Here is a 144,179-nt window from a genome sequence, read left to right as displayed (position 1 = left end):
ATCCGCCATTGTTGGGTCTGGTAGCGGAGTTTGTTTGCTAGGAGTCTATCAGCTTTGTTGCCCTTGTAATAATAGAGTTGTTTTAATCTAAATAGTTTAGCTTGGATTCTCTTGCCCTCTTTCTTGTTTATCTCTTCCCGTATCTGTCCAACCAAATGTGAAAGATGGGAGGAGGGATGCAATTTATTGTTATTTTCAACTATTCTAAGCTCCGCATATAGTTTGGCTAGAGGAGTTTCATATTTGTCCCTAAGCTGAGCCATTCTAAATATAAAGTAACCTCTCATGTAGGCCTTAAAAGAGGCCCATAGTGTTGCAACGGAGGTATCACCCATGTCATTTAGTGTGAAAAAATCCACGATGACCCGAGATATCTCTGGAGAGTCAATGTCCGACATGAAGGTATCAAGGAGTCGCCACGGCGGACGAGTTTCAGAGTATGTAAGAAGGGAACAAGTCACTACCACAAGGTCATGGTCAGACCAGGGGCATGGTTTAATATGTGAAGAAATACAGGCGTCCAAGGTCCAGCTGTCACAAAAGAAGGTATCAAGTCTTGAATAAGACTTATGTGGTTTCGAGAAGTGGGTAAAGTCTCTCTCAGATGGAGATAGACATCTCCATATGTCGTAGAGATTATATTGGAAGCACAGCTTCCGGAAAGCCGCCGACTGGGAGGAGGCGCTCCTATCCTGGAGGGAATTGTTCATTGTCTTCCTATCCAGGAGGGGATCCCTTACAAGGTTGAAATCACCTCCAATGATCAGGCGACCTCTTGTCACCTTTTCAATGCGTTCAAGAGTGGAACGAAGGAAAGGGATTTGTTTAGTGTTAGGGGCATACAGAGAAACCAAGGTACACAAAACCTCATTAAGACGACAGACTACTATCAGGAATCTTCCCTCCGGGTCAGACTCACTATATTCAATTTTGCATTTAACTGATCTATGTACCAGGACAGCCACACCTCTTGTCTTTTCGGTGTAGGAAGCTGTTTCACATATTGGGAAGTAGGAAGAATTAGTAAGAAATCTGGTCCCTTCCTGCCAATGAGTTTCCTGTAAGAAGGCGATTTGTAGCTTGTGCCAGAGGAGATACCGGAGCAAGAGGCTTCGTTTTGTAGGGGAGTTGAGGCCCTGGGTGTTAAGTGTAGCGAATCTGAGGGGAGGCATCCTGAGACGGTTCTCGGCTACTATGCCCAAAAGGATGGAGTGGAGGAGGGGAGAGGTGTACTATGGCTTTGGGCAGTCAAATAAATGGAGTGGACAAGTCCAACTAGCTTAGTGAGTAGGGGTCTGAGTAATGTCCAGAGAGAAGTCGGCTCTTATTAGCGTACCATAAATGAAAAGTCAGGCAGGGATAATGTTCTCCTTCAAGAATTATGTCTACCAATTTGGGGGTCTTCTAAGGGGAGGGACACAGGTAAGTAGGGATATGTTAGGAAAAAATTAAAGAAGGGAGGAAAGTGTTATTGTTTCACTTTCGTTGTGAGTGACCTATTAGTTGAACCAAGAGGTCGCAGCTCAAAATGTGTGGGGGGGAGCTAGCATAGGAGGTCCTAGCCCCGCTAATCCCCGGGATTCAAAAAAGTGGAAGGACAACTAAAGTTGTCCCTTTATCTGATACGAAATATCCTGGGATCACACCAGGGTGGAGATATAGGGAGTGTATGTGTCAAGTTCCAGGGAGTGGTCCAGAGATAGAGGTTGTGGGTGAGGCAATTCGAGTTTTAGACCCAAACATAAAGGCACTATAATAGAGATCAGGGGTTTGGGGTGGTTAGGCCTCTATACAAGAATTAGGACAATAGTAAGGGAGACAATGGAACTTGTCAGCATACCAAGTGTAAAATAAATTAACATGTAACGTTCAACATTTAACACAGTCAAACAGTGTAACTATTACAGTAGAAACAAAACAAATGAGCTTATCTAAGTACTTATGATAATCTATCAATTATCATGAGAGAGAATAATCATCCTCCTCCCTCCCTCATATAAGAGCTGGTTGGTAATTTCGTCAGTAGGGTTATCAAGTTACATCACCTTATCCAGGCAGATGAGGGGGGGATAAGGGAGAGGAGCAACTGTAGGGGGAGTAGTAGGGTAATAGGAAGGGGGAGAAAAGGAAAGAAAGGAGAAGAGGAGTGAAGGAGAAAAGAAGAAGGGAATGAGAGAGAGGGAGAAAGGGGACATAGACAGGGCATGAGGAAAGGGAGAGAGAAAAAGGGAGAAAGGGGGAAGAAATCAGAGGAAAGGAGTAGGATAGGAAGGGGGGGTGGGTGATCATGCGGGGGAGGTTAAGTTCCCAGCGAGGAATCAAACATTAACTTTAACCTGTAGGAGAGTGTCTCAGGCAGAAAGGAAAACATAGAGAAGAAAATAAGCATACTTTACAGTATATTTGTAGAGTCATTTGGTTCTTCTCCCATATGGTGGAGGTCTCAGTAGTCCCAGTAGATGGATTAGCATGGATGGCGGTAAGTATTCAGGGCCTGTGGATTGGTAACTGAGAATGCTGCATAGGGGGTATTCTGTTTATATATGTTATACAGTCGCCCCTTTAATTTGGTAGAGTGGGAATCTACAATAGAGCTGCTATATGTAACGTCCCCAGATTTTTTTTTTTTCTTAGGAGAGTCACAGTGTTCAGTTTTATAGCCTGCAGTCCCGTTAAACAAATATAACAATAGTCACTTCTTGTGGCTTGTAAAATTCAAAATGTACAACAATACCTGCAGCTCTTTACCCTGCTCTCAGACACTGAGAGCAGGGTAAAGAGCTGCAGGTATTGTTGTACATTTTGAATTTTACAAGCCACAAGAAGTGACTATTGTTATATTTGTTTAACGGTGTTCATATGCCTGCGGTTACCTCCTCAGCAACAGGTCCCCTCTGCTTCAATTTACCCGCTACAAGGGTCGTTCTTCATTCCGTCAGAGTAGGAACACCTTTTTAGTACCGCCACCAATATCGTCAGGGGGACAGGATAGACAAGCACACCGTGTCTGATTGTTCCTCCGTAATCTGCTGCGATCCATTTGAATTTGGATAGACTCCCGCTTTGGAGCCTCCATTTAGATCATCTCCTGTAGCGCTTCTGAGGTTTCCCTTCTATCCGGTCCTGTGGATCTCACAGCCACCAAGGACTACTGCACTTGTGGATGGTGCTAGCCGTAGCTAGTTGCCAAGGCGGACAGTTTGCAAGCATGTAACTTGCCCCACCTCTGCCGGAAGTCCAGTATATTGTAATTTCAACACATTTCTACAACTTTAAAGACTTACCTTTCAAATTTTACATGTAGATAGTTCAACTTATTCTTCCTAGTTCAATAATAATCCTGAATCATGTCTTATATCAATATTCTGGGCAAATATAAAAGAATAATGATAATTGGAAGATTCCCAGATGTTTCTTCTTCATATATTAGATAAACTTTCAAAACATAGATGAAATGATTTAAAACTAAGATTATATTTTTGTTTGTTTACAGCTTTTTAAGTCAATGGTAGAGGTCTACAAATTTCATGTTCATCTGACCCACTTCGATAGATGTTACTCAAGCATATTTTGATAAAAGTTGAATCATTATTGATATGAGTACTTATGTGTGTTAAATTACATGATAATATAAGTTGTTGTACAAATGGTACTACAAGGCGCTGTGGCTTAGTTAGTTAAAGCGCCTGTCTAGTAAACATTAGATCCTGAATTTGAATCTCAGCAGTTCCTTCTCTAATACTTTTATATTTTATTGATATAAAAAAATTATAAAGGTCTCTAAAACACAATGCTGGATAATTATAATGTGTGTTAAATTACATGATAATATACGTTGTTGATTGGATGTTAAAATGTAAATGACATAGAATGTGTTTTTTTTCTTAATATTTCACGCTAGATCAGCCTCTGAGACCAAAAAATACATGGTACTATAAGGCGCTGTGGCTTAGTTGGTTAAAGCACCTGCGTAGTAAACACGAGATCCTAAATTTGAATCTCAGCAGTGCCTTTCTTTTTTTTAAAAAGCATCATATGATAAAAAGATTTTTAAAAATGCATAAAATGTCTAGCAGGGCATCAATATTGATAAGAATAACAAATTGGGATAAAATAGTTGCTGTATGCATAAGTACTTTAAAAAAAACAAAGTGAAATCCTTCTTCAGTGATTAAATGAATATCATAACATAAGTAAAAGGATAATGGTTAGTATATTATAAATACAACACATTTCTACAACTTTAAAGACTTACCTTTAAAATTCTACATGTAGATAGTTCAACTTATTCTTCCTAGTTCAATAGTAATCCCGAATCATGTCTTTTATCAATATTCTGGGCAAATATAAAAGAATAATAATAATTGGAAGATTCCCAAACGTTTCTTCTTCATATATTACATAAACTTTCAAAACATAGATGAAATGATTTAAAACTAAGATTTTAATTTTGTTTGTTTGCAGCTTTTTAAGTCAATGGTAGAGGTCTACATATTTCACGTTCATCTGACCCACTTTGATAGATGTTACTCAAGCATATTTTGATAAAAGTTGAATCATTATTGATATGAGTACTCACTGAAATAGGAAGATTTTTTAAAGTTTGAGATTTTAATGTATAAACATCATGAATTGCGCAGAGTAAAATTTTAATTTAATATTTTAATGTATGCAGTAAACAATATAACATCTTCTTAAAAAGCCTATTTTAATCCAGTTGACAGCATTTTCCCTATTGTTTTTTTCTTTAAATGTAGATCCTGAGTTCAAATCTCAGCAGTGCCTTCTCTAAATCTTTCATATTTAATTGATATAAAAAAATTATAAAGGTCTCTAAAACCCAATGCTGGATAATTATAATGTGTGTTAAATTACATGATAATATAAGTTGTTGATTGGATGTTAAAATGTAAATGACATAGAATGTGGTGGGGGTTTTTTTTGGGGGGTTTTTGTTCAATATTTTTTTATTGAGGTTGAATAAAGTGTTACAGATAGAGACACCCATAAACAATAATTCCAATAAAACATACAAACTTAATATAAAGGTACAGTAGAGAGGTGAGTCTATTACAGTTCTAGACATCAATTCTGAAGAACTTTGGAGCAGTGTGGACATTATGTTTACAAAGCTTATGATGTAGTCAGCTATTCTACCAGCCTGTGATAGGACAAACCAATCTGCCATAAAGAGCTAGTAGATGGGAGGAATAGTCTAAAATAAACTAACTTAGCATGTCCAAAAGGCTTTTATATAGGGTGAAATGAAACCTCTTTTTTATATTCTATGAAGAATAAAAATGATCCCCGTTTTGCAGTGGGAAATATGAACTACTTTAACTAGTAGAGAAATAAGAAATTGAGGCAAAAGGGGGAGTTGGCAGTATGGATATTAGGGGGAGGGTATTTCAGCGGGCAGGAGCCGCTCTAGATGGGACAAGGGGGAGGGGGAGGGGGCGGAGCCAGTAGCAATGTTAGATTGGAGGGCAATTAAAGGGTACAGATGTTGTAAGTAGTACCATATTTAAGCTTTAAGATAGTATAATAATAAATATCCAGAGACAGATACCACACAATATATCAATGCCCTCACAGTTATGGTACTCATAGGATGAGGATAATCTGAGACACTGAGTGCAGATGGACATGAAATAGCCCTAGAACTATATAGCACTCCAGTGGATTCTTCATTAGGCATGTGAAGGGTAAGCTAACAAGAAAAGCTAGTATATAGTCAAATTCCTCTCTTGAAACGTAGGGTTACAAATGATATACACTGCAATCTATTGTGGATCGCAATGAGCCATATATAAAAACATTACACAGTCTACTGAGGTATTGCCTGGCATACAGATGGCTAGATGACACTATATTCCTAAACATGTAAAAAGTCACACAATAAGTAAATAGACTCAGCATATTAGTGCAACCATAAAGTACTGTGATATATAGTATAGAAGGGGTTACATATTTGTAGGAGAGATATAGAGCATAAAAGTAGGGGGTGAACTAAACTATATCTAGAGCCAGGTGAAAGATACGGATATGTGGATAATCTCATATAACTTGAATCCTAATACCTGTAGCAGAAATATATAGTTATGATACTAAAAAATTAATCCAGGACATCTCTAATAGAGTGGTGGCAGTATTTCCTTGCTTAGTAGAGGGTATAATAACCTATTGTTATGTTAGTATGGGCTCGAGAAGACCCTAGTTATAATCAGAAACATACTATAGTAAAATAGTTGTGAGCGTAATAACCTGTACTGAAACAGTATACTTATTACACTAGAGGGCTACATTTTGTAAATTCCTAACATTTCTAAGTGCATCAATACTGTTCAGTTAGTATATAGATAAGGAGCACAACTGAATTTAAGGAAGTGTCAATAAGGTAGGGAGAGGGACTGAGGCATTACAAACTCATATAAAAAACAATACATAGAAAATCCTGTGTGACAGAATAAAACTTAGTAAAGCTAGCCTACCAGTGAGGGGAAGCCACCCAGAGCCCAAATCCTATTACTCATGGGGAGATAGCTATCCCAAAAGGGTATGTGGAGATGGAGGTTATATCCCCTGGGACCTTGTAACTCAATTAACGGTTTTAGTAGTAAAAAGAAGTCAGAACATGACATATTAACTGAACTGGACCATTATTTAGATTGGGTAAGCTACCTGCACATGGTTTAAGTATACCTGCTTTTAATGCAATATCATGCTAGGCTTATGATAAATAAAACAGGTAATTCGACATGCACTGTGTGGCTTGTAGAAAGATACACTGCTCAACAGTAAGGGTATAATAGCGCCATGAGCTATATGCTTAATGAAAGAAAGTGGTGCAGCTGCTTGTTAACAAGTGTATAACTTTAGACAGTGCGTCTCAGGAAAGAGTGGAGGAACATAAAACATAACAATGAGTCCCTTATAATTATAACACATATCCAATGTACAGTGTCCATTACATTTTACTTAATAGGCTGTATAATACCAGGTGATAATTAAATAGCTAATTAGATATGAGCCTAAGATTAAACTAACAGGGATTACTAACTGTTTAAAACTGGGTTGTCAAGCTGGCAAGCAACAGGGGCAAGGGACAGAGTCCTATACATAAAATTGTTGTTGGGAGATGAGAGGACACCTGAGACTCTACCCGATGCCCAGTCTACAGCCTAATATGATCCGGATGCTTCCAGGAATTCTCACCCTTATAGCAAGTTGTTGTGCAGATCTTCTTAATACTGAGGAGAGTCTAACAAAGCGTGCGACTGTCTGGAGACTCAAGTGGTGTCGGGACTGTAGTGGCTTCAATCTGCCCTCGTAAAACTCTTCTGTGGATAGTGCCGTGCTCGAGAAATCTCCAGCTGTTCCTGGGGCTAAGGTATTAGATAACAGTGCCGCCTCTGAAGAACATGCAAAAGTGTAGGAATCAGTGACTTCTGTTTCGGGTAAGGCGGGCGCGTTGTGTGCCATATAAGTATTAGCCCCCAAAGCGATGCTCACCGGCAGTCCTTGGTCAGTTTCTAGGGCCCAGCTGGATGATGTAGGGAAGTCCCTTTCACAGTTCCCGTGGTCTAATGAGTCAGCTATTTCTTCCGTCTCTACAGGTCGTTCACTGATGCTCAAGTTAGGATCCGGAGTCAATGCGGGGGAAAGTGTGTTCTTTTCACATCTGGTGACCCCTTCTAGATTGGAAGAGTGATGGGCGCTCGTGTTTAAGTAGGTGAAGACATTGCCAAGCTCGGATCCTTGTGGTTGGAAGGAGGAGGAAGTGGCAGATAGAGTATCCACAGGCAGGGGTAGCTTAGGGCAAAGTCCATATTCCTCTCCTACCATATCCCTTTGCAAGACCAGTTCTTCTCTTAGCTGAAGGAAGTGAAAATCTAGTTTAGTTTCAAGTTGTTGTAATAGGCGTAGGATCGTCGCCATTTTGGATAGGGTGTAGCTCTCGTAGTGGTTCCTTAAAAGCAGGGCAAATTCTCCCGCAGACTACCACTTCTCCACCTGTACCTCAGCCTCGCAGTTTCTGTTAATCCTTCTGGACTAATAGTATATAAAATTAGTGATAATTTTAAAAGATAATTGCTGTTATAGAATGAATATTGTCAGGAGCTTCCTCGGAACATGTCCTGCTTCCTCAGCGGCTAACTCCGCCCCCCAGAATGTGGGTTTTTTTCTTAATTTTTCACGCTATACCAACCTCTGAGACCAAAAAAAAAAACAAATGGTACTAGAAGGTGCTGTGGATTAGGTGGTTAAAGTGCCTGCCTGATAAACAGGAGATTCTGAATTTGAATCTCAGCAGTGCTTTCTCTAAATCTTTTATATTTAATTGATATAAAAAATTATAAAGGTCTCTATCAATGCTGGATAATTATAATGTGTGTTAAATTACATGATAATATAAGTTGTTGATTGGATGTTAAAATGTAAATGACATAGAATGTGGTTATTTTTCTTAATATTTCACGCTATATCAGCCTCTGAGACCAAAAAAAACCACTTAGTACTACAAGGCGCTGTGGCTTAGTTGGTTAAAGTGCCTGTCTAGTAAACAGGAGATCCTGAGTTTGAATCTCAGCAGTGCCTTCTCTAAATCTTTCATATTTAATTGATAAAAAATTTTTTATTGTATTGTCTGAAGAAACGACCAGTATCTTGGTTGAGAAACGCGTTACAAAATAAAGCATTTAATATTTTAAAAAGATTGGAAGTTGCCCTTGATTACACTATGAAGCGCCCTCTTTTTGTTTTTATTTTTTAACAGTACATCTCACACTCCGGGATCAAGAGGAGCAGCCTTGACTAAACATCAGCTATAACAGCATTGATCAGGGTTTTATTACTTCACGATCATTAGAAATATTTGCTACAAACTATTATTTGGGCTCAAAAATGTTTGCCTCAAATCTTTGAACACAATAGAACTTTTAACACTGAACATTGTCCAGCGCGCCTTTTCATTTCCCCTCCTGGGTTTTCATTATTTTTACTTTTACCTTTAGTAACGTTTGGCTGTTTAGTCAAAATGACAGCATGTTTTCTTCCTGTTTATACACATCCAGATCAGGGTATTTGTCAGGCTCTATATCAATAAGATATGCAATAACACTGCTAAAGAATTTTGCACAATAATAGAAAGCTGTGTCTGCAATCTGTGTATGTTTAATAATCAGCTGATATTCAGTTCCAGCGCTGTTTATTGTGCCAGTGAAATGAGAGATGACATCCCAGGTGAATAGTTAGGTGAATTGAATATGTGATGGTTGAAAAAAATTTGTTTAGGTGACTCCTCAGATGATTGTTTAAGGAAAGGCACACCATGCCCATCCTTTACTCCTATATTACAGTTAAATATAAAACTTTGCCCAGGATTAACTGTCCCAACCAGAGGTGTCAGCACTGGTGTATGTGATTGAGCACCTGGACGTTAAAACAGATGAAATTCAACCTGTGTATAAAACATTAACAGCTCAGAATATTAGAAGAATTATTTGGTTACTTACAAGAAATCCATAGCAAAACACATAAAAGTGTATCCAACATTCTCATTTTAGGAGGAAATCTCTGTCTTTTTCAGAACTTAGAAATACAGTTAGATATCTTTAGAGATGAGGTATAAATAGCATCAAAAGCAGCACCTGGGACTACCAGGCTGTATATGCAAATAAAAGACATTAAATATTCAACTCTAAATTAGAGATTACTGGTCTGGAAAGCTGTGCAATTTTTGAATGCTGACATAACGAACTATACAAAATATACATTTTTTTACCTTTCTTTGTTTAGTTTTATTATAATTGATAAAAAAAAGAAGGTTGCTCATTCTGCGGTGTAATTAAATTGTCTTGGTCATGTTCATGATATTGTACACCCCTGTACCTAATTTAGACTGCTAGCACAGTTTTATGTAGATAGGCTGCAGTATCATGGTCATAGACGTGTATAGTGAAGCTTCTCTTAAATCTATGCTTAAGGGATTTATTCAGTCTACTTGTTAGACAATGGGGCCTATTTATTATTGTGCGAGCAGACATGATACGATGTAACGTATCATGTCCGCCGTACATCGATAAATGGCGACAGCATAAGCTGTCGGCATTTATCATTGCACAAGCAGTTCTAGTGAACTGCTTGTGCAATGCCACCCACTGCAGATTCACGGCCAATCGGCCGCTAGCAGGGGGTGTCAATCAGCCTGATCATATAGGATCGAGGGGATTGAAGACCGCTGCTTCATAACTGCTGTTTCCGGCGAGCCATTTGGAGCTTGATAATTTGGCCCCTTTATTGCGGCTTCTACTAGACACTAGACTGACAATTCCTCACTTTAAAATCCTAGATGAATAGCATGTAACAACTGATTACATATATGTGCACAAGTTCAACATTTGCTCTATAATCCATAATGGAACCTCTAGTAAAGTCTGATATTACCCTTTTATAGGGTGTACTCCCTCACATTCTTAGTGACCTATATTTACTGGTGGGTCGGGTTGGTCTCATTCTCAGCAGCCGAGGCGGTGGGATCAGGCTGACTCTCTATCACTTTTAAGATAACACCTGAAGGATATAATTGTCTAATATTAAAAGCTAGATACCACATATAACTTACTATGGGGGACCACACATAGGGGAAAATATCTTAGGAACAAATATGTAGTGTCAGGGCTGGCTCTGATCTACACTTAGTTCTTCTTAGCTATGACACGACTCAAGCGGTTTTCTTCTAATCCACCCAATCAACACTATAAAACCAATTACTAATAATCTCCCATCAGGTGCCCCACACTTATATTTTAATTTGGGTCTGGAAAAGTCCCTCCCCCACATATTCCATCTCAGCTACTTTTGTCAGCCATTAGAGACTGACTTAAGAAAACCTAAGACAGCAGCTGCGCTCCATTATGTAATATATCTTGTGATCCATTTGAGTCACTCCCTTATTTCAGGTTCCCTATCTCTCTATTATTACTTCTTTATCTATGCTATCTCTATTTTAGTCTTAGTTAAATTAGTATACTATTATTATAATATATCAGTTATTATCAGTTAATTTTCTCCCTATATACCCCTAAGGTCCAAGAGAGTCCATGACAAATGCTAACTTCCCTTGCCATTATATAATTGATCTAGTTAGGTCAAAGACTGACCTCCTGAGTAGAGTCGCACTCTATAGTAGCAGTGTTTTGTATAATGTTTAATGCTGCCACAAACAATTTTGCAGTGTTAAAACTTCAAGGAAAGGAGACATTACTCATGAATATGCAGGCACAGAATTATTAGTCAGTTCCAGAAAACCAAAAAGTAAAAGGAAAATTCCAACCTGTCATTCATTTAAAATGGACCTTTATTTCACAAATACATTAGGGTCTTAGAAAAAAAGGACAACATTTTAGGACAGGGGGCCCTTATTCATATATTAGTCAGACATGACTAAGGGGCAATCCCTTGGACCTTTGCAAACACTGCTGCACACTTCTGAGCTCCTTTGAGCCATCTTAATTTTATTCTTCAATAAAGGATACCAAGAAAATGAAGCAAATTTTATAGCAGAAATATATCAGGAAGTTGCTTGGAGTTACATTCTGTATCTGGATCATGAAAGTTTACTTTTGACTTTAAATGTAACTGGATTGCCGTTTATCCCCTTTAAAGATGAGCCATTCACACCCCATTTTATACCAATGTCAATGTTTTTTCAGGAAGATACTGATATAAACCATCCCTTTTAATCAGTGTACAACACTTTTTAGAGAATTTAAAATAAAAATAATTCTGATTTATGGAAAAAGTCACCATAATAAATGTCATTTTCTATAACCAATATTGTAAAACAACAACAGTACTGGCAGTCATTATTTCCTAAACATTCCAAACACAGACTTTATGATTCCATGTTTAGCATCAGCTCATCTTCACAAAACAACAACATTTAGAACAATATAAATATATATTTATGTTTTTACATGTGTATATATGTATTTACAGACATATATATACACATAAAAACACATAAATACATATGTATACATTTATAGACATATATAAGTGCATTGGAACCCTTTGCCATTAACTAAATGAAAATGATTATTATTTTTATCAGGTATTTGTAGAGCGCCAACAGATTCTATAAGCATAGGCGGTATACAAAATAACATTTTCAGGGATCAAATGGGTAGAGGGCCCTGCCAAGAGTTGCACTGTTGTAGTCGGCTCTTATGAAGGCAATCTACAAACAGCTGGGCTCATAGGCTTACATTATAAGGGGTTCAAGGGGAAAGAAATGGAGTTAGGAAAGGTTAGTGTAGGTTGAATGCATCCCTGAATAGTAGAGTCTTTATGGAGCATTTGAAGCTGTTAAAACTAGGGGAGAGTTTTGTGGAGTGATGCAGGGAGTTCCACAAGATGGGAGCCAGTCTGGAGAAGTCCTGTAAATGGGAATGTGAGGAAGTAACAAGAGAGGAGAAAAGGAGGAGATCATGAGCAGAGCGAAGGGGACGGGAGGGAGAGTATCTGGAGACAAAGTCTGAAATGTAGGGGGAGCAGTGCAGTTAAGGGCTTTGTATGTCAGAGTGAGGATTTTGTGTTTAATCCTGGAGGCAAGAGGAAGCCAGTGAAGGGATCGGCAGATGAAGAGCGACATGTAAGGAAGATGAGCCTGGCATAGGCATTCATTATGGATTGTAAAGGAGTTAGGTGGCAGCTAGGGATACCAGAGAGGACGGAATTGTAATAGTCGAGACGGGAAAGAATGAGAGTGAGTGGATTAAAATGTTAGTTGTGTCTTGTGTAAGGAAATGTCTAATTTTAGAGATGTTTTAAAGGTGGAAGCGGTAGGGTTTAGCCAAGGACTGAATGTAAGGAGCGAAAGAAAGGTCTGAGTCAAGTGTGACCCCATGACATCAGGCATGTGGGGTAGGGGTAGTGATGGAATTATCAACAGTTATAGAAAACTGGGGGGTGTAGATTTTGGAGGAAGAGGGAAAATTAAGGAGTTCAGTTTGGAGAGATTTAGCTTAAGGTAGTGAGAGGACATTCAAGATGAGATATGAAAAAAACAGTTAGTGACACGGGTTAGTAAAAAAGGAAGTAGGTCTGGTGCAGAGAGATAGATTTGAGTGTCATTGGCATACAAATGGTATTGAAATATGAATCTTGATGTTTGTCCAAAATATTGGATCAGACAATAAAATTGCAACAAATATATTACATTATGGGTTTTGCAACTTATAAAGTTCTTAATTTCAAAGGTTTTACCAGTTACTGTAGATGTACATTTCTTATGTACCCTTTTAGTATAATTACCAATGTTTGTTTATAATGTTTTTGATGTGTTTATGTCCACAATTAAAGGTAGTTATAAATCTTGGGAATGATTGTTTCTGTGGCATTTTCTGGTAATTGAATTTTAACATGGTATTTCTATCTTTGTTTCTTACTTCTATACTATCTTGTTCCCCTTTATATCCTTTTTGTTGAAACCTAGATTTTGGGATGTGGGACTGTTCTTCAAAATCCTCTATTCTGTCACAGATTCTCCTGACTCTTGGGAATTCCATGTAGTAGTCCCTGTTCATAATAACAATTCCCCCCCCCCCCCTTATTGGATTCCTTTATTATGATGTCTTCCCGCTTATTCAAAGATTTATATATCTCAAATTACTGTTTATTCATGTTAAAATGGAGGGGTTTGTGTTGCATGTTTTTCTATATCCTTCAGAGTTAGTTTCCCAAATACTTCTATGTTAGGTCCCTTACAGTGGCTGGGATAAAAATTAGATGTGTTTTTAAAAATCGATCTAGTTTTTTTATAGAACATCTTTTCTTGCAAAAAACAGTTTCTTAACAGTTTTTTTTTTAACAGTTTCTAATTTAATCTAACTTCTGGGCATCAATTAATAGCTGAAATGTGTTGACACCCTGTGTGCTGATGAATTTTAATCCTTTAGACAATACAATTTTTTCTTTATCAGTGATCGTCTGAGAATATATATTATGTATACCTATTCCCTCTGGCATCTCCTTCTGTGTCTGTCTTCTTCCCCCTCCCCCCCCCCCCTGAAAGATCTGGTGTTCTTTCCTTTTATCTCTGATTTGTCCTGTATGTTTCAAGTGGAGAATACCTGTTGGAATGTACCCACCTTTGTATGGTAGGTGTGTGGTATGTTCCTGATTTATGTCTGTCCCTGTTCATGTCCTGATGAAAAGGACGGAAAGATTAATTAGAATATGTTTTATGGTGTGTTCCATAGTGATTTGATTTATAGTGATTTGTATTTCTATTCATGTCGTTATTCCTAAAACTTACTCGTTCTTGGTGAGTTTCTCTGTTCCTATGGCCATGTCTATCTGTCTATAACCAATGCATGCAAATATATTACCTTTTTCTCAAAAGAAATAATGGCAACATATATTTTATGAATGATTCCATATTTATCTATTGTCAGTTTATCTTTTTCCTTATTGTTCTTTCCTATTAATACTCATATTCTGTTCACTGTTTTCATTATCATTTGTGTATTTCTGCTTTTTATTTGAAGCTCATTGACTGATGTTTTTGTTAGTCTCCAAATCACTGTGATATGAATAAACACTGTCATATCATTTTGCACAGTAAAAAAGAGACGTGTATTTTGTTTGTGTATCTTTATTAATTAGCTGATTTTCAGTCACAGCACTGTTTATTGTGCCAGTAAAATGCACCGATGACACTCCAGGTCCATTTAATTGTGCTGTGTATTAGTGATGGTTTCTACATAAGTTTAGGTGTTTAAGGAAATACATGGTACCTCCATCCTCAAATCCTACATTGCAGTTTTATGTAAAACTTTGTCCAGATTTTACTGGCCCAACCTGAGGTATCAGCACCAGTGTTTGTGATTGAGCACCTGATTCATACAATAGATTATGGTTCGTCTGTGAGTAAACTAAGTACCCAGAACATGAAAAAGTTCCCTTCGTAACTTACTTAAAATACAAAGGGAGATGCAGTATAACAGTTTCTGTAACTTTATCATTTTAGGAGAAAAGTTCTGCTTTGCTCAGTGCTTAGAGTTTCAACTTGGTACCTTAAGTGTTGATATAAATATAAACATCAGCAACACAGGATTATATCTGTTAAATATGCAAATATGACACGTGAAAACATACAAAAATCTAGATTGTGTGAAAATTAGCTCATAAATCTGTAAAATTATTTTAAGGAGTAGAGGGCAATGCTGGACAAAAGCTATTGCTTTCAATATGTTCAGGGACAGAAAAGTCAAAATTAAACTTTCATGATTCAGACAAAGCATAAAATTTTAACCCCTTCAGGACGAGGTCAAATGCACAAGATCTGAACAAAATTCTGATGTAAGCAAAAGGTGGAAACTGGAAGTCACATGGTCGGCACTCCAATCACATAACTTTAACGTTGCTGATTGGATACTGGGAGACAGCCTCTGTTGCTCAGATCTTCCTTTCTTTATTGAGAAGGGCAGCAGAATGCTCCCCCCAAAAAATGGCATTAAAACCCAATGCTTCTAGGATGGCATGGAACAACGGTGTCAAGAGGTTAAACAACTTTCCAATTTACTTTTATTATGAAATGCTTTTGTGTACTTGGTATTCTTTGTTAAAATAAATCCAGGGTGGTTCATAGAAGCTCAGGAGTGTGCATGTGTCATTAGCACTCTATAGCAGCAGTGTTTTGTATAATGCTGCTACAAACAATTTTGCAGTGTTAAAACTTCAAGGAAAGGAGACATTACTCACAATTGTGCAGGCACAGAATTACTATAGCTAGTTCCAAAAAAACAAAAAGTGAAAAGAAAATTCCGACCTGTTATTCATTTAAAATGGACCTTTATTTCACAAATACATCAGGGTCTTAGGAAAAAAGAACAACATTTTAGGAGAGAGGGCCCTTATTCATATCTTAGTCAGACATGACCAATTTTATAGGTAAGTATTTAGTTTTAAATAGGAATTATTTAGTTAATTGTAGCAATTTTATTTAGATTTATTTAAATTATATTTAAGTTAGGGGGGGTTAGGGTTAGACTTAGGGGTTAATAACTTTATTATAGTGGTGGCGACATTGTGGGCTGCAGATTAGGGGTTAATAAATTTAGTTAGTTTGTGGCAACATTGGGGGCGGCAGATTAGGGGTTAATAAATATAATGTAGGGTTCTGCGATGTTGGGGGCAGCAGATTAGGGGTTCATAATATAATGTATGTGTCGGCGATGTCGGGGGCGGCAGATTAGGAGTTAATAAGTGTAAGATTAGGGGTTTTTAGACTCGGGGTTCATGTTAGGGTGTTAGGTGTAGACATAACTTTTATTTCCCCATAGGAATCAATGGGGCTGCGTTAGGAGCTGAACGCTGCTTTTTTGCAGGTGTTAGGTTTATTTTCAGCTGGCTCTCCCCCATTGATTCGTATGGGGAGATCGTGCACAAGCACGTTTTACCAGCTCACCGCTAATGTAAGCAGCGCTGGTATTGAGGTGAGATGTGGAGCAAAATTTTGCTCTTCGCTCACTTTTTTGCGGCTAATGCCGGGTTTAAAAAAACTCGTATTACCAGCGCTGTCTGTAAGTGATCGGTGAGCATAAGCTGCTCGTTAGCACCGCACCCCTGTTAACGCCAAACTCGTAATCTAGGTGAAAGCTTTTTATAGAATTTAAAATAAAAAGAATTCTGATTTATGGAAAAAAAGTCACCATAATAATTGACATTTTTTATAAAACAGATTGTAAAATAACAACAGTACTGGCAGTCATTATTTCCTAAACATTTCAAACACACAATTTATGATTCCACGTTTAGCATCAGCTACAGGCATATATACACATAAAAACACATAAATACATATGTATACTGTACATATAAGTGCATTGGAACTCTTTGCCATTAAGAAAATGAAAACATGTAAAAGCATATGTATGCAATATTCATATTTAATAAAGGTTTAAACTATGCATCTACTGTAAATATTTCACATTCCAATGTTCTTTACATATCAGAATATGTTCTATGTATTTATAAATAGATTCATATATATATATATATATATATATATATATATATATATATACCCATATATAATCATTTTTATATATATATATATACTGTATATATATATATATATATATATATATATATATATATATATATATAGGTATAGATAGATATATTGTAGAAATAAACCATCAGATATATGTAGAAATATTTATTTATGAATAAATAGAACATACTGTATTCTTGTATGTGAAGAACATTGGAAAATGAAATATTCATATTTTCTTTTCTAGGTTAGTGCAAACGAGAATATGCGATCGTGTTTGTGCGAGATTGGGGTGTTAGGGTTTTTTCCACTTTTTTTCTCCATTGACTTCTATGGGGGAATACGTGAACGCGCACACGATAATCTAACTTCGGATTTTTGCACTCTTCGGGTTACCACTATAGAGAAAACAGTTTACTTTCAACTCATAATACGAGCACATTCCGACAAGCACAAAAATCTTACTTCTAGCGCAATTAACACTCAAGCGGGAGCGTTAATTTGCGCTCCACTTTTAATCTGGCGATAAATATTCTCAGATAATTTGGTTTTACCATTCACTTGTAATACCAGATTGAGCTCTATTTTGAGCATGGACCAGCAATATACTTTCTTTTAGGCTTATGATGCACATCATTTTCAATAACATGACAAGGTTTACACTTCATACTGGTTACTTGTTTCCTTGATTTGGCACAGTAGTTAGCAAAGTTTTGAAGTAGAGGAAAAATATAATTTTTACTTAATCATATTTTAAATAATTAAGTCTTCAATTTTACTGAAATAGAATTTAACTAATTTAATTTAAGGAAAAGGCGCATCAGATTTTCAGTTGTCTTGTCATATTGCTAAATGTACAGTATATTTTCTCAATTGCTAAATATATTACACAGGACTTAAATATTGCTCTAAAGATATTTTGATTCTCTGTATGAGGATAAGGGAAGTAATCAGAATAGTAAATATAGATTTTGTTCTGCTGTTTATCACTGTGGTATCCTACACTGTACCATTTGACACAGTAATATAAAGAAGTGTCTGTTGCTTCTGCCTTTGTTATAATTAGCTGATATTCTGTTCCAGCGCTGTTTATGGAACTTGTATATTGTGCTGATGACATTCCAGGACCATATGCAGGAGCTGTGAGCAGGGATAGGCAAGGTGTCCGTACACGGACACTGGTGTCCGTGACTGGCTCTTGCAGTGTCCGCCGCACATTTTGCTGTGGGGAGGGAGGAGTAAGACAGATGAATGCTGGTCCTGACTCCTCCTTAACACATGCAGCGCCACGTTTTGCAGGGTTGTGGCCACTCCCACATGATGCAGCTTGGTACCAGAAAATGACTCTGAATGAGACAGAGAGAGAGGGAAGATTCAAGAAGCAAACTGCCACTGTGTCCTTGGAGCTTTATATGCAAAGGTAAAGCACTTTAACCAGCACCTGAGGTTTATTATAAGTAGTATTTAAATAGAAAGAAAAGATATAGTAAGGTTGTGATTCATAACCTTAGTATATCTTTTCTTTCTGATTAAATAATAGGAATAAAAAAAAATATGTAGTGTGAATAAAGTTAGTGGCTTGTCAAGAGACTGCTAGCAATATTGGGTGATAAGTTATGGAATAAATAAAGCCTGAGTGAAATACTGGATGTGTATCTTCTGCATCTGTATAATAACACCCAGCTCTATACAAAGACACAGAAGTGACACTGGCACATGTGTATAGCCAGACAAGGGCTGGTTATAGGATCAGTGGTATCTGCATCAGTATAATAAAATTCAGCACTATAAAATAATAGTTTTAATTGTAAATGTACCTTGGTGTCCTTCACTTAAGGTCTTTACTTTAGAAAATGTCCACCACAGCCTTGGCTCGTGCCTATCCCTGGCTGTGAGAGAGTGGTGATTATACAGTATAAGCTGAGGAGCTTCTCCAGGGTTTTGCTTAAAGAAATATACATAGTCTCCATCCTTAGCTCCAATCTTGCAGGTGAAAGATGCTCTCTGTCCAACATTTACAATAACATTATCAAGTACCAACACTGGGGGCTGACAATCAGCATCTAGAAAAGAGACATTGCTAAGGGTTATATAATGTACAGTGTGTGCTACATAGGTTATAAGGTTACACAATATAGAGATAAAAACTTACATGCAATGATCAGTGCAACAAACATTAGGATTCCTACAGCAATCATATTGAAGAGTAATAACCTAAGCTAAATGAATTATTTTAATAATGTGTCAGGTTGAAGCTGAGACATAACGCTGCTTAAATAACATCAAATGGCTTCTATGTCATTATATGCAAATGAGATAGACTATTAAGTCTGAAACAAATACTCAAAGTGCAGGTGTTATGAAAGAACAAAAAAGTATTAAACCCAGCTGGCATTATCTAATTATATTTTTTAAGTTTTAGATTTGAAAAAAAAATCTTTATTTTTGTTAATATTATTATAATATGTATTTACTTTTTTTTTTATAAATTCATTTAATTAATGCAAATCTTTGTTTAGGAAAATTTGGCAGAGTGTAAGAATCAGCGGTCTAATGACCGCTGCTTCTTACGTTGTGGGAAGCAGTCTCACATTTGCAAACCTGTCCCTACAAGGGCACCGGAGCAGTTTACACTGCTTTATATATGGAGCCCTATGTTGCTCTATTAGAAAAACACATGTATACGGACATAGAGGCAATTGTAATATAATATATTTGGAAAACAAGGTAATCTTATCTGTGTTGGCTGTACTATGTAATACAAGTGCACCCCCTGCTAACTTATCTCACCAACAAAATTTCCCTTTTTATTGAACTCCATTACATACAATGGGAGCTATGTCATAACTCAGAGACAACAATTTTTTTTAGAGAATTCCCTGAGGTCAGCCCCTGGGAGTGTCCGCAAGGTTTTTCACAACACATCCAGCATATTTTAGATGACCAGGCCCATAGGATCATTATAGAATATGGCCATAGCATTGTTAGATAAATTGTGGGGAACCTGAAATATCACCTATGAACATGAAACAGGGAATTCATTTGCTCAAATTGTAAACATTTTTCTTCAGACAATCCCTCTTTCATTCAGTCTCTAAAAATTTGAGATCTACTAATGAAATTACCTTCAACGATTTCCTGTCTAGGGAACAAAATACCCATCAGATCTGACTGGGGTAGATTCAAGGGAAACCTCCTATGCTGAGGTAGATTTATTAAGCAGCAGATGCTGCATTAATGCCTCATTGTTTCTGATCCAGGGAAGTTAAGAAGCTGATGTAAGAGCACTGCTCCTTAACTTCTCCACCACCTTTTAGGTGTCAGACTGAAATCATCTCGATCTGATAAGATCTTGAATGATTGACGGCCCCTGCTAGAGGCCGATTGTCTGCCAGGGAGCAGGGGGCAGCATTGCATAAGCATTTTACTAGAAATGCTTGTGCAATGATAAATGAAGGCGGCGTATGATGTTGGCATTTGGCGAGGTTGAGCGGATATGATTCGCTATCTACCCACTGAGTCTACTAATGAACCCAGTGAACACTGGTGACAGAAAAAAGCTAATTTTCACACTTGTGTAAAATAAACTGTGATTCTGCATATTCTTAAATACACAATCCTGTTTGGGTAGGTGTCACAAAAGGAATAGCAATACATCTTAAAATAAGAGAATAAGGAATTATGTGAAATTGTATAAACAAGGACTGATTTAAAATGTATAGTTTAATATGAGAATATGATATTACATAAATTGTGAGCATATTATAATCAATGTTATCTGTTGTACAAATGTATAAGCAGGATACTACATAGCAGATAGAGGTTACTAATATATACCCATGGGAAATTAATTATTCTCAGACTAATGTAAGACTTACATTATACATCTAGATAAATTAAAGAATGTGCAAACAATATATCTATATTAGATCATCACTGAACCTCAAATATATATATATGTGGTAATTGTTTGCCACGGATATATATGATATGAATGTGTCTGTGGGATATATATTGGAATCTGAAATCAAATAAAGCCATTGCAATTTCCTGGTTAACTTATTAATATAAAATAGCCGCTGCCAATATTAATTATAATTTCTTAACTATCAGTTATTAATATAGCTTCTGAATACATCCCTCGAGAAATAACATAAATAGAAAATTGCATAAAATGTAGTATATGCATTTGGGTAAATATATATATATATATATATATATATATGTATATAAATATTATATATATATATATATATATATATATATATATATATATATATATATATATATATATGTGTGTGTATATATATATATATATATATATATATATATACTGTATATATTTATATTTAGATATATATATAAAAAAAACATTTCAAATAGACTATAAAGACTTACTATGTAACCACTTGACCCTAATGCCTTATTATAATTATAAGCTAAATAAGTGTGTGAATGTGTGAAATGATTACTTTATAAATATATCTTAGAAGTCAACCCCTAAGGTATAGAGAAATAAAGAGATTATTTTATCTAAAATAAATGTATAGCTCAAGATGCCCCCCAGTGGCCAGTCTTGGATATTAGCCTTTCTATAATTTAACCTTAAAGGGACATTAAACCCAAAAATGTTCTTTCATTAATCAGACAGAGAATACAATTTTAAACAACATCCCAATTTACTTCTATTATCTAATTTGCTTAATTCTTTAGATATCTTTTGTTAAAGAAATAGCAATGCACATCGGTGAGCCAATCACATGAGGCAAATACGTGCAGCCACCAATCAGAAGCTACTGAGCATATCTAGATATGCTTTTCAGGAAAGAATATCAAGAGAATGAAGCAAATTAGATTATATAAGTACATTAGAAAGTTGTTTAAAATGGTATTCTCTATCTGAATCATGAAATAAAAAATGTGGGTTTAATGTCCCTTTAAAGGAAATAAGTCACTACAGGGTGCAAGAGCTTGACCAATTGGAACTATCACTCCCACACTAATGATTACATTGGCTGATGAGAAAAGGAAGGGGAGCCAAGTCAGAGACTAAATGCTCAAACACTTCAGTAGAGGGTAGCTGGCTAGTTTTTGGAGCACTCATGCTACCTGCTTTTTCCTATGCTGTGGAAATACCCTTCCTGACCTGACACTGAAATCTCTGGCCAGATTCCAGCTTTATTGCTAACTCAGAAGAATGCTTTTCCTAAATATAGACTTGTTAATGTATAATAACAATTTGATATTGTATTAGCTACTATAGTTAAAATTTCTTTAAAGCAGTACTTTAATTGTATTTGTTGATAAATGTAGAATAGTTGATGAACTATTATAAGACTTCTAAAATATTTGATTAATTGTCAATTTTGTTAGGTCTGCTAATCAGGCCTAAGATTTGATATTATCATTATTAAATTGTTTTAACAAAAGCTCTGTTTATGGTAATTTTTGGTTTATGCCCAATAGGTGAATTCTACTAATAAGCCATTTGTGTTATTAGTTAGTACTGTTGTTTATTGCGGAATTGTTCTAGTAAATCTTAACAGTGATATTTGACATTTAATTAATTATGGAATTAGTTTTCCAATAATATTTCCAATAATATTGTGTCCATATATCATGGTATAGCAGAGGATTTGGTAAATGATAAATTAATTTAAATTTTTCTATAACTTGTTTTGTATTTTATTTTATTTTTTTGAAAATCTTTTTATTGAAGAAAAGGAAAAAGGTGACAATTCATGACAAGTAATAAGCAATACATTTAAATGTTTAGTATACATTGACCCTTGTATATTCTGTGACTTGAAATTTGTTGAGAATAGATCAGTCATGTTCATCCTGTATATTATCACTATTCCTTCATATTTCTATATTATTATATTTAAAGGGACAGTCTACACCAGAATGTGTATTGTTTTAAAAGATAGATAATCCCTTTATTACCCATTCCCTAAATCTGCATAACCAACACAGTTATATAAATACACTTTTATCTTGTATCTAAACCTCTACAAACTGCCCTCTTAATTTAGTTCTTTTGTCAGACTTGCATTTTATCCAAACGGTGCTGGCTCCTAGGAGCTCCACGTGCGTGAGCACAGTGTTATCTATATGACACACATGAAGTAACACACTCTAGTGGTGAAAAACTGTCAAAATGAGAGAAGAGGTGGCCTTCAAGTGCTTAGAAATTAGCATATGGTTTATCTTTCAACTAAGAATACCAAGAGAACAAAGCAAAATTGGTGATAATAGTAAATTAAAAAGTTGTTTAAAATGACATGCCCTATCTGAATCATGAAAGTTTATTTTGGACTAGACTGTTCCTTTAACTAACATACACCTAGATTACGAGTTTTGTGCTGGGTGCAAAACTAACACCAAAAAAGTTGCGCTATTTCACTCTCCATAGCATTGCCATTATGAGTTATTGAAAGCTACCGGTGAGGTAGCTCAGTTGATAAAATGCCCTGACTACAAAAGTCTGTTCAATGATCCACAGGTTCAAATTCTAGCAGAGTCAACTCAGCCCTTCATCTTTCTGAGGTCGATAAAATGAGTACCATTAAATTGGGTAATAATAACAACTATTACTATTCAGCTACTGATTTGGATAATTTCCAAGAGCGAGCGCTGAAAAAGGCGCTATATAAATACTAGTTATTATTATTATAAAACCTCCTTGTGCTGTGCGATATGGTAGCATTAAGCTCTGTACTGCACAAAATCCAAGGACTGATTTGACGTGCTCGTGCACGTTTTCCCCCATAGACATCAATGGGAAGATAGTGTTAGAAAAAACACCTGAAGTGCAGAATGAAAAATCTCCCTTAACGCAACCCCATTGATGTCTATGGGGAAAAAAAGTTATGTTTAAACACCCTAAAATAAACCCCAAGTCTAAACACCCCTAATCTGCCGCCTCCGTCATTGCCGACACTACAATAAAGTTATTAACCCCTATTCCGCTGCTCCCCGACATCGCCGCCACTAATAAAAGCTATTAAACCCTAATCCGCTGCTCATCGACAATGCCGCCACTAAATAAACTGATTAACCCCTAAACCTCCAGCCTCCCACATCACCGCCACTAAATAAATCTATTAACCCCTAAACCTCTGGCCTCCCACATCGCCGCCACTAAATAAACCTATTAACCCCTAAACCTCCGGCCTTCCTCATCGCTGCCACTAAATAAACCTATAAACCCCTAAACCACCGCCCCCCACATCGCAAAAAACTAAATTAAACTATTAACCCCTAAACCTAACACCCCCCTAACTTTAAATTAAAATTACAATATAACTATAATTAAATAAAAACTTACCCATGAAACAAAAATAAACCTAACATTCAACTATAAATTAACCTAACACAACTATAAAAATACCAATTAAAAAAACTAAATTACAAATGTAAAAAAACCTAACACTACGAAACAAATTAAAAAATCTAAAATTACCAAAAATAATAAACATTAAATTATGAAAAATAAAAAACACTAAGCTTATAAAAAAATAAACAAAATTATCCAAAATAAAAACAATTACACCTAATCTAATAGTCCTATAAAAATATAAAAGCCCTTCGTAAATAAAAACACCCCCAGCCTACAATATATTACCAATAACCTTTAAAGGGGCCTTTTGTAGGTCATTGTCTTAAGTTAAACAGCTCTTTTTACCTGTAAAAAAATACAAAGCCCCCCAACAGTAAAACCCACCACCCAATCAACCCCTCAAAATAAAAAACTTAACGCTAAAAAAAACCTAAGCTACCCATTGCCCCATAAGGGGTATTTGTATGGGCATTGCCCTTAAAAGGGCATTCAGCTCTTTTTCACTGCCCTTAAAAAGACATTCAGCTCTTTTACAAAAGCCCAAAGACCTAATCTAAAAAAAAAAAACACCCCAAAAAAATGAAAAAACCTAACACTAACCCCAGACTATCTACTCACGGTTCCTGAAGTCCGGACATCCATCTTCATCCAGGCGGCGAGAAATTCAGTCAATAGGATTTCAGTAGCTCTCATCCTATTGGCTGTTTTGTACAGCCAATAGGATTTCAGAAGCTATCATCCTATTGGCTGATTTGAATTTGAAGAATCAAATGAGCCAATAGGAATGCAAGGTACGCCATTTTGAAATGGATACCTTGCATTAAACTTCAGTGTACGACGGTGATCGTATGTAGAGGATGCTCCGCGTAGGATGGGATCGGCTTCCAGGATAGCTCCACTCTGAGTAGCCGGGATAAAGAGAGAAGACGTCCCCGAGATGGATGAAGGTGTTGCCGTCTGGATGAAGATGGATGCCCAGACTTCAGGAACAGTGAGTAGATTTAATGGGGTTAGTGTTAGTTTTGTTTTTTTGGTTAGATTAAAGCTTTGGGCTTTTGTTAAAGAGTTGAATGCCCTTTTAAGGTCAGTGAAAAAGAGCTGAATGCCCATAAAAATGCCTCTTTAGGGGAAATGGGTAGCTTAGGTTTTTTTAGAGTTAGGCTTTTTATTTTTGGGGTTGTTGGGTGGTGGGTTTTACTGTTGGGGGGGACTTTGTATTTTTTTTACAGGTAAAAGAGCTTTTTAACTTAGGGCAATGCCCTACAAAAGGCCCTTTTAAGGGCTATTGGTAGTTTATTGTAGGCTAGAGGGTGTTTTTATTTTGGAGGGACTGCTTTTTTATTTTTATAGGGCTATTAGATTAGGTGTAATTGTTTTTAGTTTTTATAATTTACTTTATTATTTTTTGTAAGCTTAGTGCTTTTTATTTTTCATAATTTAGTGTTTATTATTTGTTGTAATTTTAGATTTTTTATTTTTTTTTGTCGTGTTAGGTTTTTTTAAATAAGTATTTTAGATTTTTTAATTGGTAGTATTTTTTTTTTTTAGTAGAATAGTTATGTTAGGTTAATTTATAGTTGAATGTTAGTTTTATTTATATTTCACAGGTAAGTTTTTATTTATTTAAATATAGTTATATTGTAATTTAACTTTACAGTTAGGGGGGTGTTAGGTTTAGGGGTTAATAGTTTAATATAGTGTTTTGCAATGTGGGGGGCTGTAGGTTTAGGGGTTAATAAGTTTATTTAGTAGCAGTGATTTGGGAGGCCGGAGGTTTGGGGTTAATAGGTTTATTTAGTGGCGGCGATTTGGGAGGCCAGAGGTTTAGGTGTTAATAACTTTAGTATCGGCGATTTCGGGGAGCGGTGGTCTAGGGGTCAATATATTTAAAAAGTGTTGGCGATGTGGGTGGGCGGCAGATTAGGGGTAATCCCCTGTATTCCCTCTCTCTCCCATCCAGCTAGGAGTGTTGGTTGTAATAATTGAAAATGTTTGTGCAGAAGAGTCTGGTATATCCCTGACAGAGAGAATCTGTCCATTTTAAACAAAGTTTGTGTGAGCCGGAAAGGAGATCCATCCCAAAAATCAGGATTGTCTCTAACCAATGCCCCCACGTAATGGCATAATTGAAGATAAGCATAGAAATGGGTATTTGGGAGATTATATTCCTGCTTTAGGGCAGCAAATGTTTTAATTGAGCGTGTTAGTGGGTCTATTAACTGGCCCACAGATTTTGGAACCATGTTGTCCAATAGTCTAAATGGCATTGTATCTGATCCCGCAGGAAAGTCTGGATTCCCGTCGATGGGCAGGTATAGAGAAGAGTTGCACGACTTTGTCAGAAATCTTTGTGCCTGTTGCTAAGCTCGTATTGGGTTTCTATATAATAGATTCAAGCCTATGGCCTTGGGGAAGGTAAGCCAAAGAAATACCATCTAAAGTGATGTTTCCAAGTTATGTCTGTAAAAGAGTGCCTACTTGCCAGTCTAAGACCAAGCGAATCAAAGCCGCCCAATTATATAGTTTAAAGTTTGGAAGGGATAGACCGCCATTAAGGTAGCCCATACTTAGTTTGTCTGCAGATATGCAAGGTTTGCCACCCTTCCATACAAAATATCTTATTGTGGAGTTCAATGCTTTCACATCAGCTTTAGTCAGAAGGAGGGGCAACATAAGCATTGGATATAGTAGGCGAGGTAAGACAACCATCTTAAGAAGGCTTATCTGTCCTGCTAGTGAAATTAGGAGCAATTTCAAGCTTCTCATCAAGCTGCAAAGTTTAGCACATAAGGGACTGATGTTAGTCACATAAAGCTTGTTGGTGTTAACATGGATTTTAATACCTAAATATGTTTTGACATTATTAGCTATAGTGAAAAGATATTTATGATCTTTTTTGTCATCCGGGCGTAACCATAGGATCTCAGATTTTTGCATATTGACTTTGTATCCCGATAAAGAGCCAAATTCTTGAAGTGGGGCCAGAATCAAAGTAATATGACTTTTTGGATCTTGAACAAAAAGCAGCATATCATCTGCGTAGAGAGCTAAATGTTGGGGGGCTCCTGCAATTATATTTTTCTTTTTTTTATAAATCTATTATAATTATGCAGAAACTAGGGCTTAATTATTATAAAATATATATTTGTTGTGTCAATAATATTACACCTGTCAAAACCTAGTTATTATTAATTGGTATTAAATATTAATATTTAATGGTCATTTTTATTGTCATTAATTATTAATATTCATAAACATCCCAACAGTAGCCATGAAAGATGGCAATTTATTGACAGATTAATTCTCAAAATTCAACCAAGTGTTAATGTTTCCCTGATAATGAAACGACAGCTCTGATTTTTATTTAATTAGAGTGAAAAATGTGTTGTTTTTAAGAAAAACATGCTCTTACAAAAGGACACAAAGGACTAGATTACAAGTGTATTGCACAGTCCCACAAAAACAATTGTTCAAACAATGTTCCTCAAAAGGAAGAGAAAGAAACACATCATAGCATAATACTGTGTAAATCTTCCCTCCCCAGATTAAAGGCAGACTCAGAATACTCACATCTTTAACAGCTCAAGATAATTAGCTCTATTGTGCAGACCCCAGGCAGACTAGATACAGAGAATGACAAATGCTTAAAGCAAATGTACAATTTATTAAAAACAAAAGTTCTTGTAGATCACTAAGGGTAACAGGTACAAACATGCAAGGATACTATACGTGTGAAAGTCCATTGTTACAGACCGCATGTAGCTCCACACCATGAGGCCAATTTATCAATTGTCTGTCGGACCTGATCTAACAGTGCGGATCACGTCCGACAGACATCGCTGAATGTGGAGAGCAATACGCTCTCTGTATTCAGCATTGAACCAGCAGCTCACAAGAGCTGCTGGTGCAACGCCGCCCCCTGCAGACTCGTGGCAAATCAGCCGCCAGCAGGGGGTGTCAATCAACCCGATCATACTCGATTGGGTTGAATTCCGGCGATGTCTGTCTGCCTGCTCAGAGCAGGCAGACAGCGTTATGGATCAGACCGCTGCTTCATAACTGCTGTTTCTGGTGAGTCTGCAGGGTCGCCAGAAACACTGGGCCTCAAGCTCCATTCAGAGCTTGATAGATAGGGCCCCCATATCTGTAGTCTTACTGTACCAGAAAATTACCCCTCCTTGTGACCAATTTGAACACTGCTTAAATGACTCCAATGATCATTTCACTAACTGCTGTTGGCTTTTTCAAGAAGCTCACGAGAGCACGCATCCATAGACTCCAATGGGAGACTTGCTCTAATTTTAGCAAGATATACCATGAGAACTAGTGCAGTGAAGGGGGTAAGTTGGTCTGCGATGGGCAACAAAGTATAAATATATATGTATATAAACATTGACATATATATTTACAGGGAACACACAGTTCCCATAGACCGTAATCTAAAGGCACTGTTCAGTGCTGTTTTTTTTCTAACACTTCCCACACGCCACTTTTACACTTTTAACAACTAAAAAATGCCTACTCCAGTTATTACTTAAAAATTTTTTTTTGAGGTTCTGGAAAAGGCATACAGGAGATATGAAAAACATACACAGTGATAATGAAGTGCTGGGAACATATAGTACAATTCAGTGCGACAGCATAATACAATTCTAAAAAAGAGAATGCAGAAGCATATTATACAAGTGTTATGCCTAACATTCTGTATGCCTCCTAATTTACAAAAAGCGGCCACTCTTGGACCCCATTAATAGACACAGAACCATAGGTAGGGGGCTATGTTTAGCGGAGAGACCACTTTTGGATCTCTAAATGAGAACCTCTTTTTATATACATTTAATAACGTCTCGTATAGAAATACAAGGTAGTATGACGATATAGAACTTGATAAAGTCGTATATAAATTTGGGATATTTAGTGTTATACGTTATATCCTGGTAATATTAATAGTTGAGAGATCTTTTGTGTAAATTGAATTAAGTAGACAAGATAACATAAATGCATATAGACAAGGTAACCTAATACATGTAAAATATTAATAACAAGGTACATCTTTCTGACAACTCAATGGGCCACTGTCGGGCCTAATCTAGATACTAGCTCAAAATAGGGAAAGAAAGAATTTAGCATACTAAATCAGTAGGTAATATTAAAAGTTGTGGAGGTGCGGCATTGGCAAGATAAGCCGCGTATTTAGCCTTCCTATCCTAGGAGGTGCATTAAAATAGGAGTGGGGGGAGGAGGTGGTAGAGTGAAGATGATAGTCTAAATATATGAGCAGGGCTCAAAGTCTGTGTTGAGAGTAGCGAGGGCTCATGGGTTATTAGAGGGTAAATAAGAACAGGTTATTCATATGATAGGTCAATGCTGTGTCCTGCATAAAGAAGCTTTGAGAACTTAAGGTAATAGCTTCGACACTAGGTAGTTATATAATTAAATGGAATATATACTGGGCAATCCTGTAAAGCCCAAGAAGGGCACCAAGTTATATGATATGGCAGTCTGCAAGTTTTACCCAAATAAGGGACCAGTAGGGTACGGTGTGAACAAAAAAAAACCCGTGCAACCAAGCCTCCCAGCAAAGGAGGTATATTGGGGTATGGAGTATGGAATATGTGGTATGAAATATGGAATTCAAGATATGGAAATCAAGATATCGGGGGAAGGAGGTGGTTATTTAATTGTGTTAAGTGGAAATTGTCAAAGAATTATGCCTTTCCAAACTATATTCTGCTCAATGGATCCCAAGAATTCAGGATATTTTTAATACCAAGGGTTATGTAGCTCTGTCATATAAAATATAGGAGCAAGGAGCTAAGTATCAAGGAGTTAGCGCAGGTCCAGCCTGCACTAGAAGACAGGTCATCCTGTAGTGTTTGAGGTCTACTTATCACACAAACTTAAATAGGTATCATAATTACTGTGCTCCTACCTATAAAGTCACATAGAGTTAGCATTTAAATTGCTTGCAATTATCATGGCTATATAACCAATATAAATATAACGGTAGAAACATGCCTAAAGAGACTATGACTGAAACTTATCTGTGGAGCTATATTTTTGCAGATTATAGACAACAAGCTGCCCCGGCCGCTGGCAGCAATAAGTCGTAGCTAGAAACTGTACCTAAACTCCAAACACATGCGTAAGATGTAGAGATCTGCAATTATGAGAGCACCATGTAGGTTCAGTTTAGAACATTATGAGTACCAGTAAACAGTAAGGAGCCTGCAAAGATAAGAAAGTGCACATATGTAGCAGTTGAATCAAACACTAAAATATTTAAGACACGGCATGCCCACCTTATATAGCAACACGTTGAGAATGAATCAGTGAGCATTGACAAGACAGTGTATAATAAGGAACCGTTTCTCAGACAGAGTAACAATGATAAGGGCCTGAATTATCAAAATGGTATTAGATGGTAAGAGCAGTAAAAAAGAACAAAACACAAAAAGGTACATATTTCCCTTGAGACTTGAAACATTATAAACAATCAATAACTATGGTGATGTCCACATAAATATGGTCAATAGACAGGAAAGTTTATGCATCCTTTGTCTAACTTCTGTTTTGTCACATTAAACTTGAAAAGTAACTCTAAGGCAAAGGTACAATAACTATGGTGATGTCCACATAAATATGGTCGATAGACAGGAAAATTTATGCATCCTGTGTCTAACTTCTGTTTTGTCACATTAAACTTGAAAAATAACTCTAAGGCAAAGGTAAACATGGTTAACATAGCAGAATACTGTGTCAAAAGCTCCATATTGCACTTCAACATAGGCTAGTAATTCTCAAGTTCGTCTGGATTGTGGGTGCCTCAAAGCAAACAGGTCCCAGAAGGCGTTGATGCAATTCCTACCATGAGATTGATGGCTGTGCCCTGCTTAGCCGATGCCACTTCTGTGTACATAGGAACCATACCGCACATGCTGCGTAGATCGTAGCAATAGCCACCAGCCTTTCAAGCCCACAACTGAGCCACCAATGAGACCTTCATGGCTATGTTTCTTGCGATGTGGCAATCGGTGAGCCAGCCGTAACGGACAACTGCTGAGAACACCCTCCATCTTACAGGGTACTATATGCTGAGCAAAGTGAGCTGCCATATCTCCTAGAACCTCCCCCGTTGCATATGAGTGGGACAGTGTCTTGTCGCTCCCCCGGCTAATCTTAAATGCCGCTCTATGGCCGCGGCAAGAACCCAGCCCAGACAGACTCCTAGCAAGAGAAGAGGGGGAGACTCTCTGCCGGTCTACCAATGCGGCGTCAACATCAGCCAGGTAAGTAGGAGTGATGGCATGTAAGTAGTTTTCTGCTGCGTTGCGAGTTTCGCTTCCTCCTAGAGCCTGGGTACCTGGCGTAGGGCCATGGGCTGTTGCGGAAAGGAGCTTAGGTAAAAACGCCTCTAGTAGTCTGTGCGAGGCCTCAATATAGCCCCATGCTATCAGCTCACAGTCCGCTTCGGCCGCCATTTTCTTTTTTAGATAGGGTAAGGCCACCGCTGATATCTGTACCATGGTCGGTTCTCGACACTTCAATTCAGCTGGCTAGGTGCAAATAGTAAGCCAGCATGTAGATGTTATGAACTGCTCGGTTCGCTATGACAATCACATGCCTTTCCAAAACTCTGTCAGTTGTCTCCCACTGCATGGCTGCAGGATAAGGCTCAAACTGGGATCAATTGCAATATAAAAGTTCCCATACTTGGATAACAGGATCCTTTATGAAGAAAGCTAGCAGGGGTCTTCAAACAGATTTTGAAAATATGTATAAACCTATATTTTGACCCCTGATGCCTAAATTTAGAGCCGGAGCTCCTGTGAAGCACGTCTGGTAGTTTAGGCAGTTGGCTCCGCCCCCCAAGATGCTACATTTTTTATTTTAGTTGAAATAATTTTTATTAACCACACTCCTCCTCCATTAACATCAACATATACATAAATAGGTTACAATGTAGACATCTCACATAACAAAAGCCACAGTCTGTGTATATAAATATATCGTTAGTTAACCCGTATCCTAATCGGGGTACATCTTTTTCTTATGGGTCTGAGTATGACAGTACCCTTATGCCGTCTCGTGGCTTTCGATAGTGTCTTTTTGCTGAACTTTTTCACTTGATTTCGTTTCCGTCTACATTATAGCATTTGAGAGTGTGTCACATTTTCAATAATTCTCCCCTACTCTTCTTTCTACTCATGAGACACTGTGTCTCCTCTTACAGAGAGGACAGCCTATTGTGGGGCAATTATCAAGCCTAAGCTAAACATTCAAAACAATGTAACAAGAAAAATAAACAAGTTAAGAAAAAGAAAACAAAACACATATCACTGTATTCTATTTCATCCCTTTACACTTTAACGCTGTAGTATCTAATAGATGCTTGCTCAACCAGTTGTACTCTTACAAAATTTAGGTAAACCCATCCTCCCCTCTAGGGGAAACCTTGTCAGTCATCACCTTCCCTACCTCTCTTTCTATTCTCTAGTCCCCTTTGATCTGTTTACTGCTATGTATTATCCAGTAGAACCAGATTTTTTGGAATGTGTAGACCCTGTATCCTGCACTGATGCTGCTGTTTCATACATCGAGTATACCATTTGTATTCTAGCGATAACCTCTGTCCATGTCGGTGTAGTTGTCTTCCAGTATTTGGCGATTGCTATTCTAGTCGTAGTGCACAAGATTCTAATGAAAGTATTTATGTGTGTGTTAAGTCCAGGGATACGCTCATGCAATAGTGCCTGAGCTGGAGTGAGAGAAATCTGTTCGTCCCACACTGTACTTAGCAAAGTTGATAGGTCTCGCCATATATTTCTGACTTTGTGGCATTCCCACCACATATGAATATAAGATCCCAAAGCCCTGCAACCCCTATAGCAATGATTAGAGCCTCCCTTCCTCATGTGAGCTGTCTTAGTCGGTGTTAAGTACCATCTAAAAGATGTACGTTTTTTATTTTAAAGGGCACACTACACTAAATTTGGGGGGAAATTGGGTGACATTTAGAAAATTAACAAGAGGTCTGACCTCTGTTTAATTTTCTGAGCGCTAATTGCTACCGTGAGCTTGCAGTAGCAATAACCAGCCACTTATAATGGCTGATTATTTATCGCGCACCCACAAACGGGAAAATTTGCCCTTTTGCAGGCGCATGATAAATTAGAGTTCCACTTGTAATTTAGCCCAAAATGTATTTATTTGGACTGGTCTCCAGAAAACTTTTCTGGTAGACTAATAGCAGGTTCAGGGGGTTTAGATGGAACCAGAATCAGTAAACACCTGATTAGGAGTACAAAGTTGATTAACCTGTGGCTGCAATTGAATTAAGCCTGGATACGTAGTTTATAATAATTAATAATACTAGATAAACTATTTGTAGCTGCCATAATTATCTGAGGCCATTGTGTAACAAAACTATGATGTGTAACAGAAAGACGTTAATGTACAAGTAAATGCAATTTTATTACAGAGTCACTCAGGAACTTTGCTGAGCATCCTGTACTGGAACATTACAGAAAACAGGAATATTTGTATATTAATTAATTTGAGTCTAAATAGTTGCAACAAACTGAATATATGCAGTCTCAACAGAAACCATACTCTGGAATTTTTGTAGCGATAAAGACTGAAAAAATTTAACTTAGCTTTGTAGCACACAGACAACTTGGTTGAAGCACAGAGACTATTAACAAGCAGTCAATGCACAAACATTGGTTGTCAACTTGAAAGTAGCAATGAAGAATGAAGAAACATATGCAGTGAAAGCCCCCTGATAACAGTAAAACATAGTACATGCCCCAAAAGACTATAAGTAGTCTGTCAGCTCTTGTTGTGACAAGCAGTTATTTATGACTGTTCATTATAAGAGGTAAGCCCCAAGTTGCGAGTCCTAACTTTAGCCCTTCTGCCTGGTCTACGGTTTAAGCTAATGATGGGTTTCCATGTTCAGCTCAATTTTTTTGATATTTAACTATAAAATATATTGAAATAGAATAATATCTGGCAGCTTCATAGTCACTACTAATCAATGCAAAACTTAAACATTTCAGTTGAATTTGATAAGCTGTTTTCTAGATACTGAAGTTTGAAAAAAGTGCAGTTTCTTAAACATATTCCAATCCACATATGTAAAATAGGACATTTTGAAATATTACAGTACTGTAATGGCTTAACAGATGTGTATGAACACTGTCACAAAATGATAGTTAATGATTAAGAGCAAGATTCCGAGTGGAGCATTAACAGTTACACAAGAGCGATAAGGGGTTTGTTATGAATGTTTGTGCTTGTCGGGTTTACAGCTGGTATGAGTTGGAAGCAAACGTGTTCACTTCAGCACAATTTCAATTTATGCTAGGATTAATGTGTCCTCAAAACTCTTTAACTTTTGTGAAACAAAAAAGTTGCACAAAATACATCAAAAATACATTACAAAGTACAGTTACACTGTCCTGACTCTATAACTGTTATAATAGCACAGTGATGATTTACCATGCAAGTCCTCAGGTCATCATTCATTTTTCTAACATAGTATCTTCCACAACTACAATGTACCATATATAATACATTTTGTTGTACATGTTATTCTGTGTCTGATGTTATATTGCTTGTTTCTCCATGGGTGAAGAAAATATTGTCCTTGAGTCAAACCATTGCAGGTGGTACATCCACTGCATCTGAAACATCAAAGTTTAGGACTATATAGCCACATCATAGGAGTATATCTAATTTTGAAATCAGGTCTCATAAGCTAATCTAGTAGAGATTGTCCTCTCCTGTAGCCAATTCTGGATGTTCATACTCCCTGGGGGATAAAGAGCTATCACTCCTTAGTATATGCCAGTTATTCCTCAGAATCTCTGGTGTACCGAGTTTATATGGAGTATATATAGTTACAAAGGTTAAACGTTTTTCCTCCCTCTGTAGTTCTATGTTTTTTTTACAAAGTGCCACCTCCTAGGTCATCTATTGTATTTCCTCTGCTATTAACCTGTAATCTTCTCTCATGATATCCTCTATTCTTGAATTTTCTAAGCATTATTTCCATCTGTTCATTTCTATTGGTCACCGTTGAATTATTTCTAATCACTCGCTCTAATTGGGATGTAGGTAAGATAGCGGGGCATGCTAATAGGAGTAGCCTGCACTTTGTATCGGACAAATCGACACAAGATCGATATGTTCGAATCAGAGAAGTGCAAGTTGTGAGGAGGGTATAGAGGCCATGTTTGTCTCGCCAGCTATCAGCTGTTGAGACTACATTGCCTGAGGTAGTTAGTGTGGGTGTAATATTTGGAGTGTGCCTACACAGAAACAATTTTTAGTTTCAGTAAGCGCACTGTCTGCACCATGTAGGCCAACTTCAAATAGGGCCCCCCCCCGGCTGCAGCAAAATGGCGGCGAGCGGCGATGTTGGCAAAATATAACACCCCCTAACTTTAAATTAAACTTACAATATAACTACCTTAAAATAAAAAGAATAAAAAAAAACAAGATTAAACTATAAATTAAGCTAACATTACTATTTAAAAAAAATAAAATTAAAATAAAAAAAACTCAGTTAAAAAAATTAAATAATCCTAACACTACGAAAAAAAAATACAAAAAATTTAAAAAAGCTAACATTACCACAAAAAACACACTAAAATTATGAAAAATAAAAATCACTAAGAACGCAAAAAATAATAAACAAAATTATCCAAAATAATAACAACTAAAACTTATCTAATACCCCTATAAAAACAAAAAAGCCACCCAAAATAAAAACACCCCCTAAGCTAACAATAAACTACCAATAGCCCTTACAAGGGCCTTTTGTAGGCCATTGCCCTGAAGCAATCAGCTCTTTTACCTAAAAAATTACAAAGTCCCCCCTAACAGTAAACTCCTCCACCCAACCAACCCCCAAAATAAAAAAAAAAATAAGTCTAAAAAAACCTAAGTTACCCATTGCCTCTACAGGGGCATTTGTTTGGGCATTGACCTTTAAAGGGCAATCAGGTCTTTTGCGCCCATGAAAAAAAGCCCTAATCTAAAAAAAAAGCACTAAAAAAAACCCTAACTCTAACCCCAGAAAATGTACTCAGCGTTCCTTAAGTCTGGAAGTCCAGGTGGAGCAAAGTCTTCATCCAGGCGGCAAAGATCTTCTTCCAGGGTGGCACCATCTTCTATCTTCTTCCCAGAGGTGCGGAGTGGTCTTTTAAGCAGTTCTCATCCTATTGGCTGATTTGAATATTTCTGCCAATAGGAATACAACGGTACCCCAATATAAAAGGGGTACTTTGCATTCAAGCTTGAGTGTGTGGCGGAATATCGAATGAAGAGGATCCACGTCGCTGAAGACCACCGCCGCTAAAATGGACCAGTGCTCCAGATGAGAATGAGAGCTCAGGAACCGCGCATCGCCGAAGATCGCTCCGCACCTCCGGGAAGAAGATAGAAGATGGCGCCACCCTGGAAGAAGATCTTCGCTGCTTGGATAAACACTTTGCTCCGCATGGACTTCTGGACTTCAGGAACGGTGAGTACATTTTCTGGGGTTAATGTTAGTTTGTTTTTTTGGGGGGTGTTTTTAGCTGATTGCCCTTTTAAGGGCAATGCCCATACAAATGCCACTTTAGGGGCAATGGGTAGGGTAGCTTACGTTTTTTTAGACTTTTTTATTTTGGGGGGTTGGTTGGGTGGGGGGTATTTACTGTTAGGGGGGACTTTACAATTTTTTAGGTAAAAGAGTTGATTGCTTCAGGGCAATGCCCTACAAAAGGCCCTTTTAAGGGCTATTGGTAGTTTATTGTTAGCTTAGGGGATGTTTTTATTTTGGGTGACTTTTTTATCGGGGTATTAGATAGGTTTTAATTTTTATTATTTTGGACAATTTTGTTTATAATATTTTGTAATCTTCGTGTTTTTTATTTTTCGTAATTATAGTGGGATTTTTTTGGTAATGTTAGTTTTTTTTAATTTTTCGTAATTTTAGTGTTTGTTTATTTTTGTAATATTAGTTTTTTTTATTTTTTCGTAGTGTTAGGATTTTTTAATATTGTAATTTAGTTTTTTTGTATTTTTATTTTATTTTATTTTTTAAAAATAGTAATGTTAGGTTAATTTATAGTTTAATCTTAGTTTTTTTTTATTTCACAGATACGTTTTTATTTATTTGAAGGTAGTTATATTGTAAGTTTAATTTAAAGTTAGGGGGGTGTTTAGGGGTTAAAAGTTTAATTTAGTATGTTGCGATGTGGGGGGCAGCGGTTTTGGGGTTAATAGTTTTAGTTTAGTATTAGCGATGTTAGGGCCCGGCGGTTTAGGGGTAAATAGGTTTATTATAGTAGTAGTGATGTGGGTGGGTGGCGGTTTAGGGGTTAATAGGTTTATTATAGTATTTGCAATGTGGGGGGATGGCAGTTTATGGGTTAATACTTTATTTTAGGGTTGGCAATGTGGGTGGGCAGCGGAATAAGGGTTAATACTTTGATTTAGTGTTGACGATGTAAGTGGGGGCAGATTAGGGGTTAACAGATTTTATATAGTATTTGCGATGTTGGGGATGGCGGTTTAGGAGTTAATAGGGTAGTTTATGGGTGTTAGTGTACTTTGTAACAATTTTGTTTCGAAAAATCTATAACTACTGGTCTCAGATCGCGGAATGGATCGTGGCGGTATAAGCTATAACGCTAGCGGAATAGCCGGACCGGACAACCTGTGATAAAGGAGATTTCAAAATTCCACACTCAAAAGTAATTTTTTAAATGCATAATGGAGAGTTGTGTAAAGGCTAAAATGCTAGCAGTATAGCTGTACCGCCATGACTTGTAATATGGGAGACCTTCATATTCCACAATGGCCAATTTTTCAGCGGTATAGCCGTACCGCAACAGTTGTTATTTTGCTGTTTGTTTCTTCAGACAATTTTAGCAGAGAAATTGTTGTTCCTTGTTTGTGTCCTAATCCTATGGATGCTTCAGAGAGATCTTTGCATTCTTTGGATGTTGTTAGGGCATTGAAATATTACATTGATGCTACTAAGGACTTCAGACAAAGTTCTAGTTTGTTCATTCTTTTTTTTGGCCCTAGGAAGGGTCAGAAAGCTCCTGCTGTTTCTTTGGCCTCTTGGTTGAACTTTGGTTCACTAAGCTTACTTGGAGGAAGGTCATCCTGTACCAGAGTGGATTACAGCTCATTCTACTAGGTCAGTTGCCACTTCTTGGGATTCCAGAATAAGAGGCCCATTTATCAAGCTCTGTATGGAGCTTGTGGGCCTGTGTTTCTGGTGAGTCTTCAGACTTGCCAGAAACACCAGTTATGAAGCAGCGGTCTAAAGACTGCTGCTCCATAACCCTGTCTGCCTGCTCAGAGCAGGCGGACAGGAAAAGCCACAATTAAACCCAATTGAGTATGATCGGGTTGATTGACACCTCCCTGCTGGCGGCCCATTGGCCACGAGTCTGCAGGGGGCGGAGTTACACCAGCAGCTCACAAGAGCTGCTGGTGCAATGCTGAATATGGAGAGCGTATTGCTCTCCGCATTCAGCGAGGTCTTGCGGACCTGATCCGCACTGTCGGATGAGGTCCGCAAGACCTTTGATACATAGGCTCCTATGGCTTTAGTTGATGAGATTTGCAAGGCAGCTATTTGGTCTTATTTGCATACTTTTACTAAATTCTACCATTTTGATGTTTTTGCTTCTTCTGAAGCAGCCTTTGGTAGAAAGATGGGGTGCAAGCCCATGTTGTTTGGACTCAGATGGAGGTTTAAATCTGTGATCTCATAATGTGGGGCTCCGAGTTTTTACTATTCTGGCGGCACAAATAACCTGGTACAAATTTAGTCTCAGGTGATGTGAGCAAGTTCATGCAACATGGGTGGTCACTCAACCATCCACGTACACATGGGACTTTATACTGGTAGTGGTTGTGAATGGCCATTCGACTAAAGATTGGGTACTACAGACCAGGGGTGCATATGGTCACTCTGTATTTTGTACCCACCTGGACATACGATTATACATGTAAACAGTGGTAAAAATGCTATTGTATAACTATATGATGAGACACTTTGGTCCATTCTGTACTTTATATTTCTATGCGACTGTTTGATTTCTTATGTGATGTACATATTGGGGGGTAGTTATCAACGTGTCTAATTTACCTGCCTTCGCCGGTTCAATACGCCCGCCTAAGCTCGCCTACCTTCGCAGCCGCGGACCTTTGATACATAGGCTCCTATGGCTTTAGTTGATGAGATTTGCAAGGCAGCTATTTGGTCTTATTTGCATACTTTTACTAAATTCTACCATTTTGATGTTTTTGCTTCTTCTGAAGCAGCCTTTGGTAGAAAGATGGGGTGCAAGCCCATGTTGTTTGGACTAAGCTGGGGGTTTAACTCTGTGATCTCATAATGTGGGGCTCCGAGTTTTTACTATTCTGGCGGCACATATCACCTGGTACAAATTTTGTCTCAGGTGATGTGAGCAAGTTCATGCAACATGGGTGGTCACTCAACAATCCACGTACACATGGGACTTTATACTGGTAGTGGTTGTGAATGGCCATTCGACTAAAGATTGGGTACTACAGACCAGAGGTGCATATGGTCACTCTGTATTTTGTACCCACCTGGACATACGATTATACATGTAAACAGTGGTAAAAATGCTATTGTATAACTATATGATGAGACACTGATGGTCCATTCTGTACTTTATATTTCTATGCGACTGTTTGATTTCCTTATGTGATGTACATATTGGGGGGTAGTTATCAACGTGTCTAATTTACCTGCCTTCGCCGGTTCAATACGCCCGCCTAAGCTCGCCTACCTTCGCAGCCGCGGACCTGAAAAAATTCGCCTAAGTTATCAATAAATCTGTCAAAAAGCCGCGCACCAAGTACGGGGCGATGAGCAGCGGACGGTGATAGTTATCAATCATCCGATCTCGCTGCTCTTTGGCTTTTTGACAGCTTTATTGCTAGCCTGTCACTAAGCACCCACACTAACTACACTGTTCTACCCCCTATACCGGCACCCCCGGAGCCCACCGCAGCTAAATAAAGTTACTAACCCCTAAACCACCGCTCCTAGACCCCGCCGCAACTATAATACATATATTAACCCCTAAACCGCCGCTACTAGACCCCGCTGCAACACTAATAAATGTATTAACCCCTAAACCGCCGCTCCCGGACACCGCCGCAACCTACATTTATACCTAGTAACCCCTATCCTGCCCCCCCTATACCGCCGCCGTCTATAATAAAGTTATTAACCCCTATCCTGCTGATCCCACACCTCGCCACAACTAAATAGTTTAACCCCTAAACCGCCGCTCCCGGACCCCGCCGCAACTAAATAAATAGTTTAACCCCTATACCGCCGCTCCCAGACCTCGCCGCAAACTATATTAACTTTATTAACCCCTAATCTGCCCCCCTACACTGTTGCCACCTATAATACATTTATTAACCCCTATCCTGCCCCCCACTACACTGCCGCCACTGTAATAAATTTATTAACCCCTAAACCTAAGTCTAACACTAACCCTAACACCCCCCCTAACTTAAATATTAATTAAATAAATCTAAATAATATTTCTATTATTAAATAAATTAATCCTATTTAAAACTAAATATTTACCTTTAAAATAAACCCTAATATAGCTACAATATAAATAATAATTATATTGTAGCTATCTTAGGATTTATTTTTATTTTACAGGCAACTTTCAATTTATTTTAACTAGGTACAATAGCTATTAAATAGTTATTAACTATTTAATAGCTACCTAGCTAAAATAATGAGAAATTTACCTGTAAAATAAAAACTAACCTAAGTTACAATTACACCTAACACTACACTATCATTAAATAAATTATTCCTATTTAAAACTAAATACTTACCTGTAAAATAAACCCTAAGATAGCTACAATGTAATTAATAATTACATTGTAGCTATTTTAGGATTTATATTTATTTTACAGGTAACTTTGTATTTATTTTAGCTAGTTAGAATAGTTATTAAATAGTTATTATCCTCCCCCTTGGAGGATCACTTCTGCCGCTCCGGATCTCCTCTTCAGTTCCATCGGTGGCTCGGCTGAGTGAAGACGACTCAAGGTAGGATGATCTTCAAGGGATTAGTGTTAGGTTATTTTAAGGGGGGTTTGGGTTAGATTAGGTTTATGTGGGTGGTGGGTTTTAATGTTGGGGGGGTTGTATTTTTCTTTTACAGGCAAAAGAGCAGTTTTCTTTGGGGCATGCCCCACAAAAGGCCCTTTTAAGGGCGTGTAAGGTAAAAGAGCTTTGAACTTTTTTAATTTAGAATAGGGTAGGGCATTTTTTTATTTTGGGGGCTTTGTTATTTTATTAGGGGGCTTAGATTAGGTGTAATTAGCTTAAAATTGTTGTAATATTTTTTAAATGTTTGTAACTTATTTTTTTTATTTTTTGTAACTTAGCTTTTTTTATTTTTTGTACTTTAGTTAGTTTATGTAATTGTATTTAATTGTAGTTATTTGTAGTTAATTTATTTAATTAATTTAATGATAGTGTAGTGTTAGGTTTAATTGTAACTTAGGTTAGGATTTATTTTACAGGTAATTTTGTATTTCTTTTAGCTAGGTAGTTATTAAATAGTTAATAACTATTTAATAACTATTCTAACTAGCTAAAATAAATACAAAGTTACCTGTAAAATAAATATAAATCCTAAAATAGCTACAATGTAATTATTAATTACATTGTAGCTATCTTAGGGTTTATTTTACAGGTAAGTATTTAGTTTTAAATAGGAATAATTTATTTAATGATAGTGTAGTGTTAGGTGTAATTGTAACTTAGGTTAGTTTTTATTTTACAGGTAAATTTCTCTTTATTTTAGCTAGGTAAGCTATTAAATAGTTAATAACTATTTAATAGTTATTGTACCTAGTTAAAATAAATTGAAATTTACCTGTAAAATAAAAATAAATCCTAAGATAGCTACAATATAATTATTATTTATATTGTAGCTATATTAGGGTTTATTTTAAAGGTAAGTATTTAGTTTTAAATAGGATTCATTTAGTTAATAAGAGAAATATTATTTAGATTTATTTAATTAATATTTAAGTTAGGGGGTGTTAGGGTTAGTGTTAGACTTAGGTTTAAGGGTTAATAATTTTATTACAGTGGCGGCGGTGTAGGGGGGGCAGGATAGGGGTTAATAAATGTATTATAGGTGGTGACGGTGTAGGGGGGGCAGATTAAGGGTTAATAACTTTATTATAGAGGGCGGCGGTATAGGGGGGGCAGGATAGGGGTTACTAGGTATAATGTAGGTTGCGGCGGTGTCCAGGAGCGGCGGTTTAGGGGTTAATATGTATAGAGTAGCTTGCGGTGGGCTCCGGGAGCGGCGGTTTAGGGGGAAAACACTTTATTTAGTTGCGGCGGTGTAGGGGGGATTAGGGGTGTTTAGACTCGAGGTACATGTTAGGGTGTTAGGTTCAGACAGCTCCCATAGAAATCAATGGGATGTTGGGCAGCAGCGAACTTGTGCTTTCGCTATGGTCAGACTCCCATTGATTCCTATGGGATCCGCCGCCTCCAGGTACGCTGGTCCGGAAAAGTGCCGAGCGTACCTGCTAGTTTTTTGATAACTAGCAAAAGTAGTCAGATTGTGCCGCACTTGTGTGCGGAACATCTGGAGTGACGTAAGAATCGATCTGTGTCGGACTGAGTCCGGCGGATCGAAGCTTACGTCACTAAATTCTACTTTTGCCGGTCTCTAGCCTTTGATAACTAAGGCGAATCAGCCTCGCCACAAATACGCTGCGGAATTCCAGCGTATTTGAGGTTGATGGCTTGATAACTACCCCCCATTGTCTCTTGTGTGTATAAGACATGGTAATATATCTATTGAACATATAGACTAATTCCGATATTGGATAGATTGTGGGCTCAACCAGATTAGATTAGATGGTAACTATGGAATATCATGTTTCTCCTTGTATAGGGGTGTAATTGCAAACAATAAGCAAAAAATAAGCACTTAACTTTAACGTATGACAGTGTAGTCTATAGGTGTTTCTTCTAGGTCTTTTAGTGTAAATAGTATAGTGTTAGGACAACCCCACCATCTGGGATGCATCAGTAGGGGATGAGTCTTGAAAGGTATACTTAGATATGTTTATGACCACTCTGTAGATAGTAGTTTTGAAACATACAGGGAACACACATATATGCACGCTAACGCCTAGATTTGGAGTTTTGCGGCCAAGGGGGTGCGTTTTTTTCTGGCCGCACCTTTTAAATACCGCTGGTATTTAGAGTTCACAGAATGGCAGGGTTTTCAGTGCGTTAGGCTCCAAAAAGGGAGCGTAGAGCATAATTTAACGCCACTGCAACTCTAGATACCAGCGGTGCTTACGGACGCGGCCAGCCTCAAAAACGTGCTCGTGCACGATTCCCCCATAGGAAACAATGGGGCTGTTTGAGCTGAAAAAAAAACACCTGCAAAAAAGCCGCGTTCAGCTCCTAACGCAGCCCCATTGTTTCCTATGGGGAAACACTTCCTACGTCTGCACCTAACACCCTAACATGTACCCCGAGTCTAAACACCCCTAACCTTACACTTATTAACCCCTATTCTGCCGCCCCCGCTATCGCTGACACCTGCATATTTTTTTTAACCCCTAATCTGCCGCTCCGTAAACCGCTGCTACTTACATTATCCCTATGTACCCCTAATCTGCTGCCCCTAACACCGCCAACCCCTATATTATATTTATTAACCCCTAATCTGCCGCCCCCAACGTCGCCTCCACCTAACTACACTTATTAACCCCTAATCTGCCGACCGGACCTGAGCGCTACTATAATAAATGTATTAACCCCTAATCCGCCTCACTCCCGCCTCAATAACTCTATAAGAAATAGTATTAACTCCTAATCTGCCCTCCCTAACATTGCCGACACCTAACTTCAAGTATTAACCCCTAATCTGCCGATCGGAGCTCACCGCTACTCTAATAAATTTTTTAACCCCTAAAGCTAATTCTAACCCTAACACTAACACCCCCTAAATTAAATATAATTTTATTCTAATGAAATAAATTAACTCTTATTAAATAACTTATTCCTATTTAAAGCTAAATACTTACCTGTAAAATAAACCCTAATATAGCTACAATATAAATTATAATTACATTGCAGCTATTTTAGGATTAATATTTATTTTACAGGCAACTTTGTAATTATTTTAACCAGGTACAATAGCTATTAAATAGTTAATAACTATTTAATAGTTACCTAGTTAAAATAATAACAAAATTACCTGTAAAATAAATCCTAAGCTAAGTTACAATTAAACCTAACACTACACTATCAATAAATTAATTAAATAAAATACCTACAATTATCTACAATTAAACCTTACACTACACTATCAATAAATAAATTAAATACAATTCCTACAAATAAATACAATTAAATAAACTAACTAAAGTACAAAAAATAAAAAAGAACTAAGTTACAAAAAATAAAAAAATATTTACAAACATTAGAAAAAAATTACAACAATTTTAAACTAATTACACCTACTCTAAGCCCCCTAATAAAATAACAAAGACCCCCAAAATAAAAAAATGCCCTACCCTATTATAAATTACAAAAGTTCAAAGCTCTTTTACCTTACCAGCCCTTAAAAGGGCCCTTTGTGGGGCATGCCCCAAAGAATTCAGCTCTTTTGCCTGTAAAAAAAACATACAATACCCCCCCAACATAGTTTAACCCCTATACCGCTGCTCCCGGACCCCGCCGCAAACTATATTAAATTTATTAACCCCTAATCTGCCCCCCCTACACTGTCGCCACCTATAATACATTTATTAACCCCTATCCTGCCCCCCACTACACTGCCGCCACTGTAATAAATTTATTAACCCCTAAACCTAAGTCTAACACTAACCCTAACACCCCCCTAACTTAAATATTAATTAAATAAATCTAAATAATATTTCTATTATTAAATAAATTAATCCTATTTAAAACTAAATATTTACCTTTAAAATAAACCCTAATATAGCTACAATATAAATAATAATTATATTGTAGCTATCTTAGGATTTATTTTTATTTTACAGGCAACTTTCAATTTATTTTAACTAGGTACAATAGCTATTAAATAGTTATTAACTATTTAATAGCTACCTAGCTAAAATAATGAGAAATTTACCTGTAAAATAAAAACTAACCTAAGTTACAATTACACCTAACACTACACTATCATTAAATAAATTATTCCTATTTAAAACTAAATACTTACCTGTAAAATAAACCCTAAGATAGCTACAATGTAATTAATAATTACATTGTAGATATTTTAGGATTTATATTTATTTTACAGGTAACTTTGTATTTATTTTAGCTAGTTAGAATAGTTATTAAATAGTTATTATCCTCCCCCTTGGAGGATCACTTCTGCCGCTCCGGATCTCCTCTTCAGTTCCATCGGTGGCTCGGCTGAGTGAAGACAACTCAAGGTAGGATGATCTTCAAGGGATTAGTGTTAGGTTATTTTAAGGGGGGTTTGGGTTAGATTAGGTTTATGTGGGTGGTGGGTTTTAATGTTGGGGGGGTTGTATTTTTCTTTTACAGGCAAAAGAGCAGTTTTCTTTGGGGCATGCCCCGTCAAAAGGCCCTTTTAAGGGCGTGTAAGGTAAAAGAGCTTTGAACTTTTTTAATTTAGAATAGGGTAGGGCATTTTTTTTATTTTGGGGGCTTTGTTATTTTATTAGGGGGCTTAGATTAGGTGTAATTAGCTTAAAATTGTTGTAATATTTTTTAAATGTTTGTAACTTTTTTTTTTTTTTTTTTGTAACTTAGCTTTTTTTATTTTTTGTACTTTAGTTAGTTTATGTAATTGTATTTAATTGTAGTTATTTGTAGTTAATTTATTTAATTAATTTAATGATAGTGTAGTGTTAGGTTTAATTGTAACTTAGGTTAGGATTTATTTTACAGGTAATTTTGTATTTCTTTTAGCTAGGTAGTTATTAATTAGTTAATAACTATTTAATAACTATTCTAACTAGCTAAAATAAATACAAAGTTACCTGTAAAATAAATATAAATCCTAAAATAGCTACAATGTAATTATTAATTACATTGTAGCTATCTTAGGGTTTATTTTACAGGTAAGTATTTAGTTTTAAATAGGAACAATTTATTTAATGATAGTGTAGTGTTAGGTGTAATTGTAACTTAGGTTAGTTTTTATTTTACAGGTAAATTTCTCTTTATTTTAGCTAGGTAAGCTATTAAATAGTTAATAACTATTTAATAGTTATTGTACCTAGTTAAAATAAATTGAAATTTACCTGTAAAATAAAAATAAATCCTAAGATAGCTACAATATAATTATTATTTATATTGTAGCTATATTAGGGTTTATTTTAAAGGTAAGTATTTAGTTTTAAATAGGATTCATTTAGTTAATAAGAGAAATATTATTTAGATTTATTTAATTAATATTTAAGTTAGGGGGTGTTAGGGTTAGTGTTAGACTTAGGTTTAAGGGTTAATAATTTTATTACAGTGGCGGCGGTGTAGGGGGGGCAGGATAGGGGTTAATAAATGTATTATAGGTGGTGACGGTGTAGGGGGGGCAGATTAAGGGTTAATAACTTTATTATAGAGGGCGGCGGTATAGGGGGGGCAGGATAGGGGTTACTAGGTATAATGTAGGTTGCGGCGGTGTCCAGGAGCGGCGGTTTAGGGGTTAATATGTATAGAGTAGCTTGCGGTGGGCTCCGGGAGCGGCGGTTTAGGGGGAAAACACTTTATTTAGTTGCGGCGGTGTAGGGGGGATTAGGGGTGTTTAGACTCGAGGTACATGTTAGGGTGTTAGGTTCAGACAGCTCCCATAGAAATCAATGGGATGTTGGGCAGCAGCGAACTTGTGCTTTCGCTATGGTCAGACTCCCATTGATTCCTATGGGATCCGCCGCCTCCAGGTACGCTGGTCCGGAAAAGTGCCGAGCGTACCTGCTAGTTTTTTGATAACTAGCAAAAGTAGTCAGATTGTGCCGCACTTGTGTGCGGAACATCTGGAGTGACGTAAGAATCGATCTGTGTCGGACTGAGTCCGGCGGATCGAAGCTTACGTCACTAAATTCTACTTTTGCCGGTCTCTAGCCTTTGATAACTAAGGCGAATCAGCCTCGCCACAAATACGTTGCGGAATTCCAGCGTATTTGAGGTTGACGGCTTGATAACTACCCCCCATTGTCTCTTGTGTGTATAAGACATGGTAATATATCTATTGAACATATTGACTAATTCCGATATTGGATAGATTGTGGGCTCAACCAGATTAGATGAGATGGTAACTATGGAATATCATGTTTCTCCTTGTATAGGGGTGTAATTGCAAACAATAAGCAAAAAATAAGCACTTAACTTTAACGTATGACAGTGTAGTCTATAGGTGTTTCTTTTAGGTCTTTTAGTGTAAATAGTATAGTGTTAGGACAACCCCACCATCTGGGATGCATCAGTAGGTCTTGAAAGGTATACTTAGATATGTTTATGACCACTCTGTAGATAGTAGTTTTGAAACATACAGGGAACACACATATATGCACGCTAACGCCTAGATTTGGAGTTTTGCGGCCAAGGGGGTGCGTTTTTTTCTGGCCGCACCTTTTAAATACCACTGGTATTTAGAGTTCACAGAATGGCAGGGTTTTCAGTGCGTTAGGCTCCAAAAAGGGAGCGTAGAGCATAATTTAATGCCACTGCAACTCTAGATACCAGCGGTGCTTACGGACGCGGCCAGCCTCAAAAACGTGCTCGTGCACGATTCCCCCATAGGAAACAATGGGGCTGTTTGAGCTGAAAAAAAAACACCTGCAAAAAAGCCACGTTCAGCTCCTAACGCAGCCCCATTGTTTCCTATGGGGAAACACTTCCTACGTCTGCACCTAACACCCTAACATGTACCCCGAGTCTAAACACCCCTAATCTTACACTTATTAACCCCTATTCTGCCGCCCCCACTATCGCTGACACCTGCATATTTTTTTTAACCTCTAATCTGCCGCTCCGTAAACCGCCGCTACTTACATTATCCCTATGTACCCCTAATCTGCTGCCCCTAACACCGCCGACCCCTATATTATATTTATTAACCCCTAATCTGCCGCCCCCAACGTCGCCTCCACCTAACTACACTTATTAACCCCTAATCTGCCGACCGGACCTGAGCGCTACTATAATAAATGTATTAACCCCTAATCCGCCTCACTCCCGCCTCAATAACCCTATAAGAAATAGTATTAACTCCTAATCTGCCCTCCCTAACATTGCCGACACCTAACTTCAAGTATTAACCCCTAATCTGCCGATCGGAGCTCACCGCTACTCTAATAAATTTTTTAACCCCTAAAGCTAATTCTAACCCTAACACTAACACCCCCCTAAGTTAAATATAATTTTATTCTAATGAAATAAATTAACTCTTATTAAATAACTTATTCCTATTTAAAGCTAAATACTTACCTGTAAAATAAACCCTAATATAGCTACAATATAAATTATAATTACATTGCAGCTATTTTAGGATTAATATTTATTTTACAGGCAACTTTGTAATTATTTTAACCAGGTACAATAGCTATTAAATAGTTAATAACTATTTAATAGTTACCTAGTTAAAATAATAACAAAATTACCTGTAAAATGAATCCTAACCTAAGTTACAATTAAACCTAACACTACACTATCAATAAATTAATTAAATAAAATACCTACAATTACCTAGAAGTAAACCTTACACTACACTATCAATAAATAAATTAAATACAATTCCTACAAATAAATACAATTAAATAAACTAACTAAAGTACAAAAAATAAAAAAGAACTAAGTTACAAAAAATAAAAAAATATTTACAAACATTAGAAAAAAATTACAACAATTTTAAACTAATTACACCTACTCTAAGCCCCCTAATAAAATAACAAAGACCCCCAAAATAAAAAAATGCCCTACCCTATTCTAAATGACAAAAGTTCAAAGCTCTTTTACCTTACCAGCCCTTAAAAGGGCCCTTTGTGGGGCATGCCCCAAAGAATTCAGCTCTTTTGCCTGTAAAAAAAACATACAATACCCCCCCAACATTACAACCCACCACCCACATACCCCTAATCTAACCCAAACCCCCCTTAAATAAACCTAACACTAAGCCCCTGAAGATCTTCCTACCTTATCTTCACCACGCCGGGTTCACCGATCGATCCAGAAGAGCTCCTCCGATGTCTTGATCCAAGCCCAAGCAGAGGGCTGAAGATGTCCATGATACGACTGAAGTCTTCATCCAAGCGGGAGCTGAAGAGGTCCATGATCCGGCTGAAGTCTTCTATCAAGCGGCATCTTCAATCTTCTTTCTTCCGGATCCATGTTCATCCCGCCGACGCGGAACATCCATCTTAACCGACGACTTCCCGACGAATGATGGTTCCTTTAAGGGACGTCATCCAAGATGGCGTCCCTTGAATTCCGATTGGCTGATAGGATTCTATCAGCCAATCGGAATTAAGGTAGGAAAATTCTGATTGGCTGATGGAATCAGTCAATCAGAATCAAGTTCAATCCGATTGGCTGATCCGATCAGCCAATCAGATTGAGCTCGCATTCTATTGGCTGATCGGAACAGCCAATAGAATGTGAGCTCAATCTGATTGGCTGATTGGATCAGCCAATCGGATTGAACTTGATTCTGATTGGCTGATGGAATCAGCCAATCAGAATTTTCCTACCTTAATTCCGATTGGCTGATAGAATCCTATCAGCCAGTCGGAATTCGAGGGACGCCATCTTGGATGACGTCCCTTAAAGGAACCTTCATTGGCGTCGGTTGAAGAGGTTGGATGCGTGTCGGTTGGAAAGAAGATGGCTCCGCTCCGCTCCGCTCCAGAAGAAAGAAGATTGAAGATGCGGCTTGATAGAAGACTTCATCCCGATGATGGACTTCCGACTTCAGCCCGATGATGGATTTCTTCAGCCGCCGCTTGGATCCAGACTTCAGCCCGAGGATGGACGTCACTCTTCAGCCCCCCGCTTGGGCTTGGATCAAGACTCTGGACCGATCGGTGAACCTGGCATGGTGAAGACAAGGTAGGAAGATCTTCAGGGGCTTAGTGTTAGGTTTATTTAAGGGGGGTTTGGGTTAGATTAGGGGTATGTGGGTGGTGGGTTGTAATGTTGGGGGGTATTGTATGTTTTTTTTACAGGCAAAAGAGCTGAATTCTTTGGGGCATGCCCCGCAAAGGGCCCTGTTCAGGGCTGGTAAGGTAAAAGAGCTTTGAACTTTTTTAATTTAGAATAGGGTAGGGCATTTTTTTATTTTGGGGGGCTTTGTTATTTTATTAGGGGGCTTAGAGTAGGTGTAATTAGTTTAAAATTGTTGTAATATTTTTCTAATGTTTGTAAATATTTTTTTATTTTTTGTAACTTAGTTCTTTTTTATTTTTTGTACTTTAGTTAGTTTATTTCATTGTATTTATTTGTAGATATTGTATTTAATTAATTTATTGATAGTGTAGTGTTAGGTTTAATTGTAGATAATTGTAGGTATTTTATTTAATTAATTTATTGATAGTGTAGTGTTAGGTTTAATTGTAACTTAGGTTAGGATTTATTTTACAGGTGATTTTGTAATTATTTTAACTATTTTAGCTATTAAATAGTTCTTAACTATTTAATAGCTATTGTACCTGGTTAAAATAAATACAAAGTTACCTGTAAAATAAATATTAATCCTAAAATAGCTACAATATAATTATTATTTATATTGTAGCTATATTAGGGTTTATTTTACAGGTAAGTATTTAGCTTTAAATAGAAATAATTTATATAATAAGAGTTAATTTATTTCGTTCGATTTAAATTATATTTAATTTAGGGGGGTGTTAGTGTTAGGGTTAGACTTAGCTTTAGGGGTTAAAAAATTTATTAGAATAGCGGTGAGCTCCGGTCGGCAGATTAGGGGTTAATGTTTGAAGTTAGGTGTCGGCGATGTTAGGGAGGGCAGATTATGGGTTAATACTATTTATTATAGGGTTATTGAGGCGGGAGTGAGGCGGATTAGGGGTTAATAAATATAATATAGGGGTCGGCGGTGTTAGGGGTACATAAGGATAACGTAGGTGGCGGTGCTTTGCGGTCGGCAGATTAGGGGTTAATTATTGTAGGTAGCTTGCGGCGACGTTGTGGGGGGCCGATTAGAGGTTAATAAATATAATATAGGGGTCGGCGGTGTTAGGGGCAGCAGATTAGGGGTACATAAGGATAACGTAGGTGGCGGTCGGCAGATTAGGGGTTAAAATTTTTTAATAGAGTGGCGGCTATGTGGGGGGACCTCGGTTTAGGGGTACATAGGTAGTTTATGGGTGTTAGTGTACTTTAGAGCACAGTAGTTAAGAGCTTTATAAACTGGCGTTAGCCCAGAAAGCTCTTAACTACTGACTTTTTTCTGCGGCTGGAGTTTGGTCGTTAGATTTCTAACGCTCACTTCAGCCACGACTCTAAATACCGGCGTTAGAAAGATCCCATTGAAAAGATAGGATACGCAATTGACGTAAGGGGATCTGCGGTATGGAAAAGTCGTGGCTGGAAAGTGAGCGTTAGACCCTTTAATGACTGATTCCAAATACCAGAGGGCGTTAAAAACCAGCGTTAGGAGCCTCTAACGCTGGTTTTCACGGCTACCGCCCAACTCTAAATCTAGGCGTAAGGAAATAAGTTGCAAAGTGTTGATATGTAATATTTTGGTGACGAGTATATGAATATACAACATGGGTCCACACAAGAGTTATTAAAAGTAAGTTTTATTGACATAGTACACTATAACACAATAGGTGGTTTGTTAGGTTACATGCATCTAGAAATTGTACTTACACAGCAAGTGCAGACATGATTGTGTACTATTGAATATAGCATCTGTGATATATAGGCTAACACATGCTGACACGCAAACAGCTCATGTTGCCATGGTTACCAACGCTTTAACAAACGAGCCGTCTTTATTTACTACACATATATTTTCTATAACACACAGGTCAAGTATAATCAGTATTTTGAGTTTTTTGTTTGAGTCACAATGTAACTTTTTTCTCTAAGTTGATAAATAATTTGAGCTGCAGTGTGATATAAGACCGGAAATGACTTCCTGGTACACGAGACAGTGGAACGCAAGTATACATTCCACCACTTTTTGTTTGGCGCCACAACTTTGTGAGACAAGTTTGGAATTTGATTGATTTGTTTTTTCACTATATATTGTGTGATTTTCTTTATTATTGTTAAAGGGACACTGTACCCAAAAAATTTCTTTCGTGATTCAGATTAAGCATGAAATTTTAAGCAACTTTCTAATTTACTCCTATTATCAAATTTTCTTCATTCTCTTGGCATCTTTATTTGAAATGCAAGAATGTAAGTTTATATGCCGGCCCATTTTTGGTGAACAACCTGGGTTGTCCTTTCTGATTGGTGGATACATTCATCCACCAATAAAAAAGTGCTGTCCAGAGTACTGAAACCAAAAAAAAGCTTAGATGCCTTCTTTTTCAAATAATGATAGCAAGAGAATGAAGAAAAATTGATAATAGGAGTAAATTAGAAAGTTGCTTAAAATTGCATGCTCTTTCTGAATTACAAAAGAAAAAATTTGGGTTCAGTGTCCCTTTAAGCTGATGAAGGGTAGTATATACCCAAAAATGTTCCATTAAAAAATAACTTTGTTATTTCTTATAGAAGTCCTGTGAGTGCAATTTTTTGTCTGGCTATATATATATATATATATATATATATATATATATATATATATATATATATATATATATATATATATATATATATATATATTATTGTGGTTGTGGATTTAATTTAAAGATATTTTTTAAATCCATCCCTTTTATTACTCATGGACTCCACAGCATGAGAATTAGTTCAGTAATGGATCATGGACTCTCACCACCTTTATGAAAGAACACATAATTTATGCTTACCTTATAAATTAATTTATTTCATGGTGGTGAGAATCCATGAGACCACAACCTTATATTTTTGGGGTGTTAGTTTTTTCTTCAGTACATCTTTTTTCCCTTCTCCTTTTTTGGCTCTTATTCTTTTTTCTTACCTCACTTTGCTTGGCTATATGTTAGACTAAGGTATGCGTGAGGTGGGAGGTTTATTTTTTAGAGCTCTTGAGGTTTTGGAATCTTTGCCTCGTACAAGTGGTAGAGATGAGTAATTCCCAAGATTAATGGATCGTCGACTCTCACCGCTATGAAGGAAATTAATTTATCAGCTAAGCATAAATTATATTTTTACCATCATAGGTCTAGATTACAAGGGGAGTGATAGAATTCCTATCAATCTTGAGTGCTAACTGTGCTCAAGGAAAATCAATAGTGCTCCCATGTTAGCACTGATATTACAAGTAGTGATGTCCCGAACTGTTCGCCCGCGAACGGTTCACAGCGAACATAGGTTGTTCGCGTTTGTGGGCGAACACATGGCGATGTTCGATCCGCCCCTATGTGTCATCATTGTGGAAACTTTGACCGTTTATGTCACAGCCGCCTGACACATTAGAGCCAATCAACATCAGACACTCCCTCACAGACACTCCCAGCTACTCGGAATCCGCCATTTTAGACTCATAACGACCTTGCTTTTTTAATGAGAGGACGTGTTGTGTTTTTGCTCCTGACATTAATAGGAAAAACATAGCTAGGCTAGTGTATTTACAGTCCAGAAGGACTCCACTCATCTCTGCTGCAAGCACAGCACCCCAAAAAGCCCTTTTTAGGGCTATATTTCGTGCCATTTTTTTTTTTGTTTTTTTTTTTGTTTTTTTATTAGCATTTGCCTGGCTTTCAGCTGTGTGTTTAAGGCTCACAGCATATGCTGTGACTACTGCCACCACTGATATCTCCCTAACAACATTAGTTTAAATTTAACTAACCCAAAAATATAATTATTTTTCTAGTGTAATTTTTTTCATTTTCTATTAGGCCAGTGTCACACAGCATATACTCTGGTTCATTGCTCTGTGCCAGCCAGCAGCCACCAGTGTTAATATCCGTTTATAACATTATTTTAAATAAAAAAAATATTTCGCTAGTGTAATCTAATTAGATTTACTATCATGCCTGTGTCTGTCAGGCTCACTCAGCATTAATATACCTCTTTTTTTTCAGTCTTTTGGTTAATTGGTCTGTGCCAGGCAGCCACCCAGCACTCATATCTATTTTTCTTTCACCTTAATTTTAATATATATATAAAAAAAAAAAGTTTAAATATGTTTGCTAGTGTAATGTAATATAATTTTCTATCCGGCCTGTGTGTTTTGCTGACATAGAGAGCCTACTGTGTTTACTTGCTGCCCTCCCTAGTCTATGAGCCACGACTCATATTTGTTTAACCTTTTTTTAATTTCCCCCCAAAAAAATAATTTCAATCATTTTTCTAGTATAATCTAATAGTATTTTCTATCAGGCGTGTGTGTATCCGACATACAGAGCCTACTGTTTTTAATAGCTGCCCTTCCAAGGCTATCAGCCACGACTTATATGTATGTGCTTAACTTTTTTCTTAAAATTTCAAAAAAAAAGTCTTTAAATCATTATGCTAGTGTAATCTAATTGTATTTTCTATCAGGCCTGTGTCTAACTGTCTATCTGACTTACACAGCATACTGTTGTTATAATTGCTGCCCTACGTAGCAGCCAGCCAGTGCGACCACTCATAGAGTCATATGTGCATTGCACTTCTTAACATAATTTTAATATTAAAATCTAAAATTTTCAAATATTTTGCTAGTGTAATGTAACTTAATTTTCTATCAGTCCTGTGTTTTTGTCACTTACACAGCATACTGTGTTAAATTGCTGCCCTACCTACCATCCACGACTCATATCTGCCAGCCTGTCTGCCAGGCCCAAGTAGCCAATTAGTGGCACCAATCACAATTTTTGTAACAGTAATAAAAAAAAAATCATAATTTTTTGGACTGCAAATATTCAGTCTCCTAGTGCCATTGAATTTCATTTACCTCCTGCCTGCCACTGCCAGCCTTTTGTGCCAGGCCGTCTAGCCAACTATTTACACCAATCATAATTGTTGTCACAGTCAGACAGTATAGTTATTAATTTAAATTAAAAACATTTTTAGTGTTGATCTTAATCCTCAGTTTGCTCGTGCCTTTGAATTGCACTTTTCTACAGCCTTCCAAGCCTGTGTGCCAGGCCTACTTAAAAAATATTTACACCAATCATATTTGTTGTGACAGTATTCTAATAATTAAAAATTAAAATTTTTGGTAATAGTTGCTGTGATTTGAATCCTCAGTTTGCTGGTGCCATTGAATAGCACTTTCCTCCTGCCTTGCAGCCTGCTGTGAGCCAGGCCCCCACCTAGCCAATTGTTGTCAGCAATCATATTTCTGTTAACAGTATTTCAAAAATTGTCAATCATCACTGCTTAGACTGTCAGTAATCAGTCTCCTAGTGTCCTTGAATTGCATGTACCTCCTGCCTGCCATCCTTTTGTGCCAGGCCGTCTTGCCAACTATTTACACCAATCCTAATTTTTTGTCACAGTATAGTTATTAATTTAAATAAAAAAAATTTTTAGTGTTGATCTTAATCCTCAGTTTGCTCGTGCCTTTGAATTGCACTTTTCTACAGCCTTCCAAGCCTGTGTTCCAGGCCTACTTAAAAAATATTTACACCAATCATATTTGGTTGAAATAATTTTTATTGTCATGGATCACATCAAATACAACATAATAAAACAGTGTGCTGGGTTACAATGTCCTAGTATTCTTAAAACAATTAAAGTTTTCAGCACCCTGTTTATATCATTTTCATCAATTTTTCTCCCCCCTTCCCTAACTCCCTCTCCACCCCCTCCCCCCTCTTATCCCATTTCCCTAAACCTAAACTTCATAACTGTATACAAAGAAAAACCTTTAACTTTAAACTTTTCCCGTCGAGCAGTGACAATGTTGTAGATTTCTTTAGAACGCTATATCTATATTTAAGAAAGTTCCTATTCTCTCCAATTTAATTGCCCTAAAAAAGCCTTATTGGTTACTTAGTGTTGATCTGTATGTACCTACATATTTCTGTTTATTTAAAATCCAGTGTATCCACATGTTTTGGAATCTCTCAGATGTCCCTTGTATCCATGCAGCTGATTCTAGCATATTATAAACATCTTCAATTTTGATCATTACCTCACCCCATTCTGGAGCCCCCACTTTCCATTTTCTAGCTATACATATTCTGGTTGCTGTACATATAATATTAACCCATCTATTAGTAATCGAGTTCATTGACTCCTGAGGGATATGTAGTAAGGCCTGTGAGGCTGATAATGTAAAGGAGTCGTCTAGAATCACCTTAAATAGTTGAGAAAGCTTGTCCCATGTAGGTTGTATCTTTGGACACTCCCACCACATGTGAAAATAGGTCCCTATCCCATTACATCCCCGATAACATAATCTACTACCCTGTGTGGTGTAATGTGAGGTTTTCAGTGGTGTAAGGTACCATCTATATGAGGTTTTTATTGAATTTTCGATAAGGTCTGCCCCTATTAAGCTTCTCCTCATTGAGGAGAAAATCTGGCTCCAATCTTCTCTATCATAGGTTATAGCTAAATCTTGTTCCCATTTGTCATAAATTACCAATTTTGCTGAACTATTTGCTTCTTGAATGGCTAAGTATAAGCGTGTAATAATTTTTTTATTTCTACCGGGTGTCATTATCATTTGTTCCAGAGCAGTTTTTGGGCAGGCTGGGATGCTGCCTAGTCTATATGTATTTATAGCATGGGAAATTTGGAGATATAAAAACCAGTGCAATGTATTTGGGTGTATTTTATCTCTTAATTGTGTAAATGTCAACAACTTCCCATTGTCTAGGAAATCAGCTACCCTATAGAGGCCTTTATTTCCCCACTTATCTATTTGTTTTTGAAATTCTTTTGGGAGTAGTGTACTTAGAGGTATTATAATAGTGTGTGGCGAGAGTAATTTCATTGTATGTGTTAGTGACCTCCACATAAGCTTAGAATCTTCTGTAGTTTTTAGTTTAATTATCCTCTGGTCTTTTGGATCTGAGGGTTTCCATAATATATCTCCCGGAGTGCTTAGTCTTCCAATATCTGCTTCAATACCTGGCCATGTCATCCCCTGGCAATCTTTACATAAAAGAGCATTTTGTGCCAGTCTGGCAGCATGATAATAATCTCTAAGATTAGGGACTCCTACACCTCCCAATAGCTTGTGTTGTTTTAAAATATGAGCAGCTATTCTAGCTGTTTTATGTCCTCTTATAAATTTAATAATTTCAGATTGTAGTTCTTCAAGCTCTTTTATTGGGATTTTAATAGGTAAAGCTCTAAATAGATATAACAGTCTTGGTAGGACATTCATTTTAATGGCCGATAATCTGCCATACCAAGAAAAGTTCCCTTTCTTCCATTTCAATATATCTCTTCTTATAGTTTTGTAAATTGGGATGTAGTTTGCTTTATACAATGTTTCTATGGTGTCTGTGATTTGTATGCCTAGATATTTTAGGGAATGATTAACCCATTTAAAATCAAAGTTCGCTTCTATCAACTTTTGTGTGTGTGTTGGTAATGATAGAGGGAGTGCTTCACATTTATCCGAATTTATTTTGAAACCCGAAACATTGGAAAAATCTTCTAATAATTGGTACAACCTAGGGAGGGAAAGCATTGGTTTTGTAATTGTAAGCAAGATATCGTCTGCAAATAAAGTTAGTGTTTGTTCCCCTTTATTTAATTTAACCCCATGGATATCCTTAGAGTTGCGAATACAAGACGCCAAAGGTTCTATGCACAACGAAAATAAAAGTGGAGACAACGGACATCCCTGACGAGTTCCATTCAATATATTGATAGGTCGAGACTGATATCCCGCTGCCCTAATTGTTGCTACTGGATTTGTGTATATATTTTTGATTGCCCCCCTAAATTTACTACCGAATCCCATATATTTGAGAACTGCCATCATATATTGCCAATCTACTCTGTCAAACGCTTTCTCCGCATCCAGAGAAAGGAGCAGAGAAGGCGTTTCTGTTCCCTTCAGATATTCTATCAGCGTCACTATGCGTCTTACATTATCAGGGGCCTCCCTATCTTTAATAAACCCTACCTGATCAGGATGGATCAATGAAGGTAAGTATTGTTTAAGCCTGTTTGCTAGGATTTTGGTGAGAATCTTGAGATCTTGGTTAATTAAGGAAATTGGCCTATAATTTTGTACTATTTTGGGGTTTTTCCCTGGCTTAGGGATTACTACTATCTTGGCCTGTAAAAGTTCAGAGGGAACCGGCGTGCCTGACATGACATCTTTACAAAATTTATGTAGGTGGGAAGTCAAATTGGTTCTAAATAGCTTGTAGTAATCTCCTGAAAATCCATCGGGACCTGCTGCCTTTCCTATTTTAAGATCTTTAATAGCTGCAGACACCTCAGTAGCAGAGATCTCTGCATCCAGTGCCTCTGCGTCCGCTTTGTCTAATTTTGGCAGATTCGCTAACATTAGTAGTTTATTTCTTAGGGTCTCTATCTGGGGGGATTGACCCACCTTCTTCCCATCATACAGAGATTCATAATATTTGGCAAAACATTCTGTAATTTCTTGCGGATGAGATGTCATAGTACCATCTGGTTTTTGAATTTGTGCTATTGTGAAAGATTTTGTTCTTTCTCTTAGCTTATGGGCCAGATATCTATCTGGCTTGTTTGCATATAGGAAATAGTATGTTTTTAATTTATTAATGGACCTCACTGAATTATCAGATAAAATTTTAGCCAGTTCTTTTCTTTTATTTGTCAATGTGTCTAGTGATAGTTGGGATAGTGTATTTTGATGTGCCTTTTCCAAGAGTTCAATCTCTTGTTGCAAGGTAGCTACCGCAAACCTACTCTGTTTTATATATAAAGCTTTTTCCTTTATAAGTAACCCTCTAATATATGGCTTATGTGCAGCCCATATGATTACTGGGTTGATTGCAGGGTCTACGTTTAATTTCCAGTACTCTTCCAGACTCTTTAATATTTTAGTTTGTATACCTGGTTGCTTTAGTATTGTAGGGTCGTATGTCCAGGATCTTTGTCTTTCTACATTAATAAGACCTTTTAGTTGTATCTGTATTATGGAATGGTCTGACCATACTGAGGCGTGAATGGATGAAGAGATTAGGTTTGGTAATAGAATTTGGCTAATAAATATATAGTCGAGTTTGGTATATGTTTTATGTGCAGGTGAGTAGTATGTGTGGTCATTTGTTTGTCCATATAATGTCGTCCAAGTGTCATATATATTATGATTCTCTAAAGATCCCCTAATGGATTTGGTAATAGAGTTAAGTCTTAATTGTTTATTTGTAAGTTTAGATGTATTAGTATCCCTTAAAATCTTTAAGTTTACATTAAAATCCCCAGCAAATATTATCAAGGTTTGAGACCATTGGGTCAGTAAATTCGAAAGATTATCAAAAAATTTGTGTTGTTGCTCATTAGGTGCATATATGTTGCAGAGTGTGACTTGTTTGTCTTGCACAGTCCCCCTCACTATAAGATATCTGCCTTCCTTATCCCTTATCACCTCTTCTTTTATAAATTGAATGGAATTATGAATAAGTATTGATACTCCTCTTTTCTTTTTATCGGTTGTGGAGTGAAAGTGTTGCGTGTATTGTTTGTCCCAATATTTAGGGATTTGATGGTGTGTAAAATGTGTCTCCTGTAGGAAAATGATTTTAGCCTTCATATTGTTATATTGGGTAAGTGCAGTTTTCCTTTTAATATTGGTATTCAAACCTCTTACATTATGGGAGATTATCTTCCATCTAGAATCCATAATTGAGCATTTTACCTCTCCCCTCCTCATACCTGAACATCAATGCCTCCATTTCCTGACTAACAACTGCTCTCTTAGTGTCCATCCTGTTATGGAGAAACTTTCCTGACCACTGCTCGACGGTACTTGAAACAAAAAAACAACAAAAACATAAAAAACATAGCTCAACATTAAACAACAACAAACTATTAAACAATCTGTAATCCTTCAAGTTATTCTTGTTTGTCTGCAACATCAAATCTATCTAAGTGGGTGTGCAGCTAAATATTACATAGTGTATCTTATATAATAATGAATTGAAAAAGTGGATCTTTTATTCCTAGAGGGAACATATAATAATAGCTAATGTCATGGATAGTGTAATTTAGTCATATCTTATCAATCTCCAGTTCTTTATAATTTACTTAATGTTCTTTTTACTGACATAAATAAATATACTTTATGCTTGTGCCATTATTTACTACTAGGAGATTGATATTCAAGTCTTTTACCACAACATGAGCCGTGACAATAACTCCTCCACACGGAGTAAGGCAAAGAAAGATTATACTTGTTAAAGAACATCAGTCAGTTCTCTCAGTCTCTTTAATCCTTCAGGGCCTTTGTTTCCTTTTAGAGACCTTTGTCCAACGTTCACTTTGAGCTGTTCCTCTTAATGGCTGTGTGGGTCTTTTGGTATTGTCTTGAGAGTTATCTGGAATCTCTGGACAATCCAGCTTAAGCAGTTGGCATAGACCTGGTATGTCTTGTTTCTCCTTGATAGTGATTGTTCTGCCCTCATGGTGTATGTGAAGTGCGAAAGGGAATCCCCATCTGTATAATATCTGATTTTTTCGCAGTAGTTGTGTCAGCGGACGGAGAGCAGAACGCTTCTGCAGTGTTTTGATACAAAGGTCCTGGTAAAATTGTATGACTGAGCCCTGAAATTTAAAGGTTGGATTTTTTCTAGCTGCAGTCATGATTTCTTCTTTTTCTTGGAAGCGTAATAGTTTAATTATGACGTCCCTTGGTGGTTCTGTGTCCTTTGGTTTTGCTCTTAGAGCTCTATGTGCCCTTTCCATTTGGAATTTTCCATCCTCAGCAGAGCTTGTGATAGCCTGGAATAGTTGTAGAAGATAATTGCTTAATTCTGTTGTAACTATAGTTTCAGGGATACCCTTTAGACGTATATTACACCTCCTGCTCCTATTTTCCAGGTCTTCCAGCTTGTCATTAATGTCTGCCAATTCCTGTTGTTGATCAGCCATTTGTTGAGTTATGGTTGTAATGTCTTCTTCCAGTGTTTCTTCTTTTTCTTCCAAGGATTCTAACCTGTATCCCAGTTCCGAAATATCCTGTTTGATTTCAGTGAGACTGTTTGTAACAGTGTTCTGGAGGGTGTCCAGCTTTTCCCACATTTTGTCAAATATTGTGGATATGTCTTGTTTGGAGACAAGGTTCCTTATGTCACTTCTGGTAATGGGTATATTATTACCCGCTGGCGAAGTTGGTTCTAGAACTTCTTCCATTTCTTCCTCAGTTACAACAATTTCTTTATCATGAGCCTTTTCTCCTTTCTGAGGTTTAAAAAATATATTGGCTGCTGCAGGTTTATTTGTAGCATTTAGTTTACTTTGTCTTCTGACTGACATGATATAGCTCATATAATAAAATGGAGGAACACTTGAAATGATCTAGCTGTTGAACAAAGGATAGCAAGACCCCTGTTTATGTCCTGAAGTGGGAGAAAGTCTGCTGCAGCACTAGTGTTTTAATAGCACTTTGGAGTCACATGCAAAGCCGGAGTGGTTTACAGGAGAAAAATAAATTGCAGGGAGTGATTTATATAGGGTGAATGTTCTGTGTCAAAGTTATTTTCCTTCCATCCAAAGTTTCTGAGTAGTTTTGGTGATATGCTGTGTACTATAGATAGGTACAATCTGTGCTATATCACCATACAATGCTATTTCTTTTTATGTGTTATTTTGTGATCCAGCTTTCACATTTTAATGCTTTATTTACTTATGCTTCCTCTGCAGCCCGATTCATTAACATCATGTAGGGTTAAAAGTCTTTATTAAATAGTAGGCATGTTGCTGTTCAAGTCTCTCTGGCTGTTTATAATCACTTTATTAACATGCTGCCTCCCACGTGGCTGATTCCCTGCTATGGCGTCTTAAAATTGTCTTTCTTCCTCAATCACCCTGTAGATTAATTGCTTGCCATATTACCCTCTGAACTCCTTACCCTGTGATGTGGCAGCTTCCTTGCCGTTTTATCCTCTGTTTTCTCTCCAGCTTATCTGATTCTTAGGAGACCGGCATTTTGGTTCTTGTACTCAGCTTGCAAGACGTCAAAGACTGCATGTCAGCTTTTACACTGAGCAAACTGAGTGGTCATAAAACACAGAGGATTGATGTATAAACACTCCGGTGGTGTTTTAGTGACCCTCTGGGAGCTTATGATAACCTTTTCTCCACTTTTCTTATTCACTGCACCTGGAGCTCACATATCACACGTCCTCCATTATGCCTGCCTTCTACACCAATCATATTTGTTGTGACAGTATTCTAATAATTAAAAATTAAAATTTTTGGTAATAGTTGCTGTGATTTGAATCCTCAGTTTGCTGGTGCCATTGAATAGCACTTTCCTCCTGCCTTGCAGCCTGCTGTGAGCCAGGCCCCCACCTAGCCAATTGTTGGCAGCAATCATATTTCTGTTAACAGTATTTCAAAAATTGTCAATCATCACTGTTTAGACTGTCAGTAATCAGTCTCCTAGTGTCCTTGAATTGCATGTACCTCCTGCCTGCCATCCTTTTGTGCCAGGCCGTCTTGCCAACTATTTACACCAATCCTAATTTTTTGTCACAGTATAGTTACTAATTAAAATTAAAAAAAAAATCTTGATTGTTGATGATCTTAATCCTCAGTTTGCTCGTGCCTTTGAATTGCACTTTTCTACAGCCTTCCAAGCCTGTGTTCCAGGCCTACTTAAAAAATATTTACACCAATCATATTTGTTGTGACAGTATTCTAATAATTAAAAATTAAAATTTTTGGTAATAGTTGCTGTGATTTGAATCCTCAGTTTGCTGGTGCCATTGAATAGCACTTTCCTCCTGCCTTGCAGCCTGCTGTGAGCCAGGCCCCCACCTAGCCAATTGTTGTCAGCAATCATATTTCTTTTAACAGTATTGCAAAAATTGTCAATCATCACTGTTTAGACTGTCAGTAATCAGTCTCCTAGTGTCCTTGAATTGCATGTACCTCCTGCCTGCCATCCTTTTGTGCCAGGCCGTCTTGCCAACTATTTACACCAATCCTAATTTTTTGTCACAGTATAGTTACTAATTAAAATTAAAAAAATCTTGATTGTTGATGATCTTAATCCTCAGTTTGCTCGTGCCTTTGAATTGCACTTTTCTACAGCCTTCCAAGCCTGTGTGCCAGGCCTACTTAAAAAATATTTACACCAATCATATTTGTTGTGACAGTATTCTAATAATTAAAAATTAAAATTATTGGTAATAGTTGCTGTGATTTGAATCCTCAGTTTGCTGGTGCCATTGAATAGCACTTTCCTCCTGCCTTGCAGCCTGCTGTGAGCCAGGCCCCCACCTAGCCAATTGTTGTCAGCAATCATATTTCTGTTAACAGTATTGCAAAAATTGTCAATCATCACTGTTTAGAATGTCAGTAATCAGTCTCCTAGTTTCCTTGAATTGCATCTACCTCCTGCCTGCCATCCTTTTGTGCCAGGCCGTCTTGCCAACTATTTACACCAATCCTAATTTTTTGTCACAGTATAGTTACTAATTACAATTAAAAAAATCTTTATTGTTGATGATCTTAATCCTCAGTTTGCTCGTGCCTTTGAATTGCACTTTTCTACAGCCTTCCAAGCCTGTGTTCCAGGCCTACTTAAAAAATATTTACACCAATCATATTTGTTGTGACAGTATTCTAATAATTAAAAATTAAAATTTTTGGTAATAGTTGCTGTGATTTGAATCCTCAGTTTGCTGGTGCCATTGAATAGCACTTTCCTCCTGCCTTGCAGCCTGCTGTGAGCCAGGCCCCCACCTAGCCAATTGTTGTCAGCAATCATATTTCTGTTAACAGTATTGCAAAAATTGTCAATCATCACTGTTTAGACTGTCAGTAATCAGTCTCCTAGTGTCCTTGAATTCATCTACCTCCTGCCTGCCATCCTTTTGTGCCAGGCCGTCTTGCCAACTATTTACACCAATCCTAATTTTTTGTCACAGTATAGTTACTAATTACAATTAAAAAAATCTTGATTGTTGACGATCTTAATCCTCAGTTTGCTCGTGCCTTTGAATTGCACTTTTCTACAGCCTTCCAAGCGTGTGTGCCAGGCCTACTTAAAAAATATTTACACCAATCATATTTGTTGTGACAGTATTCTAATAATTAAAAATTAAAATTTTTGGTAATAGTTGCTGTGATTTGAATCATCAGTTTGCTGGTGCCATTGAATAGCACTTTCCTCCTGCCTTGAAGCCTGCTGTGAGCCAGGCCCCCACCTAGCCAATTGTTGTCAGCAATCATATTTCTGTTAACAGTATTGCAAAAATTGTCAATCATCACTGTTTAGACTGTCAGTAATCAGTCTCCTAGTGTCCTTGAATTGCATGTACCTCCTGCCTGCCATCCTTTTGTGCCAGGCCGTCTTGCCAACTATTTATACCAATCCAAATTTTTTGTCACAATATAGTTACTAATTAAAATTAAAAAAATCTTGATTGTTGATGATCTTAATCCTCAGTTTGCTCGTGCCTTTGAATTGCACTTTTCTACAGCCTTCCAAGCCTGTGTGCCAGGCCTACTTTAAAAATATTTACACCAATCATATTTGTTGTGACAGTATTCTAATAATTAAAAATTAAAATTTTTGGTAATAGTTGCTGTGATTTGAATCCTCAGTTTGCTGGTGCCATTGAATAGCACTTTCCTCCTGCCTTGCAGCCTGCTGTGAGCCAGGCCCCCACCTAGCCAATTGTTGTCAGCAATCATATTTCTGTTAACAGTATTGCAAAAATTGTCAATCATCACTGTTTAGACTGTCAGTAATCAGTCTCCTAGTTTCCTTGAATTGCATCTACCTCCTGCCTGCCATCCTTTTGTGCCAGGCCGTCTTGCCAACTATTTACACCAATCCTAATTTTTTGTCACAGTATAGTTACTAATTACAATTAAAAAAATCTTTATTGTTGATGATCTTAATCCTCAGTCTGCTCGTGCCTTTGAATTGCACTTTTCTACAGCCTTCCAAGCCTGTGTTCCAGGCCTACTTAAAAAATATTTACACCAATCATATTTGTTGTGACAGTATTCTAATAATTAAAAATTAAAATTTTTGGTAATAGTTGCTGTGATTTGAATCCTCAGTTTGCTGGTGCCATTGAATAGCACTTTCCTCCTGCCTTGCAGCCTGCTGTGAGCCAGGCCCCCACCTAGCCAATTGTTGTCAGCAATCATATTTCTTTTAACAGTATTTCAAAAATTGTCAATCATCACTGTTTTGACTGTCATTAATCAGTCTCCTAGTGTCCTTGAATTGCATCTACCTCCTGCCTGCCATCCTTTTGTGCCAGGCCGTCTTGCCAACTATTTACACCAATCCTAATTGTTGTCACAGTATAGTTACTAATTAAAATTAAAAAAATCTTGATTGTTGATCTTAATCCTCTTTTTGCATGTGCCATTGAATTGCACTTTTCTACTGCCTGCCAGCCTGTGTGCCAGGCCCAACTATCCAATTAGTGCTAGCAATCATATTTCTTTTAACAGTATTGCAAAGTTTGTCAATCAACACTGTTTTGACTGTCAATCTGCAGTCTACTAGTGCCCTTGAATTGCATTTTCCTCCTGCCTGCCTGCCTGTGTGCCAGTCCCAACTAGCCAATTAGTGCCACCACTCATATTTATTGTAACAGGATTGGAATTTTTGTTAATCATAACTGTTTTGACTGTGATTCTTCAGTCTCCTAGTGCCATTGAATTGCAGTTTTCTTTCTCCCAGCGTGTGTGCCAGACAGGCCCATTTGCCAAATAGTGCCAAACAATCATATTTGTTGCCACAGTACTAGTAATATTTAAAAAAATTAACAATTTGTGATTTTTAAAACATCTGTCTTTTTTGTTGTTGTCAGTCTCACAGCGTATACTGTGCCCACTTTCACAGTGCCACCACTCAATTGGTGTAATAGTATTGTTAGTGTCCATTTAAAAAAAAATGACAGGCAGAGGCAGGCCACCCCGCAGGTTCCGTGGTCGTGGTCGTGGTGCTGTGATTCCTTTAGACCCTACAAATATGCACATTGTTCAGACGCCGGGTGCCAGGGGGGATGCAAAAACTTCTGAGGAGGACCTAGTTGAATGGCTAACACAGGAAACCCAATCTTCTTCAGCTTCCGCTGCTAGTCCTCCTAACCTTGACGCACCATCTAAGTCCAGCTGTGCTTTGGGCAGGTCTCAAGTGACCAGTGCCACTCCTCCGCCTGTCGCCACCACCAACACTAGCACCACAGCCGCTTCACTTGATCTGTCACAGGAGTTATTGACACATCATTTGGAAGAAATGAGTGATGCGCAACCATCATTGACAGAGGATGTAGATAATAGTGATCAGTCTCAGTCAGGCAGCATTACCGACATGGAGGTACGGTGTGATGATGATGATGATGATGTTGTACCCGCTGCTGCTTCCTTTCTTGATGTTTCAGATACAAGTGAAGCGGTTGATGATGATGTGTCGGTGGATGTCACGTGGGTGCCTGCTAGAAGAGAAGAAGAAGAGGGGGAAAGTTCAGATGGGGAGACAGAGAGGAGGAGGAGGAGACGATTTGGAAGCACGGGGAGTTTGTCTCAAGGAGCTAGTGGCACAGTCAGACAGCATGCATCGTCACCAGGGGTCAGCCAGACAGCCCGCCGACACCCATCAACGCATGCTGTTGCCACCACCAGAATGCCGTCATCGCAGAGCTCAGCAGTGTGGCATTTTTTTTGTGTGTCTGCCTCTGACAACAGCGATGCCATTTGCAACCTGTGCCAAAAGAAACTGAGTCGTGGGAAGTCCAACAGCCACCTAGGTACAACTGCTTTGCGAAGGCACATGGTCTCCCATCACAAAGGCCGATGGGAAGAACACATGAGTAGAAGCAGCACACAAAGTGAAAGCCGCCCTCCTCCTCCTGCTCCAGCATCTTCAGCCATGTCAACCAGTGCTGTCCTCCTTGCCCCCTCTCAACCATCCTCCACTCAGTCTCTCTTACGTAGCAGTTCCTGGTCATCTGCCCACAGTCAGGTGTCTGTCAAGGACATGTTTGAGTGTAAGAAGCCAATTTCTCAAAGTGACCCCCTTGCCCGGCGTCTGACAGCTGGCTTGTCTGAACTCTTAGCCCGCCAGCTTTTACCATACAAGCTGGTGGAGTCTGATGCTTTCAAAAAATTTGTATCTATTGGGACACCGCAGTGGAAGGTACCTGGCAGAAATTTCTTTTCACAAAAGGCAATCCCAAACCTGTACTCTGTTGTGAGAAAGGAAGTTATGGCATGTCTGGCACACAGCGTTGGGGCAAGGGTCCATATGACCATGGATAGCTGGTCTGCAAAGCATGGTCAGGGCAGGTATATCACCTACACTGCGCATTGGGTAAACCTGCTGACTTCTGACAAGCATGGAATGTGTGGCTCGGCAGAAGAGTTGGTGACACCGCCACGACTTGCAGGCAGGCCTGCTGCTACCTCCTCTACTCCTCCTACTCCATCCTCTTCCATAACCTCTTCCTCGGCTGAGTCCTGTTCAACTTCTGCGTCTTGCTCCACATCTATGGCACCCCCCCCAGCTCCCCAGGTACTATGCTACATCCCGGGTACGGCAGTGTCACGCCGTCTTGGGGTTGACTTGCCTGAAAGCGGAGAGTCACACCGCACCAGCACTCCTGACCGCCCTGAACTCACAGGTGGATCAGTGGCTGACTCCACACCAACTGGAGATTGGCAAGGTTGTTTCTGACAATGGAAGTAATTTGGTGGCGGCATTGAAATTGGGCAAGTTGACACATGTGCCGTGCATGGCACATGTGTGTAATCTAATTGTACAACGATTTGTCCTTAAGTACCCAGGCTTACAGGACGTCCTGAAGCAGGCCAGGAAGGTGTGTGGCCATTTCAGGCGTTCCTACACGGCCATGGCGCACTTGTCTGATATCCAGCGTCGAAACAACCTGCCAGTGAGGCGCTTGATTTGCGACAGCCCGACACGGTGGAATTCAACACTCCTAATGTTTGACCGCCTGCTCCAACAAGAAAAAGCTGTTAATGAGTATTTGTATGACTGGGGTGCTAGGACAGCCTCTGGGGAGCTGGGGATATTTTTGCCAAATTACTGGATGCTCATGCGCAATGCCTGTAGGCTCATGCGTCCTTTTGAGGAGGTGACAAACCTTGTCAGTCGCACCGAAGGCACCATCAGCGACATCATACCATTTGTTTTCTTCCTGGAGCGTGCCCTGCGAAGAGTGCTGGATCAGGCAGTAGATGAGCATGAAGCGGAAGCGGGAGAGTTGTGGTGTTCATCACCCCCGCAAACAGCCGAATCAGCATTGCTTGCTGGACCTGCGGCAACGCAGGAAGAGGATTGTGAGGAAGAGGAGTTAGAGAAGGAATGTGGCTTTGGGGAGGATGAGGAGGAGGAAGACCGAGCACAACAGTCATCCCAGGGTGCTCGTTGTTGTCACCTCTCTGGTACCCGTGGTGTTGTACGTGGCTGGGGGGAAGAAGATACCATCAGTGAGATCAGTGAGGAGGAGGAACGCGACATGATTAGCTCAGCATCCAACCTTGTTCAAATGGGTTCTTTCATGCTGTCGTGCCTGTTGAGGGACCCTCGTATAAAAAAGCTGAAGGAGAACGACCTGTACTGGGTGTCCACGCTCCTCGACCCCCGGTATAAGCATAAAGTGCCTGAAATGTTACCAAATTCCCGCAAGTCGGAAAGGATGGAGCATTTTCATACTAAATTAAAAACTATGCTTTACACAGCGTATAAGGGTGATGTCACAGCACCACGGGAATGTAACAGGGGAAGAGATTAAATTAATCCTCCTCCTCCCATGACCACGGCGGCAAGGACCGGGCGCTTTCCTGATGTCTTGTTGATGGAGGACATGCGTACCTTTTTAACTCCCATGCACCATCAGAGCCTTTCGGGATCCAGCCTTAGAGAAAGACTCAACCGACAGGTAGCAGACTACCTAGCTTTAACTGCGGATCTCAACACTCTCAGGAGCGATGGACCCCTTGACTACTGGGTGTGCAGGCTGGACTAGTGGCCTGAGCTATCCCAATTTGCAATGGAACTTCTGGCCTGCCCCGCTTCAAGTGTCCTGTCCGAAAGGACTTTTAGTGCAGCAGGAGGTTTTGTCACTGAGAAGAGAAGTCACCTAGGTCAAAAAAGCCTTGACTATCTCACTTTTATAAAAATGAATGAGGGCTGGATCCCGAAGGGACTGACATTGGGCGATACATTTGAATAAATATCTACTGATGATGATATGAGCTGCCTTGGGCTACAACTGGTACACAGGCTGGCCTTTTTTTTTTGGTTATAAAGACGGAGGACTTGCTTGACTTATCCGCCAACAACTAGTGTTTAAGCCACAAGCTTTTAGGGCACTTTATAAATGTTTTACAAACATCGATTTTTCTGGCCGCTGCTACAGCTGTTGCTACAACAATACCCCAATTTTTCAGTCATTTGTACATTCCTAATTTTTCTGGCCTCTGCTGCCTCTCTGTGGGTACAAAACTCAAATTAAAAAAAATAAGGCACATAACACTAGTGATTAAACTGTTACGAATTGTACAACTTTACACACCACTCATATCCGGTGGACCATTCAATTGAACGCAAAATGCAACAAATTTGAAAGAGTAGGACCGACCAAGCATCTTTATCCGTCTCTTGGTTGCTCTAAATTATCTCTGTGTTCCATCTATGCCATACCTGTACTCTATTGTGCAAAAGGGTGGCATATGTTGTGTTTCATGCTGTTGTGCCTGTTGCGGGTCGTGGCCCATGATATAAAAAGGCTGAAGGAGAACGACCTGTAGTAATGGGTGCCCCATCCAGTTTTTAGAAAAATGTTCCTGGTTCCTCTCAATTATCTTTGGGTTTCTAAAATCGATGCCATACCTGTACTGGCTTGTGCAAAAGGATGGCATATGTGGTGGTGTTTCCTGCAGTTGTTTCTGTTGAGGGTGCTGGACCCTCTTATAAAAAAGCTGAAGGAGAACGACCTGGAGTGGGAGTCCAAGCATGGTTTTTGGGGCTATTTCACTTTTACAAACAATTATCTGTGGGTTTCACAAATCAATGCCGTACCAGTACTCTATTGTTCCAAAGTATGCCATATGTTCTCTTTCCTGCTGGTATTTTGTTTGAGGGTCCTGGACACTCTTATAAAAAGGCCTAAGGTGAAAGAGGTGTACTGGGTGTCCACTCATTTTTATTTTCTATTTCTCATTTGACCAAAATTATCTCTGGTTTTGTAAAATCAATGCCGTACCTGTACTCTATTGTTCAAAAGGATGCCATAAGTCCTCTTTCCTGCTGGTGTTTTTTTTGAGTGTCCAGGACCCTCTTATAAAAAGGCCTAAGGAGAAAGAGGTGTACTGGTTGGCCACTCATTTTTATTTTTCTATTTAACAATTGACCAAAATGATCTCTGGGTTTGTAAAATCAATGCTGTACCTGTACTCTATTGTTCAAAAGGATGCCATACGTCCTCTTTCCTGCTGGTGTTTTTTTTGAGGGTCCAGGACCCTCTTAGAAAAAGGCCTAAGGAGAAAGAGGTGTACTGGCTGTCCATCGAATCATTTTTTTTATTCAAATTTCCATTTTAAAAAAAATTTCTATGGGTTTCTAAAATCTATGCCTTTCCTGTACTCTATTGTTCAAAAGTATGCCATATGTCCTCTTTCCTGCTGGTTTTTTGTTTGAGGGTCCTGGACCCTCTTCTAAAAAGGCCTTATGGATAAAGAATTGTACTGGGTGTCCATCCAATAATTTTTTTTAATTAAAATTCACGGTTGCAACAAATTATCCCCAGGTTTCTAAAATCAATGCCTTTCCTATAATCTTTTTTCACAAAGGATGCCATATGTCCTCTTTCCTACTGCTGGTTTTGTTGAGTGTCCTGGAGCCTCTGCTAAAAAGGCCTAAGGATAAAGAAGTGTAATGGGTGTCTATTCAATGTTTTTTTAGATTTCCCAGTTGTAACAAATTTTTTCTGTCTTTCAAAAATCAATGCCTTTCCTGTAATCTATTTTTCAAAAGGATGCCATATGTCCTATTTCATGCTGTTCTTTCTGTTGAGGCTCCATGACACTCTTATAAAAAGGACTAAGGATAAAGAAGTGTACTGGGTGTGCAATCAATGTTTTTTTTCTATTTCACGGGTCATATAACTGATCTCTGTGTTTCTAAAATCAATGCCTTTCCTGTAATCTAATTTTCAAAAGTATGCCATATGTCCTCTTTCCTGCTGGTGTTTTTTTTGAGGGTCCAGGACCCTCTTATAAAAAGGCCTAAGGAGAAAGAGGTGTACTGGGTGTCCATCGAATCATTTTTTTGATTCAAATTTACATTTGCAAAAAATTATCTATGGGTTTCTAAAATCAATGCCTTTCCTGTACTCTTACTCTATTGTTCAAAAGTATGCCATATGTCCCCTTTCCTGCTGGTGTTTTGTTTGAGGGTCCTGGACCCTCTTATAAAAAGGCCTAGGGAGAAAGAATTGTACTGGGTGTCCATCCAATCATTTTTTTTATTCAAATTCACGGTTGCAACAAATTATCCCCAGGTTTCTAAAATCAATGCCTTTCCTATAATCTTTTTTTCACAAAGGATGCCATATGTCCTCTTTCCTACTGCTGGTTTTGTTGAGTGTCCTGAAGCCTCTGCTAAAAAGGCCGAAGGATAAAGAAGTGTACTGGGTGTCTATTCAATGTTTTTTTAGATTTCCCGTTTGTAACAAATTTTTTCTGTCTTTCTAAAATCAATGCCTTTCCTGTAATCTATTTTTCAAAAGGATGCCATATGTCCTCTTTCATGCTGTTCTTTCTGTTGAGGCTCCGGGACACTCTTCTAAAAAGGCCTAAGGATAAAGAAGTGTACTGGGTGTATAATCTATGTTTTTTTAGATTTCACGGTTGCAACTAATGATCTCTGTGTTTCTAAAATCAATGCCTTTCCTGTAATCTAATTTTCTAAAGGATGCCATATGTCCTCTTTCATGCTGCTGGTTTTGTGGAGGGTCCTGGAGCCTCTGCTAAAAAGGCCTAAGGATAAATAAGTGTACTTGGTGTATAATCGAAGTTTTTTGTGATTTCACGGTTGCAACTAATGATCTCTGTGTTTCTAAAATCAATGCCTTTCCTGTAATTTAATTTTCTAAAGGATGCCATATGTCCTCTTTCATGCTGCTGGTTTTGTGGAGGGTCCTGGCGCCTCTGCTAAAAAGGCCTAAGGATAAATAAGTGTACTTGGTGTATAATCAAAGTTTTTTGTGATTTCACGGTTGTAACTAATGATCTCTGTGTTTCTGAAATCAATGCCTTTCCTGTAATCTAATTTTCTAAAGGATGCCATATGTCCTCTTTCATGCTGCTGGTTTTGTGGAGGGTCCTGGAGCTTCTGCTAAAAAGGCCTAAGGATAAATAAGTGTACTTGGTGTATAATCGAAGTTTTTTGTGATTTCACGGTTGCAACTAATGATCTCTGTGTTTCTAAAATCAATGCCTTTCCTGTAATCTAATTTTCTAAAGGATGCCATATGTCCTCTTTCAAGCTGCTGGTTTTGTGGAGGGTCCTGGAGCCTCTGCTAAAAAGGCCTAAGGATAAAGAAGTGTACTGGGTGTATAATCTATGTTTTTTTAGATTTCACGTTTGCAAAAAATTATCCACGGGTTTCTAAAATCAATGCCTTTCCAGTAATCTATTATTCACAAGGATGCCATATGTACTTTTTGATGCTGTTGTTTCGGTTGAGGCTCCGGGAGCCTCTTATTAAAAAGGCCTAATGAAAAATAAGTGTACTGGGTGTCTAATCAATGTTTTTTTCGATTTACTGTTTGCAACTAGTAATGATCTCTGTGTTTCTGAAATCAATGCCTTTCCTATAATCATTTTTTCAAAAGGATGCCATATGTCCTCTTTCCTGCTGCTGGTTTTGTCGATGGTCCTGGAGCCTCTGCTGTGCATAATAAAGAAAAAAAAAATTAATTTAACTTGACTTAATAACTGAAGCATGACTTCAGGAGTCAGGTGTGGTCGTAGGTAGTGGTTGTTGTTAGCAGATTATTTTTATTGCAAATTGCAATTGCCACAGCGTGCATAAAATGTGCGTCACTAGTCCAAATTTTAAGTTTTTTTTTTCAGTCAGGATTAGTTTGTGGACCAGCGCAATATTGGAAAGGCAAAAAACAGGTCTCCATACCCGTTGATATAAGGAGTGACTACTACTGCTTTTACCAGGCTCCTCTTGGATAGCCCCAGAAAGTGTGACTATGAATCCCAAAAAGAAAATTAAATTAAGGTTGAAAACTAACTCCAAAGTAACTTGTAAGACCTGGAGCTCCTCAAACACACGTCCTACCGCAAGAGCTATAGGCTCCCCAACCCACAAATCTTAACTTTTTCATGCCAATTGATATTGCCACAGCTGGAACAACAGTAAATAACATGTGCGTCACCACAGTCTCCGAAGCTGTTGTCGGATGTATACAAAAACACTGATAAAGTATTCCTTTAGGAGCGCAAAGAGATGGCTACCGGAACACTCCAGGAACTTCACAAGAGTGGCTGTATTGTGTTTCTGGTGATGTTTGAGACATCTGGGTAGTGTACAGGGAGGGCAAAAATCGTCTCCATCTCTGTGCACCACAGGACATGACGTCCTTGTCATCCATAAGCACATGAAATTGCTGGCATTTTTGTTGCTTCAAGAAGTTCATTTTTTGTGGTGATAGATAGTACAGAATTAAATAAACTTTGGTTTCCTACCATACTCAAGACAATCTTGTATTTCAAAATTCATACTTGCTGTGGGAAACAGTGGCCTGTCCATACCAGGAAGATGATTTAGACAGAAGTAACGAGCTCTGCTTGCAGGTGACACATGTTTATCGTCAATCATCAAAGGGGTTGCGTGCAGAATATGGCTGATGGCCCCTTATTCACATGTTTGTCCAGAGCCACAACATTTGCAAACAGCCAGAAGAAAGGTCGTTTCTCACCAGCCTTAAGTTGAGCTTCATTTACCAAATGCTGATATTCAAAAAAATAGACAAACAGTGCCTTAAATAACACATTTGCGATATGGATTCACCAGAGCAAGGTCATTGCAAGTACTAAGTTCCCACGATAACAAAATTAAAATGCCACAACTATGCAATCTTCACCTTCAGATTATTATTGTCACACTCCATTGTACTCCTATGCCCAGCTCCTTGCTCTTGTTTTTGTTGAGGGTCCTGGAGCCTCTGCTGAAAAGGCCTATGGATAATAAAGTGTACTGGGTGTCTGTTCAATGTTTTTTTTTATTTCCCGGTTGCAAGTAATTATCTCAGTGTTTCTATAATCAATGCCTTTCCTGTAATCTATAATTCAAAAAGATTGACATATGTCCTCGTTCATGCTGTTGTTTCAGATGCGGCTCCGGGACCCTCGTATTAACAAGGCCTGAGGATAAATAAGTGTAACCGGTGTCTAATGAATGTTTTTTTCTATTACACGGGTCATATAAATGATCTGTGGGTTTCTAAAATCAATGCCTTTACTGTAATCTTTTATTCAAAAGGATGACATATCTCCTCTTTCATGCTGTTGTTCCGGTTGAGGCTCCGGGACCCTCGTATTAAAAAGGCCTGAGCATAAATAAGTGTCACGGGTGTCTAATCAATGATTTTTTCTAATTTAACGGTTGCAAATCATGATCTGTGGGTTTCTAAAATCAATGCCTTTCCTGTAATCTTTTATTCAAAAGGATGACATATCTCCTCTTTCATGCTGTTGTTTCGGTTCAGGCTCCGGGACCCTCGTATTAAAAAGGCCTGAGCATAAATAAGTGTCACGGGTGTGTAATCAATGTTTTTTTCTAATTTCACGGTTGCAAATAATGATCTGTGGGTTTCTAAAATCAATGCCTTTCCTGTAATCTTTTATTCAAAAGTATGACATATCTCCTCTTTCATGCTGTTGTTTCGGTTGAGGCTCCGGGACCCTCGTATTAAAAAGGCCTGAGCATAAATAAGTGTCACGGGTGTGTAATCAATGTTTTTTTCTAATTTCACGGTTACAAATAATGATCTGTGGGTTTCTAAAATCAATGCCTTTCCTGTAATCTTTTATTCAAAAGGATGACATATCTCCTCTTTCATGCTGTTGTTTCGGTTGAGGCTCCGGGACCCTCGTATTAAAAAGGCCTGAGCATAAATAAGTGTCACGGGTGTGTAATCAATGTTTTTTTCTAATTTCACGGTTGCAAATAATGATCTGTGGGTTTCTAAAATCAATGCCTTTACTGTAATCTTTTATTCAAAAGGATGACATATCTCCTCTTTCATGCTGTTGTTTCGGTTGACGCTCCGGGACCCTTGTATTAAAAAGGCCTGAGCATAAATAAGTGTCACGGGTGTGTAATGAATGTTTTTTTCTAATTTCACGGTTGCAAATAATGATCTGTGGGTTTCTAAAATTAATGCCTTTACTGTAATATTTTATTCAAAAGGATGACATATCTCCTCTTTCATGCTGTTGTTTCGGTTGAGGCTCCGGGACCCTCTTATTAAAAAGGCATGAGCATAAATAAGTGTCACGGGTGTGTAATCAATGTTTTTTTCTAATTTCACGGTTGCAAATAATGATCTGTGGGATTCTAAAATCAATGCCTTTCCTGTAATCTTTTATTCAAAAGGATGACATATCTCCTCTTTCATGCTGTTGTTTCGGTTGAGGCTCCGGGACCCTCGTATTAAAAAGGCCTGAGCATAAATAAGTGTCACGGGTGTGTAATCAATGTTTCTTTCTAATTTCACGGTTGCAAATAATGATCTGTGGGTTTCTAAAATCAATGCCTTTACTGTAATCTTTTGTTCAAAAGGATGACATATCTCCTCTTTCATGCTGTTGTTTCGGTTGAGGCTCCGGGACCCTCGTATTAAAAAGGCCTGAGCATAAATAAGTGTCACGGGTGTGTAATCAATGTTTTTTTCTAATTTCACGGTTGCAAATAATGATCTGTGGGTTTCTAAAATCAATGCCTTTACTGTAATCTTTTATTCAAAAGGATGACATATCTCCTCTTTCATGCTGTTGTTTCGGTTAAGGCTCCGGGACCCTCTTATTAAAAAGGCATGAGCATAAATAAGTGTCACGGGTGTGTAATCAATATTTTTTTCTAATTTCACGGTTGCAAATAATGATCTGTGGGTTTCTAAAATCAATGCCTTTACTGTAATCTTTTATTCAAAAGGATGACATATCTCCTCTTTCATGCTGTTGTTTCGGTTGAGGCTCCGGGACCCTCGTATTAAAAAGGCCTGAGCATAAATAAGTGTCACGGGTGTGTAATCAATGTTTTTTTCTAATTTCACGGTTGCAAATAATGATCTGTGGGTTTCTAAAATCAATGCCTTTACTGTAATCTTTTATTCAAAAGGATGACATATCTCCTCTTTCATGCTGTTGTTTCGGTTGAGGCTCAGGGACCCTCGTATTAAAAAGGCCTGAGCATAAATAAGTGTCACGGGTGTGTAATCAATGTTTTTTTCTAATTTCACGGTTGCAAATAATGATCTGTGGGTTTCTAAAATCAATGCCTTTACTGCAATCTTTTATTCAAAAGGATGACATATCTCCTCTTTCATGCTGTTGTTTCGTTTGAGGCTCCGGGACCCTCGTATTAAAAAGGCCTGAGCATAAATAAGTGTCACGGGTGTGTAATCAATGTTTTTTTCTAATTTCACGGTTACAAATAATGATCTGTGGGTTTCTAAAATCAATGCCTTTACTGTAATCTTTTATTCAAAAGGATGACATATCTCCTCTTTCATGCTGTTGTTTCGGTTCAGGCTCCGGGACCCTCGTATTAAAAAGGCCTGAGCATAAATAAGTGTCACGGGTGTGTAATCAATGTTTTTTTCTAATTTCACGGTTGCAAATAATGATCTGTGGGTTTCTAAAATCAATGCCTTTACTGTAATCTTTTATTCAAAAGGATGACATATCTCCTCTTTCATGCTGTTGTTTCGGTTGACGCTCCGGGACCCTTGTATTAAAAAGGCCTGAGCATAAATAAGTGTCACGGGTGTGTAATGAATGTTTTTTTCTAATTTCACGGTTGCAAATAATGATCTGTGGGTTTCTAAAATCAATGCCTTTACTGTAATCTTTTATTCAAAAGGATGACATATCTCCTCTTTCATGCTGTTGTTTCGGTTGAGGCTCCGGGACCCTCTTATTAAAAAGGCATGAGCATAAATAAGTGTCACGGGTGTGTAATCAATGTTTTTTTCTAATTTCACGGTTGCAAATAATGATCTGTGGGATTCTAAAATCAATGCCTTTCCTGTAATCTTTTATTCAAAAGGATGACATATCTCCTCTTTCATGCTGTTGTTTCGGTTGAGGCTCCGGGACCCTCGTATTAAAAAGGCCTGAGCATAAATAAGTGTCACGGGTGTGTAATCAATGTTTCTTTCTAATTTCACGGTTGCAAATAATGATCTGTGGGTTTCTAAAATCAATGCCTTTACTGTAATCTTTTGTTCAAAAGGATGACATATCTCCTCTTTCATGCTGTTGTTTCGGTTGAGGCTCCGGGACCCTCGTATTAAAAAGGCCTGAGCATAAATAAGTGTCACGGGTGTGTAATCAATGTTTTTTTCTAATTTCACGGTTGCAAATAATGATCTGTGGGTTTCTAAAATCAATGCCTTTACTGTAATCTTTTATTCAAAAGGATGACATATCTCCTCTTTCATGCTGTTGTTTCGGTTGAGGCTCCGGGACCCTCTTATTAAAAAGGCATGAGCATAAATAAGTGTCACGGGTGTGTAATCAATATTTTTTTCTAATTTCACGGTTGCAAATAATGATCTGTGGGTTTCTAAAATCAATGCCTTTACTGTAATCTTTTATTCAAAAGGATGACATATCTCCTCTTTCATGCTGTTGTTTCGGTTGAGGCTCCGGGACCCTCGTATTAAAAAGGCCTGAGCATAAATAAGTGTCACGGGTGTGTAATCAATGTTTTTTTCTAATTTCACGGTTGCAAATAATGATCTGTGGGTTTCTAAAATCAATGCCTTTACTGTAATCTTTTATTCAAAAGGATGACATATCTCCTCTTTCATGCTGTTGTTTCGGTTGAGGCTCCGGGACCCTCGTATTAAAAAGGCCTGAGCATAAATAAGTGTCACGGGTGTGTAATCAATGTTTTCTTCTAATTTCACGGTTACAAATAATGATCTGTGGGTTTCTAAAATCAATGCCTTTACTTTAATCTTTTATTCAAAAGGATGACATATCTCCTCTTTCATGCTGTTGTTTCGGTTGAGGCTCCGGGACCCTCGTATTAAAAAGGCCTGAGCATAAATAAGTGTCACGGGTGTGTAATCAATGTTTTTTTCTAATTTCATGGTTGCAAATAATGATCTGTGGGTTTCTAAAATCTATGCCTTTCCTGTAATCTATTATTCAAAAGGATGACATATCTCCTCTTTCATGCTGTTGTTTCGTTTGAGGCTCCGGGACCCTCGTATTAAAAAGGTCTGAGGATAAATAATTGTGTAACGGGTATCTAATGAATTTTTTTTTTATTTCACGGGTCATATAAATGATCTCTGGGATTCTAAAATCAATGCCTTTCCTGTAATCTATTATTCAAAAGGATGACAGTACTACCAAAATACAGCCAATGAAGGGCCTTAGGAAGACTGAGCCAAGGTTGGATTGTAGTATTTGGTTAGGCTAATCATGATGGCCATGTAGACCACCACCACCGAGAGTCCTGGAAGTAACAGGGATGATGAGATGAAAGAGCTAAGAATAGTAGAACTTGAAACAACAGAGTTAGCCATGGGTGTTAGTGCAAAACCGCTTGGCTTTTTTTTTGGCTTTGGGTGCGGCTATTCATGCAGGCCATATAGAGCTGACAACATTCGGTGTCGTATCAGCTATTAAACTAATAAGAACAGTACTACCAAAATACAGCCAATGAAGGGCCTTAGGAAGACTGAGCCAAGGTTAGATTGTAGTATTTGGTTAGGCTAATCATGATGGCCATGTAGACCACCACCACCGAGAGTCCTGGAAGTAACAGGGATGATGAGATGAAAGAGCTAAGAATAGTAGAACTTGAAACAACAGAGTTAGCCATGGGTGTTAGTGCAAAACCGCTTGGCTTTTTTTTGGCTTTGGGTGCGGCTATTCATGCAGGCCATATAGAGCTGACAACATTCGGTGTCGTATCAGCTATTAAACTAATAAGAACAGGACTACCAAAATACAGCCAATGAAGGGCCTTAGGATGACTGGGCCAAGGTTGGATTGTAGTATTTGGTTAGGCTAATCATGATGGCCATGTAGACCACCACCACCGAGAGTCCTGGAAGTAACAGGGATGATGAGATGAAAGAGCTAAGAATAGTAGAACTTGAAACAACAGAGTTAGCCATAGGTGTTAGTGCAAAACCGCTTGGCTTTTTTTTGGCTTTGGGTGCGGCTATTCATGCAGGCCATATAGAGCTGACAACATTCGGTGTCGTATCAGCTATTAAACTAATAAGAACAGTACTACCAAAATACAGCCAATGAAGGGCCTTAGGAAGACTGGGCTAAGGTTGGATTGTAGTATTTGGTTAGGCTAATTATGATGGCCATGTAGACCACCACCACCACTGAGAGTCCTGGAAGTAACAGGGATGATGAGATGAAAGAGCTAAGAATAGTAGAACTTGAAACAACAGAGATAGCCATGGGTGTTAGTGCAAAACCGCTTGGCTTTTTTTTGGCTTTGGGTGCGGCTATTCATGCAGGCCATATAGAGCTGACAACATTCGGTGTTGTATCAGCTATTAAACTAATAAGAACATTACTACCAAAATACAGCCAATGAAGGGCCTTAGGAAGACTGAGCCAAGGTTGGATTGTAGTATTTGGTTAGGCTAATCATGATGGCCATGTAGACCACCACCACCGAGAGTCCTGGAAGTAACAGGGATGATGAGATGAAAGAGCTAAGAATAGTAAAACTTGAAACAACAGAGTTAGCCATGGGTGTTAGTGCAAAACCGCTTGGCTTTTTTTTTGGCTTTGGGTGCGGCTATTCATGCAGGCCATATAGAGCTGACAACATTCTGTGTCGTATCAGCTATTAAACTAATAAGAACAGTACTACTAAAATACAGCCAATGAAGGGCCTTAGGAAGACTGAGCCAAGGTTGGATTGTAGTATTTGGTTAGGCTAATCATGATGGCCATGTAGACCACCACCACCGAGAGTCCTGGAAGTAACAGGGATGATGAGATGAAAGAGCTAAGAATAGTAGAACTTGAAACAACAGAGTTAGCCATGGGTGTTAGTGCAAAACCGCTTGGCTTTTTTTTGGCTTTGGGTGCGGCTATTCATGCAGGCCATATAGAGCTGACAACATTCGGTGTCGTATCAGCTATTAAACTAATAAGAACAGTACTACCAAAATACAGCCAATGAAGGGCCTTAGGAAGACTGAGCCAAGGTTGGATTGTAGTATTTGGTTAGGCTAATCATGATGGCCATGTAGACCACCACCACCGAGAGTCCTGGAAGTAACAGGGATGATGAGATGAAAGAGCTAAGAATAGTAGAACTTGAAACAACAGAGTTAGCCATGGGTGTTAGTGCAAAACCGCTTGGCTTTTTTTTGGCTTTGGGTGCGGCTATTCATGCAGGCCATATAGAGCTGACAACATTCTGTGTCGTATCAGCTATTAAAATAATAAGAACAGTACTACCAAAATACAGCCAATGAAGGGCCTTAGGAAGACTGAGCCAAGGTTGGATTGTAGTATTTGGTTAGGCTAATCATGATGGCCATGTAGACCACCACCACCGAGAGTCCTGGAAGTAACAGGGATGATGAGATGAAAGAGCTAAGAATAGTAGAACTTGAAACAACAGAGTTAGCCATGGGTGTTAGTGCAAAACCGCTTGGCTTTTTTTTGGCTTTGGGTGCGGCTATTCATGCAGGCCATATAGAGCTGACAACATTCGGTGTCGTATCAGCTATTAAACTAATAAGAACAGTACTACCAAAATACAGCCAATGAAGGGCCTTAGGAAGACTGAGCCAAGGTTGGATTGTAGTTTTTGGTTAGGCTAATCATGATGGCCATGTAGACCACCACCACAGAGAGTCCTGGAAGTAACAGGGATGATGAGATGAAAGTGCTAAGAATAGTACTACTTGAAACAACAGAGTTAGCCATGGGTGTTAATCCAAGACCGCTTGGATTTATTTTTGTATTGGGTGCGGCTAATCATGCAGGCCATATAGAGCTGCCACCATTCGGTGTTGTATCAGCTATAAAAATAATAAGAACTGTACTATCAAAATACAGACAATGAAGGGCCTATGAAGACTGAGCAAAGGTTGGATTGTAGTATTTTGTTTGGCTAATCATGATGGCCATGTAGACCGCCCGTAACAGGGATGAAAGTGCTAAGAATAGTACTAATTGAAACAACCGAGTTAGCCATGGGTGTTAGTCTAAGACCACTCAGCTTTTTTTGGGGTTTGGGTGCAGCTAATCATGAAGGCCAGATAGACCTGCCACCATTTGGTGTTGTAACAGGTATGAAAATGCAAAGAACAGTACTACTTAACACAACCTACTTACCATGGGTCCCAGAGCATATGTTTGGTTGTTATATTTTGTAAGGGTAATCATGCAGGCCATATAGACCTCCACCGATAGGGTGAGTATGAGTAACAGCTATTAAAATGCGAAGGACATTACTAATTAACACAACATAGTTACCATGGGTCGCAGACCAAGAGCAGATGTCTTATTATTATATTTTGTATGGGTAATCATCCAGGCCGTATAGACCTCACCAAATAGGGGGAGTTACAGAGATTAAAGTGCTAAGAATGGTAGTACTTAAAACACAACCTCGTTAAAATAGGTAGCAGACCACATGTCTTATTATTATAATTTTTCAGGGTAATCTGGCAGGCCATATAGAACTCCCTCGATAGGGGGGGGGGACAGGGATTAAAGTGCTAAGAAATGTACTAATTGACACAAGCTAGTTGGGTCCAAGAACGCATGTTTGATTATTAGAATTTATTAGGGTAATTATATATCTAACAAATCTATCTATTTCTCTTCTATCGATTCTATCTAACTATCAATCTATGTATATCTATCTATCCTATCTATCACTATCAATCTATCTTCTGTCCGGGATGTTTTGAGACAGCCACTTTGGGAATGTTAGTTGATTTAGACCCATTATGGCTTAAAAGCAGACTCTGCATCAACTATGTAATTTTCCATGGGAGTTTTGCCAGGGATCCCCCTCCAGCATGCAACAGTCCAGGTGTTAGTACCCTTGAAACAACTTTTCCATCACTATTGTGGCCAGAAAGAGTCCTTGTAGGTTTTAAAGTTCGCCTGCCTATTGAATTCAATGGCGGTTCGCGCGTTTCGCGCGTTCGCGAACATTACCGGAAGTTCGAGTCCGCCGTTCGCGAACCGAAAATTTTAGGTTTGCGACATCACTAATTACAAGTTGAAAGTAAAAAATTATCGCAAGAGAGCAAAAGACTCAGGTGCACTTACATCTGGAGTTCAGATATTGCAAACGGACTAACTCCCTTTCCTCATAGACTTCTAAGGGGCACACTTTTCTTTTTATTGCTTGCGCACTTATCCAAAGGTGTGCTAGGCAAACTGCACTAAAGTCGAAGGTGCATTAGGAATATTTCAAATACCTTTGTTCTTCGCATTTAAAGAAACTTTTCTTTTTATTTTAAAATATGTATTTAAATATATATCTGTATACTTTTTGTAAAATATATATCTATATAGTTAGATAGATAGATGATATATATATATATATATATATATATATATATGATAGATAGATGATAGACAGATAGATGATAGATAGATAGATAGATAGATAGATAGATAGATAGATAGATAGATAGATAGATAGATAGATAGAGAAAAGGGAGAGACATATTGTATATACAGATATATATAGACGTGAAGAACATAGAAATTTCAAGAATTTCTATTTAAAAATAAAACATAAAAAAATATAAAAACTGTTTAAAAATGATATTGCATATTTCAAGTTATTTAACTGGGAAGGGCTCAAAAGTGTATGTACATGTGTGTGTATATATACAGGTAGCCCTCAGTTTACGCCGGGGTTAGGTTCCAGAAGGAATGGTTGTAAATTGAAACCGTTTTAAATTGAAACCCAGTTTATAATGTAAGTCATTGGGAAGTAAGGGAGATAGGTTCCAGGCCCCTCTCAAAATTGTTATAAGTAACACCTAATACATTATTTTTAAAGCTTTGAAATGAAGACTTTAAATGCTAAACAGCATTATAAACCTAATGAAATAATCACACAACACAGAATATATTATTAAACTAAGTTAAATGAACATAAACATTTGCTAAACAGCATTATAAACCTAATAAAATAATCACACAACACAGACTTTACTTGCATTTTTCTGCAAACAGTTCTTTCTATGCATTCCAATCTGGACTGATTTATAGACAGGAAGATCTTGGTCTTTTGAAATCTGCTCGATAGCTCAGGTCTGGTTAAACTGATTAATTTCAGCTTGCTTGGCTTTGCTGCAACACATGCGGACAGCTCTACCTACTGGCTATTTTAATAAATGCACTGCTTCTCAATGCTTTCTAATAGCAGTCACATGACTGGAAAAAATGGCTGTTATTCTGAAACGGAGTAAATTGAACCGTTGTAAAACGAGGGCCACCTGTATATATATTTAGATATATATATATATATATATGTATATACTGTATATACACATACATCAGCCACTTTATTAGGTACACCTGTTCAATTGCTTGGTAACACAAATTGCCAATCAGCAAATCACATGGCAGCAACTCAATACATTTAAGCATCTATACGTGGTGAAGACGACTTGCTGAAGTTCAAACTGAACATCAGAATGGGGAAGAAAGGGGTTTTAAGTGACTTTGAACATGGCATGGTTGTTGGCTGGTCTGAGTATTTAAAAAACTGCTGATCTGCTATGATTTTCACACACAACCATCTCTATGGTTTACAGAGAATGGTCCAAAAAAATTATCCAGTGAGCGGCAGTTGTGTGGACAACAATGCCATGTTGATGTCAGAGGTCAGAGGAGAATGGGCAGACTGGTTCGAGATTATAGAAAGGCAACAGTAACTCAAATAACCACTCATTACACCAAAGGTATGCAGAATACCTTCTTTTAGCGCACAACACGTGGAACCTTGAAGAAGATGGGCTATAGCAGCAGAAGACCACACTGGGTGCCACTCCTGTCAGCAAAGAACAAGAAACTGAGGCTACAATTCACACAGGCTCACCTGATATAGATCGTAGTTTGCGGCGCAAGCGAGGGAACCCCCGCCGTCCGTAGTTTCAGCTAGTAACTCGAGCTATCCAATATACGGCGCCGTCAGATGCTAAAGTGCCGTAAGTCTGATAAACCAGCGATGTCCAGAAATCTGCGTACATATTTCTGGAGTCGCCAGTGACTTACGGCACTTTAGAAACTGCCGGCGCCTACAAAACCTGACTAAGTTATAAAATCTCCCGTACTGTCTAACACGCCTCCCAAACATAGCCTGGCACGTATACCCCTCTATCCGCTATCCCCCCTCTCACTCCAAATAATAAAAAATGTATTAACCCCTAAACCGCCACTCCCGGACCCCGCCGCACCTAATAAAGTTATTAACCCCTAAACCACCGCTCCCAGACCCCGCCGCCACCTACATTAACTACCTCTAATGTGAGCCCCTTACACCACTGTCATCTACATTATCTACCCCCTAATGTGAGCCCCTTACACCGCCGCCATCTACATTATCTCCCCCCTAATGTGAGCCCCTTACACAGCCGCCACCTACATTAACTACCCCCTAATGTGAGCTCCTACCCCGCTGACAGCTATATTAAAATTATTAACCCTTAATTTAATCCCCCTACACCGCATCCAGCTATATTAAATTAATTAACCCCTAATCTAATCCCCCTATACCGCCGCCACCTATATTAAATTAATTAACCCCTAAAATACTAAACTATCCCTACCACTAAACCTAAGTCTAACCCTACAAATAGCCCTGAAAAGGGCTTTTTGCGTGGCATTACCCCAAAGTAAACAGCTCTATTGCCAGCCCTTAAAGGGCTTTTTGCGGGGCTTTGCCACAAAGAAATCAGCTCTTTTGCCTATAATCTAAATCCCCCTACACCGCCGCCACCTATAAATGTATTACCCCCTAATCTAATCCCCCTACACCGCCGCCACCTATATTAAATAGATTAACCCCTAATCTGACCCCCTACACCGCCGTCACCTATATTAACTATATTAACCCTAATTATATTAGGGTTAAGATAGTTAATATCGTTATTATATTATATATATATTAAGTATAATAACCCTATCTAACTCTAACACCCCTAACTAAATTCTTATTAAAATAAATCTAATTAATATTAATATTATTAATTAAAATATTCCTATTTAAATCTAATACTTACCTATAAAATAAACCCTAAGATAGCTACAATGTAAATAATAATTACATTGTAGCTATTTTAGGGTTTATATTTATTTTACAGGTAACTTGGTATTTATTTTAACTAGGTACAATAGCTATTAAACAGTTAATAACTATTTAATAGCTACCTAGTTAAAATAATTACCAATTTACCTGTAAAATAAATCCTAACCTAAGTTACAAATACACCTACACTATCAATAAATTAAATAAACTACAAATATCTAAACTAAAATACAATTAAATAAACTAAACTAAATTACAAAAAACACACATATGAGTCGTGGCTCATAGACTAGGGAGGGCAGCAAGTAAACACAGTAGGCTCTCTATGTCAGCAAAACACACAGGCCGAATAGAAAATTATATTAGATTACACTAGCAAACAAATTTAAACTTTTTTTTTTTTATATTAAAATTAAGGTGAAGGAGAATAGATATGAGTGCTGGGTGTCTGCCTGGCACAGACCAATTAACCAAAAGACTGAAAAAAAAGAGGTATATTAATGCTGAGTGAGCCTGACAGACACAGGCATGATAGTAAATGTAATTAGATTACACTAGAAAAATATTTTTTTGTGTTTTAAATTAAAAATAATGTTATAAATGGATATTAACACTGGTGGCTGCTGGCTGGCACAGAGCAATGAACCAGAGTATATGCTGTGTGACACTGGCCTGATAGAAAATGAAAAAAAATTACACTAGAAAAATAATTATATTTTTGGGTTAGTTAAATTTAAACTAATGTTGTTAGGGAGATATCAGTGGTGGCAGTAGTCACAGCATATGCTGTGAGCCTTAAACACACAGCCTGAAAGCCAGGCAAATGCTAATAAAAAAAAAACGACAAAAAAAAAAACGGCACGAAATATAGCCCTAAAAAGGGCTTTTTGGGGTGCTGTGCTTGCAGCAGAGATGAGTGGAGTCCTTCTGGACTGTAAATACACTAGCCTAGCTATGTTTTTCCTATTAATGTCAGGAGCAAAAACACAACACGTCCTCTCATTAAGAAAGCAAGGTCGTTATGAGTCTAAAATGGCAAATTCCGAGTAGCTGGGAGTGTCTTTGAGGGAGTGTCTGATGTTGATTGGCTCTAATGTGTCAGGTGGCTGTGACATAAAGGGTCAAAGTTTCCACAATGATGACACATAGGGGCGGATCGAACATCGCCATGTGTTCATCCACAAACGCGAACGCGAACAAGCTATGTTCGCTGTGAACCGTTCGCGGGCGAACAGTTTGGGACATCACTACATAAGGTATTGTTTTTAGAGTACTTGGTGAGTGGGCACTAGACTGGTGCAAGAGAGTATTAGTGGCTGTCTCTTTCCTGTAGATAGTTGTATTGATAAATCCCTCATTGATTTTAAATATTTTCAAATCCAAAAAGCAAATTTCCTGTTGACTAGCTGAATAGGTGAGTTTTATATTTAATTAATTCTCATTTAGTTTCTCCATGAATATTTGTAATTCATTAAATGTTCCTTCCCAAATGAATAAAACATCATCTATAAATCTTAACCACACTGGTATGTGCTCAGTATACAATTTTAATTGATCAGAAAATACACAAAAGAGTTCCCAATAGCCAAGAAACAAATTTGCGTAAGTCAGTGCACAGGCAGTGCCCATTGCGGTACCCTGAGTTTGTAAAAAGTATTTATCAATAAATATAAAGAAATTATGAGTCAGGATAAAATGTAACAGTTGAATTGTAAAGTCAGTATGTGCTGCATTGTCACAGTTATTGGAAGCTAGATAGTATTTGATGGCTTCAATTCCATCATTATGCCTGATGTTAGTATATAAGGACTCTACGTCCGCTGTGACTAGCCACATTATCTGTTAGTTGGATGTTTTGCAACATTTGTAGCATTTCCATGGTATAACGTACGTAGGGTTTAGAGTAGTTAGATATTCTCTTAGTCTCAGATCTACAAATTTGCTAGCATTCTCTGTTAAGTTATCATTTCCTGAAATGATAGGTCTTCCTGGTGGTATCACAGGATTTTTGTGTACTTTAGGTAAAAAGTATAATGTAGTAATCTTTGGATTTTCATTCAATAGATACTTTTTTCAGAATGTGAGAGTATATTTGCTTCCCAAGCATCTTTAATCATTATATTGTATTGTATAAGATATGAACTTTGGGGATTAAATATTAGCTGTTTGTAACATGAATTGTTTGACAGTTGTTTAATAGCTTCATCCATATACATTTGTCGTGGCCACAGGACCACATTCCCACCCTTGTCCGATGGTTTAATTATGATGTCATGCCATGATTCAATCTCTTTTAAAACATGAAGTTCACTAGTACCTAGGTTTCGTTTAGTATTATATATAGGTAATTGTTCTATCTTTTGACATACCATTTTACAGAAAATCTGTATCTCAGGTGACATGGATAAAGAGGGAACATATGTAGATTTTGGTTTAACATTAGATTTCCAGGTTTGTGGAATAGGAGTTAAATCATCAACTTGAATATCTGTACTATCTTCTGATAATTCATGTAAAATATCAGCTTTGACTAAGTCTTCTGTATTCAGACTCAAGAAAGATACTATTATCTTGCATTGTGTGGCTGTTTTAGCCACACAATGCAATGCATTGTGTGGCTTTTTTAGGGTCCCAGGTATTGGAAAGAACTTGATGTGGTACCTGGGCTTGTCCCATTTGGCCAAATGCGGTAACTAACCTTTTGCATTTTTGCTTTTAAATCTTAGCTGAGAGCTTGTAAGTGAGTGCTGGACTTTCTCTGTGTGTTGTATTAATTTGTTTTGTTATTTCCCTACGGTTCTTGCACCCAGACCTGTCTGGGGTTAACTGTCTGTGACTCTGGGGACAGCACAGCTTCCTGTGAGTGCCCGTGAGCACCCAGGGCTGAGCATGTTACAGGGTCATGGGATGTGTACCCGGTCCGGTATGAGAGTGCAGTCCTCTTCCATGTTTTATATATATAAATATATATATATATATATATATATATTTATAAAGCACCAGCAGATTACGTAGCGCTATACAATATTAAAACATTACTGGGATGCATTACATACACAGACAAGTACAGTAGGGTTAAATACATTTGTAGAGGCATGGGTTGAGTTATACAAAAGGAGGGGAATGACCTTCCCTTGAGCCTAATCAGTAGTAGTTCGCTTAAATACAAAGTGGCCTACAGGTAGAGTGGCTCTCAATCTTACAATCTAAAGGAGAGGGAATGGATACAGAAGGTAAGGGAGATGGGAAAGAAGTCTGATATAAGGCATGGGTGAGAATGGGTGATGGTATAGGGAACAATAAAAAAGAAAGTGTTTGATGACTGAGCAAATGAGGTTTGGAGAAGTGTAACAGAATGTGGTAGTGTCAGTACAGAGGCTATGAATATGAAGTAGTTTCTCGATCCTGGCTCATAAGTGACAGCTGCACCTAAATTCTGATAAGAGGTGTTATATATTAAGGTAAACAACTGGGTGGGTGGTGGTGGGAAAGATAGAGGGCTAGTGCTTGCAAACTTGGGAGTCTGATGTAAGTTTTGAAGCTGAAAAAAAAAAGATAGACAAGGTGAACATTTCTGGTAATAAAGAATAGGGGGAGGAGCAGTTTAAAATAGAGCAGAGGGGGAGAGAAAAGATTGTAATATTACAATGAGAGTTAGAAACAATTCCAGAATAGCTCAAAAAATATAAGAAATAATTCCACCCATTATCTTGATTTGAGAGATCAGTTAGATGAATTGCCTTGTAAACTGGTTTGCAAATCTGGGAGTCTGGTGTAAGTTTTGTGGCTATGAAAAAGAGGCACGCCATTGCAAGTGCGAGGAGAGCAAATGTGATTGCGAGATTGCAGTGTTTTTTTGCACTCAAATCCACATTACAAGTGCCACAGTCAATTATCTTGCAATAATATATGCAGCCTTGAGAGTCAATGTACGCTTGTATTACCAATCGCATTTGACACTCAAACATTTTACGCAACTTGAAATTGCTCGTTAAGAGTTTGGTCAGAGGAAAAAGCTACACTAAACTACACTATTAACCCCTGAACCACCACACACACTATCACAAACTATCCTGCTACACTATTAACCCCTAAACCATCACACCCCATGGCAAAGTACCCCCTAACCAACACACCTAACCTATTAACCCCTTAACTGTCAAACCCCCATGGCAAAGTACCCCATAACCTATTAACCACTAACTGCCAAAACCCCATGCCAAAGTAGCTCCTAACCTCCTAACAGCTAAAACCGCCTAAGTTACAGAAAATAAAAAACCCTAGCATTCCAAAAAATAAAAAACTCTAGCATTACAAAAAAATACAAACACTACCATTAAAAAAAATAAAAAAACACATTACAAAAAATAAAAAACAACCAGTAAGACCTATGCTTAAACTGAAGTCCCGTTAAAAAAAGCTCACTCCTAAAAAAACTAACCACCCCATAAAAAACTAACTTTTAAAAAACCTACACAAAAAAATTAAATCTAATACGTGATAAAATCACAGTGGAGGGGGCGCAGAATGGTATACAATTCAGATGGTAGTTATTGATAACCCTTAAAGACAATTTAAAACTTAAACAAACTAATGTTATCTTATGAGGTGAAAAATATATCAATATAAGGTTATATAAATCCCTTTTGGAGTATACAGGAAAGAAAATGTCTCTTTTTACAAATAAGTTGATAGCTGACCGGCAGCTGCCTCCTCTCAAGCCATAAAAAACTAACTTTTAAAAAACCTACACAAAAAAATTACCCTGATAAGGACATTTTGCAGGGCATTGCCCTAAAAGGATAGAGCTCTTTTGCTTAAAAAATCCTAAACTTAAAACACCTTTACTAAAAATTCCTAATCTAGAAAACCCCTATCCAATAAAAAAAAACTTTCTTAAAAAAAGATTGCACTCAGAAGGACATTTTGTAGGACAATGCCCTTAGAATAGCATTTTGTGGGGATTTGCCCTAAAGCAGTTCAGCTCTTTGACATTAAAAAAAAAGGATTACTATTCTAAAAAAACTCCCCTAAAATATCCCTATCCTAAAAAAAACTGCCCTGAGAAGGGCATTTTGTAGGGCATTGTGATGTTTGTTTGTTTTTAATGTAAAAGAGCTGAACTGCTTCAGGGCAATGCCCAACAAAATGCCCTTCTTAGGGCAATCTTTTTAGAGGATAGGAAATTTTAAGTTTAGGATTTTATTTAAGAATAGGTATTTTTTTATGTAAAAGAGCTTTATTCTTTTGGGTCAATGCCCTGCACAATGCACTTATCAGGGCAATTTTTAGAGTAGTTTTTTAAAAGTTTTTTTTTTTTGGGGGGGGGGCTATACTTTGGTTTATTAAGCAAAATAGCCATAATCACTTCAACTAGGGCACTGCCCAACAAATGCCCTTTTCATGACAATTTTTAGAGTAGGTTTTAACGTTAGTTTAGAGTTTTTTAGGAGTGGGCTTTTTGTAAGGGGACTTTAGTAATAGAATAGGTCTTACTAGGTTTTTTGTGTGTTTTTTGGTAATGTGTTTTTATTTTTGTGATGGTACTGTTTATTTGTTTTCTTTTTGTAATGCTAGGGTTTTTTATTTTTTGTAATGGTGGTTTTTTTTTAACATAGAGGGTGTTAGGTTAGGGGTATTGGGGTGTTAGCTGTTAGGAGGCTAGGCGGTATTTAGGATTGTGATGGTTAGGGGGTTAATAGTGTAGTGGGTTCATTTGCAGTGGGCTATTTGGAGGTTTATGGGGTTATTAGAGGAAGAGGCTTATTGTGATGCGGGTTAGTGCACAAGTATGAATGTTAGGTTTTCTATCAGTTTTCACACTCTATTGAAGTCTATTCGGAAATATGTTAATACGATCGTGACTCACTAGATGGAGGCATTTTGCGTGCCTCGGGTTTCGCTCAAGCACAAACTTTTTACTTTCAACTCGTGATACGAGCACAAACCAAGATGCACAAAAAGCCTCCATATAGAGAAATTAATGTACGAGCGGGATGGCAAAATTATGATCCACTGGTAATCTAGCCCATATGTGTATGTATGTGTTTAGACATACTGTATGTATGTGTGCACATATATGTTTACAAATATAGTCACATTAATACACATACAGTAAAACACATGTATACATACACACATACAAATATTTAGACATCTAATTATAGTTTCCCAAAAACTGTGTCATATGCCATATGCATTTAAAACCCTTTACAGCTTCTTCTTTTTTTTCAATATAAAACATATTTTTTATTAAACATTTTTTATAGGAGTTTGTATGTTTCACATGTGTTTTAAAAATATTCATAGTAACTGTCCTCCAATCTTGCAGGTGAAAGAAGCTCTTTGTCCAACCTTTACAATGACATCAAGTACCAATACAGGAGGCTGACAGTCTGCATCCAAAAAAGATACATTTCTAAGGGTTATATAATGTACAGTATGTGCTACATAAGCTCTAAGGTTACACAAAACATACATGAAATGATTAGTGCAATAAACAATAGAATTCTTGGAACACTATATTGAAGAAGAAGAAGAAGAAAGCAAAATGAATTATTATAAACAAAGTTTAACATTTCAAGTCCTAATCTACTAGCCAGGACAACCTGTTACTTGCCACTTCTAATCCCACACCAAACCCACTACTTCGCCCCTTCTTTGCATATGTTTAGTCATTGTGAAACATTTTGTTATATTGTTTTTATTTTATACCATATCAAATTAAATAATGCTACGTACAGTAATACATTAACAAAAATAAGTGAATAGCGGTTAGAAACGTTAACTAGAGGTGCTGGGGAAGACAACAGCTGGATAGACAAATAAGTTGTTGAACATAGAGAATGTAGAGAGTGCTGACAGTCATGGAAGATCATAGCCGATCTGGAGATTTTTATTTTAATAATTATCATCTCTCCCATGTCGCCCTTCACTATCTTCTTCCCTCCCTCCTCTCTTGAATCTCTCTTTTTACCCTCTCCCTTCTGTATCAGGCCATATGTTCTCTTTACACTCTTTCTTTCCCCTTTCTCATATATTTTCACTCTTTTTTTTCTCCATTCTCTCTTAACTCTACCTTCTTCTCCACTTCCACTTTTTCACTACAGAGTATCTCTCTCAGCCCCTGTTTACCTTTTCATAAGTAACGGCCTAAGCTCTAATGGGGTCCCTACAGCCCTAGAGGAATAGCATATCCGTGCACTTTTATGGATATATAATATCCCTTTAGATAATAGTTTTAGCACATAGCATGTGTGTTTGTCAGTGCTGCTATAGTAATGTGCATTCTGCAAATACAACGTACCATCTTTGCTACTTAAAAGATGCAACCAGACTTCAGACTCCATTCACTAACTAACTTTCACTCACCCCCGTTAAATTTCAACTCGCCAATGGCTAGTGGGTTAGTGAAAATTTTGAGCCCTGATTATAATAATGTGTCACTTTAACGTTAGGACATAAACTTTTTAAATATCATCAAATGGCTTCTATGTCATTGCATACAAATTAAATAGACTGTTAACACTATGAAGCAAATACCAAAACAATAATGATATTAAACCCAGCTAGCATTATTTTATTTTTTTAAGTTATATATTAGAAGCTCAAAAAATGGTGTTTGTTATTGTTATTATTATTGTAATTATTACAATAACATTTATGCATATATTTACTTTTTTTACTATGCAGTCACAACATTTAAATCTATTGACAATTTAATTATAAATTCAGCATAACGTTTATGAGAATGTAATTTGGGTTTACTTAACAGTTTAAAAGTACAGTAAAATCAAAATTAAAGGGACACTCAACCCAATTTTTTTCTTTTTTGATTCAGTTAGTGCATGACATTTTAAGCAACTTTCTAATTTACTCCTATTATTACATTTTCTTCATTCTCTTGGTATCTTTATTTGAAATGCAAGAATGTAAGTTTAGATCCCAGCCCATTTTTGGTGAACAACCTGGGTTGTCCTTGCTGATTGGTGGATAAATTCATCCACCAATAAAAAAAGTGCGGTCTGGAGTCCTGAACCCAAACAAAAGCTTAGATGTCTTCTTTTTCAAATATAGATAGCAAGAGAACGAAGAAAAATTGCTAATAGGAGTAAATTAGAAAGTTGCTTAACCCCTTAATGACAACTGACGTACCAGGTACGTCATGCATTAACTTACAGTTAATGACAATAGACGTACCTGGTACGTCAGTTGTCTAAGAGAGTGCTGGAAGCGATCGCAATCGCTTCCAGCAGCTCTCAGGGTATTGCAGTGATGCCTCCATATGGAGGCATCCTGCAATACCATTTAGAAGACTCCGATGCAGAGAGAGCCACTCTGTGGCCCTCTCTGCACCGGTAGCGATGGTGCCGGTTCGTTGGTGGGTGGGAGCACATCAGGGAGGCGGGTGGGCGGCCCATCGCTACCCGGCATCCGGTTCCTGTAAGTGCTATGTGCACGCCGGGTGCCGGGAGCGTGCGGGGGCCACTGCCACCAAATGGTGGCAGTGGCCGATTACATGGCCACTGCCACCAATGAGAAAGGAAGGGGGGACAAAAATATAATATAAATAAATATATAAGGATCTGGGAGGGGGAGGGGGTTGGGGTATTGTGGGGGGCTGCTACACTACAGAAAAATGTAAACTGGCAATAAATTGCAAAAAAAAACACTTGTTTTGGGGGCAAATTGGGTACTGGCAGACAGCTGCCAGTACCCAAGATGGCGGCAATTAGGTAGGGGAGAGGGTTAGAGAGCTGGGGGGGGGGATCATGGAGGTTGGGGCTAAGGCAGGAGTCCATCACAGCTAAAACATTTTAATTTTTTTTATTAAAAAAAAGAAAAACTCCTTTTATTTAGTACTGGCAGACTTTCTGCCAGTACTTAAGATGGCGGGGACAATTGTGGGGTGGGGGAGGGAAGAGAACTGTTTGGGAGGGATCAGGGGGTGGGATGTGTCAGGTGGGAGGCTGATCTCTACCCTAAAGCTAAAATTAACCCTGCAAGCTCCCTACAACCTACCTAATTAACCCCTTCACTGCGGGGCATAATTTACGTGTGGTGCGCAGCAGCATTTAGTGGCCTTCTAATTACCAAAAAGCAATGCCAAAGCCATATAAGTCTGCTATTTCTGAACAAAGGGGATCCCAAAGAAGCATTTACAACCATTTGTGCCTTAATTGCACAAGCTGTTTGTAAATAATTTCAGTGGGAAACCTAAAGTTTGTGACAAAAATTTGTGAAAAAGTGAACTTATTTTTTTATTTGATGACATTTGGCGGTGAAATGGTGGCATGAATATACCAAAATGGGCCTAGATCAATACTTTGGGTTGTCTTCTAAAAAAAAATATATACATGTCAAGGGATATTCAGGTATTCCTGACAGATATCAGGGTTCCAATGTAACTAGCGCTAATTTTGAAATAGCAAAGTGCTACTTGTATTTATGGCCCTATAACTTGCAAAAAAAGTAAAGAACATGTAAACATTGGGTATTTCTAAACTCAGGACAAAATTTAGAAACTATTTAGCATAGGTGTTTTTTGGTGATTGTAGATGTGTAACAGATTTTGGGGGTCAAAGTTAGAAAAAGTGTGTTTTTTTCAATTTTTTCCTCATATTTTATATTTTTTTATAGGAAATTATAAGATATGATGAAAATAATGGTATCTTTAGAAAGTCCATTTAATGGCGAGAAAAACGGTATATAATATGTGTGGGTACAGTAAACGAGTAAGAGGAAAATTACAGCTAAACACAAACACCGCAGAAATGTAAAAATAGCCATTGTCATTAAGGGTAAGAAAATTGAAAAATGGTCCGGTCATTAAGGGGTTAAAATGGCATGCTCTATCTGAATCACAAAAGAAAAATTTTGGGTTCAGTGTCCCTTTAAACTTTCTTGATTCATATAGAACATTTTAAACAACTTCTCAATTTTCTTATATTATTAAATTTGTTTTGTTCTTTTGTTTTCCCTTATTAAAAAAGTATATCTAGGTATGCTCATAGAAGTTTAGGAGCTTGCATGTGTCTATGGCATCAGTGTTGCCAACTATGTATAAAATTGCTATAAACTTGCTATGGACAACAAAAACCCTCGGCTAGATTACGAGTCTTGCGTTAGGGTTAAAAAGCAGCGTTGAGAGGTTCCAACGCTGCTTTTTAACGTCTTGCAGGTACAGGTGTACCGCTCACTTTTTTGGCGCAACTCGAAAATACCGCAAATCCACTTACGTCAATTGCGTATCCTATATTTTCAATGGGATTTTCCTAACGCCGGTATTACGAGTCTTCCTAAAAGTGAGCGGTACAGCCTCTCCTGTCAAGGCTCGTACCGCATTTAAAAATCGGTAGTTAAGAGTTTTATGGGCTAACACCGTAGTATAAAACTCTTAACTAAAGTGCTAAAAAGTACTTTAACACCCATAAACTACCTATTAACCCCTAAACCGAGGCCCCCCCACATCGCAAACAGTTAAATAAAATTTTTAACCCCTAATCTGCCGAATAGGACATCTTCGCCAATTTAATAAATATATTAACCCCTAAACCACCACACTCCCGCCTTGCAAACACTAGTTAAATTTTATTAACCCCTAATCTGCCGTCCCTAACATCGCAGCCACCTACCTACATTTATTAACCCCTAATCTGCCACCCCCAATGTTGCCGCCACTATATTAAATGTATTAACCCCTAAATCTAAGTCTAACCCTAACCCTAACACCCCCTAACTTAAATATAATTTAAATAAATCTAAATAAAATTACTATCATTAACTAAATTATTCCTATTTAAAACTAAATACTTACCTATAAAATAAACCCTAAGATAGCTACAATAGATACATTGTAGCTATCTCAGGGTTTATTTTTTTTTACAGGCAACTTTGTATTTGTTTTAACTAGGTACAATAGTTATTAAATAGTTATTAACTATTTAATAGCTACCTAGTTAAAATAAAGACAAATTTACCTGTAAAATAAAACCTAACCAAAGTTACAATTACACCTATCACTACACTATAATTAAATTAATTTCCTAAAATAAATTAAATTAATTACAATTAATTAAAATAAACTATCATCACTATGCATCAGCCAATAGGATTTTTCCTAGAATTCTATCAGAAAATCGGAACTCAAGGGACGCCATCTTGGATGACGTCATTTAAAGGAACCTTCATTCATCGTTAGTCATCGGCCAGGAAGGATGCTCCGCGTTGGATGGCTTGAAGATGGACCTGCTCCAGATGGATGAAAATAGAAGATGCCATCTGGATGAAGACTTCTGCCCGTCTGGAGGACCTCTTCTGCCCGGCTTCGATGAAGACTTCTGCCCGTCTGGAGGACCACTTCGCCCGGCTTCGTTGAGGACTTCGGCCCGGTTGGGTGAAGACTTCTTCAGGTATGGTGATCTTCAAGGGGTTAGTGTTAGGTTTTATTAAGGGGGTATTGGGTGGGTTTTAGAGTAGGGTTGGGTGTGTGGGTGGTGGGTTTTAATGTTGGGGGGTATTGTACTTTTTTTTACAGGTAAAAGAGCTGATTACTTAAGAGCAATGCCCCGCAAAAAGTCATTTTAAGGGCTATTTGTAATTTAGTATAGGGTAGGGCTTTTTTATTTTGGGGGGCTTTTTTATTTTATTAGGGGGATTAGATTAGATGTAATTAGTTTAAAAAACTTGTAATTATTTTAATATTTTCTGTAATTTAGTGTTTTTTTTTGTACTTTAGTTTATTTTATTTAATTGTAATTAATTTAATTTAATTTAATTTAGGTAATTAATTTAATTATAGTGTAGTGTTAGGTGTAATTGTAACTTAGGTTAGGTTTTATTTTACAGGTAAATTTGTCTTCATTTTAACTAGGTAGCTATTATATAGTTAATAACTATTTAATAACTATTGTACCTAGTTAAAATAAATACAAAGTTGCCTGTAAAATAAAAATAAACCCTGAGATAGCTACAATGTAACTATTAGTTATATTGTAGCTATCTTAGGGTTTATTTTATAGGTAAGTATTAAGTTTTAAATAGGAATAATTTAGTTAATGATAGTAATATATTATTTAGATTTATTTAAATTATATTTAAGTTAGGGGGGTGTTAGGGTTAGGGTTAGACTTAGGTTTAGGGGTTAATAACTTTATTAAAGTGGCAGCGACGTTGGGGGGCGGCAGATTAGGGGTTAAGAAATAAAATGTAGGTGTCGGCGATGTTAGGGGCAGCAGATTAGGGGTTCATAAGTATAATGTAGGTGGCGGCGGTGTCCGGAGCGGCAGATTAGGGGTTAATAATATAATGCAGGTGTCGGCGATGTCGGGGGTGGCAGATTAGGGGTTAATAAGTGTAAGATTAGGGGTGTTTAGACTCGGGGTTCATGTTAGGGTGTTAGGTGTAGACATAAAATGTATTTCCCCATAGGAATCAATAGGGCTGCGTTAGGAGCTGAACGCTGCTTTTTTGCAGGTGTTAGGTTTTTTTCAGCCGGCTCTCCCCCATTGATTCCTATGGGGAAATCGTGCACAAGCACTTTTTGACAGCTCACCGCTACCGTAAGCAGCGCTGGTATTACAATGAGATGTGGAGCTAAATTTTGCCCTCCGCTCACTTTTCTGCGGCTAACGCTGGGTTTGTAAAAACCTGTAATACCAGAGTTGTTTGTGAGCAGTGAGCAGAAACTGCTCGTTAGCACCGCACAGCTTTACCGACAAAACTCGTAATCTAGCCGCCTGTAATTACAAAGGCCTAGATTTGGAGTTTGGCGGTAGCCGTGAAAACCAGCGTTAGAGGCTCCTAACGCTGGTTTTAGGCTAACTCCGGTATTTGGAGTCACTCAAAAAAGGGTCTAACGCTCACTTTTCAGCCGCGACTTTTCCATACCGCAGATCCCCTTACGTCAATTGCGTATCCTATCTTTTCAATGGGATCTTTCTAACTCTGGTATTTAGAGTCATGGCTGAAGTGAGCGTTAGAAATCTAACGACAAAACTCCAGCCACAGAAAAAAAGTCAGTAGTTAAGAGCTTTTTGGGCTAACGCCGGTTCATAAAGCTCTTAACTACTGTACTCTAAAGTACACTAACACCCATAAACTACCTATGTACCCCTAAACCGAGGTCCCCCCCACATCGCCGCCACTCGATTAAATTTTTTTAACCCCTAATCTGCCGACCGCCACCTACGTTATACTTATGTACCCCTAATCTGCTGCCCCTAACACCGCCGACCCCTGTATTATATTTATTAACCCCTAATCTGCCCCACACAACGTCGCCGCCAACTACCTACAATAATTAACCCCTAATCTGCCGACCGCAAAGCGCTGCCACCTACATTATAGCTATGTACCCCTAATCTGCTGCCCCTAACACCGCCGACCCCTATGTTATATTTATTAACCCCTAATCTGCCGCCCTCAACGTCGCCTCCACCTGCCTACACTTATTAACCCCTAATCTGCCGACCGGACCGCACCGCTATTATTATAAAGTTATTAACCCCTAATCCGCCTCACTAACCCTATAATAAATAGTATTAACCCCTAATCTGCCCTCCCTAACATCGCCGACACCTAACTTCAATTATTAACCACTAATCTGCCGACCGGAGCTCACCGCTATTCTAATAAATGTATTAACCCCTAAAGCTAAGTCTAACCCTAACACTAACACCCCCCTAAGTTAAATATAATTTAAATCTAACAAAATTAATTAACTCTTCTTAAATAAATTATTCCTATTTAAAGCTAAATACTTACCTGTAAAATAAATCCTAATATAGCTACAATATAAATTATAATTACATTGTAGCTATTTTAGGATTAATATTTATTTTACAGGCAACTTTGTATTTATTTTAACCATGTACAATAGCTATTAAATAGTTAAGAACTATTTAATAGTTACCTAGTTAAAATAATTACAAAATTACCTGTAAAATAAATCCTAACCTAAGTTACAATTAAACCTAACACTATACTATCATTAAATTAATTAAATAAAATACCTACAATTACCTACAATTAAACCTAACACTACACTATCAATAAATAAATTAAATACAATTCCTACAAATAACTACAATGAAATAAACTAACTAAAGTACAAAAAAATAAAAAGAACTAAGTTACAAAAAATAAAAAAATATTTACAAACATAAGAAAAATATTACAACAATTTTAAACTAATTACACCTACTCTAAGCCCCCTAATAAAATAACAAAGCCCCCCAAAATAACAAAATGCCCTACCCTATTCTAAATTACTAAAGTTCTAAGCTCTTTTACCTTACCAGCCCTGAACAGGGCCCTTTGCGGGGCATGCCCCAAGAAGTTCAGCTCTTTTGCCCTGTAAAAAAAAAACATACAATACCCCCCCCCAACATTACAACCCACCACCCACATACCCCTAATCTAACCCAAACCCCCCCTTAAATAAACCTAACACTAAGCCCCTGAAGATCTTCCTACCTTATCTTCACCATACCAGGTTCACCGATCCGTCCTGAAGAGCTCCTCCGATGTCCTGATCCAAGCCCAAGCAGGGGGCTGAAGAGGTCCATGATCCGGCTGAAGTCTTCATCCAAGCGGGAGCTGAAGAGGTCCATGATCCGGATGAAGTCTTCATCCAAGCGGGAGCTGAAGAGGTCCATGATCCGGATGAAGTCTTCTATCAACGGCATCTTCAATCTTCTTTCTTCGGGAGCCATCATCTTCCATCCGACGTGGAACATCCTCTTCTCCCGACGCCTACTAGCCGAATGACGGTTCCTTTAAGGGACGTCATCCAAGATGGCGTCCCTCGAATTCCGATTGGCTGATAGGATTCTATCAGCCAATCGGAATTAAGGTAAGAAAATTCTGATTGGCTGATGGAATCAGCCAATCAGAATCAAGTTCAATCCGATTGGCTGATCCAATCAGCCAATCAGATTGAGCTCGCATTCTATTGGCTGTTCCGATCAGCCAATAGAATGCGAGCTCAATCTGATTGGCTGATCGGATCACCCAATCGGATTGAACTTGATTCTGATTGGCTGATTCCATCAGCCAATCAGAATTTTCTTACCTTAATTCCGATTGGCTGATAGAATCCTATCAGCCAATCGGAATTCGAGGGACGACATCTTGGATGACGTCCCTTAAAGGAACCGTCATTCGGCTAGTAGGCGTCGGGAGAAGAGGATGTTCCGCGTCGGATGGAAGATGATGGCTCCCGAAGAAAGAAGATTGAAGATGCCGTTGATAGAAGACTTCATCCGGATCATGGACCTCTTCAGCTCCCGCTTGGATGAAGACTTCATCCGGATCATGGACCTCTTCAGCTCCCGCTTGGATGAAGACTTCAGCCGGATCATGGACCTCTTCAGCCCCCCGCTTGGGCTTGGATCAGGACATCGGAGGAGCTCTTCAGGACGGATCGGTGAACCTGGTATGGTGAAGATAAGGTAGGAAGATCTTCAGGGGCTTAGTGTTAGGTTTATTTAAGGGGGTTTGGGTTAGATTAGGGGTATGTGGGGTGGTGGGTTGTAATGTTGGGGGGGGGTATTGTATGTTTTTTTTTACAGGCAAAAGAGCTGAACTTCTTGGGGCATGCCCCGCAAAGGGCCCTGTTCAGGGCTGGTAAGGTAAAAGAGCTTAGAACTTTAGTAATTTAGAATAGGGTAGGGCACTTTGTTATTTTGGGGGGCTTTGTTATTTTATTAGGGGGCTTAGAGTAGGTGTAATTAGTTTAAAATTGTTGTAATATTTTTCTTATGTTTGTAAATATTTTTTTATTTTTGTAACTTAGTTCTTTTTTATTTTTGTACTTAGTTAGTTTATTTCATTGTAGTTATTTGTAGGGAATTGTATTTAATTTATTTATTGATAGTGTAGCGTTAGGTTTAATTGTAGGTAATTATAGGTATTTTATTTAATTAATTAATGATAGTAATAGTGTTAGGTTTAATTGTAACTTAGGTTAGGATTTATTTTACAGGTAATTTTGTAATTATTTTAACTAGGTAACTATTAAATAGTTTCTTAACTATTTAATAGCTATTGTACATGGTTAAAAATAAATACAAAGTTGCCTGTAAAATAAATATTAATCCTAAAATAGCTACAATGTAATTATAATTTATATTGTAGCTATATTAGGGTTTATTTTACAGGTAAGTATTTAGCTTTAAATAGGAATAATTTATTTAATAAGAGTTAATTAATTTCGTTAGATTAAAATTATATTTAATTTAGGGGGGGTGTTAGTGTTAGGGTTAGACTTAGCTTTAGGAGTTAATACATTTATTAGAATAGCGGTGAGCTCCGGTCGGCAGATTAGGGGTTAATAGTTGAAGTTAGGTGTTGGCGATGTTAGGGAGGGCAGATTAGGGGTTAATACTATTTATTATAGGGTTAGTGAGGCGGATTAGGGGTTAATAACTTTATTATAGTAGCGCTCAGGTCCGCTCGGCAGATTAGGGGTTAATAAGTGTAGGCAGGTGGAGGCGACGTTGTGGGGGGCAGATTAGGGGTTAATAAATATAATATAGGGGTCGGCGGTGTTAGGGGCAGCAGATTAGGGGTACATAAGGATAATGTAAGTAGCGGCGGTTTACGTAGCGGCAGATTAGGGGTTAAAAATAATATGCAGGGGTCAGCGATAGCGGGGGCGGCAGATTAGGGGTTAATAAGTGTAAGGTTAGGGGACTTTAGACTCGGGGTACATGTTAGAGTGTTAGGTGCAGACGTAGTAAGTGTTTCCCCATAGCAAACAATGGGGCTGCGTTAGGAGCTGAACGCGGCTTTTTTGCAGGTTTTTTTTCAGCTCAAACAGCCCCATTGTTTTCTATGGGGGAATCGTGCACGAGCACGTTTTTGAGGCTGGCCGCGTCCGTAAGCAACTCTGGTATCGAGAGTTGCAGTTGCGTTAAAAATGCTCTATGCTCCCTTTTTTGGAGCCTAACGCAGCCTTTCTGTGGACTCTCAATACCAGAGTTATTTTAAAGGTGCGGCCAGAAAAAAGCCGGCGTTAGCTACGCGGGTCCTTACCGACAAAACTCTAAATCTAGCCGAAAATGTTTTAAACAGTCTTGCAATAATCTAACATACTGGGGGAGTTTAAAGATGTTTGGAATACATTATTACCTTATATACAGCAATTGCTTTTTAAACTCCATCCGCTACTTGTCTTGAACCTGGGCTTGTTATTGGAGAGAAAAAAAATAAAGGCAATTGTAATATATTTAAGAAAAAGATAATCTGATCTGTGTTGGCACAGTATTTAATTTTTAAAGTGCTTTTCCCTGTTCCTGCTAACTTCTCTTGCCAGTAAAGTATCTCTTTTTAGATAACTTCATTTTTTTTCAAAGGTGAATATCTAATAACTAATATTGACAATCCTTTATTTTTTTGACAAATTCCCAGGGAGCACCCCCTGTGAGTGTCAGCAATGTTTTTCATTCAGCAAGTTTTACATAATCAGGCCCATAGGATCATCATACAATATGAACATAGCATTAATAAAAGAAGACTTGGGTGCCTATTTATTAATGTATGGACGGACATGATCCGCTGTAGTGATCATGTCCACCGCTAATCAATAAATGCCAACAGCATATGCTGTCGGCATTTAGCATTGTGCAAGCATTTCACTAGAAATGCTTGTGCAATGCCACCCCCTGCAGAATCACAGCCAATCAGTCGTAGAAGGGGTTGTCAATCAACCCGATCAGGGGCGCGATCCGATATAGATCGCAGTTTGCGGCGCAAGCGAGGGAACCCGCGTCGCCCGCAGTTTCAGCTCGCAACTCGAGCTATCCAATATGCGGCGCCGTCAGTTGCTAAAGTGGCGCAAGTCTCACAAACCAGCGATGTCCAGAAATCTGCTGTAAGGTACAGATTTTGGAGTCGCCAGAGACTTGCGCACGTTAGAAACTGCCGGCGCCTATAAAACCTGACTAAAGTCTAAATCACCCGCACTGTCTAACACGCCTCCTAAACATAGCCCGACACATCTAACCCTCTATCCCCGCTATCCCCCCTCACTAGCCTAACAATAAAAAAGTTATTAACCCCTAACCGCCGCTCCCGTACCCCGCCGCAACCTAATAAAGTTATTAACCCCTAAACTGCCGCTCCCGTACCCCCGCCAACCAGCTATATTAAATCTATAACCCCCTAAAGTGAGCCCCTTACACCGCCCGCCATCTCTATTAAAATTATTAACCCCTAATTAAGCCCCTTACACCGCCCAGCCATCTATATTAAAATTATTAACCCCTAATTTAATCTACCTACCCCCGCCGCCAGCTATATTATCTATATTAACCCTAAGTATATTATAGTTAATATAGTTATTACATTATATATATTAACTATATTAACCCTAATTATATTAGGGTTAATATAGTTAATATAGTTACTTATAGTATTTATATTAACTATATTAACTCTATCTAACCTAACACCCCTAACTAAATTTATATTAAATTAATCTAATTCATTTTATAAACTAAAATATTCCTATTTAAATCTAAATACTTACCTATAAAATAAACCCTAAGATAGCTACAATATAATTAATAATTACATTGTAGCTATGTTAGGGTTAATATTTATTTTACAGGTAAATTGTTAATTATTTTAACTAGGTATAATAGCTATTAAATAGTTATTAACTATTTAATATCTACCTAGTTAAAATAATTACCCAATTACCTGTAAAATAAATCCTAACCTAAGTTACAAATACACCTACACTATCAATAAAATCAAATAAACTACAAATATCTATCTAAAAATACAATTAAATAAACTAAACTAAATTACAAAAACAAACAAACACTAAATTACAAAAAATAAAAAAAAAAGATTACAAGATTTTTAAGCTAATTACACCTATTCTAAGCCCCCTAATAAAATAATAAAGCCCCCCCAAAATAAAAAAAATTCCCTGCCCTATTCTAAATTAAAAAAGTTCAAAGCTCTTTACCTTACCAGCCCTTAAAAGGGCCTTTTGTGGGGCATGCCCCAAAGAATTCAGCTCTTTTGCATTTAAAAACATATACAATACCCCCCCCATTACAACCCACCACCCACATACCCCTATTCTAAACCCACCCAAACCCCCTTAAAAAAGCCTAACACTACACCCCCTGAAGATCTCCCTACCTTGTCTTCAACCACACCGGGCCGAACTCCTCATACCGATCCGGGCGATGTCTTCCTCCAGCGGCAAAGAAGAATTCTTCCTCCGGCGATGTCTTCCTCCAAGCGGCAAAGAAGAATTCTTCCTCCCGGCAACGTCTTCCTCCAAGCGGCAGCAAAGTCTTCTTCCTTCCGGCAGCATCTTCCATGGATGCTCCGCGGCGGCGGAGCAAAGAAAGAAGATTGAAGATGCCGCTTCATGGAAGATGCTGCCGGAAGGAAGAAGACTTTGCTGCCGTTTGGAGGAAGACGTCGCCGGGAGGAAGAATTCTTCTTTGCCGCTTGGAGGAAGACATCGCCGGAGGAAGAATTCTTCTTTGCCGCTGGAGGAAGACATCGCCTGGATCGGATGAGGAGTTCGGCCCGGTGTAGTGAAGACAAGGTAGGGAGATCTTCAGGGGGGTAGTGTTAGGCTTTTTTAAGGGGGGTTTGGGTGGGTTTAGAATAGGGGTATGTGGGTGGTGGGTTGTAATGGGGGGGGGTATTGTAATGTTTTTAAATGCAAAAGAGCTGAATTCTTTGGGGCATGCCCCACAAAAGGCCCCTTTAAGGGCTGGTAAGGTAAAGAGCTTTGAACTTTTTTTAATTTAGAATAGGGCAGGGAATTTTTTTTATTTTGGGGGGCTTTATTAATTTTATTAGGGGGCTTAGAATAGGTGTAATTAGCTTAAAAATCTTGTAATCTTTTTTTTATTTTTTGTAATTTTAGTGTTTGTTTGTTTTTTGTAATTTAGTTTAGTTTATTTAATTGTATTTTTAGATAGATATTTGTAGTTTATTTAATTTATTGATAGTGTAGGTGTATTTGTAACTTAGGTTAGGATTTATTTTACAGGTAATTGGGTAATTATTTTAACTAGGTAGATATTAAATAGTTAATAACTATTTAATAGCTATTATACCTAGTTAAAATAATTAACAATTTACCTGTAAAATAAATATTAACCCTAACATAGCTACAATGTAATTATTAATTATATTGTAGCTATCTTAGGGTTTATTTTATAGGTAAGTATTTAGATTTAAATAGGAATATTTTAGTTTATAAAATGAATTAGATTAATTTAATAAAAATTTAGTTAGGGGTGTTAGGGTTAGATAGAGTTAATATAGTTAATATAAATACTATAGTAACTATATTAACTATATTAACCCTAATATAATTAGGGTTAATATAGTTAATATATATAATGTAATACCCTATATTAACTATAATATACTAGGGTTAATATAGATAACATAGCTGGCGGCGGGGGTAGGTAGATTATAAATTAGGGGTTAATCATTTAATAGAGATGGCGGCGGTGTAAGGGGCTTACATTAGGGGTTAATAATATTAATATAGCTGGCGGCGGGTATAGGGGGATTAAATTAGGGGTTAATAATTTTTATATAGGTGGCGGCGGTAGTAAGGGGTCAGATTAGGGGATAGATAAGGTAGATGACAGCGGTGTAAGGGGTTTCACATTAGGGGGATAGATAAGGTAGATGGCGGCGGTTTTAGGGGGTTCACAGTAGGGGGGTTAGTTTATGTAGATGGCGGCGGGGTCCCGGGAAGAGGCGGTTTAGGGGTTTAATAACTTTATTAGGGATTTCGGGGGGGGGGGATCGCGGTTGACAGGTAGATAGACCATTGCGCATGCGTTAGGTGTTAGGTTTTATTTAGCAGATCGCGGGTGACAGGTAGATAGACATTGCGCATGCGTTAGGTGTTAGGTTTATTTTCTAGTTAGTTTAGGGAGTTACGGGGGCTCCAATAGTCAGCGTAAGGCTTCTTACGGCTGCTTTTTGTGGCGAGGTGAAAATGGAGTAAGATTTTCCAATTCTCCCCTCCGCACGAAAGTCCTTAAGCTGCATATTGGATACCAAACTGCGCCTGGTTTGGTATACTGCCTACAGGCCCAAAAAACTACGGGCGACGGCAGAAATATACGGGCTAACTTTCTAGGTTACGCCGTATATGTGATAACCAAACCAGCGTAAATATTGTCGTCGCGGCTTTTGCGGGGCGACGATTTTTTATTGGATCGACCCCCATATGCGATCGGGCCGATGCTGTCCGCCACCCTCAAAGGGGTGGCAGATATGTTAAAGGGTGAACCCAAATTATTTCTTTCCTCATTCTGATATCAGAGGCCTATCTATCAAGCCATCAACTTTATTGCATTCAAACGGCACAATTCGCTCGCCTAACATCACTAACATCGCAGCCATGGACCCTGAATACACACTCTCCTTATTATTAACAAATCGGGCAAAAAGCTGCGCAACCAAGTACGGGGCGTATGAGCAGTGGACTGTTGTTAACTAGCAGTCATCGATTCGCTGCTATTCGGCTTTTATCAACTTTATTTATACCCTGTCACTAAACACTGCCACTATACTAAAATGTTTAACCCCTATCCTTTAATAATAAGTTAAGTATTTAACCCCTACTCCCGCCGCATCCGGACCCCACCCAGCAACTAAATAAATGCATTAACCCCTAAACCCCCCAATTAAATTAACTATATTACATATATTTAAAACCTAACCCTACTCAAATTATTTAAATCTACATTAAAAATTCCTAAATTACAAAAAAAATAAACACTAAGTTACAAAAAATAAAAACACTAAGTTACAAAAATAAAAAACACTAAGTTACAAAAAATAAAAAAAACACAGTATCAAAATAAAAAGGAATTGCACCTAATCTAATAGCCCCTATCAAAATAAAAAAGACCCCCCAAAAATAAACAACCTTAGCCTACAATAAACTACCAATGGCCATTAAAAGGGCCTTTTGCGGGGCATTGCCCCCAAAGAAAATCAGCTCTTTTACCTGTAAAAATAAATACAACCCCCCCAACCAGTAAAAACCTACCACCCACAACCCCCAACCCCCCCCAATAAAACCCTATCTAAAAAAACCTAAGCTCCTTTTTGCCCTGAAAAGGGCATTTGTATGGGCATTGCCCTTAACATTTAGCTCTTTTACTGCCCCAGACCCTACGCTAAAATAAAAACCCACCAACAAAAAAACCCTTAATAAACACTAACCTCCGACAATCCACTTACAGTTCTTGAAGTTCCGCTTGAAGGATCCATCCAGCCAGCAAGAAGTCTTCATACCAGCCGCGAGGGAGGCGGGTCTATCCTGAAGACATCCAACAAGGAGCTCCTCTACAATACGGTCTCCGCCGTAAACTGGATCTTGAATGCAAGTGACGTCATCCAAGATGGCGTCCCTTGCATTTCTATTGGCTGAAATATTCCCAATAAGCCAATAGGATTTGAGCAGCTCTCATCCTATTGGCTGTTTCCAATCAGCAATAGGATTGAGCTCTCATTCTATTGGCTGATTGGAACAGCCAAAAGGATGAGAGCTGCTCAAATCCTATTGGCTGATTGGAACAGCTAATATGGATTTTAGCGGCTCTAATCCTATTGGCTGATTGGAACCTTTCAGTCAATAGGAATGCAAGGGACGCCATCTTGGATGATGTCACTTGCATTCAAGATCCAGTTTACAGCAGTGACCGTATTGAAGAGGAGCGCCTCGTCTGATGTCTTCAGGTGGAGCCGCTGCGCGCCGGATGGTCTTCAGGATGGACCCGCTCCTCCGCTGGATGGATGAAGATAGAAGAGGCCGCATGGATAAAGACTTCGCCGCTGGATGAAGATGGAAAAGGCTGCCCGGATGAAGACTTCTTGTCGGCTGGATGGATCCTTCATGCGGAACTTCAAGAACTGTAAGTGGATTGTCGGGGTTAGTGTTTATTTAAGGGTTTTTGGGTGGGTTTTATCTTTTAGAGTAGGGTCCTGGGGAGTAAAAGAGCCTAAATGCCCTTTTAAGGGCAATGCCCATACAAATGCCCTTCTCAGGGTCAATGGGGAGGCTTAGGTTTTTTAGATAGGGTTTTTATTTTGGGGGGTTGGTTTTGTGAGGGTGGTGGGTTTTACTGTTGGGAGGGGGGTTGTATTTATTTTAACAGGTAAAAGAGCTGATTTCTTTGGGGCCAATGCCCTGCAAAAGGCCCTTTTAAGGGCCATTGGTAGTTTATTGTAGGCTAGGGGGGGGGGTTATTTGGGGGGGGCTTTTTTATTTTGATAGGGCTATTAGATTAGGTGTAATTCTTTTTTATTTTTGCTACTGTGGTTTTTTATTTTTTGTAACTTAGTGTGTTTTTATTTTTGTAACAGTGTTTATTTTTTTTGTAATTTAGTAATTTTTAATTGTAGATTTAAATAATTTTAATAAGGGTTAGGTTTTAAATATGTAATATAGTTAATTTAATTGGTAGTTTAATGTAATTTTAGTATAATAGGGTAGGTTAATTAATAGTTTAATATAGTTTAGTTTAATTTAATTGTAGGATAATAGTTAGGGTAGGTTAATTAATAGTTTAATAAAGTTTAATTTAATTGTAGGATAAGAGTTAGGGTAGGTTAATTAATAGTTTAATATAGTTTCTTTTAATTCTACAGGTAAGTTTAAATTTATTATAAGATAGGGATGTTGTAATTTTAATGTAAAGTTAGCGGGTTGTTAGGTTAAGGGGTTAATATCTTAATTTAGTTTATGGCGACGTGGGGGGCTGGCGGTTTAGGGGTTAATAGGTTTAGTGAGTGGTAGTGATGTGGGAGGCCATGGGGTTTATGGGTTAATACTTTTATTTAGTTGCGGCGGGGTCGGGGAGCAGCAGGATACGGGTTAATAACTTTATTTAGGTTGCAGCGGGATCCGGGAGCGGCGGAATAGGGGTTAATAACATTATGTAGGTGCCGGCGATGTCGGGGGCAGCAGATTAGGGGTATTTAGACTCAGGGCTTATGTTAGGGTGTTAGGTGTAAACGTAACTGTTTTTCTACCATATAAATCAATGGGATATCTGGCAGCATCTAACATAAGCTTTTGCTTCCTTCAGACTCCCATTAATTCCTAAGGCATCCGCGGCCTCCAGGGTGGCGGATTGAAAACCAGGTACACTGGGCCAGAATAGCCGCAAGCGTACCGGTTAACTATTTGATAACTTTTAAAAAGTGTCAAATAGTGCCGAATATGTATTCGGAACATCTGTAATGACGTAATCATCGTTCTGTGTCGTATTGAGACCGGCGGATCGTATGTTATGTCACAGATTTCAACTTTTGCCGTTCTGTAGGCTTTGATAACTAGGTCAAATCAAGCTCGCCACACTTACGCTGCGGAATTCCAGTGTATTTGTGGTTGACGGCTTGATAAATATCCCCCAGAGCATGCAATTTAAGAAAATTTCTAATTTGTTCCTATTATCAATTTTTCTTCGTTCTTTTGATATCTTTATTTGAAAAAGAAGGCATCTAAGCTAAGGAGCCAGACAATTTTTTGGTTGAGCACCCTGGACAGCAGTTGTTTATTGGTGGGTGAATTTATTCACAAATTAGAAAGAACAACCCAGGTTGTTCACCAAAAATGGGCTGGCATCTAAACTTACATTCTTGCTTTTCAAATAAAGATACCAAGAGAATAAAGAAAATTTGATAATAGTAGTAAATTAGAATGTTGCTTAAAATTGCATGCTATATCTGAATCACAAAAGAAAAAAATTTGGTTCAGTGTCCCTTTAAGGAGCAGCGGTCTTAAGATGTATTAGGCTGAATAAGGGGCTTGTTAAATCAGCCCCAAAATGTTAACAAGTTCATCCTCAACTTTAAACAAGCACAGTGGGCAGGATAATGTTTCCAGATAACAATGAAGTCACAGCTCAGAATTGTATTTAAATAGAGGGATGAATTTGTTTTAATGAAAACAAGCACTTGCAAAATTACACAAACATCTTAATGTGGACTTTAGTAAATTTTTCAGATGGACTAATAACAGGTACAAGGGGGTTTAGGTGAACCATATTATGTTCAGAAATAAGCAAACATAGTACAGAGTTGATCAATTTGTGGTTGCAATTGAATTAAGCCTGCATCTCACTGATTGTGCCAAAAGAAATACTTGCACGGGTTGAATCATTACTAATAGATAAACTACTTGTGGCTGACATGATTATCTGCCAAAAAGCTAGGGAGGGGTTAAGATACAAGAAGCTAAAAATAAATTACAGTTGTATTAGAGAGCTTTGCTGATCAAAACAATCTAGAACAAAGGACATAAATACAGTTCAGATTGAAATCACATAAAAACATACAAACATGTACTGGGACATTGCAGAAATCGGTAAAAGTGGTTTATTATTTTGTAGATTCTTTTGATTGAGTATAAGTAGTTGCGAGCAAACTTGAGATGGGAAAGTTAAGTGGTGATAAAGACTGAAGAAAATTTAAGAGGGGATAAGCCCCAATGTTAGTCCTTCTACCTGCTCTCCAACACTGCTTTGTAATTTGCACACAAGGGCTGATCAAACTACAGGGGAGTGCAGAATTATTAGGCAAATGAGTATTTGACCACAATCATCCTCTTTATGCATGTTGTCTTACTCCAAGCTGTATAGGCTCGAAAGCCTACTACCAATTAAGCATATTAGGTGATGTGCATCACTGTAATGAGAAGGGGTGTGGTCTAATGACATCAACACCACTTATCAGGTGTGCATAATTATTAACGCAACTTCCTTTCCTTTGGCAAAAATGGGTCAAAAGAAGGACTTGACAGGCTCAGAAAAGCTCAAAAATAGTGAGATATCTTGCGAGTGAGGGGATGCAGCACTCTTAAAATTGCAAAGCTTCTGAAGCGTGATCATCGAACAATCAAGCCTTCTCATTCAAAATAGTCAACAGGGGTCGCAAGAAGCGTGTGGAAAAACCAAGGCGCAAATAACTGCCGCATGAACTGAGAAAGTCAAGCGGTGCAGCTGCCAAGATGCCACTTGCCACCAGTTTGGCCATATTTCAGAGCTACAAACATCACTGGAGTGCCCAAAAGCACAAAGTGTGCAATACTCAGAGACATGGCCAAGGTAAGAAAGGCTGAAAGACGACCACCAGCTGAACAAGACACACAAGCTGAAACGTCAAGACTGGGCCAAGAAATATCTCAAGACTGATTTTTCTAAAGGTTTTATGGACTGATCAAATGAGAGTGAGTCTTGATGGGCCAGATGGATGGGCCTGTGGCTGGATTGGTAAAGGGGCAGAGAGCTCCAGTCCGACCTCAGATGTCAGCAAGGTGGAGGTGGAGTACTGGTTTGGGCTGGTATCACAAAGATGAGCTTGTGGGGCCTTTTCGGGTTGAGGATGGAGTCAAGCTCAACTCCAGTCCTACTGCCAGTTTCTGGAGACACCTTCTTCAAGCAGTGGTACAGGAAGAAAGTCTGCATCCTTCAGAGAAAACATGATTTTCATGCGAGACAATGCTCCATCACACGCGTCCAAGTACTCCACAGCGTGCTGGTGGCAAGAAAGGGTATAAAAGAAGAAAATCTAATGACATGGCCTCCTGTTCACCTGATCTGAACCCCATTGAGAACCTGTGGTCCATCATCAAATGTGAGATTTACAAGGAGGGAAAACAGTACACCCTCTCTGAACAGTGTCTGGGAGGCTGTGGTTGCTCCTGCACGCAATGTTGATGGTGAACAGATCAAAACACTGACAGAATCCATGGATGGCAGGCTTTTGAGTGTCCTTGCAAAGAAAGGTGGCTATATTGGTCACTGATTTGTTTTTGGTTTTGTTTTTGAATGTCAGAAAATATTATTTGTGAATGTTGAGATGTTATATTGGTTTCACTGGTAAAAATAAATAATTGAAATGGGTATATATTTGTTTTTTGTAGGTTAAGTTGCCTAATAATATTGCCACAGTAATAGTCACCTGCACACACAGATATCCCCCTAAAATAGCTAAAACTAAAACAAACTAAAAACCTACTTCCAAAAATATTCAGCTTTGATATTATCAGTTTTTTGGGTCATTGAGAACATGTTGTTTTTTCAATAATAAAATTAATCTCAAAAATACAACTTGCCTAATAGATATCTGCACGTCCCTGTATTTGTGCAATCAATAGTTTAGGGATATCTTTGTGTTTCCCTGTTAAGCTCCTTTTTTTTTCTTAAAGGAATATAACTTTATAATATAATAATCTATTAGGGTAACATATCAGTTACATAACATTACTAATCACTGCAAAACTTAAACATTTCAAGTGAATTGTATAAGCTGTTTCCTTGTTAAAGGGACAAGAAACCCAATTTTTTTCTTTCATGGTTTAGAAAGAACATGTCATTTTAAACAATTTTCTAATTTACTTCTATTATCTAATTTGCTTCATTCTCTTGCTATCCTTTGTTGGAAAGCATATCTTAGATAGGCTCAGTAGCTGCTGATTGCTGGCTGCACATAGATGGCCTTGTGTGATTGGCTCACCCATGTGCATTGCTATTTCTTCAACAAAGGATATATAAAGAATAAAACAAATTAGCTAATGTAAATTGGAATGATGTTTAAAACTGTATTCTCTGTCTGCATCATGAAATAAAGACTTTTGGGTTTTGTGTCCCTTTAAAGGAACAATGAAACCCAAGTTTTTTCTTTCATGATTTAGGTAGAACATACAATTTTAAACAACTTTTCTGTTCTACTTCAATTATCAATTTTTTTCATTCTCTTGGTATCATTTGTAAAGGAGCAGCAATGCACTACAGGGTTCTAACGAACACATGGGTGAGCCAATGACAATCAGGTATATATTATATATATATATATATACAGCCACCTATCAGCAGCTAGAACCTAGGTTCTTGACTGCTCCTGAGCCTTACCTAGATAACCCTTTCAGCATAATAAGAGAAGGGAAGCAAATTAATAATAGAAGTAAATTGGGAAAGTTGTTTAAAATTGTATGCTGTGTCTATATGAATTTATAAATTTTGACTTTATTGTCCCTTAAGGATGTTTGGAATAGAAAAGTGCAATTTATTAAACACATCCAATGTACGTGCAATGTAGAACATTATAAGGATGCTATAGTGCTGTAATGGCGGAACAGATTTGTATGAACACTGTCAAAAATGATAGTTAATAATTCCATCACTTAAAGGATCAGTCTAGTCAAAATTATACTCTCATGAATAAGATACGGCATGCAATTTTAAACAACTTTCCAATTTACATTTATTATCAAATTTGTTTTGTTTTCTTGGTATTATTTGTTGAAAGCTAAACCTAGGTAGGCTCATATGCTAATTTCTAAGCCTTTGAACTATTTGACTTCACAGCTAGATGGTGCTAGTTCATGTGTGTCATATAGATAACATTGTGCTCACTGCTGTGGAGTTATTTACGAGTCAGCACTGATTGGCTAAAATGCAAGTCTATCAAAAGAACTAAGATAAGGGGGCATTTTGCAGAGGCTTAGATACAAGGTAATCACAGAGCCAAAAAGTATATTAATATAACATTGTTGGTTATGCAAAACTGGAGATTGGGTGATAAAGGGATTAACTATCTTTTTAAACAATAAAAATTCTGGAGTAGACTGACCCTTTCAATGTCACCACTTTAAACCTTTTTTATCTACTGCTTATTTTATTTCCATCAAATAAAGCAAGGAAAACTACTATACATCACTTACTTAACCAGCCCTTCACCAGGTGTGTATACATGCTTTTGTTATTAAATTGTTTTGATGATGACAACAAAAAAAACAAACACCTCAGACTGAGAAGGTCATCAATAGATGACATGTACAGATGGTCAAGAGATGGAAGGATGGATATTGGTATCTTAAAAGCACATTAAACTGCTGGGTGCAACTACAGTAGCAGGGTTATTTCTTACCTTCTCAGAGAAGCTTTTGCAACCATTTGTGTTATGACCGCAATACATGATATGTAAACTAATTTCAGTGAGGAACCCCAAAGTTTCTGAAAAAGTTAACAATTCTTTTCATTTGGTTGCATTTAAAATGCAGTAAAAATGGTGACATGAAGTATACCAAAAGGGGCCTAGATCAATCCATGGTTGTCTACTAAATATATATATATACTATATGTAGTTTTGACAGGTAAATAAAAACAAGAAAAACAAGGCTCTTATTCTGTTAAATGGAGTGATAGCAAAAATGCTAAAATGCTCTGTTTTTTTGAGTAAGTTTTTTGTCTGAAACTCCCAGACCAGGTGTGTAAACATGCAATCTTTATTAAAATGCAGAGGCGTAACTAAAATCCAAAGGGCCCAGGTGCAAGAATCTAAGAAGGGACCCCATCCCCCCCCCCAAAAAAAAAAAGCTGGGCCCCCACCCTTGGGGGGCCCAGTCACAATTGCGGACCTCTGCACCCCCCTGTAGTTTCGCCCCTGTTAAAATGTTTTGCATGGTGAACAACAAACACCTGAAGCTGTGAAGGATGTGAATAGACAACATGTATAGATGGACACTAGATGAGGGATGGATATTGGTATCTAAAAGGAAATTAAACTGCAGGGTTATTTTTCACTGTGCTTTTTCCTCCTTCGCATGCAGCTCTCTCTGTTCTCATGGTTTTTTTTTTTTTTTATTTATATTCTTTTATTGGTAGGCGAAGAAAAGAGAAAGGAAACATTCAAATGTTACAGAGAAATAAAATAAGCAACAAACATTGAGATGGTTATGAATTACAAGTCATTAGTGCAAATCATATGAACATAACAGTTTAAACAAAATTCAACCCGGCATTTGATAGATCTGAAATAAATCAGAAGACACACTTCTGCGGAGTATTTCTTTCATACTAGCTAGTGGTTCGGTAGTCATTGTGCACTTCTATTGAATGCTAATGGTCCAATGGATATGACTACTCGTAATGTCGTAAGACGAAGGTTGTCCATATTTAACGGATCTCTTATATAGTTAAAAGTCTCTTAATTACAATATTATCTTCTGGTGACAAAGTATATATTATGCCATTGTGGCAGTGACTAAATCATATATTTGTGCCTATATATAAAAGAATAAAATAAAATAAAGGAAAGGAAAGAAATAGAAAGAGCAAGAGAAAATGATAGGAAAAGTAGGCAACGTACTCCTCTTAGTATATGTTAATGTGAATATTTTTGTTCGTCCAGTATGCCTCAAGGATAAATAGTAATTATTCATGTAATCATAATTCACACAGTGTGTATGTAGCATTAGGTCTGAATGTTACCCCTGGAGAAAAGTGTCCCATAAGAACTGGATTGTTGTGTAAAGGTACAATTGCCCCAGTTTTAAGTAATGAAATCTTTCTAGCATAAGGTTTTTATTGACTAATCCAACCCACTCACTGGATAGTGGGTGTGTCGGGAACGGACATTCATCCAGTACTTTGGTATTAACTGGTTAGCTGCATTCAGCATAATTTGATATAGGTGTTTTTCGTATTTTGCACGAGATTGCCTGTGGGATGACTAAGTAATATTAATTCATGTGCTGGAAAAAGTTGAGTTCCTAAGGCTTTATTAACGTTCGTGAAAAGACTGGTCCAAAAGGGTTTGATATGTTCGCATTCCACCAAATATGCAACAGATGACCTTCTAATTGGCATCCCCTCAGCATAAGCCAGAAGATTTTTTGTATATGTATTCTATTTTTGCTGGGGTGAGGTACCATCTCATCATCATTTTTATGTTTGTTTCTTTTGCCTGTGATGAGGTGGCTGGAGTATGACAGATGTTTGAACCTAGCCATCCATGATTGTGGTGTGGTGGTGCTGCAAGATTCTTTGTCCCGTCTCTGTGTATAGGATGGTAAATGAGGAAAAGTATTGCCTAGTAGTAATTTGTATAGGATAGAAATAGTTCTAGGAACTGGTGTTAGTGAAGTGCATAGCTGTTCAAAAGGCTGTAAGTGGTCTTAAAAAATTTGCCTTGTTCCGGTGCGTTGAGATAAATTGTTTGACCTGATGATTCTAAACCATGATGTGAGGAAGTTATGATTTAATTCAGATAATTGTTGTGTGCTTTTAATTTTATTTCATCCAATAGGAGGTAAATAGGTAGAAGTTCTTGAAATCTTAAAGGATCCCCACTCCCCGTCAGGAGAGCCTGGTGGAAAATCTTTTGTTGTGTAGAAGAGTGGTGAGGGGGGGAGTAATTAGGTGTATGACAGTGTGATATCTTGCAAAACTGTTTCCCAATCAGACCAGGTTTCATTAGAAATATAAGAGGCTGAAATATTCTGCTTATGATGTGAGGACGGGTTCCAACAGACTTTACTTAAGTTGTGGTAGTAGCCATGGCGGATTCTAACTGAATCCAACATTTGGAATTTTATCCATCAGTTCTACACCAGTCCACCACTCTCTGTAATGATAGTTGCTAGTTTATATGAGCGGAGATGTGGTATTCCAAACCTCGTCTTTGGGCAGCTTATATATTGTATTTTTATTAATACGAGGTGGATGGTCTGCGCCAAATATAGTCATTTTTATAATTCCTCTCAAAGTGTCTAGCTCTCTCATGATGCCTGGGATTGGGACTGTCTGAAGAATGTATAATACCTTAGGATAAAAGTATCATTTTGACAGCCTGTACTTCTTCCTAGCCAAGATATAGATTTAGGTAGCCATGTCGATACGAGACTTTGAAACTCTGAAATTAGGGACCCATAGTTATGTTTGCGAAGCTCAGATTTGCCAGGAGTAATATATATACCCAAATACTTTAAATATTTAGTTGTAATTTGATATCATTGGCCTGTTTAATGTCTTCTAACATTTGCTGTGTCAGATTTATAGGTAAATATTCTGATTTAGTTAGATTAATCGAAAAATTAGAGACTCACACTGAAGTGTGATAATTCAATAAGTGCGTTCTTTAGGGAAACTTTAGGGTTAGTGGAGTGTGAGAAGTAAATCATCAGCGGAAGAAATCGCCGAGTTTGTGTGTTTGTTTGTCTAGTGTAATTCCCTGGATTGTCTATTTAGTCTAATTCTAGCAGGCCAAAGGTTCCAGAGATAAAATGAACAGGAGAGGAGAAAGAGGGCATCCTTGTCTGGATCCATTTCTTATTTCGAAGCTATCTGATAGATATACCGTTTACCCTAATTTGGACGCAGTCGGGATTTGAATATAATGTCAGGATTTGTTGGGTAAAGGATGTCAGGAAAGTTAAAATGTTTTAGTGTCTCTTGTAGGTATGTCCAGTCCAGTCTGTCAAATGCCTTTTCGGCGTCAGTAGATAGGAAAATCGTCGGCCGTCTTGTTTAGTCGTGATATGTCTAAAAGTTTAGGATTTTGGTCGTTTTGTCCCTTTGCTTCCCTATTGGGAACAAAGCCTACCTGATCTTCGGTGTATATTATGGGTAAGATGTGATTCAAACGGGTTGCTAAAATCTTTGCATACAATTTTAAATCGACGTTTAAAAGGGAGAAATCGGCGGGGGGGGGCGGAGTTTGACTGCCGATCAGAGAAGACATGCAGAGTGAGTGCTCTGCTTTTAAAACGGTAATTTTCTAGCTAGAAAAGGTGTGTAATCTTGGGGAAACTAATCTGTTCTATCATTGGGATTGCTGCTGGATCTCCCCAAGGCGCATAATGACTCCTGATTCTATGAAAATAACCCCGGAGCCCCCCGCTGGGCCGCATCAGAGAACCGGAGCTGAAGCTTAGGAAACGCCGCGGCTGCGGCCTGGATCGGTAGGCTCGCGAGTAGCAGAGATTGAGCCTCCAAAGGGCAGCAAACTCCAGATCGGCTGCTTGAGGTGCCTAAACTCCATGCTGGCCATATCACAGAGCCCGTAGGAAAGCTTAACATGATATAACACTGTTGGAGAGGCCAGGGGTCTGAGGCTCAGAGGACTCTCCTGACATAACACAGCACTATCCATAGCCAAGTCGGAGGGATATTGGCTCTACAATACCCATTCCTGACTATAGTATCAAGCCTGAGTAGTGCTGGAAGCACAGGTGCATCCGTGGTAACACTCCGGTCAGTTCTGGAATACTTTATTGAGTACCTGCATGCCCTGAGCGGCCCGCCATCTTGAAAAGTCACATGGTCAGCTAGCCACAATAAAAATCTGAGTATGGAAAAGTGCACCCCCACCACAATACAAGCTCTATTCGATGAATATGAGCAACAGATACATCCGCAGATTTGATAACCTAATAATAGGATTGAAAAGGAGAGATCTAAAGAGAAACATACTGAAGGTGCTGGGGAAGCAGAGGTGGTCTCTGGCACACAGCTCAAACGCCCGCGCAGCTGAATATGGGAGATGGTTCTTTGTGCGGGTTGCCTGTTTCTCTCTCAAGCCTGCTGACAGTGTCAGCCAGCATGCTAAAGGGGGAGCCCCCGACTTGCGCAGATTGTAACAACACAGACACCGGGGGGAGGAATATCTGTGTTATCAGAGAGCTTGTACCCAATACATCTGTGTCAAGCAGGAGCTATTGCTGTATTGATTTGGAAAGCCCTTGCTATTACTCAGGGAGAGTGCTGGGACTCTCTGGAATAGTAACTGAGACATTAAATGGGGGACAACAACGAAAGAGAGTTGGAGTGGGTTTAAAGAGCATTGCCTTGCTACACGGTGCTGGAAGCTTTTCTTGATGCCTGGTGCCCACCTAAACTGTATCTTTGCTATTTTCTATTTACTGGGTTTGTTCTTTAGGAGATACCAGGGAGGTATCTGATGCTTGTCCAAAACCCAAGTTAACTTTTTTGCATTGCCATATATGATTAGCCTAGAAGCTCCTGTTAGAATTGTGTATTACCCCTTCTGCTGCCATTATGCCTTTATGTCTATTTTTTTTTTTTTCTCCAAGAAATACACACTATTCTCATGCTGTTTGTCTGTGAGGCAATGGGCTCCTAATTGATATGTGGCAACTCAGAGATTTAAATATCGTCCATTGCTTCTCATCTTATATGATGTTAACCCTAGCCTGTCATACACTACTACTGTTTTAGCCCTATGTCCCTAGTAGTCAACTTAGAGGATTTTACTCTCACTATGGAGCCCTATATCAGATACCAAATTACTATTGCCACTTATTTTCCCCTATATTTATTTATTTCTCTTATAAGTATAAAATATGTAGTACGTATAGAATACCATTTACCACGCGAGCACGTGTGACCTGGTTGTATCAGAAGCCTCTTTTTTATTCTTTCACTAATGTTTAGCTGCTTAGTATATAAATCAGAAATTATATAATTGTAGTCATCCCCTCCCCCCCCCCCCACATATGTGGGGTAAGGGATAATCTTATTTTTGTGCACTGACTTCATGAAACTGTATGCTCTGTAATTGGTCTGATTCTATGCTTGCAACTCTCTTAATATGCTTTACTAGTTAGTTGAACACTTTGGAACATAAGCCTGACAGAAATAGCTATGTAAAAGAGTATGAATATATATTACCTTTCTAGGTTAATGGGAAGTAAGAATTAATAATAGTTTACTACAGGAAAGGTTAGATTTAAATTTCCTTATGACATGTCTAACCTATCTATCTCGTGTAAGAAAGTTTTACATTATCAGTGTACCAACTGAGTTAATGTTGGGCCGCCCACATGCTCAGTTGTCCTTATTCAGATAGCCATAATGTTAAGTTGCTCTATCAATATCTCTGGGCTCTATGTTAGGAGTGTAAGTTAACAATAATAGGATCTGTTATTTTTGGCTGTTTCCTCCGCCCCCCCCCCTCCTCCTCCCCCCTCCCTCCTCCTCCCTCCCTCCTCTTCCCCCCCCCTCCTCCTCCCCCCCTCCTCCTCCCCCCGCCTCCTCCTCCCCCTCCCTCCTCCTCCCCCTCCCTCCTCCTTCCCCTCCCCTTCCCCTTTCCCCCTCCCCTTCCCCTTTCCCCTCCCCCTTCCCCCCTCTCCCCCTCATTACTTCTGTGCGGTTGGGGTTGATTCCCTTTCTCTATGCACAACCCTTTTGGCAGAGTTTTAGTAGTCTCTGCCCGTACCTGTAGAGCCACGACTTAGTTTTTCCTCTCCCTGCACCTGGTAGAATGGCTCACAGGGGTTCATCACAGGATCATTGATTTTATAGTGATTTCCTGTTTCCTGAAGTTTACTCTAGATAACAAGTTTTGAGATTGCCTATGTTCTAATAGAGGCTCAGTACTAATGGCTATTGGATTACAATAACAACTGAGAGAGGGCTATACTCTATGTTTCCTAAATGATGATCTCTACAGAGTTACCCCTGAAGCCTTTATATGCTTTACTATATTGATATTGTATATGCACCTTTACAATCTGTATTTATCCCACATAAGCTGAAATTGCAATCTGTACTGTTATCTACGTTGACATTGTCCTCAATTGTTCTGTTTAACTTTTGGTCCCTAACGACTTGGACCTGCTTGTCTGAGGAACTCGCAAAACCCTATAAGATTTAAAAAAATGAGGTGCCCACTTGTGTAATGTCATGCCAGTATAATATAAGTTGTACAATGTATTCTGTTTGATGAGACTGTTGTCAATGTGTTATTCACCTCAATAAAAAACTATTTAATAAAAAAAAAAAAAAAAAAAAAGGGAAATCGGTCTAAAATTTGCTGGGGAATTGGGTGGGTTTGCCTGGTTTTTGCTATTACCGTAATATGTGCTTGTAACATAGAATCTGGAAAAAGGAGGGAGTCCGAGATGGAATTGAATAGTTCCGTTAAGTGTGGGGCTAACTGCTTAGCAAAAGTCTTATAATAAAGACCTGAGAAGCCATCTGGCCCCTGGAGCTTTGTTCTGTTTTAATTGCCTTATTGTTGGTCAATACTTCTGAAATCTGGATGGGCTGTTCTATGGAGTTGTTGCTGGTCTGGAGGTTAGCTGCGGGACTGGGGAGTCATTTTAAAAAATTGCTGGCATGCCTGTCTATGAGAGCTGGCGTTTCTATTAGGGAAAAGATTGGTATAATTTATGGTAAAACTTTTTGAATTCTCCAGCTATACTCTTGGAGTCCTCTAGTTTACCCCCTTTAGAAGTGTTACTTGAATGTATGTATGTTTTCTGTTGCTGTTGTCTTAAAGTCTTTGCTAGAAGCCTCCCTGACTGTTCCCCTCCGTATAGAAGTTTTGTTGTAGGTATAATAATTGCTTTTGGGATCTAATTTGCAAGAGCTTGTACATTCTACTTCTTTTCTCGTTAAGTTGGTCCAGGTATGTGGAGTTTTCTGGATGTAATTTATGTAAAAGGTCTAAGTCTGCAATGTCTTTGGCTAGTGCTTCTGTTTCTTCTCTGTTTTGTTTTGTAATTTGGGCCCTTAACTTAATAAATTCTCCCCTCATTGTACTTTTATGTGCTTCCCAGATAATGGGTGCATTTACATCTGGAGTATTGTTCGTCGTCGGAATTATGAGTCTATGTACCTAGCAAAGAGTTTTGTCTGTGATTTATCGAGAAGCAGGGACTCATCCAGTCTCCACTGATAAGGCTTAAATGGAGCAGATGGCCAATGAACTGTACATGTGACCAAGGAGTAATCTGACCATGTAGTATGTTTTATATTTGACTGTTGGACGTGTGAGAGGGCAAGGTGGTCTACCAGGATATAGTCTAGCCTGGAATAATTTCTCTTGGATTTTGAGAAGAAGATGAAGTCTAATTTTTGGGGTTCATGAATCTCCACACATCATGTACCACCCATCAGCTTAAGCTTTTGCCAAATACTATTAAAGGTGTGGTGTTCTGGATCTGGTGTCTGGGTTAGTGCAGTCAATGGTAGGATTTAAGGGTAATATTCAAATCTCCGGCTATTATCAGTGAACCTTTAACTTCTTTTATTACTGAGTTAGAAACTGATGAGATAAAAATGTCCTTGACGTTTGTTAGGGGCGTACAAGTTCACCAATGTAACTGGTTTTGCCATAAAGTAGGCCACTTAGGCCAGGATATCTCCCTTCTTTGTCTGTAGCTAAAATGGGTTTTAGTGAAAGATATTGACTTGTGAATCAAGATACTGACTCCATTGATCTTTTTGTGGGGTTGGTGCAGAGGAAAGTGCTGTGGGTAATATGTGGAAAATATTTTGGGGACCGCATTAGATTTAAAATGAGTTTCCTGGGAACATTAAGATATGGCCTCCCCTTTTCTGGAGATCTAATATGGCTAGTCTCCTTTTATGAGGACAGTTCAAACCTTTTGCATTTCGTGGTGAAAATTGTAATAGTTTGGTGATTGTACTTACTCATTTAAGAATTTATTCAGGTGTATATATCAGGCATTTGGACTGCTGCGAGGTAGCTCTGATGTATGTATACGGGTACCGGTTGCCAAAGTAGGAAAGATAAGAGAAGATAAGCTAAGGAAGAAAAAGAGGAGATATAAAACAAGGTTTTCAAACAATATATAACAAACATTTCACAATGTATAGGGGAGATCTATTCCAACTGCTGTGAGAACAAATAATTAACTAGCTAAATGAATACCAAAACCTGTGGATAGCAGACCATGTTATATCTCATAAGGGCTAAAGTAAGATACAAGAGCAGTCTGCAGGGGGAGGATCCCAGTAGAGGCAAATTTTATTTTGCTACTAGGACTAAACTTTTCCCCCTTTTTTTTTTTTTTTGTTTTAAACCTGAGAATAATATTTATTGATATTAGTAGAGTGATATTGATACTGATACCACGACAGGGCATGTGTCCAACCAACTACAGAATTGTCTTTGAGTTAGTAATAAACTCAATGAATTTCAGAATGCTTTCAAATATTTCATCCTTTCCCTCCCGCATCAGTTTGGGGAGCATGGTGGTTGTTTTCGAGCTTTCTTGTGTTGAGAGATCAGCCACTCCTTCCTCTGGGGCAGTGCTAAGGTGGTGGGGTGGGCTCGCCTGAGCCTTTGTGCCAGACAGCTCTTCTTCCCAATTAGGAGTTGTAGGTCAAGATCCTTGCAGATAGGTACGATATCTTTAGGTGATTGAACATAAGGCGTCTACCCCTCCAAATAATAAGCAGGTGGAAGGGGAACCCCCACCTGTATGGTATTCTTACTCCATAGGAGAGTTGTTAAAGGCCTAAGTTCCTTCGTTTTGCAGTGTCCTTTGAGATAGATCAAGTGAACCATTTGAATGTCAGCGTTTTCGTATTTGAACAGGTTGTTGCTACTCTTGCCAATTTCATTAGCTCCTCTTTCCCTGGAAACTTGTAATGCGAACTATCACGTCCCTGGGAGGTTGCCCATCTGGTGGTTTAGGGCGTAGTGCCCTGTGGGCTCTGTCAATTTCAATTTTAGATGGGGAATCTTCTTTTCTTAGGGCACTAAGAAATCCTGGAGGTATTGCTCTAATTCTGAAGGGGGAATGGACTCTGGGATTCCTCTGAGTCGAATTATATGTCTTCTGTTCCTGTTTTCAGTGTCATCCACCTTGTCTTCTAGCTCAGAGATGGGTCGAGTTTTGTTTTTAAATAAGGGTTGTGTAGATCAGATATCAGCCAATCGGGAATTCAAAGGGACGCCATCTTGGATGACGTCACTTAAAGGAACCTTCATTCTTCGTTAGGACGTCGATGGAAGAGGATGCTCCGCGCCGGATGGATTGAAGATGGACCCGCTCCACTCCGGATAGATGAAGATAGCAGATGCTGCCTGGATGAAGACTTCTGCCGGTCTGGATGTCCTCTTCTGCCCAGATCGGATGATGAGTTCTGCCGGTCAGTAGGTCCACTTATGCCCGGCTGGGTGAAGACGGCTCAAGGTAGGGTGATCTTCAAGGGGTTAGTGTTAGGTTTTTTAAGGGAGGTTTGGGTGGGTTTTAGAGTAGCGTTGGGTGTGTGGGTGGTGGGTTTTAGTGTTGGGGGGGTATTGTATTTTTTTTACAGGTAAAAGAGCAGATTACTTTGGGTCAATGCCCTGCAAAATGCCCTTTTAAGGGCTATTTTTAATTTAGTATAGGGTAGGGATTTTTATTATTTTGGGGGGCTTTTTTATTTTATTAGGGGGCGTAGATTAGGTGTAATTAGTTTAAAATTCTTGTAATTTTTTTTATTTTCTGTAATTTGGTGGGAGTTTTTTTGTACTTTAGGTTTATTTATATTTAATTGTAATTAATTGTAGGTAATTGTAGTTAATTAATTTAATTTATTTAATTGTAGTGTTCTAGGTGTAAATTGTAACTTAGGTTAAGGATTTATTTTTACAGGTTAATTTGTACTTATTTTAGCTAGGTAGCTTATTAAATAGTTAATAACTAATAATAACTATTGTACCTAGTTAAAATAAATACAAACTTGCCGGGTAAAATAAAAATAAATCCTAAAATAGCACAATGTAATTATTAATTATATTATAGCATCTTAGGGTTTATTTTATAGGTAAGTATTTAGTTTTAAATAGGAATAATTTAGTTAATTATAGTAATATTTATTTAGAATGTATTTAAATTATATTTAAGTTAGGGGGGGTGTTAGGGTTAGACTTAGGTTAGGGGTTAATAACTTTATTTATAGTGGGCAGCGGGTGTGGGGGGTGAGGATAGGGGTTAATATGTATAATGTAGGTGGCGGCGGGCTCCGGGAGCGGAGGTTTAGGGGTTAAACAATTTATTTAGTTGTGGCGGGGTCTGGGATCAGCAGGATAGGGGTTAATAACTTTATGTAGGTGGCGGCGGTATAGGGGGCGGTAGATTAGGGGTTAATAGGTATAATGTAGGTGGCAGCGTGGTCCGGGAGCGGCGGTTTAGGGGTTCATATATTTATTATAGTTTCGGCGGGGTCTAGAAGCGGTGGTTTAAGGGTTAATACATTTATTTAGTTGCGGGGGGCTCCGGGAGTGGCAGTTTAGGGGGTAAACAGTTTAGTATAGTGTGGGTGCTTAGTGACAGTATAGCAAGAAAGCTGTGAAAAAGCCGAAAAGCACAAACAACAGTCCACTGCTCATCACCCCGTACTTGGTGCGTGGCTTTTTGACAGCTTTCTTGATAAATTTGGCGAACGTATTTAGGTCTGCGGCGGCAATGTTAGGCGATCTTAGGCGAGCGTATTGGGGCCGTCGAATGCAGGTAAGTAGGAGCAGCTTGAATAAATAGAGGCCAATGGCTTTAAAGTGAGCTGCAAGCACTGTAGGAAAGACAATAGTATGCTAAGTAGTAACCATTCTGTTGTAGTTGTGTCCAGCAGTTTAATGCCCTTTAAGAACTAGTCAGAGGTGCATACAAATGAGCTTGCATACTTTTGTAGTGAGAGGTCCTGTGTGGATAACAATTTAAAAAATGCTCTACATATAGGGCAAGATTACAAGTCGCACGGCAAATCAGTTGCGAAAACCATGTGCGTTATGGCTTTTTGCATTTGGGGATTGCGCAGTCTATTACAAGTTCTAAAATAACTTACTTTGCGCGCGCATTAAACCACGTAATCCCAACAGCCAAATTGCGTGCACGATCACATATTACCTATAGAAGTCAATGGAGAAGACATAGAATAAAAAAAACACTTTAATCTGTTGCGCAAAGCCCATGACGTATTCTCCTCGAAAAGTGTACATGAAAAGGGCAAATATTTCATATTGTGAAAATGTTTATCATAACGGAATATCTTCTATTTATTATAAACTAAATGATTTCTCAATATTTCACTATATATGTGATGATTGATATATCGGGTTTATAGCAAGATATGTATATGAATATATATACTGTATGTCTAGATATCTTTGAGATCTATATGCGAATATCTCAGCAATGTATATAAAACATGGTATAATACATTGCTTGTGTTTTTTATGCTAATTATCTGTATTTAATATTTAATATCTAACATCAGTTCACCTCTTTGATGCAATATTTCCTTCTGACAGTTTACAGTTCGTATTGTGCAGCTGAACATTGTAACATAGCTTTTATTGATGCATCATGTATTATTACAATTATGGGTGTGCTTTGCTTCTTTGTTTTTAGCCAATAATATGGCACCATCACTGATTAAATAGGTTACTGTGTGCCAGACCTACCAGGCTATAACGGCTTCCACCAAAAGCGCATTAGCAGGTCTGCATGTTTCGCTGCGGATTAAATTTAAAAGGTTGTTTAATAAAGAATATTTTTTACTTTGATGATACCGTGGATTCCTGTTCGTATTTTCTGTTATATTGTTTAATGTGCATAATATTATTATGTAAAATCACTGTATGTGTATGTGCTTTGTAATTTATTTTTGAAGTGTTTTGTGAAACTTAACAACTTAAAGTGAAGGTAAAACTTGATGAATGAAAGCCCGTTTTTTAATACTATTAAAAACAGGAGCACTTTCATTCATCAAAGTTTACAAAGCAACCGTTTTGATTAAAAACTTACCTTTTTTTCTTTTCACAGCCAGAGCAGCTTCACCCTCCCGGAAATCCTCTCTTCACACATCAGCAATGACTAATCCGGCTTCCTCCAATCACAGCATGGCCTCAGGCAATGACTACCCTGGGAGAAAGCGGTGATTGGAGGAAGCCAGATTAGTCCATTGCTGACATGTGGGCGCGATCCGATTAGATCACAGTTTGCGGCGCAAGCGAGGGAACCGGCGTCGCCCGCAGTTTTCAGCTCGCAACTCGAGCTATCCCATATAAGTCGCCGTCAGATGCTAACGTGCCGTAAGTCTGACAAATCAGCGATGTCCAGAAATCTGCGCAAGTAACAAATTTCTGGCGTCGCCAGTGACTTGCGCCACGTTAGAAACTGCCGGCGCCTCTAAACCTGACTAAAGTCTAAAACACCCGCACTGTCTAACACGCCTCCCTAACATAGCCCGACAACGTCTAATCCTCTATCCGCTATCCCCCCTCACTAGTCTAACAATAAAAAAGCTATTAACCCTTATAAACCTAAACCGCCGCTCCGTACCCCGCCGCAACCTAATAAAGTTATTAACCCCTAAACCGCCGCTCCGTACCCCGCCGCCAGCTATATTATATCTATAACCCCCTAAAGTGAGCCCCTAACACCGCCGCCATCTATATTAAAAATTATTAACCCCCTAATGTAAGCCCCTTACAACCGCCGCCATCTCTATTAAAATGATTAACCCCTAATTTAATCTACCTACCCCGCCGCCAGCTATATTATCTATATTAACCCTAAGTATATTATAGTTAATATAGGTATTACATTATATATATTAACTATATTAACCCTAATTATATTAGGGTTAATATAGTTAATATAGTTACTATAGTATTTATATAACTATATTAACTTTATCTAACCCTAACACCCCTAACTAAATTTATATTAATTAATCTCAATTCATTATAAACTCAAAATATTCCTATTTAAATCTAAATACTTACCTATAAAATAAACCCTAAGATAGCTACAATATAATTAATAATTACATTGTAGCTATGTTAGGGTTTAATATTTATTTTACAGTTAAATTGTTAATTATTTTAACTAGGTATAATAGATATTAAATAGTTATTAACTATTTAATATCTACCTAGTTAAAATTATTACCCAATTACCTGTAAAAAAAAATCCTAACCTAAGTTACAAATACACCTACACTAACAATAAATTAAATAAACTACAAACATCTATCTAAAAATACAATTAAATTAACTAAACTAAATTACAAAAAAAAAACCCCACTAAATTACAAAAAATAAAAAAAAGATTACAAGCTTTTTAAGCTAATTACACCTATTCTAAGCCCCCTAATAAAATAATAAACCCCCAAAATAAAAAAAATTCCCTGCCCTATTCTAAATTAATCAAATTTCAAAGCTCTTTACCTTACCAGCCCTTAAAAGGGCCTTTTGTGGGGCATGCCCCAAAGAATTCAGCTCTTTTGCATACAAATACAAATCCCCCCCCCATTACAACCCACCACCCACATACCCCTATTCTAAAACCACCCAAACCCCCTTAAAAAAGCCTAACACTACCCCCCTGAAGATCTCCCTACCTTGTCTTCACCACACCGGGCCGAACTCCTGATCCGATCCGGGCGATGTCTTCCTCCAAGCGGCAAAGAAGAATTCTTCCTCCGGCGATGTCTTCCTCCAAGCGGCAAAGAAGAATTCTTCCTCCGGCGATGTCTTCCTCCAAGCGGCAAAGAAGAATTCTTCCTCCGGCGACGTCTTCCTCCAAGCGGCAGCAAAGTCTTCATTCTTCCGGCGGAATCTTCATCTTCTTTCTTCGGTCCGCCGCCCGCGGAGCATCCATCCCGGCCGACTGCTGTACTACGAATGAGGTACCTTTAAATTACGTCATCCAAGATGGCGTCCGCCGAATTCCGATTTGGCTGATAGATTCTATCAGCCAATCGGAAATTAAGTTAGAAAAATCTGATTGGCTGATTGAATCAGCCAATCAGATTCAAGTTCAATCCGATTGGCTGATCCAATCAGCCAATCAGATTGAGCTTCGCATTCTATTGGCTGTTCCGATCAGCCAATAGAATTGCGAGCTCAATCTGATTGGCTGTTCGGATCAGCCAATCGGATTGAACTTGAATCTGATTGGCTGATTCAATCAGCCAATCAATTTTTCTAACTTATTCCGATTGGGCTGATAGAATCCTATCAGCCAATCGGAATTCGGCGGACGCCATCTTGGATGACGTCATTTAAAGGTACCTCATTCGTAGTACAGCAGTCGGCCGGGATGGATGCTCCGCGGCGCAGAGCGAAGAAAGAAATTGAAGATGCCGCCGGAAGAATGAAGACTTTGCTTGCCGCTTGGAGGAAGACGCGCCGGAGGAAGAATTCTTCTTTGCCGGCTTGGGAGGAAGACATCGCCCGGATCGGATCAGGAGTTCGGCCCGGTGTGGTGAAGACAAGGTAGGGAGATCTTCAGGGGGTAGTGTTAGGCTTTTTTAAGGGGGTTTGGGGTGGTTTTAGAATAGGGGTATGTGGGGTGTGGGTTGAATGGGGGGGGGATTTGTATTTGTATGCAAAAGAGCAGAATTCTATGGGGCATCCCCCACAAAAGGTCCTTTTAAGGGCTGGTAAGGTAAAGAGCTTTGAAATTTGTTTAATTTAGAATAGGGCATGGAATTTTTTTTATTTTGGGGGTTAAGTATTTTATTAGGGTGCTTAGAATAGGTGTAATTAGCTTAAAAATCTTGTAATCTTTTTTTTATTTTTTGTAATTTAGTGTTTGTTTGTTTTTGTAATTTAGTTTAGTTAATTTAATTGTATTTTTAGATTGTAGTTTATTAAATTTATTGATAGTGTAGGTGTATTTGTAACTTAGGTTAGGATTTATTTTACAGGTAATTGGGTAATTATTTTAACTAGGTAGATATGAAATAGTTAATAACTATTTAATATCTATTATACCTAGTTAAAATAATTAACAATTTAACTGTAAAATAAATATTAACCCTAACATAGCTACAATGTAATTATTAATTATATTGTAGCTATCTTAGGGTTTATTTTATAGGTAAGTATTTAGATTTAAATAGGAATATTTTAGTTTATAAATGAATTAGATTAATTTAATATAAATTTAGTTAGGGGTGTTAGGGTTAGATAGAGTTAATATAGTTAATATAAATACTATAGTAACTATATTAACTATATTAACCCTAATATAATTAGGGTTAATATAGTTAATATATATAATGTAATACCGATATTAACTATAATATACTTAGGGTTAATAATAGATAATATAGCACTGGCGGCGGGGTAGGAGGGATTAAATTAGGGGTTAATCATTTTAATAGAGATGGCGGCGGTGTAAGGGGCTTACATTAGGGGTTAATAATATTAATATAGCTGCGGCGTATAGGGGGGATTAGATTAGGGGGTTTAATAATTTTTATATAGGGTGGCGGCGGTGTAAGGGGTCAGATTAGGGGATAGATAAGGGTAGATGGCGGCCGGTTTTAGGGGCTCACAGTAGGGGGTTAGTTTATGTAGATGGCGGCGGGGTCCGGAGCGGCGGAGGTTTAGGGGGTAAATAACTTTATTAGGGTTTTCGGGGGGGGGGGATCGCGGTTGACAGGTAGATAGACATTGCGCATGCGTTAGGTGTTAGGTTTATTTTAGCAGATCGCGGTTGACAGGGAGATAGACATTGCGCATGCGTTAGGTGTTAGGGGTTTATTTTAGCAGATCGCGGTTGACAGGGAGATAGACATTGCGCATGCGTTAAGTGTTAGGTTTATTTTAGCAGATCGCGGTTGACAGGGAGATAGACATTGCGCATGCGTTAGGTGTTAGGTTTATCTTAGAAGATCGCGGTTGACAGGGAGATAGACATTGCGCATGCGTTAGGTGTTAGGTTTATTTTAGCAGCCAGTTTAGGAAGTTACGGGTCTCCAATAGTCAGCGTAAGGCTTCTTACGGCTGCTTTTTGTGGCGAGGTGAAAATGGAGTAAGTTTTCTCAATTTTCGCTACGTAAGTCCTTACGCTGCATATTGGATACCAAACTGCGCGGGTTTGGTATACCTGCCTATAGCCCAAAAAACTACGGGCGACGGCAGAAATATACGCGCGTAACTTCTAGGTTACACCGTATATGTGATACCAAACCCGCGCAAATATTGGCGTCGCCGGCTTTTGCGGGCGACGATTTTTATCGGATCGACCCCGTGAAGAGAGGAATTTCAGGAGGGGCAAGCTGCTCTGGCTGGTAAAAGAAAAAAAGGTAGAGTTTTTAATCAAAAACGCTGCTTTGTATACTTTGATGAACGAAAGACTCACTGTTTTTAATAGTATTTTTAAAAAACAGGCTTTCATTCACCAAAGTTTACTTCACTTTAACTACAGCTCTTCGAATGTGGAAGAGGATTTTTGTGCAATCACAATTATTCAAGACTTGTAACATCAGGGCAATGAACATTATGTGCAGTAAAAAGGCCATATCACATGCAGGAAAGACATATGCGCGACTTGTAATCTAGCCCATAGAGAGGATTATGCAAACTGCAACACACTCAAGAACTTTTGGCACCTGGGAGTAGAAGAAGGAAATAGTAAATTTTGGTGAGGTAAATTACAGAAGATGATAAGTACAATTACTATAAAATATACAGCACATCCTCTATACTTAGTTAAATATTTTGTGTAATAAATACCTTTTAGTTACATGTTTACTTTTAGTACAACATACAGAGCAAAACCTAGGTCTTAATCAAAGTTATATAGAGGGCCTACTTATCAAGCCTATGCTGCATTCGAATGGTCACCAATATGCTCGCGCTGACATCAGCCTGACTCTAGCCTAACATCGCGGCCGCGGACCTGAAGTACGCTCTCCATATTATATAAAAAGCTGTCAAAAAGCCATGCACCAAGTACGGGGCGATGAGCAGTGGACAGTTGTTAACTAACAGGTCATTCGATCTCGCTGCTATTATTCGGCTTTTTCACAGCATTATTTATACCCTGTCACTAAACACTACTTGCCACTATACTAAACTGTTTAAACCCCTATCCTGCCACTCCCAGAGCCATCCGCAACTCTAATAAAGGTATTAACCCCTATTCCCGCCACTCCTTGATCCCGTTGCAACTAAATAAAGTTATTAACCCCTATACTGCTCTCCCCGACACCGCCGCAACTTAACTAAATGTATTAACCCCTAATCCCCCCGCTTCCCGCAGCCCACCGCAACTCTAATAAATGTATTAACCCCTATTCTGCCACTCCCGGACCCTGACGCAACTAAATAAATGTATTAACCCCTAAACCTCTGGCCTCCCACATCACTACCTCTTACTAAACCTATTAACCCATAAACCGCCAGTCTCCCACATCGCCATAAACTAAATTAACCTATTAACCCCTAAACCTAACAACCCCTTAACTTTACATTAAATATTAACTCATCCCTATCTTATAATAAATTAAAACTTACCTTTAGATTTAAATTAAACTATATTAAACTACGCAATAATCTACTGTTATACTAAAATTACATTAAACTAAATTAAACTAATAATTAATCTACCCTAACTATTAGACTAAAATTACATTAAACTATATTAAACTAACAATTAATCTACCCGAACTGTTATACTAAAATTACATTAAACTACAATTTAAATTAAATATATTATATATTTAAAAACCTAACCCTACTCAAATAATTTAAATCTACTATTAAAAATTACAAAGTTACAAAAAACTAACAACTGAGTTACAAAAAATAACAAACACTAAGGTTGGAAATAAAAATAAACACTGTTACATAAAACAAAAAATAAATGATCAAAATATTTAAACTAATTACACCAAATCTAAGAGCCCTATGAAAATAAAGCTAGCGCTGCGGAATCTGTTTAGCTCTGGCGGAATCTGTTGTAGCGCTGCGGAATCAGTTTAGCGCTGCGGAATCTGTTGCGCTCTAACAAATAACCGATAATAATAATAATAATAAAAAAAAGCCCCACAGAATTAAAAAAAACCCTAGCCTACAATAAACTAACCAATGGCCCGTAAAAGGGCCTTTTGTGGTGCATTGCCCCAAAGGAAATCAGCTCTTTTACCTGTTAAAAAAATACAAATACCCCCTAAAAGTAAACCCACTACCCACACAACCAACCCCCCAAATAAAAACCTAATCTAAAAAACCTAAGCTCCCCATTGCCTGAAAAGGGCATTTGTATGGGCATTGCCCTTAAAAGGGCATTTAGCTATTTTTTCTAAAGCCACAACCCTAGATATAAAATTAAAATCCACCCAATAAACCACTTAAAAAAAACTATTTAATAACTATTTAATAACTATTGTACCTAGTTTAAAGAATAATACAAAGTTGCCTGTAAAATAAAAAATAAATCATAAGCTAGCTACAAATGTACTATTAGTTATATTGTAGCTATCTTATGGTTTATTTTATATGTAAGTATTTAGTTTTAAATAGGAATAATTTATTTAATTGTAGTTATTTATTTAGATTTATTTAGAATAATAGTTAGACTTAGGTTTATGGGTTTAATAACTTTATTATGGTGGCGGCGACATTGGCGGGCGGCAGATTAGAGGTTAATAAATTGAATATAGTTGTGGCGACATTAGGGGGGGGCAGATTAGTGGGTTAATAACTATAATCTAGGTGTCGGCGATGTTGGGGACAGCAGAGTTAGGGGTTTATAAGTATATATGAAGGTGCGGCAATGTCCAGAGCAGCAGATTAGGGGTTAAAAGTATAATACAGGTGGCGACGATGTCGGGGGCAGCAGATTAGGGGTTAATAAGTGTAAGATTAGGGGTGTTTAGACTCGGGGTTCATGTTAGGGTGTTAGGTGCCGACATATTTTTTCTTTCCCCATAGGAAACAATGGGGCTGCGTTAGGAGCTGAACGCTGATTTTTTTGCAGGTGTTAGTTTTTTTTTCAGCCAGCTGAGCCCCATTGTTTCCTATGGGGAAATCGTGCACAAGCACGTTTTGCCAGTTTACCGCTACCGTAAGCAGCGCTGGTATTGAGGTGAGATGTGGAGCTAAATTTTGCTCAACGCTCACTTTTCTGAGGCTAACGCCAGCTTAAAGAAAACTCGTAATACCAGTGTTGTTTAAAGGGAGCGGTAAGAAAAAATGGAGCGTTAGTACCGCACAGCCTTACCGACAAAACTCGTAATCTAGCCGTTGTTTTTTTAGATTAGTTTTTTATTTGGGGGGTTGGTTGTGTGGGTGGTAAGTTTACTGTTGGGGGGGTATTTGTAATTTTTTTTTACAGGTAAAAGAGCTGATTTCTTGGGGGCACTGCCCCGCAAAAGGCCCTTTTAAGGGCCATTGGTAGTTTATTGTAGGCTAGGGTTTTTTTATTTGGGGGGACTTTTTTATTTTCATATGGCTCTTAGATTAGGTGTAAATAGTTTAAATATTTGATAATTTATTTTTTGTTTTTTGTAACTTAGTGTTTGTTATTTGGTGTAACTTAGTGTTTGTTTATTTTGTTTAACTAAGTTGTTATTTTTTGTATCTTTGTTATTTTTAATATTAGATTAAAATTAATTGAGTAGGGGTTAGGTTTTTAAACTATATAATATATTTTATTTAATTTGTAGTTTAATGTATTGTAGTATAACAGTTTGGGTAGATTAATTATTAGTTTAATATAGTTTAATGTAATTTTAGTATAATAGTTAGGGTAGATTAATTTTAGTTTAATATAGTTTAATGTAATTTTAGTCTAATAGGGTGGATTAGAATATTAGTTTAATATAGTTTAATGTAATCTTAGTCTAGATAGTTAGGGTAGATTAATTGTTAGTTTAATATAGTTTAATATAAATTTAGTCTAATAGTTAGGGTAGATTAATTATTAGTTTAATTAAGTTTTAATGTAATTTTAGTATAACAGTAGATTATTTGTAGTTTAATATAGTTTAATTTAAATCTAAAGGTAAGTTTTAATTTATTATAAAATAGGGATGAGTTAATATTTAATGTAAAGTTAAGGGGTTGTTAGGTTTAGGGTTTAATAGGTTAATTTAGTTTATGGCGATGTGGGGGGCTTGCAGTTTAGGGGTTTATAGGTTTAGTAAGTGGTAGTGATGTGGGAGGCCAGGGGTTTAGGGGTTAATAACTTTATTTAGTTGCGGTGGGCTCCAGGAGCAGCAGGATAGGGGTTAATACTTTTATGTAGGTGGCGGCGGTGGCGGGGCGGCAGATTAGGGGTTAATAAGTAAAATGCAGGTGGCGGCGATGTCGGGCGGCAGATTAGGGGTGATTAAACTCGGGGGGTTATGTTAGGGTGTTAGGTGTAAACATAACTTTTATTCTCCTATAGGAATCAATGGGATATCGTGCAGCAGCGAACATAAGCTTTTGCTGCTTTCAGACTCCTATTGATTCCTATGGCATCCGCCACCTCCAGGGTGGCGGATTGAAAAACAGGTACGCTGGGCCGGAATAGTGGCGAGCGTACCTGGTAGATATTTAATAACTAGCAAAAGTAGTCAGATAGTGCCGAATTCGCATTCAGAACATCTGTAATGACGTAAGCATCGATCTGTGTCGGACTGAGACCGGCGGATTGTATGTTACGTCACAAATTTCAACTTTTGCCGGTCTGTAGGCTTTGATAAATGAGGCGAATCAAGCTCTCCACAATTACGCTGTGGAATTCCAGCGTATTTGCAGTTGAGGGCTTAATAAATAGGCCTCATAATGTAGAAGCTGATAGGAAGTGGTTTCCTATGTAAATAAAATTTGTTATCAAAATTAGCTATTCTGTTTGTGACATTTTGTGAAGCAACATCAGAGGAGCAAACATTTTTGTTCTTTTACTTTGTTGTTTGTTTTATGATGCACTGAAGTTTTAATATGGAGATTTGGTTCCTTGATTTGGCAAAATTGTTGGATTATCACATTTAAATTGAATATGTCTTCAAAATTCCCTAAAGAATAATGCTGACTATAACTATTCAGAGGGGAAAAAAACCCACATCAAATCTTAAATTAGTTTTTTCTAAAATATTTACTAAATATAAAACTGTTTCTCCCTTGTCACATACATTGCACAAGATTTAAATATTGCTCTAAAGATATTTTGATTCTCTGTATGAGGATAAGGGAAGTAATCAGAATAGTAAATACAGATTTTGTTCTGCTGTTTATCACTGTGGTATCCTACACTGTACCATTTAGCACAGTAATATAAAGAAGTGTCTGTTGCTTCTGCCTTTGTTATAATTAGCTGATATTCTGTTCCAGCGCTGTTTATGGAACTTGTATATTGTGCTGATGACATTCCAGGACCATATTTAGGGGCTGTGAAAGAGTGGTGATTATACAGTATAAGCTGAGGAACTTCTGCAGGGTTTTGCTTAAAGAAATATACATAGTCTCCATCCTTAGCTCCAATCTTGCAGGTGAAAGATGCTCTTTGTCCAACATTTACAATAACATTATCAAGTACCAACACTGGGGGCTGACAATCAGCATCTAGAAAAGAGACATTGCTAAGGGTTATATAATGTACAGTGTGTGCTACATAGGTTATAAGGTTACACAATATAGAGATAAAAACTTACATGAAATGATCAGTGCAACAAACATTAGGATTCCTACAGCAATCATTTTGAAGAATATTAAACACAGGAAAATTAATGACTTTAATGTGTAGCAATGAAGCTGAGACATGAGACTGTTTAAATAACATCAAATTGCTTCTATGTCATTGTATGCAAATTAATAGACTATTAAATCGGTGAAGCAAATACCCAAGTTGCAGGTGTTATGAAGGAACATAAATATATTAACCCCAACAGGCATTTTTTTAAGTATTATATTTGAAACTCAAAAAATGGTGTTTATTATTATTACTATTATTATTACTATTATTATTATTATTATTATTATTACTATTATTATTATTATTATTATTATTATTATTATTACTATTATTATTATTATTATTATTATTATTATTATTGTGTATGCATTGACCTATTTTACAAAAACATTTTAAGAGACATTATAGTGACAAAAATTAAAGCTCTCATTTTGAAAGCATATAATTTTATTACTTTCAACCCTACAATGCTATATTTGTTTAACCTCCCCAAGTACTGCTTAAGAGCCACTAAGAACTTCTGGTCCTAAGCAGAAATTGCCAATGAGCTAATCCGCAGCACTGGTTGTGAGGTTTAAACACATAGATTTGCCAGATCAATAAGGACTTGTAATTTCTTCATTTTAATGGCCCTTTAATAAGCACAAATTCCCTTTGAGAAATATATAACCACAGCATGTAAATCTATTTACAGTTTTCTTACAAAGTATTATGGGGTTGATTGATTTTGGCTGCTAAAACGCATTTGTGACATCACCACAAATATAACACAGACGCATCAAATTCAACAGCGAAAGGCCTTTGATAAATGCTCAAAACCTACAGAACTTTCAATAACACACATCAACCACCAATCACCAAACAAGATGGCGATGCCCATGCCAGTAATGGTGACACTTCCATTTTGATGACGATTGGATAGTGCCAACTAAAAAAGATACTGAATAAATCATCATCATCATTGTTTAATGGCAAAAAACACACAAAAACATATCCAATATATTGTGTGAAATAGATATAAATATTAATACTAATTTTAAACCTGTAAATGATATTAAAATATTTGTATTAAAAATCACTTCTCAATACAACTGCTTCACACATGAACTTTGTTAACCCATTAACTTACTTTTTTGTGTGATTGACAGCCATTGTTAGCCACTAATGGTGCCATTGTGGAGAAATGGGGATCAGAGATCATGGGAGTTATCAACCTCAGCTGTGTTTAAATAGGAAATATTGTGTTCACACATTTCTTAAGAGAATTCCCTGAGGTTAGTGCTTGTGAGTGTCTGCAACGTTTTTCACACCTCATCTGGTGAATTTGTGATAATGAGGACCATAGGATCATTATACTATATGGCAATAACATCAATGAAATATGTCAAAGTGTTAGTAGATTCATCCTCAACTTCAACTAAATACAGTGCCCACAATAATATTTTCGAGACAACAAAGAATTTAATTAGAGTGAAAAGTTTGTGGTATTAAAGAAAACAAGCCCTAACTTAAAGAGAAAGTATGCTGTAAAATTGTTTTACCCTTAATGTGTTTACTTTTTACTTTTTAACCAACTGCAGAGTATAACATTTGAGACTTTGCTTTTTAAGGTTTATTTTTGTATATGAAATAGCTGAGTTTGTGTTTTGAATCCACAACCTTTTGAAATGGGATGAATTTGTAGGTAAAATCAGATCTCATTACTTTATCACATTGTGTACATATACTTGCTTCTTTAGTTTATATTTGTCCGTAAAACCAAAGACCAATAGTTGGAAAGAACAAAGGAAAATTTAAATGTTATTACCTTATCTCTTTTATACCCCACTGGGAGTGTAATTTCTTCTGTTGGCTGTGTTTACACAGCTTCTCTATAGCTTGGACCTAAGGCCCGAAACTTTCAGAATAGGTGGGGATACCACAGGCTAAATCAGCTATTTAAAATGCCAAAATAAGGTTAAAGGAAATACTTGTAAACAATTTAATACTCTCCAGCAGGTAAAGTGGATCATTGGGAAACAGTAAACTGTCCCTTTAAGATCATAAAATGTTTTTATTAGGACTGGTCTCCAGAAAACTTTTCAGGTAGACTAATAGCAGGTTCAGGTGGTTTAGATGGACCATATCACAGCCAAAAGCAGCCTGAGTAAGAGTTGATCAATTTGTGACTGCAATTGAATTAACTCTTAAAGAGACATTAAACACCTCAAGATATTAATATAAAATGTTGAATTATGTGTAGTAAAACAACTTTGTAACATACTTTCATTATTTATTTTGTTCTTCTTTCCTATAATTTGATTCTAAATATTGTGGGCTTTCTAATTCATGTTAAACATGGAAGTGCACACACAGCTATATTCTATCCAGTCATTGGTGCACACTCTAGTATGGCATTTATAACCATTCCTATGTGGCCTCAGCAGAAAAAGTAACCTAAGTTACAACATGGCGGCGCCCACTTTCCGTATGGAGCTTGTGGGCCCGTGTTTCTGGCGAGTCTTCAGACTCACCAGAAACAGCAGTTATGAAGCAGCGGTCTAAAGACCGCTGCTCCATAACCCTGTCCGCCTGCTCGGGTTGATTGATCAGGTTGATTGACACCTCCCTGCTGGCGGCTGATTGGCCGCAAGTCTGCAGGGGGTGGCGTTGCACCAGCAGCTCTTCTGAGCTGCTGGTGCAATGCTGAATACGGAGAGCGTATTGCTCTCCGCATTCAGCGAGGTCTTGCAGACCTGATCCGCACTGTCGGATCAGGTCCGCAAGACCTTTGATAAATAGGCCTCATTATCTTTACCGTTATTTTGTTCAATATTTACACAACTAAAATATTTTTAAAAATACATGTCTAAATTATTCTCAGGCTGATCTTTCATCTGAATACATAATTCAAGCAATGATTTATTTAGGGCTGGATTACAAGTGGAGCACAAAATATCGCTTTTCGCGAAACTGATATTTGTGCTTTAATGAGTAATACCAGTGCACGCTAATGTGCGCTGGTATTACAATTTGGACGCAATGCGAATGGCAGCAAATTGTAAATATATGTATATGACTATATACATATATATTTATGTGTAAATATATGTATATACACATAATAACACATACATATATATGTATATATATCAGCATTTACTAGTAATGCACAGTTCCCATAGACCACCCCTCAACCGTCGCTTTAAACCCCTTAAAACTGTCTAGTGGAGTATTTTTTTCATAAAAAAATAAAAGACCCTATATTTTAGGGGTATATCTTTGGTTAATTTTCTGAGCGCTAATTGCTACCGCGAGCTTGCGGCAGCAATAACCAGCCACTTGTAATGGCTGGTTATTTATCCTGCCACCGATAAGTTAGCGCTCCACATGTAATCTAGCCTTTAGTGTTTTTTGTCCCTTTAAGTGGAGGACCTTAATCTAACAGTAAAGGGCCAATTTATCAAAGCGTCAATCTCTGTGCATTTGCTGGCCGTCAATAGGCTCGCCAGACATTGCTACCGTGAATCTACATACAACAACCTTATTTATTAAAAACTCTGTCAAAAACACGTGCATCAAGTATAGAGCGAAGAGCATCAGACTGTTGATAAATAAGAGTCATCGATTTTGTGGATATTCTGTTTTTTCCAACTTTATTGATACCATTTCATTACTGTCCATGAACAAGCACATTTCTCTAAAGCTAATCTTTTATTTTTCATCTGTTAATGTCCAAGAAATAGCTAGATTTATACCTGAATAGACAATAATATCTAATAGATAGTTATTTTCAATGTATTTGTTATAAAAAAAAACTGATATATGATATTTTCAAATACATTTATGAATATTTGTATTTCTAGAAATCATGATATGCCTATTTCATGTTTTTTTATTTTTTTTAAATAATTAATAATGCTAGAATTTGTACATACAGTATATATTTGCACATACTTTTAAATATATATATATATATATATATATATATATATATATATATGTGTGTGTGTGTGTGTGTGTGTTTTGCAAACTATTTACATGTCCCTAAATTGCTTTTTTTTTTTTTAAACAATGTTGTCTTTCATATCTCTGTGTTTATTTATACCACTATATGTATATAGTATAAATATATTATTAGTCTGAGCAAGAATAATTGTGAATATAACATGTAATCAGGGTATCATATGTATTTATTTGCAATCAATGGATATATAAAGAGCTGGGCCAGTTTTCTCTCTGCACCTGTGTAACCCATCCTGATTGCAGTCTAGTTTTAAACCACCACCCCTACACATGTGTTATAAAATGGGCTGGCATATAACATGACATGTCTTAATGAAAATTAAATTCAAGAGAAGGAAGAAGAACACTGAAAATAGCATGACAGTAAAGAGGTGATTTTAATTTCTGCTGTATCAGATTCAGGACAGTTTAATATTAGTAAGACTATCCCTTTGAGCTATCAGTTTAAGATTATATTGAATCAAATATCATTCGATTTTTAAAATCATTGTCTAAAATATTACACTGTGTGTCCTAATGTCATCATCAATGCTTAACTTTAATACTAATTTCACATATACACACTTTCAAAGTATAATACACAATGTAACAAATGACACTTACAAGTTCTGATGAGTGATCAATGGCAATTTGATTCATTAGTGATAGTATAATATATATATTTCAATTAGAAATTGGCTGATGTCAAAAATCATGTGGTTATGCATATCCCAATCAAAAGTGGTGGAAAACTTCACTAGTTTGTGTGTTGTTTATGAGTTTGCGTCAAATTTGATGCGAAAAGTGTTGCATCAAATTTGGTGCTAAGTGGAGAGTGGGAATTATATTACATGCGTTAAACATAGTGCAAATAGATTTATCCAAAAAAGGAAGTTAGCTATATTATGTAATGTATTTATTTCATTTTTATCCCTATATCTACTAGTGCACCAAATTTGAAGCAATGATATTGTCCCCTTGCTTTGTAATGAGAGACAAAGATGTAACATAATCCATAAATACTTTTGTTATGTTATATGCTTCATTCTCTTGCAGCATCAAACATAACTTTCTGTGTTTTTAGACTCCTATAGATTTCTATGGCATTCGCTGCCTCAAGGGTGGCGGTTTGAACAATAGGTATGCTGCGGAGGAATAGACGCAAGCGTACCTGTTGAATGTTTGATAAATTGGGAAGAGGGTCAAATAGAGTCGAATGTGAATTCAAAACATCTTGAATGATGCAAGCATCGATATGCGTCGGATTAATATCGCAGGAGCGTATATTATGTCACACATTTCAACATTTGATGATCTTGGCGCATTGTTGATTATGGCGGATCAACTTTGCGTCTAATTTGACGCGAGATTCCAGCGTATTATCAGTTGAAGCTTTGATAAATCGGCCCCTAAGGGTAAATTCTCAATACGAAAAACATAATTTATGTAAGAACTTACCTGATAAATTCATTTCATTCATATTGGCAAGAGTCCATGAGCTAGTGACATATGGGATATACAATCCTACCAGGAGGGGCAAAGTTTCCCAAACCTCAAAATGCCTATAAATACACCCCTCACCACACCCACAATTCGGTTTAACGAATAGCCAAGCAGTGGGGTGATAAAGAAAGGAGTAGAAAGCATCAACAAAGGAAATTTGGAAATAATTGTGCTTTATACAAAAAATCATAACCACCATAAAAGGGTGGGCCTCATGGACTCTTGCCAATATGAAAGAAATTAATTTATCAGGTAAGTTCTTACATAAATTATGTTTTCTTTCATGTAATTGGCAAGAGTCCATGAGCTAGTGACATATGGGATATCAATACCCAAGATGTGGAGTCTTCCACTCAAGAGTCACTAGAGAGGGAGGGAATAAAATAAAAACAGCCATATTTCGCTGAAAAAATTAATCCACAACCCAAAAAACATAAGTTTATTTTCATTTTTGAAAGAAAAAAACTTAAATAAAAAAGCAAAAGAATCAAACTGAAACAGCTACCTGAAGAACTTTTCTACCAAAAACTGCTTCTGAAGAAGCAAATACATCAAAACGGTAGAATTTAGTAAATGTATGCAAAGAAGACCAAGTCGCCGCTTTGCAAATCTGATCAACTGAAGCTTCATTCTTAAAAGCCCACGAAGTGGAGACTGATCTAGTAGAATGAGCTGTAATTCTCTGAGGCGGGGCCTGACCCGACTCCAAATAAGCTTGATGAAATAAAACAAATAGACTGGAAGTCTTCCTGAAATCTTTAGTAGCTTCCACATAATATTTCAAAGCTCTTACCACATCCAAAGAATGTAAGGATCTCTCCAAATAATTCTTAGGATTAGGACACAAGGAAGGGACAACAATTTCTCTACTAATGTTGTTAGAATTCACAACCTTAGGTAAAAATTGAAAAGAAGTCTGCAAAACTGCCTTATCGTGATGAAAATTCAGAAAAGGAGACCCACAAGAAAGAGCAGATAGCTCAGAAACTCTTCTAGCAGAAGAAATAGCCAAAAGGAACAACACTTTCCAGGAAAGTAGTTTAATGTCCAAAGAATGCATAGGCTCAAATGGAGGAGCCTGTAAAGCATTCAGAACCAAATTAAGACTCCAAGGAGGAGAAACTGATTTAATGACAGGCTTAATAAGAACTAAAGCCTGTACAAAACAGTAAATATCAGGAAGTATAGCAATCTTTCTGTGAAATAAAACAGAAAGAGCGGAGATTTGTCCTTTCAAGGAACTTGCAGACAAACCCTTATCCAAACCATCCTGAAGGAACTGTAAAATTCTAGGAATTCTAAAAGAATGCCAGGAGAATTTATGAGAACACCATGAAATGTAAGTCTTCCAAACTCTATAATATATCTTTCTAGAGACAGATTTACGA

General features: G+C 37.9%; 1 gene segment (V, D, J or C); it reads right to left on the bottom strand.

Moving 5' to 3' along the window:
* Positions 1–31,952: 31,952 nt before the first annotated feature.
* On the bottom strand, positions 31,953–137,343 carry LOC128647297 (immunoglobulin kappa variable 4-1-like). The segment is given in 3 exon segments: positions 31,953–32,065; positions 136,827–137,174; positions 137,264–137,343. Coding segments are annotated over 3 exon segments (507 nt in total).
* Positions 137,344–144,179: the final 6,836 nt, after the last annotated feature.

Source organism: Bombina bombina, chromosome 2 (genome assembly GCF_027579735.1).
Source record: "Bombina bombina isolate aBomBom1 chromosome 2, aBomBom1.pri, whole genome shotgun sequence".
Classification (NCBI taxonomy): domain Eukaryota; kingdom Metazoa; phylum Chordata; class Amphibia; order Anura; family Bombinatoridae; genus Bombina; species Bombina bombina.
Note: the sequence above shows the minus strand (reverse complement) of the source record. Positions and strands in the feature narration are given on the sequence as shown.